At 42.7% G+C, this 134,822-nt stretch overlaps 4 protein-coding genes across 8 annotated transcripts; 2 read left to right on the top strand and 2 right to left on the bottom strand.

Annotated features, from left to right (window-relative positions):
• Positions 1-29,905: 29,905 nt before the first annotated feature.
• On the top strand, positions 29,906-63,047 carry tsc1a (TSC complex subunit 1a). 4 transcript variants are annotated; one of them, XM_064974125.1, is made up of 23 exons: positions 29,906-30,031; positions 30,132-30,203; positions 30,865-31,069; positions 33,331-33,434; positions 33,955-34,107; positions 34,394-34,538; positions 35,070-35,224; positions 35,346-35,419; positions 35,624-35,811; positions 36,272-36,384; positions 37,360-37,528; positions 37,733-37,812; positions 38,110-38,167; positions 40,252-40,356; positions 40,629-41,220; positions 41,508-41,578; positions 43,032-43,198; positions 43,537-43,719; positions 48,370-48,480; positions 48,896-49,018; positions 58,864-59,051; positions 59,331-59,507; positions 60,798-63,047. In XM_064974125.1, exons 3-23 carry the CDS (start codon positions 30,961-30,963, stop codon positions 61,441-61,443), a joined length of 3,711 nt encoding a protein of 1,236 aa, XP_064830197.1. In that variant the 5' UTR covers positions 29,906-30,031; positions 30,132-30,203; positions 30,865-30,960; the 3' UTR covers positions 61,444-63,047. The 4 variants fall into 4 exon arrangements, with proteins under 4 accessions (XP_064830197.1, XP_064830207.1, XP_064830216.1 ...); XM_064974135.1 differs by lacking the exon at positions 30,132-30,203; XM_064974144.1 differs by having other exon boundaries at positions 29,906-30,203; positions 41,508-41,551.
• A 311-nt stretch (positions 63,048-63,358) lies between these two features.
• spaca9 (sperm acrosome associated 9) lies at positions 63,359-64,804 on the bottom strand. The gene is given in 3 exon segments (XM_064974104.1): positions 63,359-63,774; positions 63,837-63,905; positions 63,908-64,804. Coding segments are annotated over 3 exon segments (303 nt in total). The 5' UTR covers positions 64,065-64,804; the 3' UTR covers positions 63,359-63,697.
• A 40-nt stretch (positions 64,805-64,844) lies between these two features.
• ak8 (adenylate kinase 8) lies at positions 64,845-132,412 on the top strand. Of its 2 annotated transcripts, XM_064974089.1 has the most exons (14): positions 64,924-64,989; positions 65,117-65,190; positions 65,515-65,599; positions 66,068-66,117; positions 72,850-72,960; positions 74,253-74,321; positions 85,392-85,473; positions 85,610-85,681; positions 89,482-89,682; positions 108,594-108,725; positions 109,445-109,534; positions 111,868-112,009; positions 131,062-131,142; positions 132,054-132,412. In XM_064974089.1, exons 3-14 carry the CDS (start codon positions 65,533-65,535, stop codon positions 132,286-132,288), a joined length of 1,332 nt encoding a protein of 443 aa, XP_064830161.1. In that variant the 5' UTR covers positions 64,924-64,989; positions 65,117-65,190; positions 65,515-65,532; the 3' UTR covers positions 132,289-132,412. The 2 variants fall into 2 exon arrangements, with proteins under 2 accessions (XP_064830152.1, XP_064830161.1); XM_064974080.1 differs by lacking the exon at positions 65,117-65,190 and having other exon boundaries at positions 64,845-64,989.
• On the bottom strand, positions 68,537-70,643 carry LOC135555779 (uncharacterized). The gene is made up of 6 exons (XM_064988546.1): positions 70,578-70,643; positions 70,156-70,230; positions 69,850-69,942; positions 69,327-69,521; positions 69,179-69,249; positions 68,537-68,906 (listed from the first exon to the last, which is right to left on the bottom strand). Exons 2-6 carry the CDS (start codon positions 70,159-70,161, stop codon positions 68,582-68,584), a joined length of 690 nt encoding a protein of 229 aa, XP_064844618.1. The 5' UTR covers positions 70,162-70,230; positions 70,578-70,643; the 3' UTR covers positions 68,537-68,581.
• Positions 132,413-134,822: the final 2,410 nt, after the last annotated feature.

Below are 134,822 nucleotides of genomic sequence, written 5' to 3'. Positions count from 1 at the left end.
CTCACATGAACCATTTTCATGTCCAGCACCAAAAGATATCCTCTCAATCAATAGGGTTAATTCGTTGAGGGATAATGATAATTACACATATATCATACTGATATAATTGTTTTGTTATTAAATTCATTCATTAATAGCAGGCTAAAAACGTTTATTGTGTGTAGTATAATAAAACAAGCTGTGGGGCTACTTGGTCTACCTAAACAAAGAATCAATAGAATCCCTATTACAGATGGCTGGAGAGCTCCAGAAGGGTAGAACCAGATATGGCTCTGTGTAGAACCATAAGCACTGAGAAATTCAAGAGAACCTGGTTACCAAGGAAACAAGCATCTCTGGCTATGGTGCACAGTTTCCCCCAATGCCAGCCTAAGTTGCAATTATAGCAATGCTTTGGGTATGGGGCTTTGGTGAAAAAAAATCTGTCATGAAGAAGGCGTGTAATAATTTTAATAGGCAACAAAAAGCTTATTATGGCAGTGGTCTTTCCAGTGTAGTGTAAGAATCAGGAGAACACACAAGGTCATGCATGCAGATGTATTCACACAGAAAATGCGTAACACTGATATTGCATTTACATTACATCACTACCAGAGGTCCCATGCCCTGCCTTCCCAGTGCTAGAAAAATCCAGGAGACACTAATGGCAATAGATATTATTGAACACCACACTCCATTTTAAAGGGGAGATTGGAAGACATTTCCCCCCAGGGTTGAGCGAGCCTTAATTTTGAGCATTTAATGCATTTGCACCATGGAACCTATCCTACATGTAATGTGATCTTTGATATTGTTTTATTCATATAGGTTACAGTTGTAAACACACAGGCAGAAACACAGGCACACTGGATTCACACCACGCACATCATGACCTAGCCTCCTTCCGGGGCAGGCAAAACATTCCACTTTTGTTTCCACCTGATTATCCGCTTAGACAAATGGTTTTCTGCGACTGGTGAGCCAAAGGCCCGACGAGCCATGGATGGGACAGGGATCATTAGATAGCACAACAGCATCTATAGACACACTGGGGATCTATGATCATGCAGATAAAAAGACATGACAGCTGAACCCATTGCTGCCCTAAACTGCTCCAGGCTCTCACTCACTGCAGCTATCAGCAGAGGAATTCTCTCTCTCCGTCTCGGCTCTCTGTGTCGGTTTGTATCACACTACCATGATGCACATTTAGAAGTATTTATTTCTTGTAGTATAAAACCATTGCTGTGACAATAGCTGTAAATCATTTTTTCAGCACTGCTGTAGTTGAAAAAGACAGCTTGTGAATTAAACTTTCCTATATTACTGTGGATGAAAAATCAACTGGAAAAGTGGAGTGCAGGAAGAAACAAAGCAGATTATTAGGTGCTGCAGCCTAGTGGTTAGAGCATTAGACTTGTAACCGAAAGGTTGCAAGTTCAAATCCCCGAGCTGACAAGGTACAAAATCTGTCGTTCTGCCACTGAACAGGCGGTTAACCCACTGTTCCTAGGCCGTCATTGAAAATAAGAATTTGTTCTTAACTGACTTGCCTGGTAAAATAAAATTATGCACGGCATAAATCGACAGTAAATGGTCGGATTGGAAATGTACACTTGATTTGCTTTATTTGTGGCATATGTTCTCTTCATGCATAATTGACAAGCATACCACCACCTTAAAAAGCTCATCCCAAACGTCTGTTTGATTATGCTGAAGTGCCCCTAATGAGAATCCAGGTTCTCACAACTAGGGGTGAATTTCAATTGTATATCCTTGATTCCTTGTGTCCTCTCTCTCCTTGCCTCCTTCTCAAAATGCATTGGAGGAACCTCATGCCTTCTCCTCCAATGCATTCTGAGGAGGTGAGGAGAGGTGGAGAAGATTCAAAGAAGAGTAATTGAGATTCAGCATGGATCTCACAGAAGAGAGAGGAATAGTGCCCGCAATCTTTAAACAGATATTTCCATTGCCAGGGAGAGAAGAAATTCATTTGGATGTTATTTTTATCATTTATAGCATGCACACATTTTCCTAACTCCGAAAAGGAAGTAAAAAAATATTGAAGCACAACAGAAGTCCTAAAAGCGTCTTCTTGGATATGCATACAAACAAAACTTGCTTACGACACAGGCCTCTACTCTCAAGTGAAGCATTAAATGTGCATTTTTAAATAAATAAGTCACTCTAAATGTATATTACTTCATTTTCCTGCATTAGTGGTACCACTGGATACTTTTGAGTAAAATGTTGAAATGTTTTTTTTCGCATTTGCTTTTTAGTGAGGCTAGTTTTGAGCCTTAAAACAAAGACAAACATGCACAATGACTACTAAGATATACATTTACTTTCTTATTGATATTGACATTGGGTGAACAGCATACTCTGTGCCAGAGTGGTATATTTAGCCCCAGAGCAATATGGTACATTTCTATAGCTGTATGTACTGTACTTAACCAGAAGCATCGTAGCCACATGAACAATCAATTCCGTAACATGCTGCATGTACTGTATGTAGCTCAGAAGGAAATCACAACTCTCTGTGATACTGTATGCTGTCGTCTATCTAGACAACAGTGTTTCGGGAAAATAGCTCCCTCTGTTGGAGCTGCTACAGAAGTTTCCAGCATTTGGAACGTCACCTAGATGCTGATCTGGGTCCGTTTTCAATTTCCCCCACTAATTATCAAGGCTAGTATTGGGGGAGAGGAAGATGATCCTAGATCTGTACCTACAGACAACTTCACCCTGGAGCACATTTGGACATCAGCAAAGTGAACATGTAAAGGACAATACATTTGGTTGCTTTATCTCCATTTACAGAGTTACATTTACATAGCAACTCTAGCACCATTTTAAAATCAACACACTTCAACTTAACATGAAAATATCATTCAACCTCATCTTTCAATAAGACCTCAAGAAGCTATTCCGCTATTCATCTTCTGACTGACATTGAATAGATGGAAGACTGGCATAGATGCTGGACCAGTACTGTACATAATGAGTCCTCAAGGTTGTGTTTTGACAGATGACTTGTTGATTTGGTTATTGATGACAAGGTAGGGGACCTTACTCACTCCCTGGTTGGGATCACTGTGGCAGAAAAGGGCAAGCAACTATTTCAAGAGAAGAGATTTATAACTTCAAGAGAAAAGTAATAATGGGAGAAAATATGTAGTCTACACAGAGTGTACCAAACAGTAGGGAAAGGGGGATACCTAGCCAGTTGGACAACTGAATGCATTCAACTGAAAAGTGTCTTCGATTAGGAACAACTTATGAGTTGCACCCTGCCTTTTGCTCTCTGAACAGCCTCAATTTGTCAAATCAAATCAAAGTTTATTTGTCAGGTGCGACGAATACAACAGGTGTAGACCTTACAGTGAAATGCTTACTTACAGGCTCTAACCAATAGTACAAAAAGGGTATTAGGTGAATAATAGGTAGGTAAAGAAATAAAACAACAGTAAAAAGACAGGCTCCATACAGTAGCGAGGCTATAAAAGTAGCGAGGCAACATACAGACACCGGTTAGTCAGACTGATTGAGGTAGCATGTACATATGGTTAAAGTGAATATGCATATGATGAACAGAGAGTAGCAGTAGCGTAAAAGAGGGGTTGGCAGGTGGTGGGTGGGACACAATGCAGATAGCCCGGTTAGCCAATGTGCGGGGCACTGGTTGGTCGGCCCAATTGAGGTAGTATGTACATAAATGTATAGTTAAAGTGACTATGCATATATGACAAACATGCATGCATATGACAAAGCAGCAGTGTAAAAAAGAGGGGTTGGGGGGCACATAATGCAAATAGTCTGGGTAGAAATTTGATTACCTGTTCAGGAGTCTTATGGCTTGGGGATAAAAACAGTTGAGAAGACTTTTTGTCCTAGACTTGGCACTCCGGTACCGGAGTAGAGAGAACAATGCGGTAGTAGAGAGAACAGTCTATGACTGGGGAGGCTGGGGTCTTTGACAATTTTTTGGGCCTTCCTCTGACACCACCTGGTGTAGAGGTCCTGGATGGCAGGCAGATTTGCCCCAGTGATGTACTGGGCTATACGCACTACCCTCTGTAGTGCCTTGCGGTCAGAGGCCGAGCAATGCCGTACCAGGCAGTGATGCAACCAGTCACAGGATGCTCTCGATGATGCAGCTGTAGAACCTTTTGAGGATCTCAGGACCCATGCCAAATCTTTTTAGTTTCCTGAGGGGGAATAGGCTTTGTCGTGCCCTCTTCACAACTGTCTTGGTGTTTTTGAACCTCTCTAGTTTGTTGGTGATGTGGACACCAAGGAACTTGAAGCTCTCAACCTGCTTCAATACAGCTCCGTTGATGAGAATGGGGGGGGTGCTCGGTCCTCCTTTTCCTGTAGTCCACAATCATCTCCTCAGTCTTGGTTACGTTGAGGGATAGGCTGTTATTCTGGCACCACCCGGCCAGGTCTTTGACCTCCTCCCTATAGGTTGTCTCATCATTGTCGGTGATCAAGCCTACCACTGTTGTGTCATCTGCAAACTTAATGATGGTGTTGGAGTTGTGCCTGGCCATGCAGTCATGGGTGAACAGGGAGTACAGGAGGGGACTGAGCACGCACCACTGTGGAGCTCCAGTGTTGAGGATCAGCGTGGCAGATGTGTTGCTACCAACCCTCACCACCTGGGGGCGGCCCATCAGGAAGTCCAGGATCCAGTTGCAGAGGGAGGTGTTTAGTCCCAGGTGTTGATTGCTGAGCTCTAGTTAATGAATAGCATTCTCACAAAATTGTTCCTTTTGTCAAGGTGTGAAAGGGCAGTGTGAAGTGCAATAAAGTTTGCATCATCTGTGGATCTGTTTGGGCGGGATGCAAATTGGAGTGGGTCTAGGGTTTCTGGGATAATGGTGATGATGTGAGCCATTACCAACCTTTCAAAGGACTTCCTGGCTACGGACGTGAGTGCTACGGGTCTGTAGTCATTTAGGCAGGTTACCTTTGTGTTCTTGGGCACAGAGACTATGGTGGTCTGCTTGAAACATGTTGGTATTACAGACTCAATCAGGGACATGTTGAAAATGTCAGTGAAGACACCTGCCAGTTGGTCAGCACATGTCCTGGTAATCCATCTGGCCCCGCAGCCTTGTGTATGTTGACCTTTTTATTTTTTTATTTCACCTTTATTTAACCAGGTAGGCTAGTTGAGAACAAGTTCTCATTTGCAACTGCGACCTGGCCAAGATAAAGCTTAGCAGTGTGAACAGACAACACAGAGTTACACATGGAGTAAACAATTAACAAGTCAATAACACAGTACAAAAAAGGCGAGTCTATATACATTGTGTGCAAAAGGCATGAGGAGGTAGGCGAATAATTACAATTTTGCAGATTAGCACTGGAGTGATAAATGATCAGATGGTCATGTACAGGTAGAGATACTGGTGTGCAAAAGAGCAGAAAAGTAAATAAATAAAAACAGTGTGGGGATGAGGTAGGTGAAAATGGGTGGGTTATTTACCAATAGACTATGTACAGCTGCAGCGATCGGTTAGCTGCTCAGATAGCACATGTTTGAAGTTGGTGAGGGAGATAAAAGTCTCCAACTTCAGGGATTTTTGCAATTCGTTCCAGTCACAGGCAGCAGAGTACTGGAACGAAAGGCGGCCAAATGAGGTGTTGGCTTTAGGGATGATCAGTGAGATACACCTGCTGGAGCGCGTGCTACGGATGGGTGTTGCCATCGTGACCAGTGAACTGAGATAAGGCGGAGCTTTACCTAGCATGGATTTGTAGATGACCTGGAGCCAGTGGGTCTGGCGACGAATATGTAGCGAGGGCCAGCCGACTAGAGCATACAAGTCGCAGTGGTGGGTGGTATAAGGTGCTTTAGTGACAAAACGGATGGCACTGTGATAAACTGCATCCAGTTTGCTGAGTAGAGTGTTGGAGGCAATTTTGTAGATGACGTCGCCGAAGTCGAGGATCGGTAGGATAGTCAGTTTTACTAGGGTAAGTTTGGCGTGAGTGAAGGAGGCTTTGTTGCGGAATAGAAAGCCGACTCTTGATTTGATTTTCGATTGGAGATGTTTGATATGAGTCTGGAAGGAGAGTTTACAGTCTAGCCAGACACCTAGGTACTTATAGGTGTCCACATATTCAAGGTCGGAACCATCCAGGGTGGTGATGCTCGTCGGGCATGCGGGTGCAGGCAACGATCGGTTGAAAAGCATGCATTTGGTTTTACTAGCGTTTAAGAGCAGTTGGAGGCCACGGAAGGAGTGTTGTATGGCATTGAAGCTCGTTTGGAGGTTAGATAGCACAGTGTCCAAGGACGGGCCGGAAGTATATAGAATGGTGTCGTCTGCGTAGAGGTGGATCAGGGAATCGCCCGCAGCAAGAGCAACATCATTGATATATACAGAGAAAAGAGTCGGCCCGAGAATTGAACCCTGTGGCACCCCCATAGAGACTGCCTTGAGGACCGGACAGCATGCCCTCCGATTTGACACACTGAACTCTGTCTGCAAAGTAATTGGTGAACCAGGCAAGGCAGTCATCCGAAAAACCGAGGCTACTGAGTCTGCCGATAAGAATATGGTGATTGACAGAGTCGAAAGCCTTGGCAAGGTCGATGAAGACGGCTGCACAGTACTGTCTTTTATCGATGGCGGTTATGATATCGTTTAGTACCTTGAGACCTGTTTAAAGGTCTTACTCAAGTCGGGTACGGAGAGCGTGATCACACAGTCAATCGAAACAGCTGATGCTCTTGTGCATGCCTCAGTGTTGCTTGCCTCGATGCAAGCATAGAAGTGATTTAGCTTGTCTGGTAGGCTGGTGTCACTGGGCAGCTCGCGGCTGTGCTTCCCTTTGTAGTCTTTAATAGTTTGCAAGCCCTACCACATAAGACGAGCGTCAGGGCCGTGGCTTCTGGTTGGGGTATGTACGTACAGTCACTGTGGGGACGACATCCTCGATGCACTTATTGATAAAGCCAGTGACTGATGTGGTGTACTCCTCAATGCCATTTGAATAATCTCGGAACATGTTCCAGTCTGTAATAGCAAGACAGTCCTATAGTTTAGCATCTGTTTCATCTGACCATTTTTCTATAGACCGAGTCACTGGTGCTTCCTGCTTTAATTTTAGCTTGTAAACAGGAATCAGGAGGATAGAGTTCTGGTCATATTTACCAAATGGAGGGCGAGGGAGAGCTTTGTACACGTCTCCGTGTGTGGAGTACAGGTGATCTGAATTCTTTCCCTCTGGTTGCACATTTAACATGTTGATGGAAATTTGGTAGAACTGATTTAAGTTTCCCTGCATTAAAGTCTCCAGCCACTAGGAGCACCGCCTCTGGGTGAGTGGTTTCCTGTCTGCTTATTTCCTTATACAGCTGACTGAGTGCGGTCTTAGTGCCAGCATCTGTCTGTGGTGGTAAATAAACAGCCATGAAAAGTATAGCTGAAAACTCTCTAGGCAAGTAGGGTGGCCGGCAATTTATCACAATATACTCTACTTCAGGCAAGCAACATCCAGAAACTTCCTTAGATTTCGTGCACCAGCTGTTGTTTACAAATATGCACAGACCCCCCCCCTCCCCCCCCTCGTCTTACCGGAGTGTGCTGTTCTATCTTGCCGGTGCAGCATATATCCCGCTAGCTGAATATCCATGTCATCATTCAGCCACGATTCCGTGAAACATAGGATATTACAGTTTTTGATGTCCCGTTGGTAGGATATTCGTGATCGTTTAGTTTATTGTCCAATGATAGCATGTTGGCGAGTAGTATTGATGGTAACGGCAGCTTTCCCACTCGCCTTCTCCGGGTCCTGACCAGGCATCCATCCGAATCTTTGTCCTCTGTACCTACTTCGCTTCCTCTTGCAAATAACAGGGATGTTGGCCCTGTCGGGTGTTTGGAGAATGTCCTGTGCGTCTTGCTTGTTGAAGAAAAAATCTTTGTCTATTCTGAGGTGTGTGATCGCTGTCCTGATATCCAGAAGCTTTTTTTTGCTGTAAGATACGGTTGCAAAACATTATGTACAAAATAAGTTACAAATAACGCAAAAAAAACCCACATAATAGAACAATTGGTTGGGCGCCCGTAAAACTGCTGCCATTTCTTGCGGCGCCATTTTGTCGGGGCTTCCGGCGCCATTTTGTCGGGGCAGGGACTCTACAAGGTGTCGAAAGCGTTCAACAGGGATGCTGGTCCATGTTGATTCCCATGCTTCCCACAGTTGTGTCAAGTTGCCTGGATGTCCTTTGGGTGGTGGACCATTCTTGAAACACGGGAAAATGTTGAGTGTGAAAAACCCAGCAGCATTGCAGTTCTTGACATAAACCAGTGCGCCAGGCACCTACTACCATACCCTGTTCGAAGGCACTTAAATCTTTTGTCTTGCCTATTCACTCTCTGAATGACACACATACACAATCTATGTCTGAATTGTTTTAAGGCTTAAAAATCCTTTAACCTGTCTCCCTTTCATCTACACTGACTGAAGTGGATTTAACAAGTGACATCATTAAGAGATCGTAGCATTCACCTGGTCAGTCTATGTCATAGAAAGAGCAGGTGTTCTTAATGTTTTTATTACTTAGTGTATTTTTTGCCTGACATCACTACTCATTGGTGTGGTTTCCTGGACACAGATTAAGGCTAGTCCTGGACTAAAAGGCATGCTCAATGGAGGATATTTTTGTTTTAGATATTTTTTAGATTTCTATTATAGATGAGATGACAATCATATTAACCCCGTTTTGGCATAGTTGGTCCAGTAGGACATCATGTACTCAGAGAGAGTACGTGCTTTGGGAAGTAGCTGTACGGTGTGTCGACGGGCTGGCCGAAGAAGTACTGCACATCCTCTGCATGCTCAGACTCCCCCCAACTAGGAATGCAAGTGCCCATGTTGAAGAGATAGGAGTAGGTGTGTGCACCACTGAAAAAAACAGAGAGCAGTGGCAAGGACAATGATGATAACACTTCTTATGTGTCATCAGAATGGTCTGCAGGCAAATAGACAAGAGGTCAGAATTCTCAGTTCTATACAGTGAAGGTTTGGCATATTTGTGAATGTGACTGAATGCTAAGTGCGTGCCATATTATTACTCTTCCTGGTAAGAGGAATTTTCATTCCAACAAATGACTCAATTATGTTCAACTGCTTTGAACATAATAGACAGCTGTTACATGTCACACACCTGGCTTCATAACCAACATCAGGAACCAGAGTCACTTAATATCCTAGCTCTGGTCCAGGTTGTTAGCAGGCGTTCCTCCGCTAAGTAGTAGAGGAGGAACGCGCAATAACACCCTGGACCAGAGCTAATAACAGCCAGGCTTGGTAAGAGAGAATGATAAATAGATTTATGTGGTTTTATTGGCATGTAGATGCAGGGCGGTCTTTGTGGGCACTAGGAAGAGGAAATCTGTCTCGATGTCTGCCACGGTTTTCTTTACAATTGCCTGGTCTGGTTCGGGACCCAAGCTCTGTATGTTTGTCATAAAGAGTCCACAGGTGACGTTCCTTTTTTCTTGGTAAGAGTAGCAATGTTCAAACAAATCTCTGCTGTTGAAAACCAAATGCTAGTCTATAAATTGCCTGGCTGATCTGATGAGACAGTGTATTGTACAGTCAGATGGAACCAAGCAAATAGGTATTTCAACATCATATATTTAGCGGTGGTAACATGTGGAATAGACACAGGCTGGAGACACATCCTTTGCTTAAAATCGTAATATACAAAGCATGTTACATTGGATTACATTAGAAGACCTTTATTATCCCAAGCATGGGAAAAATCAATTTGCATTTTAAGCTTCACAACAGCCCTATTGCACCAACAGGCCCTGTGTTGGTGCTGCTGGAGCACACTCCAGTAGTGGATGGTGACTTTGTCCTTGACCACCCCGGCAAGTTGTTCCACAATGCAGCTGGTATAGACTACCCGGCTGTCGCCAACAGCATGTCCCTTAAATCAACCAAAACAAAACGTCTACCTCTCCGTGAGTTTTCAACTTAGTGCTGACTGTATTCCTATTGTTATTGTTGTTTTGAGGATACTAAAATACATATTTCATTTGCAAAGTAATTTTCCCTGGCCCAAGACCCCGAACAGTCCAGTACATGATGAAATCCCCAAATACCTTTACCGATCATTCAAAGCTGTAAGCATGCATAAATATATATTAGTAAACTATGTTAATGTCAGTACTGTTGTTTTCCACTGAAGGGAGAAGATTAAGGAGTTTCTGGTGGAAAACAACAGTACTGGCAACTGAACCGATAGAACGAACGATCAGCTGGCTTGGGTAGCAACCCTATATTTGTCTGGAATAAAATAAAATAAAATATTTTTTATTTAACCAGGTAAGCTAGTTGAGAACAAGTTCTCATTTGCAACTGCGACCTGGCCAAGACAAAGCATAGCAGTTCGACACATACAACAACACAGAGTTACACATGGAATGAACAAAACATACAGTCAATAATACAGTAGAAAAAAATAAAACAAAGTCTATATACAGTGAGTGCAAATTAGGTCAAATAACGGAGTTAAGGCAATAAATAGGCCATGGTGGCGAAGTAATTACAATATGACAATTAAACACTGGAATGGTAGATGTGCAAAAGATGGATGTGCAAGTAGAGATACTGTGGTGCAAAAGGAGCAAAATAAATACAGTATGGGGATGAGGTAGATAGATGGGCTGTATACAGATGGGCTATGAACAGGTGCAGTGATCTGTGAGCTGCTCTGACAGCTGGTTCTTAAAGCTAGTGAGAGAGATGGGAATCTCCAGCTTCAGTGATTTTTGCAGTTTGTTCCAGTCAGTGGCAACAGAGAACTGGAAGGAAAGGCGACCAAAGGGGGAATTGGCTTTGGGGGTGACCAGTGAGATATACCCGCTGGAGCGCGTGCTACGAGTGGGTGCTGCTATGGTGACCAGCAAGCTGAGATAAGGCAGGGCTTTACCTAGCAGAGACTTGTAGATAACCTGTAGCCAGTGGGTTTGGCGACGAGTATGAAGCGAGGGCCAGCCAACGAGAGCGTATAGGTCGCAGTGGTGAGTAGTGTATGGGGTTTTGGTGGCAAAACGGATGGCACTGTGATAGACTACATCCAGTATGCTGAGTAGAGTGTTGGAGGCTATTTTATAAATGACATCGCCAAAGTCAAGGATCGGTAGGATGGTCAGTTTTACGAGGGTATGTTTGGCAGCATGAGTGAAGGAAGCTTTGTTGCGAAATAGGAAGCCGATTCTAGATTTAATTTTTGATTGGAGATGCTTAATGTGAGTCTGGAAGGAGAGTTTACAGTCTAGCCAGACACCTAGGTATTTGAAGTTATCCACGTATTCTAAGTCAGAGCCGTCCAGAGTAGTGATGCTGGATGGGTGGGCAGGTGCGGGCAATGATCGGTTGAATAGCATGCATTTAGTTTTATTTGCATTTAAGAGCAGTTGGAGGCCACGGAAGGAGAGTTGTATGGCATTGAAGCTCGTCTGGAGGTTTTAACACAGTGTCCAAAGAAGGGCCAGAAGTATACAGAATGGTGTCGTCTGCGTAGAGGTGGATCAGAGAATCACCAGCAGCAAGAGCGACATCATTGATGTATACAGAGAAGAGAGTCGGCCCGAGAATTGAACCCTGTGGCACCCCCATAGAGACTGCCAGAGGTCAGGACAACAGGCCCTCCGATTTGACACACTGAGCTCTATCAGAGAAGTAGTTGATGAACCAGGCGAGGCAATCATTTGAGAAACCAAGGCTGTTGAGTCTGCCAATAAGAATGTGGTGATTGACAGAGTCGAAAGCCTTGGCCAGGTTGATGAATAGAGCTGCACAGTAATGTCTCTTATCGATGGAGGTGATGATATCGTTAAGGACCTTGAGCTTGGCTGAGGTGCACCCATGACCAGCTCGGAAACCAGATTGCATAGCGTACGATGTGATTCAAAATGGTCAGTAATGGTCAGTAATCTGTTTGTTAACTTGGCTTTCGAAGACCTTACAGATGCAGGGTAGGATAGATATATCTATCCCTGTTCTCTCCTCTCTGCACAGACCATACAAACGCTCCACACCGCGTGGCCGCGGCCACCCTAATCTGGTGGTCCCAGCGCGCACGACCCACGTGGAGTTCCAGGTCTCCGGTAGCCTCTGGAACTGCCGATCTGCGGCCAACAAGGCAGAGTTCATCTCAGCCTATGCCTCCCTCCAGTCCCTCGACTTCTTGGCACTGACGGAAACATGGATCACCACAGACAACACTGCTACTCCTACTGCTCTCTCTTCGTCCGCCCACGTGTTCTCGCACACCCCGAGAGCTTCTGGTCAGCGGGGTGGTGGCACCGGGATCCTCATCTCTCCCAAGTGGTCATTCTCTCTCTCTCCCCTTACCCATCTGTCTATCGCCTCCTTTGAATTCCATGCGGTCACAGTTACCAGCCCTTTCAAGCTTAACATCCTTATCATTTATCACCCTCCAGGTTCCCTCGGAGAGTTCATCAATGAGCTTGATGCCTTGATAAGCTCCTTTCCTGAGGACGGCTCACCTCTCACAGTCCTGGGCGACTTTAACCTCCCCACGTCTACCTTTGACTCATTCCTCTCTGCCTCCTTCTTTCCACTCCTCTCCTCTTTTGACCTCACCCTCTCACCTTCCCCCCTACTCACAAGGCAGGCAATACGCTCGACCTCATCTTTACTAGATGCTGTTCTTCCACTAACCTCATTGCAACTCCCCTCCAAGTCTCCGACCACTACCTTGTATCCTTTTCCCTCTCGCTCTCATCCAACACTTCCCACACTGCCCCTACTCGGATGGTATCGCGCCGTCCCAACCTTCGCTCTCTCTCCCCCGCTACTCTCTCCTCTTCCATCCTATCATCTCTTCCCTCTGCTCATACCTTCTCCAACCTATCTCCTGATTCTGCCTCCTCAACCCTCCTCTCTTCCCTTTCTGCATCCTTTGACTCTCTATGTCCCCTATCCTCTAGGCCGGCTCGGTCCTCCCCTCCCGCTCCGTGGCTCGACGACTCATTGCGAGCTCACAGAACAGTCCTCCGGGCAGCCGGCGGAAATGGAGGAAAACTCGCCTCCCTGCGGACCTGGCATCCTTTCACTCCCTCCTCTCTACATTTTCCTCCTCTGTCTCTGCTGCTAAAGCCACTTTCTTCCACTCTAAATTCCAAGCATCTGCCTCTAACCCTAGGAAGCTCTTTGCCACCTTCTCCTCCCTTCTGAATCCTCCTCCCCTTCCCCCCCTCCTCCCTCTCTGCAGATGACTTCGTCAACCATTTTGAAAAGAAGGTCGACGACATCCGATCCTCGTTTGCTAAGTCAAACGACACCGCTGGTTCTGCTCACACTGCCCTACCCTGTGCTCTGACCTCTTTCTCCCCTCTCTCTCCAGATGAAATCTCGCTTCTTGTGACGGCCGGCCGCCCAACAACCTGCCCGCTTGACCCTATCCCCTCCTCTCTTCTCCAGACCATTTCCGGAGACCTTCTCCCTTACCTCACCTCGCTCATCAACTCATCCCTGACCGCTGGCTACGTCCCTTCCGTCTTCAAGAGAGCGAGAGTTGCACCCCTTCTGAAAAAACCTACACTCGATCCCTCCGATGTCAACAACTACAGACCAGTATCCCTTCTTTCTTTTCTCTCCAAAACTCTTGAACGTGCCGTCCTTGGCCAGCTCTCCCGCTATCTCTCTCAGAATGACCTTCTTGATCCAAATCAGTCAGGTTTCAAGACTAGTCATTCAACTGAGACTGCTCTTCTCTGTATCACGGAGGCGCTCCGCACTGCTAAAGCTAACTCTCTCTCCTCTGCTCTCATCCTTCTAGACCTATCGGCTGCCTTCGACACTGTGAACCATCAGATCCTCCTCTCCACCCTCTCCGAGTTGGGCATCTCCCGTGCGGCCCACGCTTGGATTGCGTCCTACCTGACAGGTCGCTCCTACCAGGTGGCGTGGCGAGAATCTGTCTCCTCGCCACGCGCTCTCACCACTGGTGTCCCCCAGGGCTCTGTTCTAGGCCCTCTCCTATTCTCGCTATACACCAAGTCACTTGGCTCTGTCATAACCTCACATGGTCTCTCCTATCATTGCTATGCAGACGACACACAATTAATCTTCTCCTTTCCCCCTTCTGATGACCAGGTGGCGAATCGCATCTCTGCATGTCTGGCAGACATATCAGTGTGGATGACGGATCACCACCTCAAGCTGAACCTCGGCAAGACGGAGCTGCTCTTCCTCCCGGGAAGGACTGCCCGTTCCATGATCTCGCCATCACGGTTGACAACTCCATTGTTTCCTCCTCCCAGAGCGCTAAGAACCTTGGCGTGATCCTGGACAACACCCTGTCGTTCTCAACTAACATCAAGGCGGTGGCCCGTTCCTGTAGGTTCATGCTCTACAACATCCGCAGAGTACGCCCCTGCCTCACACAGGAAGCGGCGCAGGTCCTAATCCAGGCACTTGTCATCTCCCGTCTGGATTACTGCAACTCGCTGTTGGCTGGGCTCCCTGCCTGTGCCATTAAACCCCTACAACTCATCCAGAACGCCGCAGCCCGTCTGGTGTTCAACCTTCCCAAGTTCTCTCACGTCACCCCGCTCCTCCGCTCTCTCCACTGGCTTCCAGTTGAAGCTCGCATCCGCTGCAAGACCATGGTGCTTGCCTACGGAGCTGTGAGGGGAACGGCACCGCAGTACCTCCAGGCTCTGATCAGGCCCTACACCCAAACAAGGGCACTGCGTTCATCCACCTCTGGCCTGCTCGCCTCCCTACCACTGAGGAAGTACAGTTCCCGCTCAGCCCAGTCAAAACTGTTTGCTGCTCTGGCCCCCCAATGGTGGAACAAACTCCCTCACGACGCCAGGACAGCGGAGTCAATCACCACCTTCCGGAGACACCTGAAACCCCACCTCTTCAAGGAATACCTAGGATAGGATAAAGCAATCCTTCTCACCCCCCTTAAATGATTTAGATTCACTATTTTAAAGTGGCTGTTCCACTGATGTCAGAAGGTGAATTCACCAATTTGTAAGTCGCTCTGGATAAGAGCGTCTGCTAAATGACTTAAATGTAAATGTAAATGATATAGGTCTGTAGCAGTTTGGGACTAGAGTGTCTCCCCCTTTGAAGAGGGGGATGACCGCGGCAGCTTTCCAATCTTTGGGAATCAGGCTAGTAATAGGGGTTGCAACAATTTCGGCAGATAATTTTTAGAAAGAGAGGGTCCAGATTGTCGAGCCCGGCTGATTTGTAGGGGTCCAGATTTTGCAGCTCTTTCAGAACATCAGCTATCTGGATATGGGTGAAGGAGAAATGGTGGGGGATTGGGCGGGTTGCTGTGGAGGGTGCCGGGCAGTTGACCGGGGTAGGGGTAGCCAGATGGAAAGCATGGCCAGACGTAAGGAAATGCTTATTGAAATTCTCAATTATAGTGGATTTGTCGGTTGTAACAGTGTTTCCTAGCCTCAGAGCAGTGGGCAGCTGGGAGGAGGTGCTCTTATTCTCCATGGACTTTGTAGTGTCCCAGAACTTTTTTGAGTTTGTACTGCAGGATGCAAATTTCTGTTTAAAAAAGCTAAGGCTAGCTTTTTTTTTTTTTTAGGTTTCCTAACTGCCTGTGTAAATTGGTTCCTAACTTCCCTGAAAATTTGCATATCACGGGGGCTATTCGATGCTAATGTAGAACGCCACAGGATGTTTTTGTGCTGGTCAACGGCAGACAGGTCTGGAGTGAACCAAGGGCTATATCTATTCCTGGTTCTACATTTTTTGAATGAGGCATGCCTATTTAAGATGGTGAGAAAGGCACTTTTAAAGAATAACCAGGCATCTCCTACTGTCGGGATGAGGTCAATATCATTCCAGGAAACCCCGGCCAGGTCGATAAGAAAGGCCCGCTCGCAGAAGTGTTTTAGGGAGCGTTTGACAGTGATGTGGGGTGGTCGTTTGCTCGCAGACCCATTACGGATGCAGGCAATGAGGCAGTGATTGCTGAGATCTTGGTTGAAAATAGCAGAGGTGTATTTGGAGGGTGAGTTAGTTAGGATGATATCTATGAGGGTGCCCGTGTTTACGGATTTGGGGTTATATCTGGTAGGTTCATTGATAAATTGTGGGAGATTGAGAGCATCAAGCTTAGATTGTAGGATGGCCGGGGTGTTAAGCATGTCCCAGTTTAGGTCACCTAGCAGCACAAGCTCAGAAGATAGATGGGGGGCAATCAAATCACATATGGCGTTGAGGGCACAGTTGGAGTCAGAGGGTGGTCTATAGCAAGCGGCAACGGTGAGAGACTTGTTTCTGGAAAGGTTCATTTTTAGAAGTAGAAGCTCAAATTGTTTGGGTACAGACCTGGATAGTAAGACAGAACTCTGCAGGTTATCTTTGCAGTAAATTGCAACACCGCCCCCTTTGCCAGTTCTATCTTGTCGCAAAATGTTATAGTTAGGAATGGAAATTTCAAGGTTTTTGGTGGTCTTCCTAAGCCCGGATTCAGACACGGCTAGGACATCCGGATTGGTGGAATGTGCTAGGGCAGTGAATAAAACAAACTTAGGGAGGAGGCTTCTAATGTTAACATGCATGAAACCAAGGCCTGGGGGATGGGAGTGGAGGTAGACACTGCAGGGCCTGGATTAACCTCTACATCACCAGAGGAACAGAGGAGGAGTAGGATAAGGGTACGGCTAAAGGCCAACAGAACTGGACGCCAAGTGCGTTCAGAACAGAGAGTAAAAGGAGCAGATTTCTGGGCAAGGTAGAATATATTCAAGGCATAATGTACAGACAAAGGTATAGTAGGATGTGAATACAGTGGGGGTAAACCTGTGCATATAGTGATAATGAAAGAGATATTGTCTCTAGAAATAGCATTTAAACCAGGTGATGTCACTGCATGTGTGGCAGTGCTAGAGGCTCTACAGTGAAATAAAACAATATTACAAACCAGAACAGCAATTGACATGGCATGGTGACGTTAGGGAAAGGCATGTGTAGCTGGGTGATCATACAAGTCCAGTGCGTGGCTTCAGGCAGCTAGCGGCACAGGGCTAGCAGGCTAACAGAAAGGCCTTAGAGGGATGACGCGATGGAGGAAAGTCTGTTGTGGCCACCTCGTGCAGTAACATCAGCGGACGGATCAGCAGGGCTCCATGTGGTAAACCAAGCCAATTGGCAAAATATGTATAGTGGCTGAAGAAATATGTTCGAAGGGCCTCTTAAACCAGAAGTCCAATGTGCTTTAGATAGCTAGCAGGCCGCAGATTAGCGGCTGTGCGTTCAGGGGTCGTTAGCTGCTATAATTCCAGGTGGACTTTTTAAAATCATAATAAAAATGTTTTAAAAAATCGAATAAAAAAATTGGTTCAGAGCTTGGAATCCGGAGAAGAATAAGTCCGACTAGCTCTGGTTTGACTCGCGCTATACAGACTGGCGAGAGTTGTCCGGGATAAAGGTAGCTGATAACCGCTAGCAAAGGATAGCTGACTGCTAGCTAGTGGCTTCAGAATGTATTCGATGGGCCTCGTAAGCCAACAGTCCACTGTGCTCTAGACAGCTAGCATTCAGGGGACGTTAGCTGTGAAGGTCGGAAGGTGAGAAGGTTCAGAGCTTGCGATAGGATTCCGGGGATATGGAGAGAAAAATAGGTCCGGTATGCTCTGGTTGAATCGCATTGTACAAACTGGTGAGAGCTTTCCGAGCGAGAGGTTAGCTGATGACCGTTAGCTGGCGAGTTAGTTGGCTAGTTTATGTTGGAGAGATTCCAGTAATAGAGGCAAAGAAAAATACTTTAGAGAAAAAGCAGGTCCACACCACATTGGGTGAGGCGGGTTGCAGGAGATTATTTTGAAGTAAGGGTTTAGAAAAATATAAATAGATATAAGAAGAAAAATATATAAAAATATATATACACATGGGACACGACAAGACGAAGGACAAATACGTCTGACTGCTACGCCATCTTGGCACATCACCACCATCATCACATCAAAATGAACTTGGTCTCAGACCGATATATCCTCCAAACACCGGCTTCTCTGGCATTATCACTTAATTATAGCACAGCATTGTTGAATACTTGTTTCTGATTAGCAAGAAGAGCATTCTAGAATGGACATTAAAACCAGATAACGGGACAGTTGGAAAAGATATTGGGACACCTTGCAATCATGACGCAATATGTGCCTACACATGCAGACCGTACTTGCTACAAAGTTACAGAAAGCTAAAACAACAACTACACAAACTGAAATAGGTTACATTGTAATCGCAGGTCCCCACAAGGAAAAAACTTCGCTACCCAGCATTGTTTTTGCAGATAATTTTTTTTTTCTGTTGACCTAACGCGTTGAATGACGAACATGAATTTTTCCTGTCCCCTCCGCCGCTAAACCTGTCATAATCCTCCCACGTTTCTACTTTAAGCAGTTGTTTTCAGCAACTGATATATTTTTTAAGTGCTTGTCATATTGGCAGGTTTGCTAGCAAAAAAACTTAGTGAGCTTCTAGTCTAGTATTTGATATGCAATGCGATCTCCTCGTAATTAAAAGTCAGTGCTGACGAGTGTCCTGACGAGAAGGCAAACTTTTCTAGCTATGCCAGGCAAAATTGGGCATTGTCAGCTCATTGTTATGGATGTATCCAAATAAATGTCAATAGAAAAAGATTCAACAAACGCAAATGCAGCTACTTTACTGTTATTCTGTCTGCAGAGGTTGTGACTGTGTTAGCCGTAGCTAGCAAGCAAGGGATAAGAACGTTGCCTGCGAGCATGGCAACAGAAAATAAAAAATGAAAGACTGGGTCGCGTCCATAAATATCAAAAGAATCAAACAAACTAAAGAATCAAATAAACTACTGTGACTCCTTGCTGTCCCCAGTCCACCTGGCCATGCTGCTGCTCCAGTTTCAACTGTTCTGCCTGTGGCTATGGAACCCTGACCTGTTCACCAGACGTGCTACCTGTCCCAGACCTGCTGTTTTCAACTCTCTAGAGACAGCAGGAGCGGTAGAGATAGGCTATGAGAAGGCAACTAACATTTACTCCTGAGGTGCGGACCTGTGGCACCCTCGACAGTCACTGTGATTATTATTATTTGACCATGCTGGTCATCTATGAGCATTTGAACATCTTGGCCATGTTCTGTTATAATCTCCACCTGGCACAGTCAGAAGAGGACTGGCCAACCCTCATAGCCTGGTTCCTCATTAGGTTTCTTCCTAGGTTCTGGCCTTTTGTTTTTCCTAGCCACCATGCTTCTACACCTGCATTGCTGCTGTTTACGGTTTTAGGTTGGGTTTCTGTACAGCACTTTGTGACATCAGCTGATGTAAGAAGGGCTTTATAAATACATTTGATTGATTGATTGATTGATTGATTGATTGATTGATTGACCCAGTCAGACACGTTGATGATTGGCGGCTGAGCCATGTGTTTCTTGTCAAACCTCTGCTTCACGTCACACTGATGCTTCCGCACTAAAGGTCAGACTGGTGGGCGAGGTGGCAGTGCCCTTGGTGGGCGGAGTCTGGTGAGGGTTAGCACAAGCTCTGCTGTGACTGTGCCCATTGGACTGACTACGGGCCATTTAGAGTAAAGGTCATACAGCACAACGAGGAACCTTTGATGGTGTGGGACGTTGTGTAGTTCCCCACAGACGTCAGGCTATAGGTGCTCCAAAGGCCCAGATGGCCGGCCCAGATGGCCAGTCCAGGGGCTGTAGAGGGGGAGGGGCAGGAGGGCCAGTCTTCCCACTAATGAGGCATGGTGTGCAGGACCTGATGAGCTCTTTAAGGTCACGATCTATGCCAGGACACCACACCATGTCACGACACTGCTGTTTCAGTTTGACGATGCAGAGATGATCCTCGTGTGCCATCGCCATCACATGACCCGAGAGCCGACGGGATCACTGCACAGTGGCCACGTGATTCAGGCATCACCCCAACATGACAGTTCATTTCCACACGTGAGAATGACTCCAGTTCTGGAGGGACATAGGAAGGCCATCCCTCCTGATGTATAGTCATGGCCAAAAGTTTTGAGATTGACACAAATATTAATTTCCACAAAGTTTGCTGCTTCAGTGTCTTCAGATATTTTTGTCAGATGTTACTATGGAATACTGAAGTATAATTAAAAGCATTTCATAAGTGTCAAAGGCTATTATTGACAATTACATGAAGTTGATCCAAAGAGTCAATATTTGCAGTGTTGACCCTTCCTTTTCAAGACCCCTGCAATCTGCCCTGGCATGCTGTCAATTAACTTCTGGGACACATCCTGACTGATGGCAGCCCATTCTTACATAATCAATGCTTGGGGTTTGTCAGAAATTGTGGAGTTTTGTTTGTCCACCCGCCTCTTGAGGATTGACCACAGGTCTGGGGAGTTTCCTGGCCATGGACCCAAAATATTGAAGTTTTGTTCTCAGAGCCACTTATGGCAAGGTGCTCCATCATGCTGGAAAAGGCATTGTTCGTCACCAAACTGTTCCTAGATGGTTAGGAGAAGTTGCTCTCGGAGGATGTGTTGGTATCATTCTTTATTCATGGCTGTGTTCTTAGGCAAAATTGTGAGTGAGCCCACTCCCTTGGCTGAGAAGCAACCAAACACATGAATGGTCTCAAGATGCTTTACTGTTGGCATGACACAGGACTGATGGTAGCTCCCACCTTGTCTTCTCCGGACAAGCTTTTTTCCTGATGCCCCAAACAATCGGAAAGGGGATTCATCAGAGAAAATGACTTTACCCCAGTCCTCAGCAGTCCAATCCCTGCAGGGACACCATGTTCTGTAAAGGAGAGTAGACGAAATGCACCAACACCTCTTCACCATCTGAGTAGGTGTGTGGTGATGGACTAAGAGAGGCAAAAGCTTGGGCTTTTTTTTCACGCCATCATACGGCAGAGACTGGATGGCCCCCATAGACATTGCTGAGGGGCTGTAGGTCACCAGCAGGGAGCCAGTTCAAGTGGAAGTGACCTAGGCTCAAGGACGTTGTGAGGAGGCGTTTTAGCTCCTCAATAGCTGCCTGACAGGCCGAAGTCAAGTCCCAAGGAGCGTCCTGCTTAAGTATCTGTCACAGCGTTGACATTATGGAATATTCTGGTAGAAACCTAATGTTGTAGGCGGTCATGCCTCAGAATGATGCCAACTGTGAAGCTGATGTGAGGATGGGCACTGCAGCAGAGAGAGATGCTAGTGGATGACACCTGGAATCCCAAAGTCTATGGCTGATTCTGAGAAATCACACTTGTCAGTGTGAGGTGTGAGGTGATGGCGGTTGAGGCTGATGAACACCTGCCATTGGCACTCATCTTGAATGGCAGCTTCTGGCCCATGCACCACAATGTCATCCAAGTAGACCATAAGACCAGGGCAGCCAGCGAGGATGGTGGTCATGATCTTCTGAAAGCAACTTGGTGCTGAGCTCAGGCTAAAAGCCATGCGCTTGTAGCGAGACCGTCCAGTGTGGGTGATGAAAGCTGTTAAGTTCCTGCTCTCCGGATGAAGAGGAACATACATGTAGCCATGTCGAAGTTCGAGCTTGGAGACGACGCAGGAGCCATGGAAGTCTGATGTCAGCTCCTCCGTTGTGGGTAGTGGATATTTGTTAGGCACCACTGCTTTGTTGGCTGCTCGCATGTCAACGCAGGTTCTGATGCCCCTTGAATTCTGCTGAACGATCACCACGTTTGACACCCAGGGAGAGGAATCGTTATGGCGTTGAAGTCTCGCATGAAGGAGGCTTTTTGTTAACACAGTGTCCAGTGAAGAAGGGCCAGATGTAGCATTTACAGAATGGTGTCGCATGGAGGTTTGTTAACACTGCATACAGAAGAGGTGGATCAAAGAATCACCCGCAGCAAGAGCGACATCATTGATATTGTGGCAAAGAAGGGGGTCGAGTGGTAAATGGCAGATATGTGAGAGCAGAACTAATAAACGGGCTCTGCCCGATCACTAAAATGGCCACCCCTGTCAGAACTACAGATCACAAAATGGCCGACCACCAAAACTACAAGTCCCAGAAGCAAGGGGAACCCTCAGAAGGTGGAGCCAACCCACAGATAAAGGGTCAAGAAAAACCTGGAAGAGAAGAAGAGAGTGCTGGAAGGATCTATGAACAATAGAGAAAGAGACAATAGAGATTGGCTGGATTTACCGTGTATGAGTTGGACTGTTTTGGACTTACCTGTTGGCGTTTGGACCTGGACCTACCGAGAACCCGATTCGTGTACCGAACCCTGCTATCCTTGACCTCGCCTACGGCCTGGGTGGACCAGGACGGAGAAACAAACACACAGGTACTGTCCTGTTCGAAATAACTCTCATTCTTGGGTGATTTGGTGACAGTTTACCACTTAGTTTGTGACAAACGCTCCTAACCTTGAAGAGGTTTGCCACAATATATACAAAGAAAAGAGTCATCCCGAGAATTGAACCCTGTGGCAACCATAGAGACTGCCAGCGGTCCGAACAACAGGCCCTCCGATTTGACACACTGAACTCTATCTGAGAAGTAGTTAGTGAACCAGGCGAGGCAGTACCAAGGCTATTGAGTCTGCCGATAAGAATGTGGTGATTGACAGAGTCGAAAGCCTTGGCCAGGTCGATGAAGATGGCCGCACAGTAATGTCTCTTATCGAAGGCGGTTATGATATCATTTAGGACCTTGAGCGTGGCCACGGTGCACCCATGACCAGCTCGGAAACCAGATTGCATAGTGTAGAAGGTACGGTGGGATTTGAAATGGTCGGTGATCTGTTTATTAGCTTGACGATTTTAGAAAGGCAGGGGAGGATGGATAAAGGTCTATAACAGTTTGGATCTAGAGTGTTCTAGAGGGGGATGACCGTGGCAGCTTTCCAATCTTTGGGGATCTCAGACGATACCAAAGACAGGTTGAATAGGCCAGTAATAGGGGTTGCAACAATTTCTGCAGATAATTTTAGGAAGAGAGGGCCCGGATTTTCTAGCCCAGCTGATTTGCAGGGATCCAGATTTTGCAGTTCAGCTGTCTGGATTTGGAAGAAGGAGAAGCAGGGGAGGGTTGGGCAAGTTGCTGCAGGGGGTGCTGAGATGTTGGCCAGGTGGAAAGCATGGCCAGCCGTGGAGAAATGCTTATTGAAATTATCGATTGCCGTAGATTTATTGTTGGTGACAGTGTTTCCTATCCTCAGTGCAGTGGGCAGCTGGGAGGAGGTGCTCTCATTCTCCACAGACTTTACTGTGTCCCAAAACTTTTTACAATTAGTGCTACAGGAAGCAAATTTATGTTTGAAAAAGCTAGCCTTAGATTTCCTAACTGACTGAGTATATTGGTTCCTGACTTCCCTGAAAAGTTGCATATTGCAGGGGCTATTCGATGCTAATGCAGAACGCCACATGATGTTTTTGTGCTGGTCAAGGGCAGTCAAGTCTGGGGTGAACCAAGGGCTATATCTGTTCTTAGTTCTACATTTTGTGAATGGGGCATGCTTATTTAAGTTGGAGAAGAAAGCACTTTTGAAGAGCAACCAGGCATCCTCTACTAACTGGATCAGGTCAATATCCTTCCAGGATACCCGGGCCAGGTGGATTAGAAAGGCCTGCTACCTGAAGTGTTTTAGGGAGCATTTGACCGTGGACACAGTACGTACGCAGGCAATGAAGCATTGATCACTGAGATCTTGGTTGAAGACAGCAGAAGTGTATTTAGAGGGTAGGTTGGTCAGGATGATACCTTGAGGCAGTCGAGTCTGTATCACACACAGAGCTGCCAACCCTCACGCATTGGCCGTGAGACATGCATTTGACCCTGTTCTCACTACTAGATGTCGACCGATGATGATTTTTCAACGCCGATACCGATATTGATTATTGGAGGATTAAAAAAAGCTGATACCGATTAAATCGGCCGATTTTTAAAATGTATTTGTAATAATGACAATTACAACAATACTGAATGAACACTTTATTTGAACTTAATATATCAATAAAAAGAAAACCTGCTCCAGAGTGCTCAGGATCTCAGACTGGGGCCGGAGATTTACCTTCCAACAGGACAACGAGCCTAAGCACACAGCCAAGACAAAACAGGAGTGGCTTTGGGACAATTTAATCAATTTTAGAATAACAAAATGTGGAAAAAGTCAAAGGGTCTGAATAGTTTCCGAATACACTGTATACATTAACCTCTCCCATAGGCACTCCTGTGTCTTCAGCTACTGCTGTGTCAAAGGAATGATCTAAGTGAGTCTCAAAATTGGCTAATATATGTTCATGAAATCAATAACTTGCTAAGGCTACATTATCAGAGATAGACATAATATGGAAAATAACAAACAAATCAAGAGAATAAAGATAAAAACATTATTCAGAAGTCCATCAATCAGTTGGTGTGTGTTGCAGGGTTGACGCTATGAACCCACAGGCTTGGCTCGGTCATCCCTTTCAGGCTTTTGGGAGGGAGGGTGAACAATGAGCCTGCCATAGTGGATGCAAGATACAGTGCCTTGCGAAAGTATTCGGCCCCCTTGAACTTTGCGACCTTTTGCCACATTTCAGGCTTCAAACATAAAGATATAAAACTATTTTTTGTGAAGAATCAACAACAAGTGGGACACAATCATGAAGTGGAACGACATTTATTGGATATTTCAAACTTTTTTAACAAATCAGAAACTGAAAAATTGGGCGTGCAAAATTATTCAGCCCCCTTAAGTTAATACTTTGTAGCGCCACCTTTTGCTGCGATTACAGCTGTAAGTCGCTTGGGGTATGTCTCTATCAGTTTTGCACATCGAGAGACTGAAATTTTTTCCCATTCCTCCTTGCAAAACAGCTCGAGCTCAGTGAGGTTGGATGGAGAGCATTTGTGAACAGCAGTTTTCAGTTCTTTCCACAGATTCTCGATTGGATTCAGGTCTGGACTTTGACTTGGCCATTCTAACACCTGGATATGTTTATTTTTTAACCATTCCATTGTAGATTTTGCTTTATGTTTTGGATCATTGTCTTGTTGGAAGACAAATCTCCGTCCCAGTCTCAGGTCTTTTGCAGACTCCATCAGGTTTTCTTCCAGAATGGTCCTGTATTTGGCCCCATCCATCTTCCCATCAATTTTAACCATCTTCCCTGTCCCTGCTGAAGAAAAGCAGGCCCAAACCATGATGCTGCCACCACCATGTTTGACAGTGGGTATGGTAGGTTCAGGGTGATGAGCTGTGTTGCTGTTACGCCAAACATAACGTTTTGCATTGTTGCCAAAAAGTTCAATTTTGGTTTCATCTGACCAGAGCACCTTCTTCCACATGTTTGGTGTGTCTCCCAGGTGGCTTGTGGCAAACTTTAAAATGACACTTTTTATGGATATCTTTAAGAAATGGCTTTCTTCTTGCCACTCTTCAAAAAAGGCAAGGTTTGTGCAATATACGACTGATTGTTGTCCTATGGACAGAGTCTCCCACCTCAGCTGTAGATCTCTGCAGTTCATCCAGAGTGATCATGGGCCTCTTGGCTGCATCTCTGATCAGTCTTCTCCTTGTATGAGCTGAAAGTTGAGGCACGGCCAGGTCTTGGTAGATTTTCAGTTGTCTGATACTCCTTCCATTTCAATATTATCGCTTGCACAGTGCCCCTTGGGATGTTTAAAGCTTGGGAAATCTTTTTGTATCCAAATCCGGCTTTAAACTTCTTCACAACAGTATCTCGGACCTGCCTGGTGTGTTCCTTGTTCTTCATTATGCTCTCTGCGCTTTTAACGGACCTCTGAGACTATCACAGTGCAGGTGCATTTATACAGAGACTTGATTACACACAGGTGGATTGTATTTATCATCATTAGTCATTTAGGTCAACATTGGATCATTCAGAGATCCTCACTGAACTTCTGGAGTTTGCTGCACTGAAAGTAAAGGGGCTGAATAATTTTGCACCCCCAATTTTTCAGTTTGATTTGTTAAAAAAGTTTAAAATATCCAATAAATGTCGATCCACTTCATGATTGTGTCCCACTTGTTGTTGATTCTTCACAAAAAAATACAGTTTTATATCTTTAGGTTTGAAGCCTGAAATGTGGCAAAAGGTCGCAAACTTCAAGGGGGCCAAATACTTTCGCAAGGCACTGTATGTCCCCATGCGCTCTGATAGCTTTCATGGCTGGAATAAGTTATTTCCTCTTCTGGTGCACAGCTTCAGGATAGTCCTAGATATTCCGCTCAAGTTCTTGGCTCTTTCCAGAACAGCTACCTTGTCCTTGATCCTCAGGAACTTGACCACGATCGGCCTGGGCCGGTGTTGGGTTTCCAGTCCTGTTGGCGGACTCCACCTCACTCTTCTTGTGGTCCATATTCTGTTTCTAAATGATAATTTCCCTCACTTTGTCCTCAGATTCCATCCAGGTCTGGAGGAGATTCTGCAATTTCATCCACAACAATGTTGTTTCAGGAGAATCTGAGTTCTCTGTCATTGTTATTATGCATTCACATACAGAACTGATGTCCTCACTCAATGACTTACAGATTGCTGTTTAAACTCATCGAGCTAACCCTGGGAAAACTGCTAAATGTTCTTCAGGTCCTGGACCTCTCTGGTCAGATTGTCCATTATTTTATTAGTTGACTCCACAAGTATTTGGACACAATACTTTAAGCTATTTTCTTATTATAACAACTGCTTGTAGAACACATTTTGTTTGTTTAAAATATCATTCACCTTTAATAGACACCCCACAATGTCCTCAACGGTACTCCAACCAGCTTTTGTCTGTGTCATGGTAGCAACGTAGGCTACGCAGTTACTCCTCACAGTTCCAGAAAGGGCAGATGGAAACAGCAACAAACAGCAGGGATTCAAACAGTCACACTCCCGGGACAATCCGTGGTTCTAGCCTTAAGGGCTGTGTACAAGCTGCTAAGAAAAGCTTGATAGCTAGCTAACATTAGTTAGAAGCTAGGCTTGCATCTGCGCCAACAAGGGAATGAGCTATTTCTCTTGAGCAAAATAGACCTATTGTTCACTGTAATACAGTGAACGTCCTACACTTTTGTGATGTTATATGTTAGCAATTATTTCAATGCATGTACATCAATGTTTTATTAAAATATCACAAACAGCAAATGAGTGAACCCCTTTTTTAAATTCTCTGACAATTTGTGTCCCGCTGCTGTTAAAAGTTTGGACTGATTATGTGCGATGCCATTGCATGAAAGGTGTCAGTGACTGTAGGAAGCCTGTTTAGGAAAATTAAGTTATTTAAAAAGACTGCTTATTGCTTTTTATTTTTTTATTCTGTCAAAAAAAATATGCATCTTCCACTTTTCTCTGTTGGACCTAACTGTCAAATTGTTCTGAATCCGCTAAATTTGCCTGTTGGTTTCCCTTTCACGTGACAAAAGTTACTCCTTGCCATATCAACAGCAATGGTTGGCCTTCAAAGTATTCACACACCTTTTTCCACATTATGTTGTGTTACAGCCTGAATTTAAAATTGATTACATTTAGATTTGTTATTTTGTCACTGGCAACTGAAATTGTTTCTCAAAATGTTTACTAATTAATAAAAAATGAAAAGCTGAAGTGTCTGAGTCAGTTAGTATTCAACCCCTTTGTTATGGCAAGTCTAAATAAGGTCAGGAGTAAAAATGTGCATAGCAAATCATATATGATGTTTAAGGGACTCACTCTGTATGCAATAATAGTTTAACATGATTTTTGAATGACTACCTCATCTCTGTACCTCACACATACAATTATCTATAAGGTCCCTCAGTCACACAAAGAATTTCAAACACAGATTCAACCCCGAAGGCCAGGTTTTCCAATGCCTCGCAAAGAAATGAAATCCAATTTCATTGGTCAGATACATGTGACCAATACACCCAGCCACTTAAAGAATACAAGCAGAAAGATTTAAAAATGTTTGTCTAACAATGATCAACAACCAACTTGACAAAGCTTGAAGATTTTTTTAAAGATGAATGTGCAAATATTGCAATGCTCTTAAGAGACTTACCCAGAAAGACTCAGAGCTGTAACTGATGCCAAAGATGATTCTAAAATGTATTGACTCAGGGGCATGAATACTTATCTAATCAAGAGTGTTTTATTTTACTTTTTACAAATGTTAGAATTGTTCATCAACTTTGACAGAGTATTTTGTATTGATCATTAACAAAAAAATAAATGAAATTAATTCCAATATATAACAAAATGTTGAAAAGGTAAAGGGGTGTGAACACTTTCTGAAGGCACTGTGTGTGTGTATATATATATATATATATAACACACACACAGTGCCTTCAGAAAGTGTTCACACCCCTTTACCTTTTCAACATTTTGTTATTTTTTGTCAATGATCAAACAGGCTGAGATTACTACACACTACTAGGGAGAGAATAGGTTATTTAAAGCAAGTTGCTTTGTTTTATTCACTGCCGATTTGTCTTTAATTTAATCTTTCTTATTAAAAATGTTTGGCATGTCCATGGCTCACACAATGCATTTTACAGTAGGCTTATATCATTGTGAATCATATGTTTAACAATATATTTCCATAGTGAAACCATGCTATTACTTAGAACATTGTGGACTGCAAACATGTTAAACATTCTTAGCAAATATGGGATATGTCTACATTTAGTTACTTAGTTTCTGTAGACTAATTAACAAACTAAGCTATAACTGACTAACATAATTGGAGTTGATGAAAATACAATACATAAAATACAATAAATACACAACTTGAAGCAACCACATATTTAGCCATGGAGCACGTTCTGATTGGCAAGTGAGGGATCACTCCTCCACACACCTACAATTGTTAATTAATCAAAATCCAATTGTATTTGTCACATGCACAGAATAAAACAGGTGTAGACCTTACTGTGAAATACTTACAAGCCCTTAATCAACAAAGCAGTTTAGAAAATATTTACTAAAAACTGAAGTATTTTTTTGTTGTTGTAAAGAATTACACAAAATAATGAGGCTATATCCAGGGGGTCCCGGGGCAATGTGTGGGGGTACAGGTTAGTCTAGGTCATTTGTACATGTAGGTAGGGGTAAAGTGACTATGCATAGATAAACAGCGAGTAGCAGCAGTGTAAAAACAAAGTGTCCTGGTGGCCATTTGATTAATTGTGGGGGAAGATTAAGGAGCCTTTTGGGACTAGTTGACGCTCCATTAACGCAGCCTTTTTGCGCGCATAATTCTGGTTGTAAAATAATCAGACACACCCCCAAACCTAAATTTTAACCAGTGCTAAGATTTGACATTGCGTTCAGTTGGTTAAAATAGAGCCCTTAGGCTACTATTGAGAGTTTGAATCGTGGGCCTGGAATATACTATTCAAATACAAGGTGCAATTTTGAAATTTGGTAGTGCATCAGCAGTTTTCTTCATGTTATGCAGTGCGGCTTGGTAGGATCGTGTTTCGGACGCATAGTTCTCAACCTTCACCTTTCTCTAGTCCGGGGGGATAAAACATTTTTTTTAAATGAATTATGCTCTCTTGAGTCATGATTTATGTTCATATAATAAAAACAAGCGTTGTGAGCTCAACTGGTGCTTTGGTTCGATGGACGACACCTTTGCTTGTTGAGTAACCTTGCCTGAGACCAGAATACTTGTCAGCTCCCCAAATATGCCAAGGCTTTACATCAGCAGGTTAAGTATACAGGCCTAGGTAACTCCAATATTTCGTTTTTTACGTACCTCCACAAATTCACCATTGCAGGCAACACAATGTAAGTGCGACTTCTGAGCAATGCCAATTCAACAGTGATATACTGCAGCACAATTTACTGTTTGTCGTGGTACCGCATATGAATTGAAATCGGTTGGTAGGCCTACGGTCTGGAATGGATAGGTCTACAGCACTTTGCCCTTGTGCATAGGACGCTTGCGCAGACAGGCTTGCTATGTGAGTCACGAGAAGTCCGATTTGCCTCTCAACCAACAAGGCAGTCCCCATGCAACAACGCCACAGTCAACGGAGCACAATTATATTATATTAAAGTGTTATTGTTCCAATAAAAAAGGAATGGTATGTATTATAACTTTCGTGCCAGATTTGAAGGTCAGAATTTAGTCGGACTCGGATTGTAATTGACAGCTGTGGATAATTTTTCCTGAGTGCTGCGTAGATTTCAGGAGAGGGAGGGGCTTTTCGGTTGCTCAACATGGCTGCGCCCTGTGGAGAACAACAAGTGTAGAAGGTATTAAAATGTATTCCATGCATTTACTAAAGTGTTTACTTTCACCGTGACAAATATTTTAGTCTAAAATTGGAACTTTGCTGGTACATATTTGAATTAAAAATAAATAAGTCCCCGCAAAATAGTTGATGAACTAATCGAGTTTGTCAGTACGGTACTAGCCAATGGTAACAGTTGACGTTAGCTAGCCAACTAGCTGGATGGCTAGCTAGCCTGGTTATAGATAGTTAACATTTTGGGGCAGCGTTCAATCAAGTTTGTGCATAAACGTCAGCTGTCTTCATTAGCTACTTCTCGATTCATTGCAATATGTCTTTAATATGTTGCAATGGTAATAACTTAGAAATATGTTGACACAAGTACTGTGCCGGCTACTCCTCTCTCCCCAACTACTGTAACTAGCTTGCTAACTAGGATTCACAGATAACGAACTGTACACACGCCCTCATTTCCACCAGGCAGGCACCACTGATCATCCTTTATGTTGTAGTTGAACATTAAATAAAAAGTCAGCCTTGGCATAATACAAATTATTGATAGTAACTAGTAAATGGTCATATGATGTAAGTTCCTATTAATAGTATTGATGTGTAGCTAACTGCACAGCTGTATGAATTATTCAATTTTTTTAGCTTGATCACATTTTCTTTTCTGTCCAAAGTGCCTGCAGTGGCCACCCCATTACAACAGCACAGCAGGTTGCTGGCAGGCTTTACCTTGAGAGGGAGGACAGTTCCATAGGTATCCCAGCAGCAACATGGCAAAGGAGCAGTCGAATGTGAGCGACCTCCTCCCGCTCCTGGAGTCGTCCGATCTGCATGAACTGGATCAGATCAAAAGTGTCCTCAATGACCACCTCTGCACAGGTCAGTACTCAAAATTCAGCATTATTCCCCCCCTCTTCCTACTAGCCACTCAACCACAACAGGCTGAGATTGCTACACGCTACTAGGGAGAGAATAGGTCAGTGTTTGCATGGTTTTCTGTAGGTCTCAAACTCTAGGTGACATTCTGCCGCCTTTACCGCAGAGCAATTAAGTTTTGGTTATTAAAAAAACAAAAACAAAAAAAACTTGTATTTGTTCTGAATCCCTATTAGCTGCTGCCTACTCTTCTTGGGACAAATTACATACAATACAATACACAACACATTATTGCACACCACTCTACCATAACATATCTACAATACAAAATCAATAATACAAGTAATTGACTAACTTTATTTGAATTCCATTTCATTTGTTTTTCTGTGCCCACAATGCGCACGTTGCATAGTTTCTTTAGAGATAAATCAGATCAAGCACAAACTGTGGTGTAATAGGGTGTTGTAGTTTCCAACAGGCCAATATTCTACATAGGTAAGCGCAGAAAAATGTGGTAATTAGCTACAATGACCATAATCCATTGTGAGCCTACTTGTCTGGTCTGTGTGGTTATTTTACGCATGCTATGAGAAGAGACAGAAGAATGCACAATGGAGGGAGGGACAGAGAGCAGTTGCTTCGCAAGGTATCGCTACCTAAAAAAAAAAGCCCCCAGTTTGGGTATGCCTAAAATGACATATGTGCAAAGTGTGGTGGTTAATTTCTTTACTATCAAATGAGGAGAGACAAACTTATCACACATGTCAGTCATACTTCAACTAAATCTTTATTAACTTATCAATAAGGGAGCAGGTCAATACAACACACGGATAAAGTGAATCGATTAAGTGCTTTACGATAATAATGGCTGGTCAACGAATCACTCTTAGGTTATTAATTGAGAGCCCAGAGACAAAGGTACAAAGGTCTTTTATAGCTAAGATACACCCCCTTCAGTCTACTTGACAAACAACAGATGTATGGAATGGGTCACAAGGTTAAGATTGGTATGAAATAGAGGTCGACCGATTATGATTTTTCAACACCGATATCGATTATTGGAGGACCAAAAAAGCCGATGCTGATTTCTTTTATTTATTTGTAATAATGACAATTACAACAAGGTAGAGGTTTTAAAAAGCATATGGAAATTAAAATAATAATGAATGTCCATCTTGGGGTCATAAATTAGTTTATTATGAAGTTCGATACCCACTGAGTTATATATATTTTTGCTTCAAATCCAGATAATTCATTACATAGTGATCTATTATGGTTACATTTGACATCACACAGGACCATGTGCTGACACAGACCAATCACATGCCGGCAGGCTACGAGGTCACTTGCGCCCTCATGCCATCGACATTAAGATTGACTTGCTCAGGGAGGATGAAAATGACTACATCAACCATGATCCTTTGATAGTTATGGCCACTTTCACCATGATCCTTTGCGTTTTTGGGGGGATGGGAGAGGGGTGCCATTCAGCCCAATTCAGCAATATGGTGCACAAATTCAGTCACTTCCGGTTTCATGCGCCATTGGGAGTTTTCCATAGGAATGTGTGGATGATGTCAGTGCTATCACTATCTACTGGTTTTGTCTAAAGAAAATACATTATTTTATTAATTGATAGTTGGTATTCAGCAGTCAAAAGTATGCCTTATTTACTTTGAATAACTACTAAAATAGTGATTTCTGTCAGACAGCATAGAGGTGTGTATCAATTTAACCTGATTTCTCACAGATATGAAATATAAGGAGGTCATTATGCTTCCCAAATCGTGCAGCAAGCAATGCGTGTTAATATTCAGACCGAGCATTGAGGCTCTTAACAAAGCTCCCTATACAGAAGGTGCCTTTTCCATTACATTATACAAGAGTAATTAGACACTGAGAGTCATGATCAAGGGCTGGGTTCTCTGTAGCTCAATTGGTACAGCATGGTGCTTGCATTGCCAGGATAGTGGGTTTGATTCCCGGGCCCACCCATACCTAAAAAGTATGCACGCATGATTGTCACTTTGGATAAAAGGGTCTGCTAAATGGCCTATATTATTAACAACTAAACTAACATCTAATATATTGGCAGGATCTCCCCCTCTCTATGTTCTTGATGTTGTCTCCAGAGCTATATATTGAGATAAATAAAATACATGGCTATTATATCTATCTATTAAAAAAATACATGGCTCTGGTTGTCTCTAGTCGTCAACATGTTACATACATTGATTAGTTGATTCTTCCCTTCTGAATAACAGAGCGAGGATCCGTGCTGCTCAATGGCCTTGTGGATTACTACCTTGAGACCAGCTCTCCACAGGCTATCCTCATCCTCTGTTCTGTCAGGGAGCCTCATGACAAGGTGAGCACTGTAGGGTAATGTTGCCCAGAGGCTCTGATCTTGGGTTAGTTTAGCATTTTCTCCAGGGAAGGTGATCCCTGATCTGTACTTAGGGGAATCTTCACCCGGAGCACCAATTGAGTTGCTTAGTCCCAGATCGGTGTGCTGTCCTGCCAACTCCTATTATCATTGGCATGAGTTGGCAGGTTAGCACAAACAGAAATGCAACCAGTCTATCAATCCGGCCTCTGTGGATAAAGTGTGGTTTACCACAGGGATCTCAAAACATAACATTGTGCTCTGAACAATTGGATCATGGCTGTTTCACCACACACCTTAAACAGAATTATTTATCAATTGACAATATCGCACGGAAGCCATTGTTGACATGTTGAATTCCATGAGCAGCCATTGAGTGCTCACCAGAGCAAAACGTTTTCCAGCGGGAGAAATACTTTTAGGTTAGTCCCTCTGTTTCGTCCAGTTCATTGTGAATACACCTTTGCACTGGATATGTTAATTTGTCTGTGTTGTCCCACAGCACCTCCTGGACAAGCTGAACGAGTGCATGGCCAAGCCAGCCTGTCGGCTGCCCACCCTTACCCTCCTCGGGCACGTTATCCGCAAGCAACCCCCCTGGATGCACAAGATAACCCGCTTCCCTCTGCTCACCTCCTTACTCAAATGCCTTAAGGTACATGAGTCAGCGCCTTGGTCAAAAGTAGTGCACTTTATAGGGCACGGGAGGTTGGTGGCACCTTAATTGGGAAGACGGGCTCGTGGTATTGGCTGGAGCGGAATGAGTGGAATGGTATTTAATACATCAAACACATGGTTTCCATGTGTTTGATACCATTCCATTTGCTCCGTTCCAGCCATTATTATGAGCCGTCCTCCCCTCCGCAGCCTCCACTGATATAGGGAATAGGATGCAATGTGGTACACAGCCATTGAGTTTGCACTTTTTTTGCCAAATCTAGACGGAGTCTGATGTGGTGGTGCTGATAACTGGAGTCCTAGTGTTGATCACACTGCTACCCGTGATACCCCAGGCAGGGAAGCAGCACATATACGACTTCTTTGACATCTTTGGCCGACTGGCGTCCTGGAGTCTGAAAAACCCAGGTGGTTTAACATAGATCAGTATTGCCCACATAGAAATACAATTACTAGAAAGGGTGTAGGCCCATCAGACCACAGCAATTTGACACAGCAAATCACGCCTCTGGGACTACCAACCGTTTCACTTATTTGATCTATTCCATCACTAGATTCAGCTATTCATGGCTTTGATGATTATTTGACCAATTGAATCAGGTGTGTTAGTAATGGGATAGATGACATAAGCGAAATGAATGGTGGTTGGAGGAACACCCTAAGATCAAACCCATAACCTGCCCCATGGGAAGGAGGAACTGGGATGAGGGGACAGTAGCTCTCTGTGTACTATCTGATATTAGATTTTCCCATCATTAAATGTGTGGTGAATTGTAGTCACAGCCAAACTATTGAGTAGTTAAACTACTAGAGCATCCATGCTCATCTAGCTACAGGACAGGATCTATTTCCTTGGGATCTCATTTGGTAATTTCCTTGGAATTGTGAAATGTTGCCTAACCCCTGTTCTCGCCCCACTCCCCACCCTGTGTGCCATAGGGCATGTGCATGGGGTGTATCTGATCCACCTCCATGCCAGTGTGTACTCCCTCTTCCACCGGCTCTATGGCATGTACCCCTGCAACTTTGTCTCCTACCTGCGCTCCCACTACAGTATGAAGGAGAACGTGGACACCTTTGAGGAAGTAGTGAAGGTTAGTACAACAGGACACGCCATACTCACCCCATCCTAGAATCTATGCACACTACATAAATGTATGTTGTGTGAAGAGATGTCTCGTGGTCATCAGTTTCACCAATTTGTTTGTTTCTTAGCCGATGTTGGGGCACGTGCGGATACATCCCGAATTGGTCACTGGAACCAACGACTATGAGCTGGACCCCTCCAGGTAAGCACTCAGAAAGTAAGATTCCCAAATGGCACCCTATTCCCTATATAGTGCACTATTGTTGATCAGGGCCCTGGTCAAAATTAGTGCACTATATAGAGTACCATTTGACGCAACCAAAGACTCTTTCGACTTGTAAGGTCTGACTCGACAACAGCCAAGTTTACACTAATAATAAGGGGTCCTGTCAAACCCCTTGGCCAGGTGGAAGAGGTTTGAGATCCACGACATTGTGATTGAATGTGCAAAAGTCTCCCTGGACCCCAAGGAGGCATCCTGCGAGGAGGGTTACTCCAGCATGCCAGACCGCGTCACCATCCACCATCACCCCCACCTGCGGTCCGGTCTCGACTACACTGCCAGTCCCTACACTGACTTCCTCAGCAGCTTCGGTCAGAGCTCTGACACATTCACTTTGATACAACTCAATCCTAATAAAATATTACCAGCTCTGTCCTTTAGCCTTGTCCCAGGTCTGTTTGTGTCATCATGTCAACTCCTTGGCACTCATTGAGTTGACATGACGGCACAAACCTACCTGGGACCAGGCTACTCCGTCGTTTGTAATGACGTAATGCAGTTACAGGCTAGAACAGCAGTTGGGCCAAATACCACTTGGTTACTTAGTTGTATGCCACGCTTAAGCCACTGCTGTAATTCACAGGTAGAAAAACAATGGTTAAATATTTAATTTGCTTATAACCTGCCTTTTTATGTATTTTTCTACCATACAGTGTGTTACTTTAGGGGGTCGAAAGAGGTTTTGAGCTGTTCATCAGCGTGCCTGTATTTACAGGTTGTGTGTACATTAATGTTCCAGTTGCGTGGTTTTTTTTTCTCCTCCCCACACAGGTAGCTCTGCCTCTACCCCCCTATCGGTTGGCCGACCACCTCTCTCCCTGTCCTTACCCCAGCTACCAGGGACCCAGTCCTCCCTCTGCAGTCCCCACACCTCTTTCCATCAGGTAGGTCACTGTTCTCCAAGCGAAAACACCCCATTAGTGAGATTACATTGAAATCTTTGTTTATATTTATACTTAACAAAAATATAAACGCAACATGCAACAATTTCAAAGATTTACAGTTCATATTAGGAAATCAGTCAATTAAAATAAATTTATTAGGGCCTAATCAATGTATTTCCCCTGACTGGGAATATGAATATGTGTCTGTTGTTCACAGATACCGTAAAAAAAAAATGGGCCGATGAACGATGGTTCTCAGGATCTCGTCACGTTATTTTTGTGCATTTAAATTGCCATTGATAAAATGCAATTGTGTTCGTCGTCCGTAGCTTATGCCTGCCCATAACATAACTGCCACCATAGGGCACTCTGGGTCTGTGGTTGTGACGCCATTTTGAATGTACTGCCAAATTCTCTGAAATGACTTATGGTAGAGAAATGAACATTGAATTATCTGGTGACTGCTCTGGTGGACATTCCTGCAGTCAGCATGCCAATTGCAAGTTCTCTCAACTTGAGACGTCTGTGCCGTTGTGTGACAAAATCGCACATTTTGGAGTGGCTTTTTATTGCCCCCAGCACAAGGTAAACCTGTTTAATGGTCATTCTGTTCATCAGATTCTTGATATGCCACACCTGTCAGGTGGCTGGATTATCTTGACAAATGAGAAATACTCACAACAGAGATGGAAACAAATTTGTCCACAAAATTTAAGAGAAGTAAGCTTTTTGTGCATATGGAACAATTCTGGGATTTATTTTTCAGCTCATGAAACATGGGACCAAAACTTTACATGTTGCATTTATATATCTATTCAGTGTATCAAGTATATAACATAAAACACTGAAGCTCCCACTGAAAAATTAAGTTATTCTACACAATTGTATTCTATTCTGTATTCCCATTGATTGTGATTCATGTAAATTCTCTTGAGACACACATGGCCCTCTTGTCCCCTGTGCACATATTTCCAGAACCAACACTGTGAAGTCGACCCTGCTGGGAATAAAGTGTCGATGTGGAGTCCGTGCTCGGATTGTGGAATGACCACACCTCCCACCTCGAGGGGTATCTCCCCTGCCAATGTTCTAGAGCTATCTCAAAGTGCCTCCCATGCCCCCAGCCAAACAGCCAGCACATCAGGTCATTTTTGTTCATTTTTTATTTTACCTTAGTTTTTGCTGGTCAAATACTAGCTGGGGAAAACATTTGAAGATCTAGTGAAAGTTAAGACGGGAGAACAAATAACAGTTATAGTTAGTATACTTTCCGGTGCTACAAAGAGTGTTTTGATGGACTGTCATAAGGACTTTTCACTCAGAATTGTGTGTTCTTGTTTCATCGCAGGTGGGAAATGTCTCAGTCCTGCCCCGACTCTCTCCAATGAGTTTGAGCATCTTTGTTCACCCCCCAACACAACCAACCAGGTATGTACTATAGCACACAATTCTTACTACCATAATCTTTGTACCAGAACCCCTAAGCACTTCTAGTAGTTAATTACTGAAGATGTTCTTCAATTATTTAATTGGCTAGTACAGATCATAGCAACAAAAGGAAAGTATCTGCAGAGCCAGAGTGTACACTGAGCACAAGCAGAGCCAGTGTTGACTGTATTTAGATTATGGTTGTACCCAGTGCTGTTTGTGCGCTGGTTGTGTGTTTGAAGCCAATGGTCCACCCGTAAGACTTTTCATCAGCTGAATTTATATCTGTTCCGACAGCTGAAGCAGAAACCGAGTGGAGAGGAAGAGAGAGGCAACCCTGAGGTCATCAGTAAAGGTCAGCAGCTTTGCTCATCTCCGAAAGAGGAGCAGGTTTCGCTGTCACTATTCTGTGTTTTTTTATGGAGCTAATGTTAGCCTTTAACACTCATACCTGTATTTGGGTTGAAAATGGCAGGCTTGGACACTGATACATGACCTTAATTGAAACGCAGTGGCTGTACAGTAACATGCCATACATGATGTCAGAGCTTCGGTCGGATCTCCACTTCACAGCTCTTTATGGGTTTTGACTGACAGTCGTTCTGAACTTGAGCACCCCTCCTGCTAATTGGGCTACTTTTGCTCATTTTTTGTTGTCTGAGTGAGGTAAAGGCTGTAAATTACGTATTTTGAAAGATGAGACGCTGAGGATTACAATAAATACCGCTTTGATGTCATACAAAGAAGCCAAACATCTGTGAGTCCAAATGTGCACTTCAAATTTTCATATCATTACACTCATTGTAATATGCTGTGTCAATGTTTGATCACTATGTTTGATGACAGTGTTATAACCTGCAATGTCCTGAACAAAAAGAGCCTATGTTGTATTGTGAATTCTCTGAATTGCCTTGTGAAAGCCTAACACTGTAAGATTGTATTTTATAATTTAGCTAGTTAAGTTTGCAATTGAACCTGTTTTCAAATTATGCCCACCTGACCCAGGTTGCGATTTATTATGGACCGTTTTTGGATTGCGTAAACAACAGTTATTGTGTAAAGGTGGGGGATGCAGGGCTGTGTTCCAAACAAAAATACAAGTGTGCTTGCTCTAGTTCCTCAATGGCACAGCTAGGTTGAGCTCCAAAAAAACACCTTATAGTTAGACTTCTTTGAGTCATAAAAGTGCATAAAAATTACATAGGAACTGTGCACACTTTAGAGAGGTATTTGGACACACCAGTTAGTCCTCTCACTCAAACCCTTGTCATTTCTTTGTCTAATGTTGAACCTATCCCACATTTTCCCGGAATAAGAATTCGTTCTTAATTGATTTGCCTAGTTAAATAAAGGTAAAATATTTTTTTTACATTTTTTTTAACCAAATGTATCCAGAATATTTTCAGATTTCGTTATCAACAAATGTGTCAAAGTACAGAATGTAAAATCAATAGTTTAATGTTTGGATTCAGTCTTTTAAAGTGAACTGTTGTGAACTCCAAACTGTTCCTTTTTTAATTGCTACAATTGTTATGCATATACTTTACATAGTTCTTCTGTAAGAAATATTTCAATGTAGCCCTGTCCATATAGGCCAATTCCCACAAGTGTAAGGAGTAAAGAACAAATGTCCTCTTCTTAGCGATCATTCACTAGACCAGATTTCTAGCCTATTTTATTATGGCTGGCAATTGCTAGGTCCCTCATGATACGATATTATCACAATACTTAGGTTCCGATACGATGGGTATTGCGATTCGATACTACGATTTTATTTATTTCTTCGAAACATATGGCTCACAATATATGTCTTCTGTAAAGAGATGAGCATGAGAAAAATATTTTTTTTTTCACTCGGAAATAAGTCTTGAAAACATGTTGGCTCACTATTTAAAACGATGTAGAAAAAGCTATAGGATTTAGAATACTGGAGTTTTGGTGCAGGTAGAGCCGACTAGCACTAGCTAATGCTACCTACAGTAGCAAAACATGTGATATTATATATTAAGTTGGAGTCTATCAATATAATATTGTCAAAAGATAATATTGTGATATGTAACTATAGATTCCCCCCCCATCACTACTATTTATTGCCTAAAATGACTCGTTAGTTCTGTTGACATCGCCAAAGTACCTTTCCTCCCCAATTTTTGGGGGCTTTACGTGACCTTTGCTGTAAATAAAGTCATCATCCGAGACCATTATAGAATAGAGGTGGCGTTGACGGGACCTGGGTTGAAATAGTATTACTTGTCTTTGGGATACTTTTTGTTTGATTGAGCCTGTCAAGAGTACCCAGATGGGCGGGGCTTGCACTTTTGCTACTATTCCATTAGTTTCATTGAGGAAAGCTCAATCTAGCGCAGCGGAAATATTTGAAAGAAAACATACTATTTGAACCCAGGTCTGGAACTAAGCACACTCTATGCTCTTTGTCAGGTGCTGCTGGTGAGAGTGTGAAGACCATGTCGTTGACCGAGTTGTCGGACTTCGTCAAAGAGCAGGATTTGGACATTCAAAGGATGGAGAATGAACATGACGAGGGTGAATGGTTTTTCCCAATTCATTAAATGGTGTAGGGTGAAGTTGCCCCTATACCAGTGGTCTTTGGTCAGTTTTTCCATTTTCCTCACTAGAGGTTAGGATTGCAGGAGGGGAAGCCAATCCTTGATCTGTACCAAAGAGAAACTTAACACCAGGGCTCATTAAATCCCCCCCAAACCTACTACGGTATTCATATCTTCCCATGAAAATCACTTGTGTTCAGTCAGTGTGAAAAACATTGATTTGTTCCATACGCTCTTCTCCCTGGTCAGATGCCATCACAGAGGAGCTCCTGAAGTTGACTGAGCAGAAGCACAAGGCAGACCGCTCTTTCTACAGCACTACAGAGACACTGACTGGGCCTCAGGAGAAGGAGATGCTCCTCACCACCTCCAACCAGAGCCTAAACAGGGAGGCCCCGTGCCTGGTTTCCACACCCGACAAGAGCGAGTGCTCGGCGGGGGGAGGAGATCAGCAGCTCCCCTGGTCCTTCCGGCCGTGCTTCACCCCCATCGACAACCTGCTGACCGGATTTAGCACTTCTCAGAGCCCCTACAGGGCCGAGGAGGAGGGGGGCTCTGGTCTGGCAAATTATGGCCTGTTCTCCTCCCCCAGTATCTTAAGGGACCCTGTTAACCCCATCTACGAGCCTCTGTTTGAGCTGGCCCTGCCCAGGGCTGCCTCTCTGTTCGTGGGGAGGAAGACTTCGGTGGCACTGGCGCAGAGGGCCGCTGGCGACGAGGGGGAGAGGAACGCAAGCAAGGGGGAGGAGGAAGGGGACGAGATGGCGGCAATGTCCCCGCTGGAAGTCTTGGATCGCCTCATTCAGCACGGCAACGAGGCCTATGAAAAAGTGCTCAAGAGGTGAGAGGTCATGGCTGGCTGAGTGTGTTTCGCTACTCTGTCCGTATGGACGACGACCCCTTTATGGAAGTCTGGGCGGGCAAGCCAATTCCTTCCATAGACTAGTACTCCATCCATGTTATTGCTCTCTCATGTATTCACTGGTAGTCGGTATATCTGTGCATTGTTATGAAGTGCTCATGACCTGGCTGTTTGGTGTGCCGTACTATGTCTGTCGGTGTCTGTTATTGACCCTTCATTGTTATCTTTCCTCACACGCCTCTGTACTGTGTGTGTTCTTGTTATAGATTGCCCATGCCAAACAAGTCAGTAGACTGGACACACTTTGGAGGTAAACAACAGAGTATGAAAGCGAAAGGTATTGCCAAATGTATTGCCACTACGCTATGATGGGGGAGAGGATGAGACTATCCTTTTTTTCCTGTCTGCGCTCTCCTTCCTACCGCATCCATCACTCTATTTGTCGGTTTGTCTTTTTTTCTATCAGGTTCCTACCTGTATCTTCTTTGAAAAGCTACATATCAGCTGTAATATATGGAGTAGGGTGAAGTTGACCCTAAACGCTGATCTTGGGTCAGTTTTGCTATTAACCCACTAAGGTTAGGATTGGGGGAGGGGGAGCTGATCATAGATCTGTACCTAGGGGAATTGCCATGAGTGTCTGGATCAACCTGTCCTGTTTCTGTCCTCCAAACTCTCCAGGCTAATATTAATTAGATTGATCTATTCAATCCAATGGGATTTGGCTTACTATGTGATCAGAATCTGAGAGCCACTGCATCTCATTGTTTCTTGCCCTTTGCTATGGAGTCAAAAGTTCGTCTTTTGAGACAATCTATGCATGCAGTGCTTAGGTTAATGCTTAAAATCTCTGCAATATACAGTACCATTTCATTTTGATCTATACTGAACAAAAATATAAACACATTCAACAATTTTAACAATTTTACTGAGTTACCGTTCATTTAAGGAAATCAGTCAATTGAAATAAATAAATTAGGATTTGACTGGGCAGGGGCACAGCCATGGGTGGGCCTGGGAGGTCTCCCACTTGGGAGCCAGGACCACCCACTGGGGAGCCAGGCCCAGCCAATCGAAATGTGTTTTTCCCCACAAAAAGGGCTTTATTACAGATAGAAATACTCCTCAGTTTCATCAGCCGTCCGGGTGGCTGGTCTCAGACGATCCCACAGGTGAAGAAGCCGGATGTGGAGTTCCTGATCTGGCGTGATTACACTTGGTCTGCAGTTGTGAGACCTGTTGCACATACTCCCAAATTCACAAAAATGACATTGGAATTTGCTTATGGTAGAGAAATTAGCATTTAATTATCTGGCAACAGCTCTGGTGGACATTCCTGTAGTCAGCATGCCAATTGCACGCTCCCTCAACTTGAGACATCTGTGGCATTGTGGTGTTAGACAAAATTGCCTTTTATTGTCCCCAGCACAAGGTGCACCTGTGTAATGATCATGCTGATAAGCAGCTTCTTGGTATGCCGCACCTGTCAGGTGGATGGATTATCTTGTCAAAGGAGAAATGCTCACTAACTCAGATGTAAAAATAAAAATGTAAAAATAATTCTGCACAAAAGTTGAAAGAAATAAGCTATTTGTATATTTAAGCTCTTGAAATTTTATATATTTATATTTTTGTTCAGTATAATTTGAATCGTTTTAGATACCACAGTACTAATATCTAGTTTTCTGTTGAGATGAATAACATGTCCTTGAAAAAATGAGTTTGAAAAGTTAATAAAATAAACGTAATATTAAATAGTCAAACATTTTGCTCATGTGTCCTCTTGAAAGGCACCACGCCGCTGGACGAGCTGCACACGCTGCGCAGTCAGGTGCTGCTGCTCCACAACCAGCTCCTGTACGAGCGCTACAAGAGAGAGCAGCATGCCATCCGCAACCGCCGTCTGCTCCGCCGCATCATCAACGCCACCGCCATGGAAGAGCAAAACAGCTCAATGGTTAATTAAAAACCTTGCACTCCCTGCCCAGTCAGAAGCCATTGAATCCTGAATAGAACATAACTTATTTTTGGAAATTAAAGCATGCATGTTGTTTACCAGGGTCGTATCCATTAGTGCACCCTGTAGCAAAATGTTTTGCAACGGAAAAAAGAAAACGAGCGGTTCATATTTGTGCCTAATGAACACTAGTATGAGGTTCTTTCGGTTGATGTAGGAGCGGTGGTTGACATATATATATATATATATTTTTTTTAAATGTATGGCCTGCTTGTTTTTGTTTCTCTTGAATTTTTTTGTTTTACTCTAAGGTGTGTTGTGATTTTATTTGGTTGCAGAAGGCCCAGCTGAAGCTGCAGGACATAGAGATCCAGTCTCTGCAGGCCAGTCTGGTGGAGGAGCAGCAGCGCTACAGGCGCCTGAAGGAGGATGGAGACACTGAGACGGCTTGCCTCCACAGTCAATTCCAACAGCTACAGCAGGGCCATGACCTGTATCTATCCAAGGCTCAGAAGCTGCAGGTGAGCACACAGATGAATAACCACATATAGTACACAGTACCACTTTGACACAGGTTACATGTATTACATTCACTCCTATCTTATTTTTATGAATCAACCGCCTTATAACCAATAGCCTTTCTAATAGGCTTAATTAAATGAGAGATGGGACGAATGGTAGCCTATCCTAACCTGTTGTAGGCATATAGGCTATTTTGCGAGTAAGGAATTTATTCTGCAATGATCATGGATATTAAATGAATAGAAAATAGATGCTTATTTCTAATGATTTTAAAATGCAAAAAAACTAAATCGTTCGACTAACTAGTCGAATAAAGGTTAAATAAAATTAAAAAAATTTACGTTGTATTAATGCCTACATTTTAATGGATTAAATTTGTTTTTTTTGGTCACTGGCCTACACTGGCCCATGATGTAAAAGTGGAATTATGTTTTTTAAATGTTCACTAATCAATTAAAAATGAAAGGCTGAAATGTCTTGAGTCAATAAGCCCTTTTTGTTATGGCAAGTTCATAATAACATTTCCTTAACAAGTCACAGAATAAGTTCCATGGACTCGCTGTGTGCAATAACTGTTTAACATGATTTTTTAATGACTTCCTCATCTCTGTACCCCACATATCTGTAAGGTCCCTCATTTGAGCAGGGAATTTGAAACACAAAGACCAGGGAGGTTTTCTAATGCCTCCTAAAGAAGGGAACCTATTTTCATATCTTTATTTTTACCCATTTACCAGTCATTGAACATCCCTTTGAGCATTGTGAAGTTATTGATTACACTTTGGATGGTGTATCAATACACCCAGTCACTTCAAAGATGCAGTTAACCTAACATACACCAACCAGAAGCAATGGATTACAGGCAACATCTGCACTGAGCTAAAGGGTAGAGCTGCCGCTTTCAAGGAGCGGGACTCTAACCCAGAAGCTTGTAGGAAATCCCGCTATGCCCTCTGACAAACCATCAAACAGGCAAAGCGTCAATACAGGACTAAGATCGAATCGTACTACACCGGCTCTAATGCTCGTCGGATGTGGCAGGGCTTGTAAACTATTACTGACTACAAAGGGAAGCACATTCATGAGCTGCCCAGTGACACGAACCTACCAGACGAGCTAAATTACTTCTATATTTGCTTCGAGGCAAGTAACGCTGAAACATGCATGAGAGCACCAGCTGTTCCGGACGACTGTGATCACGCTCTCTGCAGCCGATGTGAGTTAGACCTTTTAAGCAAGTCAACATTCACAAGGCCGCAGGGCTATACAGATTACCAGGACGTGTACTCCGAGAATGTGCTGACCAACTGGCAAGTGTCTTCACTGACATTTTCAACCTCTCCCTGTCTGAGTCTATAATACCGACATGTTTCAAGCAGACCTCCATAGCCCCTGTGCCCAAGAACACTAAGGTAAACTGCCTAAATTACTACCGACCCGTAGCACTCACATCTGTAGCCATGAAGAGCTTTGAAAGGCTGGTCAGGGGCTCACATCAACACCATTATCCCAGAAACCCTAGACCCACTCCAATTTGCATACCGCCCAAACATGGTGACTTTAAAACAATTAGAGTTTAATGGCTGTAATATGAGAGAACTTGTGATTGTTCAACAACATTGTAGTTATTCCACAATACTAACCTAATTGACAGTGAAAAGGAATCCTGGCTTCCCGAGTGGCGCAGTGGTGTAAGGCGTCACTACACCCTGGGGTGACCGGGAATCCCATAGGGCGGCACGCAATTGTCCCAGTGTCGTCCATGTTAGGGGAGGGTTTGGCCAGGGGGGCTTTACTTGGCTCACTGCGCTCTAGCGACTCCTTGTGGCGGGCCGGGCGCCAGTTGAACGGTGTTTCCTCCGACACATTGGTGCAGCTGGCTTTTGGGTTAAGCAGTACGGCTTGGGGGGTCATGTTTTGGAGGACTCATGACTCGACCTTGACCTCTCCCGAGCCCGTTAGGGAGTTGCAGAGATGAGACAAGATCGTAATCACGAAAAAGAGGTTTAAAAAAATAAAGGAAACCTGTACATAAAAAGATTCCAAAATATGCATCATATTTGAAACAAGGCATTAAAGTAATACTACCAAAAATGTGTCAAAGAAATGAACTTTTTCCCCTTAATACAAAATGTTGTTTGGGGCTAATCCAATACAGCACATTACCGAGTACCAGTTTACATATTTTCAAGCATAGTGGTGGCTGCATCATGTTATGGGTATGCTTATAATTAAGGACTGGGGAATTTTTCAGGATAAAAAGAAACTGAATCTGGCTAAGCACGGCCAAAATTGTCGATGATAACCTGGTTTGGTCTGCTTTCTACAGACACTGAGATGAGTTCAACTTTCAGCATGGCAATAACCTGAAACACAAGGCCTGAGTGGCGAGTTAGTTTTGACTTAAATCTATTTGAAGATTTATGGCAAGACTTGAGTGTTTTTGTTGAGCAATGATCAACAACCAATTTGACAGGGCTTGAAGAATTTTGAAAATAATAATGGGTAAGTGTTGCACAATCCAGTTGTGGAAAGCGCTTAGACTTACCCAGAGACTCACAGCTGTAATCGCTGCCAAAGGTGCTTATACAAAGTATTGAGTCCAGGGTGTGAATACTTTTGGTAAATTAGATTTCTGCATTTCATTTTCAATACATTTGCAAAAATGTATAGCAACCAATTTTCACTTTCACATTCTGGGGTATTGTGCTTAGATGGGTGAGAGCAATTTGATAATTTGAATTCAGGCTGTAACAACAAAATGTGGAACGAGTCAAAGGGTGTGAATTTCTTTCTGAAGGCACTGTATGCCTGGGATCAAATTCAGCACAGGGTAGGCATAACATTATTGCTTTCAAATATGTGTTATTGGTACTGGAATTTAAACATGTCAATTCCAGACGTAACAATGCACAGTATATTCGGGCATTGTATTCACTCATTTTAGTAACATTGCTCTGCGTAGATGCGGTAAATAGACTTGCTTTCCAATTGCACGCTGTTGATGCTCTTTTCTGTCACTTGAGTGCATTCTATTTCCAGTGTGTTCACAGGCATTTTTTTTTAAACGGCTTTTTGTTTGAATTAAGCTTGAGTGGCATCATGCAGTGCGTTTGGAAAGTATTCAGACCCGTTACTCTGCATTTTGTTACGTTACAGCCTTATTCTAAAATGTATGAAATTGTTTTCTGCATTCATCTACACACATTAACCCATAATGACAATGGTAAAACAGGTTTTTAGAAACGTTTGCAAATGTATTAAAATAAAAAAAGATCTTGGAGTCCACCTGTGGTAAATTCAATTGATTGGACATGATTTGGAAAGGCACACACCTGTCTATATTATGTCCCACAGTTGACGGTGCATGTCAGAGCAAAACCAAGCCAGGAGGTTGAAGGAATTGTCCGTAGAGCTCTGAGATGATTGTCGAGGCACAGATCTGGGGAAGGGTACCAAAAAATTGAAGGTCCCCAAGAACACAGTGGCCTCCATCATTCTTAAAATGGATGAAGTTTGGAACCACCAAGACTCTTCCTAGAGCTGACCGCCCTGCCAAACTGAGCAATCGGGGGAGAAGGGCCTTGGTCATGAAGATGACCAAGAACCCGATGGTCACTTTGACGGAGCTCCAGAGTTCCTCTGTAGAGATGCGAGCACCTTCCAGAAGAACAACCATCTGTGCAGCACTCCGCCAATCAAGGAAACCAAGATTGAACTCTTTGGCCTGAATGCCAAGTGTCTGGAGGAATCCTGGCACCATACATACGGTGATGCATAGTGGTGGCAGTATCATGCTGTGGGGATGTTTTTCAGCGGCAGGGACTGGGAGACTAGTCAGGATTTGAGGGGAAGATGAACAAAGCAAAGTACAGATTGATCCTTGATGAAAACCTGCTCCACAGTGCTCAGGACCTTAGACTGGGGCGACGGTTCACCTACCAACAGTGTAATGACTCTAAGCACACAGCCAAGACAACACAGGAGTAGCATCGGGACATGGCTCTATATGTACTTGAGTGGCCAAGCCAGAGCCTGGGCTTGAACCAGATCAAACATCTCTGGAGAGACCTGAGAGTAGCTGTGCAGCAACGCTCCCAATACAACCTGACTGAGCTTGAGAGGATCTGCGGAGAAGGGGAGAAACTCCCCAAATACAGGTATGCCAAGCTTGTAGCATCGCAAGGCTGTAATCGTTGCCAAAGGTGCTTCAACAAAGTACTGAGTAAAGGGTCTGAATACTTATGTAAATGTGATATTTCATGATTTTTTTTAAATAAACATTTGCACAAATGTCTAAACCTGTTTTTGCTTTGTCATTATGGGGCATTGTATGTAGATTAATAAGGCTGTAACTTTGTTACGTTACAGCCTTATAATGTGGAAAAAGTCAAGGGGTCTGAATACTTTCCGAATTAACTGTATATTTCCCATTTGCACAAGGCTACTTTGGCCTTCTTGCAATGCAACACTTCAACTGTTTAGAAACTAAACTTTGTGTGACGATAATCACATTCTCACCTCAATTTCAGTTTTTATGAATGACAACTTCTGCGTGAACTGGCGCATGTGTGTTTTGGGGCATATTTTGTGTGTTTTCAACATTTTATAAATGAGTCCCAGGTACTGACTTCTGATTTTGTCTACAGAGTGAGTTACAAGAATGCCAAAGCAACATGGGAGAGCTGGAGGCTGAGCTTCAGAAAGCCAATAATGAGGCATACAACACTGGACACCAGCTCACCCAACTGTCCCTCAAGGTGAGGTTACTAGCACATAACTATTGCCATTATTATTATTTATTTTTTTACCTTTTATTTTACTAGGCAAGTCAGTTAAGAACAAATTCTTATTTTCAATGACGGCCTAGGAACAGTGGGTTAACTGATTGTTCAGGGGCAGAACGACAGATTTGTACCTTGTCAGCTCAGGGATTCGAACTTGCAACCTTTCGGTTACTAGTCCAACGCTCTAGGCTACCCTAGTGGTTAGAGCATATTTAATTTCTATATCTTATTCCTCAGAGAGAATAGCGTCTTAAAGCTAGAAGAAGGTAGTTATAGGCTTGTCGAGCAAAATAAAAAAACATTGGCCAGTGTATTTGAACAAACAAAACAAAAAAGTATTGTGCTCCCCAAAAAATCTTTGCTTCTCTCTTCCTCTTCCCCTGTTCAGCTCACCAACAGTGAGAACGTCCAGCAGCAGATGTACTTGTTGAACAAACAGCTGCTGTTACTGGGAGAGACCAACAAGCTGGCAATACAGGAGGTGCAACGCCTGGGACCGGAGAGCAGTAAGGTAGAGGCAGGATTACGCCCCCCCCCCCCCCCACCATATTCAATACCAAGTAGACCGGTCCACGGACAACCCAAAGCGTGATGTTTCCCAAAGGGGTGTTTGCCGTAGCACTAATATTCAACTCATCAAGCCTTTGATTAGGTGAATCAGGTCTGTTAATCTGAAACTATTGGATAAGGCATACTATGGTAGTATCCCACTTACCCTCTGAAAAGTGAGGTGGAATTATTTTTGCCATATTGCTTATGCCTACCCAAACGTTTAAGATCTACATAAGTTGTTAGCGTCCCACATACCCAAGAGAGGTTATCGTCCCACCTGGCCAACATCCAGTGAGATTGCAGAGAGCCAAATTCAAATACAGAAATACTCATTATATAAATTCAGAAAACAAAACATATATTTTACATAGGTTTAATGATGAACTTCTTGTGAATCCAACCACGGTATCAGATTTAAAAATGCTTTACGGCGAAAGCATACCTTACGATTATTTGAGAACACAGCCCAGCAGACAAATCATTACAAACAGTGACCAGCCAAGTAGAAGAGTTACACAAGTCCGAAATGGAGATAAAATGAATCCCTTACCTTTTGATCTTCATATGGTTGCACTCAGAAGACATTAATTTACTCAATAAATGTTCCTTTTGTTCGATAAAGTCTCTTTAAATCCAAAAACCTCAGTTTTGTTCGTTTTGTTTAGTAATCCTCAGGCTCAAACACAGTCAAAACAGGCAGACAAAAAAATCCAAATTGTATCTGTAACATTCATAGAAACATGTCAAACAATGTTTATATTCAATCCTCAGGTTGTGTTTAGCCTAAATATTCGATAATATTTCATCTGGACAGTAACCTCTTCAATATAAAAGGTAAACAAGAAAGGCACTCTAGGTCGCGCGCATGAAAAAGCTCTGTGACACGTCAGGGTCCATTCAGACTGGTCTTACTCCCTCATTTTTCAGAATACAAGCCTGAAACAAATGATGTCTTTTTACAGATTGACTGCACTTGTGACGTGTCTCACTCTACTGTGTGGGAGTCGTTAAAAGCATATCTAGGGGGACAAATTATTTCATACACAGTGTATGACAACAAACAGTGCACCAAAAACACTTATCGAACCTCTCAACTCATTCTAGATGTGGACAACAGATATGCCTCTTATATTCCTGAACTCTACAAAGAGAGACTGCTACAATAATCGGAATTTGACAGTCTTTCCACCAAACAAACGGAGCGGCTTCTGTTTTAAGTAGAGACAAAAATGATATGAACACGGAGAGAAAGCTGGCAAGTTATCTGAAATCTGTTGCAGCTGATTTAACTTCTACCAATCCCAAAGAAATCAACAATCAATTTAAGCAATTATATTCTGCCCTTCACTCGTCAGAGGCTCTTCCTGACGATTTCTAGAAGATCTGGACATCCCCTGGCTCAATTCAGATGAACAAACCAACATGAATGCCTCAATAAGTGATGATGAAGCTACTCTGGTAATCCAGTCCATGCAGAGCGGTGAAGCCCCTGGGCCTGATGGCTTCCCTCTTGAATTTTATAAAGCGTTCTCCTCTAAATTATCCTCTATCCTCAGCTCATTGTACAATGAAATCCTTTCTAGTCAGAATCTTCCCCAGACACTTACCCAGGCTACCTCTTTCGGTTTTGCTTAAAAAAAGACAAGAATCCACTAGACTGTGGAATATACCGCCTTAAGCCTTTTGTCCTGCGATTTATAAAATTCTCACTAAGGTCCTCTCGTGCCGTTTAGAGACAGTGATAACGATTTAATCGTTATTCTTCCCACAAAACTCTACAGCCAAAGGTTGTCATTTCTCTTGATGCTGAAAAGGCTTTTGATTGGGTTGAGTGGGAATATCTATTTACAGTACTAGAGATTTGGGTTTGGCCTGTCATTCCTTTCCTGGATTAAGATTTTGTACTCGTCCCCAGTGGCTTCTGTTCGCACCAACAGTGTTACCTCCAGCTACTTCCCTCTCCACAGGGGGGTGCAGGCAGGGTTGCTGTTTATCCCCTTTCCTATTTGATATGGCTAATGAGCCTCTTGCTGTCGCCCTGCGGCCGGAGGAGAGTATTAAGGGAATATTAACCTCTTGAAACTCCCCATCCCGGATCCGGGATCGTGACTAAAGCCTCAGGCTCATTAGCATAACGCAACGTTAACGATTTCTGAAAATCGCAAATAAAATTAAAATAATGCGTTTGCTCTCAAGCTTAGCCTTTTCTTAACAACACTGTCATCTCAGATTTTCAAAATATGCTTTTGAACCATAGAAATTGACTAATTTGTGTAAGAGTATGCAAAGCTAGCATAGCATTTTGTGTAGCATGTAGCACGCAACATTTTCACAAAAGCCAGATAACCAAATAAATAAAATCATTTACCTTTGAAGAGCTTCTGATGTTTTCAATGAGGAGACTCTCAGTCACATGCCAAATGCGCAGTGTTTCCTGAAAACGTCTGTGTGTAGGAGAAATCGTTCCGTTTTCTACATTGCGCCTGGCTACTGAAACGAACCGAAAATGCAGTCACCTACAACGTAAAACTTTTTCCGGATTAACTACATAATATCGACCGAAACATGGCAAACGTTGTTTGGAATCAGTCCTCAAGGTGTTTTTTCACATATCTCTTCATTGACATGCAGTTCGTGGAAGCTTGCTTTACTCTCTGTATTGTTTGGAAAAATACTGGCAGGTGACTTTTGCGCACCAATTTCGGCGCAGGACACCGGGCGGACACGTGGTAAATGTGGTCTCTTATGGTCAATCTTCCAATGATCTGCCTACAAATACGTCACAATGCTGCAGACACCTTGGGGAAACGACAGAAAGGGCAGACTCATTCCTCTTGCGTTCACAGCCATATAAGGAGATCATGACAAACAGAGCCTCAAAAATCCTTGTCATTTCCTGGATGCCATCTCATCTTGGTTTTGCCTGAAGCTCACGTTAAAGGGCACGCACAGAGAAGATCTTTGTATTTCTGGACACGTCAGAGTGTTTTCTTTCGAACAGTAGCAATTATATGCATAGTCGAGCATCTTTTCGTGACAAAATATCTTGTTTAAAACGGGAACGTTTTTCATCCAAAAATGAAATACTGCCCCCAGAGGTTCAAGAGGTTAAGAGGCAACATAACTCACAAGGTGTCCTTATATGCAGGCGGTCGTCTTTTATACAGTGGCAAGAAAAAATATGTGAACCCTTTGGAATTACCTGGATTTCTGCATAAATTGTTAATCAAATTTGATCTGATCTTCATCTAAGTCACAACAATAGCACGCTGTTTGTCTTAAACTTCATTGGGATAGGGGGCAGCATTTTCACTTTTGAATGAAAAGTGTGCCCAGAGTAAACTGCCTGTTACTCAGTCCCAGATGCTAATATATGCATATTATTAGTAGTATTGGATAGAAAACACTTTGAAGCACTTTTGAATGATGTCTGTGAGTATAACAGAACTCATATGGCAGGGAAAAATGTGAGAAAAAATCCAACCAGGAAGTGGGAAATCTGAGGTTGGTCATTTTTCAACTCAGCCCCTATTGAAGACACAGTGGGATATTGGTCATGTTGCACTTCCTAAGGCCTCCGCTAGATGTCAACAGTCTTTAGAACGTTGTTTCAGGCTTCCACTGTGAAGGGGGGCTGAATGAGACAGAGGTCTGGCAGAGAGCCACGGGCTCGTGACGCGCGGTCATGAGAGTTAGCTGGGGTTCCATTCTACAGACAAAGGAATTCTCCGGTTGGGACAATATTGAAGATTTATGATAACATCATAAAGATTGATTCTATACTTCGTTTGATATGTTTCTACGACCAGTAATATAACTTTTGGGAATTTTTGTCCAACCTTTCCACTGGACTTAAAAACCATTGCTGCACGTCTGAAGTTTGCTAAAGTGCACCTGGATGTTCCACAGCGCTACTGGCAAAATATTCTGTGGACAGATTAAACTACAGTTGAGTTGTATGGAAAGAACACAACACTGTGTGGAGAAATAAAAGCACAGCACACCAACATCAAAACCTCATCCCAAATGTGAGGTATGGTGGAGAGAGCATCATGGTTTGCGGCTGCCTCAGGGCCTGGACAGCTTGCTCTCATTGACGGAAAAACTAATTCACAAGTTTATCAAGACATTTTGCAGGAGAATGTTAGGCTACCTGCTGATTTGAAGCTCAACAGAAGTTTTCTGACGCAACAGGACAACTCCCCAAAACAGAAGTTAATTAACAACAGAATGCCTACAACAGAAGAAAATACGCCTTCTGGAGTGGCCCAGTCAGTCCTGACCTCAACCTGATTTGAGATGCTGTGGCAAGAGAGCAGTTCACACCAGACATCCCAAGAATATTGCTGAACTGAAACAGTTTTGTAAAGAGGAATGGTCCAAAATTCCTCCTGACTGTTGTGAAGGTCTGATCCACAACTACAGAAAACATTTGGTTGTTATTGCTGCCAAAGAAGGGTCAACCAGTTATTAAATCCAAGGGTTCCCATACTTTTCCCACCCTGCACTGTGAATGTTTACATGTGTGTTTAACAATGATATGTTTTCATATATTTATTTATTAGTTTAAGCAGACTGTGTGTTTGTCTATTGTTGTGATCTAGATGAAGATCAGATCAAATGTTATATTCACATACTTTTTCTTGCCACTGTACATCTCTAACCCTGTGGAGATGTACAGGTTTATGTTTCAAGGTTTTGGGACATTCTCTGGTTATAAGTTAAACCTAACAAAAAGTGTGCTCCTCCCATTAATCAGTTAGCAGAAGGAATTGGGTATGCCAATTTCCCATTTAAGGTGGAGCATCAGGTCTTTACTTATTTGGGGATAAACGCTCTGTTTTTAAAAAAACTTCAAAACACTCCTGCAACACACTAAGCAGGATTCCATAAGGTGGTCATCTCTTCCCATTTCATTAACAGGTCGCATTAATTCTGTTAAGATGACTGTACTACCTAGGTTTTTGTACTTATTCCAAATTATTCCCATTTTTCTGCCAAAGTTGATGTTCAAACAACTGGACAGCTACATTTCCAACTTCATTTGGAATAAGTCAAGGCCCCCAGGCCTTACCACTTTTTTTTTCTTTTTTTTTACACTACTACTGGTCAGCAAATATCTAAATATGTTTATTGGGTTTCTACATTTGAAAACAATGTTGACCCAACTTGGGCCATCATGGAGTTAGTCAAGCCTTCCAACTCCTCTGGTCTCGCTCCTGTGCTCCCCAGTGCCCATGAACCTTGGCACCCATGTTTTAAACACCATTGTTAAGAAGTCCCTTAAAATCTGGTCCCAATTCCTTCAGTCACTTTAGCCTTAAACAAGCAAGCGGCTTCTCTCCATGAACATCTAATCATCTCTTCCCAGTGTCACAGATTGACACGGCATTCCAGTTCTGGCATAGGAACGGTCTGGTATTTGTTGATAACAGTCTTATTTGATACTCTTGAGGGTTGACCACCCAATACCCACTTTTTTTAGATGGCTGCCAACTTGCAGCTTTGCCAAAAAAAAACATTTCCTTTTATTTCCATTCGGGCCAACTAAGTGTCCAGTTGAGAGCTGCTTAGAACTTAACCCTTATCTGAAAGGCATAATCTCCAGATGATACAACATAATACAGAACATTAATCCTCCTTCCTTTGCAAATACAAAATCTGCATGGGAGCAAGACCTTGGTGGTGAGCTACCTGGTGATATGTGGTTACACAGTATTGAGCGTATCCACACATCCTTTTGCATAAGGCGTGAGCTTATTCATTTAAAGGGTTTGCACCGTCTCCATTACTCAAATGACAGATTGGCAAAAATATACCCAAATGTTGACCAAGTGTTTGAGATGCCACCAGAGTCCAGTGACTGTGGGACACATGTTTTGGTCATGCCAATCTTTGAGTGGCCTCTGCCTCAAAAATGGGGCCCCATTCTCACATATGTGTAATACAACTGTTCGCCCCAACCCATTCACTGCCATTTTTGGGGTACTTCCCCTAGACCAGAATGCTACCTCGCCTCCTTGTCCTCTTTCACTGGAAGTCTGCAAAGCCGCCCTCCTTTATGCAGTGGGTTAAGGAGGTGATGTCATCTCTGTCTCTGAAGGAGGTTAGGTACACTGCATGGGCCTGACAAAAGTTTGACTTAACCTGTTCCCCATTAATACAATACGTGGAGAGCCTGTCTTTTACTTTGTGTAACTTGCATAGTGGCCATTTGTGCTGATAATTTTTTGTATTTAAATTTGTTTTCCCTATTTGGTTTTGTTTCTATTATTGTTTGTGTCTGTTTTTCTTATTTAACTTACTTTTATAGATGCCTTGGTGGGTGGGTGATTTGAAAGGTGGGAGTGGAGGGGATGAATGAAGGGTTGGGGTTGTACTGTTTTTGTTATCTGAAAATCTACTAATAGTTAAAAATGCAAATAAAATTTAAGTATGCAATCTGGTTTCAGAGCTGGTCATGGGTGCACCTCAGCCACGCTCAAGGTCCTAAACGATATCTTAACCGCCATCAATAAGAAACAATACTGTGCAGCCGTATTCATTGACCTGGCCAAGGCTTTCGACTCTGTCAATCACCATATTCTTATCGGTAGACTTGACAGCCTTAGTTTCTCAATGATTGCCTCGTCTGGTTCCCCAACTACTTCTCAGATAGAGTTCAGTGTGTCAAATCGGAGGGTCTGTTGTCCGGGCCTCTGGCAGTCTCTATGGGGGTGCCACAGGGTTCGACTCTCTTCTCTGTATACATCAATGATGTCGCCCCTCTGCTGGTGAGTCTCTGATCCACCTCAACACAGACGACACCATTCTGTATACTTCTGGCCCTTCTTTGGACACTGTGTTAACAACCCTCCAGGAAAGCTTCAATGTCATACAACTCTCCTTCCGTGGCCTACAATCTCTCTTAAATGCAAGTAAAACTAAATACATGCTCTTCAACCAATCGCTGCCTGCACTTGCCCCCTGTCCAACATTACTACTCTGGACGGCTCTGACATAGAATATGTGGACAACTACAAATACCTCGGTGTCTGGTTAGACTGTAAACTCTCCTTCCGACTCACATCAAACATCTCCAATCCAAAGTTAAATCTAGAATTGGCTTCCTATTTTGCAACAAAGCATCCTTCACTCATACTGCCAAACATACCCTTGTAAAACTGACCATCCTACCGATCCTCGACTTCGGCGATGTCATTTACAAAATAGCCTCCAACACTCTACTGGATGCAGTCTATCACAGTGCCATCCGTTTTGTCACCAAAGCCCCATATACTACCCACCACTGCGACCTGTACGCTCTCATTAGCTGGCCCTCGCTTCATATTCGTCGCCAAACCCACTGGCTCCAGGTCATTTACAGTCTAAGTCTTTGATAGGTAAAGACCCGTCTTTTCTCAGCTCACTTGTCACTATAGCAGCACCCAACCGTAGCACGCGCTCCAGCAGGTATATCTCTCTGGTCACCCCCAAAACCAATTCTTCCTTTGGCCGCCTCTCCTTCCAGTTCTCTGCTGCCAGTGACTGGAACGAACTACAAAAAGCACTGAAACTGGAAACACTTATCTCCCTCACTAGCTTTAAGCACCAGCTGTCAGAGCAGCTCACAGATTACTGCACCTGTACATAGCCCATCTATAATTTAGCCCAAACTACTACCTCTTTCCCTACTGTATTTATTTATTTTGCTCCTTTGCACCCCATTATTTCTATCTCTACTTTGCACATTCTTCCACTGCAAATCAACCATTCCAGTGTTTTTACTTGCTATATTGTATTTACTTTGCCACCATGGCCTTTTTTTTGTTGCCTTTACCTCACTTATCTCACCTCACTTGCTCACATTGTATATAGACTTATTTTTCTACTGTATTATTGACTGTATGTTTGTTTCAACTTCAAGCATTTCGCTACACTCACATTAACATCTGCTAACCATGTGTATGTGACAAATAAAATTTGATTTGATTTGGTTTTACTCAGTGTGTAACTCTGTTGTATGTGTTGAACTGCTTTGCTTTATCTTGGCCAGGTTGCAATTGTAAATGAGAACTTGTTCTCAACTTGCCTACCTGGTTAAATAAAGGTGAAAAAAAGAGACTCGGCACTAGAAAATGGTATATCATACACTGCAGTTGAGCAACAATGGGAAAGTAATTCTGCTTTGAAAGTTGATAAACCTGTAACTCCACTTTAGAGAATGGCCCTTAAATGTTTTGGAACAGCTACTGGAGCGCTCTTCTTTGTCTACACCCATTCAGCATCATTCACACCCTCTTTAGCCCCACCCATCTCTTTAAGGATACACATGTGAGGCCATGTACTAAACAATCAAAGATTTCAAGACTAAAGGCTGGTTTATACTACAGGTGTGTTTTGTACATTTTGCCTGGAGTGCTCTCTGGGCGTTCATAAACTCGTTGTCAGATTGTCCATTTGTAAATTCAGAGCGTTTTGCTCTCGGAGCATTCAGAGCACACACTGAATGTTTTGGTCGAGGAGTAGGGTTGATCCGAGCATTCGGCCCTAACGTTGGCTAGCTTGCTAGCTACTTCCAGACACAAATGAGAGAACAGCTCACTCTGACCATTTTACTTGCCCTAGCAGAGATGGTTAAGCTGTTTTTATGTTATCCAGAGTGCTGGTGACTGCAACTGTGCTGCTGGCAACCATTTAATTACACTTTTTTGCCACTGTTTTCTGACACCGTCCATATTCAGCAGGTGTTGAGCATTCGTAAATTATTCTGAGCTCTGGCACACTCAGACAAGAGTGCTCTGATAGCTGGTAAATTCACTCTAGATATCTACTCTGTGTATTGACAGTTGTTGTAATGACATCATGAACATTCTGTTGAAATGGTTACTTGCATTCTGGAGTCTTTTTGTTTAGACATGTAGCTAGCTAAACAATGAACCATAATCCCAACTCATAACGTTACTTCCCTGCATGAATCGGCAGGTAGCTAAACAACCAGGTTCAATGTTAGCTAGCTAGCTGAAAGTACACTAACTTGAAATGAAAATGACTTTCTGACAAAATTAAACGTGTAATATCTGAAAATGTAGCTAGCTAGATTATCTTTCCAGTATACATGTATGGACGCTTATTCCTCTGTTATGGATGCCATGGTTTCCCTTAGTTTGAAGATGTAATCCAGAGACTGGTGTCAAACGCCAGAATATTCTTAGCTATCATACTCTAATTCCAAGATTTCAAAACTTGGTCCTCCAGAAATTGGAGAGCAACACTTATGTAGTTCTACTATGTGATATCTTTAAAAAAAAACACATTAGAAAGGATTACCTACTCCTACTGACCAGCTCATGTGATAGACCAATTTGTAAGTTGCTCTGGATAAGAGCGTCTGCTAAATGACTTAAATGTAAATGTAATAGACAAAGGCGTGCTAAATGGCAGACCAATCCGAACTCATCTCTTGGCATGTCCAGCCCGCTCATTATCTCCACCAATCATGGATAGCTGGAAGGTTGCAGACTTCTTCCGTGGCTAAACCAACTGGGCTCGTAATTTAACAATTCTATTCGTATTTACAGATGTCATACAAGTTTTGTTATTAAGGCACATGAAAGTTTACATGTTCCAGAAGGCATTTCTGCCCAACAAATGCATTTTGATTAAAAAAAAGTTGTTTTCAAATGGATCTTGTGTGAAGTAGTGACGTGTGACCTATGCCTAGTTTCCTGAAACTAGCCAAAAATGTGCACCCCTTTTGCATTCCCAGGACCAGGATAGAGAAACACTGCCATAGACTAAACCATTTCCTGGTCCTATCTGCAGGGACTGCAGATGCTGCAGTCATCCATGGGCAAGGAGCAGGAGTGTCTGCGTCAGAGCATGCTGCAGCAGACCCAGGGGCTTGAGGCAGCCCAGCAGCGCATCGGAGACCTGGAGGCCCAGCTAGCCAAGAAGGAGCACCTCATTCTGGAGCAGAAGTTGTTCCTGGAGGAAGTCAAAGGCCAGACCAAGTAAGGGCCCAATTCCACTCAACTTTTTTTTTAGGCTATTGCGAGCTCTGATTCCCTTATGTATTTTATTATTTTTAGAAGAGATTGTATTTAAAATGGTGGACAGATTTGAAAGGGGAGAACTGGTGGGGAGGCTGGATTCAACCGACATCAGCTACGTACTTGGCTCCCAGTACCAAACGCAACTCTTATTATTCCACAATGGATGGACTGTATTGTGTACTTTTCCCCCGTGAACTTTTAAATTTTAAAGGTGTGTCTGTCTATGTGTAACCCCAGGGGCCAGCTGCAGGCGTCGGAGAGCAGGTACTTGGCCATGCGACGGGTCACCCAGGTGCTGCAGACGGAGATGCTGCAGCTCTACAGCCAGCTGGACGCTGAAATGCTGACCACCAACCAGGGTCTCTCGGAGTCTGACACCAACGAGCCCTCCAGCGCTCCTCCTGGTACTTCCAGGTGAGACCCAGCACCTCCTTTGATCCCTTTCCCACACTGTGAGGGATGGTTCCAGCTCCCACAGAATGGATATAACAGCCAAGAGCCTTCAAAGTATAATTACGCAATATTGACAAAATGCTGCTGGTGTTATTTTGTACAATGAATGTCTTCTCACTGGGACAAAGTCAAATGATATAACCGTGCCAAATGCTACTAGCAGGAGATGGTCTTTTAGGTAGGCTATACCCAGTGCAGTGCAATTTGAGCCATCTCATCATCGCTACAGTCTAGAAATACAGTACTATTGAAACCAACTCAGTCAGGATTAGGGGTGTGAACGTTTTAAACTAAATTGTGATCCTCACAAAATTGAAATCACTGTGCAGCTGGCTTGCATGCTCTTTCTCTTTGCTAATAATGCGAGTGTGTGTGTGTTCTGTCTTCGATCTGTTGCCTGTAGAATAACCTAGCCTATTTATTAATGATAGGCCCTGTTTTACTGAAGTTGCGAGACATTACAAGCCAAGAAATGTGAAATATACATTCCATTGTGACAGAACGCTTTTGATTGCCGATAGATAGGCCTAGTGCACGGTTTATGCCTGGTGGCCGACCTGCCTATACTGTGCCCATTCCCCGTCCCTCGGTAGCTTGCTATGAAAGATGCAAGTGTTTGTTCTCAGAAGTACGCCAACTAATCAGTCTCTTCCGTGCCAAAAAATACTGAATCTTAGGAGTCGATTCCTAGCGGAAGATGTTTTCTTTCTACTAAATGTCTTTTTTAGGAGAGCATGGCCTGCATCAGGCAGTTTAAGATTGATGGATGTCAGTCCCCATTTCAGAAGCTGCATTCCTTTACCGACAAGTAAAATGCCCATTAAGTGGGGCTTCAAAACTTATCTCCAGATAAGGTTTTGTTTCTCCATTTTAAAAAGCACCCTTGGACAAACAAACATGCTGTAAGCCGAGGTGCTTTCAAGGGTTATATGACTACGGTAGATATAACTTCATTGCCTGGCCCTAGCGGTTATTACATAAGTAACTGGACCATAATTCTGCATTGTGAGTTGACGTCAAAATAATAATCTTGTTTTAACAGAAAACCGTAAATGGCCGTTTTAAACGTCAAGCTAAATGGTCAATTTGTCACAGGATAAGGGAGAGGTTAGCCTGTATATAAATTGAAAGTAGGTACTATGGACTAATCCCAGAGAAATACAGCTCTTGAACAGAATGTTTTGTTTGGAGTGAAGCTGAAGACCAATGTAAAAAGATTAACAATAGTGTGTGTGTCTGTGTGTTTCCTAGGCCAAATGGCAGCAGTAGCAGAACTGTGCCAACTGCTCAGGGCAACTCTGACCGACGCACCCAAGCGTGGCCGCCTGGCAACGGAGGCACTTTACCACCCGGGGGTGGAGCTCAGTCCACTACCTCGGTGACCCTCAACGGCAGTCTGAAACAGCCCCCTCTCCTGTCAGAGATGTCCCCTACCCACCTGGCCGCCTTTCCGCTTTCCCTATCCTCCGCTGGCACCCCCTTCACTGTGGGTACCTACCCCAGTGCCAAGAGCTTCCTGGGAATGCACACCCGAGAGCTGTTCTGCAACAAAAGCGATAGCCAGTGTGACGGGGATGAGGACACCCAGCTCAGTCGTCTCTCTCACAGCCTGGTCGTCGGTGAGGAGAGCAGCGAGTCGACAGAGAATGTCCAGTCCAGCCCATTTCCTCCTCCTGCCACAGGCACCCCCCCCCATTCTCCTGCTGCTGCTCCTCCATCACAGGGCTCTGCTCAGTCTGCTTTGGCCCAGGAGCCACCCCCGTCAGACAGCCAGCAGCTTAGGGCACACCACGGGCAGGGGGCAAGGCCTAGGGCCAGTGCTGCCGCTGCCGCCCGCCAGAGGAGGAAGGACCTGCGGATCATGGACTACAATGAAACACAGCAGGAGCACATCTGATGACGACGACGAGAGAGGGAGGGGTGGGGCAACAGCTGCTGATGAGCTGCCACTGTAACAACAGATGTAAGAAATATCTCTAAATGCAGTGTTATTTTCGCTGTTTCCCCAGTGGATGGGTACATACAGGTTTATACAAAGCTATATTATATAAACAAGAGAGAAAAAAACAACATTTCCCTAAGCAAGGGACAATGAGCAAATTTGGCCTCATAATTAGCTTAATGTATTCTGTCGAAGGGCCACTGCTTTATGTATCCATTAGGGGGAGCAAGAGTGAACAAAAAGTATTCAACAGTGAACTTAACATGGATTCCTTATGGCAAGTCCTATCACACAGAATTGGTCTATTGGGTGTGTAAATCTATATATTGAGGCTACGTCAGTCTGTGTGATGTAAAACAGCCACAGGAAAACGAGCAAGAATCTTTTGTTAGATGTTTTAATAAGCTATTTATTTATGGTTTTGGCACACCCCAATCTAGAATGGCCTGAACTTTCTGTAGGATTCGGAGGGTCCTACTCACAAGTGCAATACTTTTCTCAAATGGATTCATCTTGTTTTTTTGCTGCTTGGTCAAAGGCCTCACAGCCTCAGCTTTTCAGAACACTTTTTGAGTTGTTCCGTCACATTTCCCTCCCCAAAACACTGAGTGCCTCTTGTTTTAACACATATAGCTCTACAAATAGGTACTAAAGTTATTGCAATAATTAGTTATAATTTATAACCAGCTAAAGAGCTTAAAGAGTATCAAGTAACAATTTTATTTTGTCTTGTTGATTCAATGGGCATGATCCCACCATACAATGAAGTTTTACAGCAATAACGCATCTTGCCTAGGTTTAAGCTAAATCTCTAGCTCAGGTCGTGTTCCTGCAATAGTGAAGGAACGTACAATAACACCCGAGACCAGAGCTTGTTAATTATCATACATTCTCTTGAGTTAAATGTGCCACGTGGCATCCATCTTGCTTTTTGGGGGTTTATTGATCAAGTTGATGTGGATCACTGCATTATTTTGTCTAGGCTAGAGGCCTGAGAGGACTGTTCTTTTGGATATTCAGTGCCTTGATGGCTGCACACAACTGCCAGAATTCCTGCAGTGGGACTCTGATGGCGCTCTTGATGTCTTGGCATTGAAGCTATGCCAGGTATATGTCCCTCTTCATAGAGGTCCTTCCTCACCCAATGCCTTTAAAGTGAATCGGGTCACATTGTAGTTCTTAACATGGACATATTGTGAGTTTCTGTTGCCATATAGCCAATTGTCATCTAAGGTGACCATCATTATTGTTCCATCCCCTACTCAGGATCAGGGCTTGCAAGCTAGTCAGTTAAGTCACATATCCATGGAAGTCAGTATTACCCATCTCAGGCTGTTATCCTCAAAGCATGGTCTCTGTCCAAGATCCTGGTGTCAATTCAAGTGTACCTTTATTTCCCCCCACATCTTTTGTTATCAAGCATGTAAATCAATGTTAAACACCATCGGGATGAGGAAACTATGGTACAGTGAATCTGACGGTATGTTAAGACAGTTCTGATTACAAATGTTCTGAAAACAAAAAGGGGAAAAATGTACTGAATAAAATCAATACAAATATTTTGCATTGTCTCTTTTTTTTCCCTTCAGTTTGCCGAGAGCACACACACATTGCTACATGGTAATTTAACAAGATTTGGTCATGGATGCCGAGATAGTTATTTACTGTCTTATTCTACAGTGTCATTGGGTTTAGAAATGCCACTGCATTGTTTTGATGGAAATCACTTATGTCTCAACGCAAATGGTGTTGAAGACTATTTGTCCAGTTTGTCTGTTGTATGAAACATTGTGTAATATGGTTGCCAAGTTCTGAGTAATAGTTGATCACAAGTCAAACCAAGAGAAACAAACTTTATTGCAATGCTGATTTATGTAAAATAGAGGAAAAGGCCTAATCCTGGTGGTGAGGCCCGGAGGTCTCCAGGCTGGCTTGATTGCATGCCACGCTCCTGTTCTCTAAGCTTGGGTCTTCTTAGTGTTATGAGCACCAGTAGCGTAACCAGTCAGGCTGAAAGACACATCTCCCACACCAGCCGTCCCACCTCGCTGTCCTGAGGACTCAAGCACATCCACATTAGGATTCCCAGCAGATGTGGTGTCCTGTCCGCAGTAGGTGTAGGAACTGGCCATCTTTTGCAGTAGCTCCAGTCTAGGATGACACCTCCAGGGCTTTGGTTGTTGCCCTTCAGGAGCCTCAGAACAGCCCTCTACTCCTCCACAATTTTCAAGAAGAGGGTGAAAATGTGTAGATCTGTGGCATTAATACAATGGTGCTCCATGTACCCTTGAATGTGTGCAATAAGGGATGGGTATATTATATTTTTAAAAAGGACCTGTGAGGAAAACTGTTGAGTGATGGTCTCACCTGCATGACTGTTGCCACTGGTTCTGTCCTATCATGAGCATGCTTGTGACCTCTAGGGCTGCTATGAAAAGGACCTGCTGCAGTTTGAAGAGGTGAGTGTGTTTATTAATGGTCTTCAACCTCTCCCTTGCCAGTTGTGCACACTCGTCAACAGGAAAATGCCATTTGAGATGGATAAGTTTACAATATGGAGCTGCAGCACAATACATATACTCTGCTGCTCTGGACAAAGTCTCTAGACAGACAGCCTTGTACCAATGTAAGTACTGGATTTTCGAGACAACTCTGGAAAGGTCCTAATAAATACAATTTACCTGCGGGTCTATGTGCGGAGTCAGTCTAGCAGTATCAATATTTTTTCCTTGGATACAAAGTTACAAATAGCGCTAAATGATAGACACTAATGTGTAGTATATGATTGACAACGAAGCACTGTGGTCTCAGAATGTTGTCTTGAGAAGTCGAATCAACGAGCGTTCTGACGTTGCTGGGCAACATGACACCAATTACGTTTTCCTTAGCAACGTGTGAATGCGCTTTGGCAAGCGACTTGGATTCATGTTATAAGCGGGTAAGAAAATATTTTACAGTTTTCCCAAAGCCAGTTCCAAACTAAGCTATCTACTTAGCCACATTTCATTAGATATTGTACAATAATTGTACAAGTTAATAAGTTGTCGAAACGCCATATTTACTGAGCCAGAATTTGCTAGTTAGTTAGCATTTTGGTTAGCAAAGAGCAAAAAAACACGTAACGTTAGCTTGTTTACTTCGACTAGCTTGGTCAGTCAATCTCTCAGCCAGAGGGCCGAGAAGTAGGACCAACGGGGTCTCAGAGGGCTTTCAGGGGGTCCCTGAAAAAACAGCTAAATTAGAAACAAAACCAAAATACAGCGTTCACATTCAATGGAATAACTATTTGACATCCAGACATTAAAACATGTCATTGTGCAATTGCATGGCAAAGTTGTTTCGTATTCATTTTATGTTACTTGTTACACAATATCCCACCTTTTCCCCATCAAACAGACTGCAAATCACCTTATTGCAATGGATGAAACGGCAAAACCCCTAAGAATTCCACCTGAAATGGCTATTTATGCAGAGAAGCATGAAATATTTGATTTAGTCCAGGTAAACCTATTTTCTATTTCATTTGACAATAACATTGCAAAAGTTCCCACTAGTTACCCACCACCTCACGAGTCTGGTCTCAGATCTGTTTGTGCTATCATGTCAACGCCCTGTCATGCCAAAACAGATCTGTAACCTGACTACCGGTTTGACAAGAGGGAGTACAGCTACAACCGGAAGTGACTCTTTGTAGCAGGTTAGGTGAGCATTTCAGCTAACCCTAACCTTTTCCTAACCTTAACCCTAGTCTCCTAACCTGCCACATTAATTATCCTAACCTGCTGTGTAAATTCTCCTAACCTGCTATGAAAAAATAACTTCCGCTTGTAGCTGTACTCCCTCTAGTCAGATCCCAGGCTACCTCTACTCTCCTTTTGCTTCTACTCCCTTCATCCTGATCTGTCATCTTACTCTTTTTCATCAGAGCTGGTGATGAAGACTACTACTTTCATCCCTTGTTTACATTTTAAGAAAAATACAAATAAAACATGCTCAAATGGTAGAAAGTGATTTTGTTTTTTTTAGACATTGGTGACAAATCTTATGGTTGATAAGCCAGAGGATCCCATCCAGTATCTAATTGTTCTTCTCAAAAGGGGCAGTGTTGAGGGTAAGTGCTCTCTGGTCCACATACAGTAGGTATTTCATGATGGTAACAAATTCAGGTTGGACCCTACCCGTTTGGTTTGTAAACGATTTCCGTAATGAATACACCTGTTATGTGCATACAACTGATTTCGTGTAGTGTTGTTATTCTACCACTAGGTGACACTATATGAGAAGTTTGAGCCACAAGCTGTGTTTACATTGGCAGCCCAATTCTGATATTTTTCCCAATAATTGGTCAATTGACCAATCACATCAGATCTTTTCACATCAGCTCTTTTTTCAGAGCTGATCCAATTGTTCAAAATTCCAATTAATGGTAAAAAAATATCAGAATTCGGATACCCGTGTAAACGCTGCCTATGAGGCGTCTGGCATTCACATCCCACATGTCAATATCATGTTTTTTCGTTGAATATTGTTTCCTGAAACTAAATTGTGGTCGTAATACATGTTTATTTTATTTTTGCAGTACCCAGAGTGATGTTGTTAGGTCCACCTGCATCAGGGAAAAGAACTGTTGTGAGTAGATGTTTGTTCTCAAAACTGATTTTAAAGCCTACAGTATTAGGATGAATTGAGATGTCATGAAAATGGATGGAATTGATTTGGTTGGGATAAAATATTTTTGGGATTTGTAACATATGACAGTAGCTGTGCTACTCCACACCTTGGTTTACACCGGAGGAAAGGGAAGCTCCAAAATGCTAAGCCATAAGGTTCCCAACACAGGCCCACCAAATGAATGACAGAAGTACACCAAAATACAAAAAAGCTTTTATTTGGAATGTAACACGAAGGAACAATGGTGAACTGCTAATATTTGATCAGGGCTATCTTTTTACATGACAACTTTGTTTCAGTACTAAACACGAAGAGCAAAGAACAGGCTGGCATTTCACTTCTAAAGAGAAGGATGACATGACAAAAAAAACATGAATACATTTGACCATTGACAAAATTCAAGCTTGCAAATGTTTTTTTTAAAGAAAAATTAGAAAGTACAATTAGAAAATAAGTTCTTTACAGATATAGGAGTCCCAAGATAATCGCTTGTGATTAACACTTAGGGAAGGACAAATGAATAAAAAATGTCCTTTACCCTTATGTATATATATATATATGTATATATACAGTGCCTTGCGAAAGTATTCGGCCCCCTTGAACTTTGCGACCTTTTGCCACATTTCAGGCTTCAAACATAAAGATATAAAACTGTAATTTTTTGTGAAGAATCAACAACAAGTTGGACACAATCATGAAGTGGAACGACATTTATTGGATATTTCAAACTTTTTTAACAAATCAAAACTGAAAAATTGGGCGTGCAAAATTATTTAGCCCCTTTACTTTCAGTGCAGCAAACTCTCTCCAGAAGTTCAGTGAGGATCTCTGAATGATCCAATGTTGACCTAAATGACTAATGATGATAAATACAATCCACCTGTGTGTAATCAAGTCTCCGTATAAATGCACCTGCACTGTGCACTATGCATTATTCCGCCTCCAACGTTCTAATTTACTTCCGACCGGATTGATGACTTCCGGAGCGAGTTTTTATCATTAGCTTACTAGCTATCGTCAATGCATTTCTGACTGAAATAGTTCGCAATGGCTACGTTTAAATTACAGTCCCGCGAAGGAGGTGCTAATGAACATTGTTCAGTGCCTCTGTGTTCAGTTTCTTCCAAATGTAATGGTATTGTGAGCTTCCATCGTTTCCCAGTCGATGTAGAGCTCAGAAAAAGGTGGTTAGTGGCAGTACATTGTGACAACTTTACTGTCACCAAACACACAAAGGTGTGTAGTACACATTTCGTCGAAAGTGACTGTTGAGGGAAAAATTGGTGTTGTTCCTACTGTCTTCGCGTGGAACTGGCAAATTCAAAAGAGACCTGGTGTTTGGGAAAGAAGACAGAAACCTCCTGCTCCGACTGAGGGGGGTGAAGAACAAGGTGCACTGCCTATGGACTGTTCCGTCTCTGATCCGGTCCAGAGCATGAGACAAGCCAGTGTTAATGTACATGTGTTTATTTGCTAGCAGCAAAATAATAATTTGTTTATCTACGACATGTATCAATCATTTGTGTTGTATTGAATATCAGTTTGTGTGGAGCTTGAATTGGCTTTAATTAGGCAATGAGTAACGGGGGTGGGGGAAAGAAATCAAGTAAACACAGAACAGCCAGAATACAAGATTGAATACAATGTTAGAGATGTGTAATTGATTAACTTAACTGTTGAACATTTGCTGAAATACATTTTTTTTTAAACAAATATATTCTGTAGATTTTCACAAGAACATCAATACTTATTTTTCATAAAACCACTAAACTTGGCACCCATGCAGGGGATCCATTCAGGTGCGAGAGACACTTCTGCAAGTAGTGGTAAAAATAAGTGGTCAACCTTCTCTCTTATAGTTTTTGAAACCTGTAGATATATCCTTTCAACTAGGCGGGACACTACTATGACAGTCACACCAGCTACAACCTGTGAAAAGGATTTGACCTTGCACCTGCCAGTAGTAAGCATGAGATCTCTTCAACTTCAGCTCTCCATTCTGGGTCTTCAGGTAAGGGCAGTCAACATAACTTGGTACATTTTGGGCACTTGACCTCTAAGAGTCCAAAGTGTGGTCTTACACTGGGATCAAATATGATTCCATCTGGAGAGGATCCTAACCACGGAGCATCTGGGTGCACAACGAAGCCACACGGAAAGAAGTTAACATTCTTCAGTGTGCAGTACTCCTGTACAGCCACTGGCTCTATGGCTAGCCCCCTCTTCATCTGCATGGTCTACATACCAGATCCCTTGAACATCCGCTCAGCTAGGTGGTCAGCTGAGGTCTCTCCCCGGACATGGCAAACCTCTCGGAAACGAGAGGATGTTATTCTCATTTTCCAGAGCTGATGCCATTCCAGGCTGCTGCTCTGCTCCCTTGTAGCAACCTCGACTTTGTGTGACATCTCGTAGGTTGTCTCTAATGCCTTGAGGTGGAACTGCTCCTGATGGCTAAGGACGTAAGCAAACTGGGAAGCCTGAAGCCATCTAATGGGAGTATTGGTGGAGAAGGGGCATCGGCAATCTTCACAATTTCACGGGTCTTTGGCTGTGGAAGCTGATAGGACAGAACACTGCCGGCTTGCATTGGCCCAAAGGGGGACTCAACCAGGGGCACGTCAGCTGACATTTCCATTGTTGTCACAAGAGGGGTAGTAAGTGGAGAAAAGTTGGCGTACGTTTCTGAGAGGTGGAGAAGGTCCATGTCAGGCATATATCCATTGAGTGCTTTGTAGAGAGAACTTCTGCAAAACATTTTAAAACCTTAACATCAGGTTGGAGAGATTACTATGACTCATGTAACTTTTCCAGAAACAGCACAAGCCCGAAAGTTAAAATAAAATGAATTAAAATATACAGATTTATAGATGATATATTTCCCCCCCAGTCTTTGTCCCAAACATTTGTCATTACATCGTAAAGACGCCACAGATGATATGCTAGGGGCTTATCATCTGGATACAATCACAAGAAAATGTTTTCTAAAATGTTTCCATTCTAGGAACCTCCAACTTACCTTATTCCATCAGCACACGAGTTAGTAGATTTACGGAACTCTATCCCATCAACCGGACCTGGCTTCACACCCTAATTAACAAGGATTTGCTGTTACATAGGCTGAATACTTTTCAGGTGCATTTTCTTATGGACATTGATAGACTCACAAGTGTTCTTGGCTTGTGCCAACGCTGTTCTGTGTCTGTGCAGCTGTGAACTGGTGGTGCAGCAGGAATGTTTAGTTGAGAGTAGTGCGCTGTCTGGTAAAGAAGGGCCACCAGATGATTGCACAGAGCACTTCCTGCAACACAGGAGCAGTGGCTTTGGACCACTATCACTGGTACGGAGTGCTTTAACACCATCTGTGAAGATAAGTGTGATGAAAGACTGAAGTGAGAAACAAGAATGATGCGGCCCATAAATAACAATAAACATAGTAGTGTCTAGTCTTAACTAGGGGCTCATTTAACTGTACAGGAATACATTAGTAACACAATTACCAAACACTGCATCAACATCTTTACAAAATAACCTGGCAATTCTAAATTGGGATTGGGACCCATAATTAATATCTATCTACTGATAAGATTAAACGTTGACACTGTCTCCAACACATTTTGACCATGATGACAGTGTCTCACAGGAGATGTTTAACAAGGTCTCTAATAGCTATCTATAACCTTTCCTTACTCTCATGCTGTGCAGCTTTTCACTCTTCCTCATGGACCTGTGACAGGCAGCCCTCACGGTGATATCCCCTGTCAAATGTTTCTTTGTTAGATACTGTGTAGAAGACATGAATAACAATTATTTTTAGCAGATATAGCTAGCAAGCATAACTTAACCAAGCTAACGAAAATACACACATTCTCAGGTAGATTCTGTCAACGTTACATAATTTTACGAAGTAACTAGCTTGCTACAGTTAATAGTTAAATTGGCTAGCTAATGATTGTAGCTAGCTAACGTCATATCTGTCATTGACTTGGTACTCACCTTCATAGTTGTCTATGTAGCTACCTATATACATCTTGAACCCCTTTTCATTCTTGCTAGCTGGAGTCTCGGAGGCTGATTTAACAATTCGATGTACATCATTAATATTAATTTGAGGCAAGTCCGGAAGACACCTAGTAAAAAACTGCGACAGTTTTATTAACGTTATATCGTCGATAACAACTAGACTGAACTGAAATTGCCAAACCGATAGGAATTGTGTTTAGAACGTTCGATCATTGAATGTGCATTAGGGCTATTAGGCTACATTGGTCATTGTCCCTATACCCATCAAACAATGCCAAGCTGTATATCTATCAATAGCAATTAGACATGCAAAAGCAAGTAGCCTAATGACATTAAGAATCACAGATACAACTAAAATATCCATTGAAGTAAAAAGCAAAGGCTAGTAGGCTTACATGCGGAAAAATCAAGGAATAAATCATTCTTGCACGGCAGCCAGGGCCATAACCTGTTTGGGCGCATGAACTGCTAGCGCGACACATATGACAACATCCGGTGAAATTACAGAGCGCGAAATTCAAAATACAAAATGTTTAATATTAAACATTCATGAAAATACAAGTGTCATACATCATTTAAAAGCTTAACTTCTTGTTAATCCAGCCGCGTTGTCTGATTTCAAAAAGGCATTACGGCGAAAGCATACCATGCGATTATCTGAGGACTGTGCCCCACATCTAAATACTTTTTCAACCAGCACAGGCGTCACAAAATTGCAAATAGCGATTAAATAAATCACTTAACTTTTGAAGATTTTCCTCTGTTTGCAATCCCAAGGGTCCCAGCTACACAATGAAGGGTCGTTTTGTTCGATAAAGTCATTCTTTATATGGCGCCAATGATCTCAGTAATCCACTTGTTCAACATGCATACAAACTCATCCAAAAAGTTACCGGTAAAGTTCATCCAAATAAGTCAAACAATGTTTCTAATTAATCCTCAGGTCCTCTAATATCTAAATAAACGATAATATTTAAGCCAGGGAATAGTATTTCAATAGGGAAGATAAATAACGAAGAGTGCGCACCTCATTCACACGCCAACAAGACTACTTTTCTCATGAGAGAGACCTTGGAAAAACTACAACTACTTGCTCATTTTTCAAAAAACAAGCTTGGAACCCTTTCTAAAGACTAGACATCTAGTGGAAGCCATAGGAACTGCAATCCTATTTATTTTGTATTTCCCATAGGCTAGCATTGAAATGGCCAGTGACCTCCAAAAAACAAAAAAAAATCTGTTTTTTCCTTGTTTTTTTCGCCTGCTGTATCAGTTCTGTTATATTCACAGCAATTATTTTAAATGTTTTAGAAACTTCAGTGTTTTCTATGCTAGCAAGTATATGCATATCCTAGCCCTTCTGGGCAGTTCATTTTGGGCACGTCAGTCATCTGAAATTCCGAACAATAACCAGTATGCTAATGAAGATAAAGTTTGTAGCTTACCATTTAGCAACCTCATGAGAGGTTTCTGATTCCATTCTCCTTCCTGGCTAAATGTACTTGTCAGGTCCCTCTCAATTGCCAGCTGGACAATCTGAGCTTTTCATTGATGTAACATGCTCTCTGTTTAGAGTCTGTGTTCACTGAATGTTATTCAGGGTGGAGAACACATTTTCACTTTGCTGTAGATGCTCCAAAAATGTTAATCATTTTTCATTGCCAACAGCACAGTCGGCATTCCTGACAAAGGCCCGCCGTACCTTTGAAGAACACTGAGTGGGGTCCATTGGTTGTTGCTGGCTGTGGTTGCGATTTCACTTTGCAAGAATGTGCAAGCCACAATAAACTCAGGTTCCACTAGTTCAGTTTTGGTTAGATTCAACAGGTCAGCAGCTGGGGTAATTGAGGTGCAGGTGCTTGTTGGGATGTTACCCTTGTGCTGCTGGTACTAGGCCCTGGCTCTTCTCAATCTTGTTGATCAACAAGTGCCGTGGGGGATGCGCCGCTACCAAAACGTAACTATCTTCGAAGCTAGCTAGGGCAAAAATCCCAGTGGCAATATGTGCCAAGTTTTTTGAGACATACCCCAAGAGACTTGTAGCTGTAATTGCTGCAAAAGGTTGCTCTACAAAGTATTGACTTTGAGGGGGGGGGTGAATAGTTATGCAAGCTCAAGTTTTCTGTTTTTTTTTGTGTTATTTCTTGCTTGTTTCACAATAAAAAATATTTTTCATCTTCAAAGTGGTAGGCATGTTGTGTAAATCAAATGATATACAACCCCCCAAAAAATCTATTTTCATTCCAGGTTGTAAGGCAACAAAATAGGAAAAATATCAAGGGGGTGAATACTTTCGCAAGCCATTGAATGTACAGTATTCACCAAGGTTTACATATTTTCTTTTTACATGTCACAGCACAGCAGATCATGCTGTGCTTGCCTGGGTCAAAATCTGTGCTGTGATGTGCACACAAAAAAGACTGCATCTGTACCAGGTTTGGTTGTCCTGATATTTATGCTACTCAGTGTATCATACAGTAGCAGCGTGTATTCATAAAACCACCGAACCACACCTATTTGCACTGTTTTTCCTAGAGAGTAGCACAGCTATCTCAACAGGTGGTAAATTCAACATGGGTGGCACAGTTATATAATATATAATAGCCTCTACGAACTGATAGCCTATTTGCCCTTTCATTTTGAAGCCATTTCTTTTTGTCCCCACAGGCCAGGAAGCTGTGTGAACACACTCAAGTGATCCATATTACAGACAGCAACATTCTGAAGGAAGACACTGACCTAACAAAGAAGGCACTACAATACAAAGCCAAGCAACAGGTACAGTTCCGGTGATTTTATTCTGTCTGTGAAGAACTAGAGAGACACTGTATCCTTATTTCTGAATTATCATTCCTTTAAAAAAAAGTGGAATAGAAAATTATTAGATAGAAATAACACTGTCCCATGATCTTACTTCGTATGGAATATGGGATTGAAGTATGACAAGTATTTTTGATATCTTTCCTGTGCTTCTGAAGAGGTGAGAAAAAGAGTAGCTGGCAACATTGTTCGACTTACGTGGATGCAAATATCTCAGCACATCAGAAAATAAGTTAGATAAGAGAACGAGGAGGAAGAATTCACAGGGCCTGCAAAAGTATGTCCTCGTGGTATGATTATTTTAATTATCCTTCCCCCTCCAGTCTTTCAAAGTCCTTCCCTTGGTAATGAACTGCCCCTTAAAAGGCCTATTTGGGTGATAATATTTAAAAGCCAGGGTGGAGAAAAAGATGAAAGGCAATAAGTGTGTCTGAATCAGGGCCCGTATTCATAAAGCACCTCAAGGGTAGGATCTAGGATCAGACCATACTTGTCCATATAATACTATTCATTATGATCGAAGACGCTTGATACATACTCCATGTCTTTCGTAGAGGTAAAACTGCTTTTAATTGTTTTATATATATATATATATATATATATATATTTATTTATTTACTAGAGTAGTACTGAAGTCATGATCTGCTAATGGAAGTGGGAGATGGTTGAAGACTTGTATCTACCGAGCAGGAGATTTCAAATATACTCTCCTCTTGAAGCTGTGCAAGCATTCTCACACTTTTGGCTGCTGGCGCTTCTCTCTCGGTGACACTTCAAAGAGTATGTGCAGACACTGCATGCTGTGTGGCAGAAACTAACTGACTTGAGGGCATTTTGGGAAAATGCTAGGTGAGGTGGTCCATGTTAATTTGTCTAAATTGTTAGTTTTGTCATATTTTGGCTTCACAATGGGAACCCTGAAGAAGAATAGTGGAGCGGTGTTATTAGAAGTGCCCGGGACAATTTCTGGTCACAGTCCATCCCTGCCGTGTCTCATAGCACACCCTGCTAGCTCAGATCAGAGGCAATATTCACTCCCCACAAAGGCCCATTGGTGTTGCCACAACACATCTAGCATAAGAGAAATCTGTCTCGAGGAAGACCAATCAGAGATACAGTAGTTGTTCCTGTGCCGTTTGCGATGTGTCCTGGATTCACTCTGAGTCAGAGGGCAACTTGGGTCCCTTTTGAAGTGAGTATTGGAATGACAATCAAGAGATTAAAAGGTTTTGTTGAATTTATTTTTTTAGGACATCCCAGGTGACCTTTGGATCAAGTTGATTCAGCAACGGCTGTCAAAAATAGACTGTGTCCGACGGGTAAGTGTGCACATACGCACGAAGGCATGCACCCACGCATGCATGTGCACACACACACACACACACACATTACATTTGTAGCTCTTTATTGAAAGGAAAGGTAGGCCATAGTTTGACATTGGAGATATGCATGTAACCACCAAAATAATGGAAACACTTGAGTAAATAAAGGATACAAAGTATATTGAAAGCAGGCGTTTCCACACAGATGTGGTTCCTGAGTTAATTAAGCAATTAACATCCCATCATGCTTAGGGTCATGTATAAAAATGCCCTGTTGCCCATTTATTTTGGCTAACATGGCAAGAAGAAGAGATCACATTGACTTTGAAATAGGGGTCTCAAAGGAGCATAGGGGTTTAAAGGGTGTGTGTGTCTCATTCACCAGATCTCAACCCAGTTGAGCACTTATGGGAGATTCCGGAGTGGCGCGTGAGACCATGTTTTCCACCACCTTCAACAAAACACCAAATTATTGAATTTCTTATGGAAGAATGATGTTGCATCCCTCCAATAGAGTTCCACATACTTGTAGAATTTATGCTACGGTTCATTGAAGCTGTACTGGCGGTTTGTGGTGGCCCAATGCCCTATTAAGACACTTCACATTGGGCACAAACGTCAGTTCAATGTCTAGTTTTTATTTACGTTTGGTTAAGTTGTTAACTACATTTAACATTTACATTTAAGTCATTTAGCAGACGCTCTTATCCAGAGCGACTTACAAATTGGTGAATTCACCTTCTGACATCAGTGGAACAGCCACTTTACAATAGTGCATCTAAATCATTTAAGGGGGGGTGAGAAGGATTGCTTTATCCTATCCTAGGTATTCCTTGAAGAGGTGGGGTTTCAGGTGTCTCCGGAAGGTGGTGATTGACTCCGCTGTCCTGGCGTCGTGAGGGAGTTTGTTCCACCATTGGGGGGCCAGAGCAGCGAACAGTTTTGACTGGGCTGAGCGGGAACTGTACTTCCTCAGTGGTAGGGAGGCGAGCAGGCCAGAGGTGGATGAACGCAGTGCCCTTGTTTGGGTGTAGGGCCTGATCAGAGCCTGGAGGTACTGCGTTGCCGTTCCCCTCTAAAGTGAATTCAATGTGAAATCAACCCAGAAAATTCACATCATTGGATTTAGGTTAAAAGTCCAGGTGAAAAAAAATACACAATGCCCTTACTTTGATGACTTTTTGCAAATCCAATTAGCTTTCCGCGTTGATTCAATGTCATCCCATACTGCCGGTTTTTGGGATTGAAATGACGTGACAAAACGTTGATTCATCAAGTTTTTGGCCAGTTGGTTTATGTTGGTGTTTCCTTTATTTTGGTAGTTACATACATGAAGGGAACATTTTGACATTTGCCGTATGGTTGATGGGAAACTGCATATTGCAAATGTACGGTCCCATAGTAGACGTCCACGAACGTTTGTAAAATTCCCGGACGGCAGCGGGCTGTGCACGGGGGCCAGATCTTCCGGGAAGTCATTGAACGAAGTCTCTCGGACATTCAGTTTCCGTTTTATAAAATGTTCAAATTTTGGTCATTTTTCCGCTGTCCCGGTAAATCAAACCAGAGGGCGAATGGTATCATATTGCAAATGTACAAAACATCACCAATCATGATGTGGCCTTTTCTCCTAAACGGAAAATACTTCAAAGACGAAACTTGGTGAGCATAGGTTTGGCATAATGGGCAGTTGGCGTCGAACAAGATGGCGTCGAGGCTTCAACGCTTTTTTAGTTATGGCCGTTATTCTGGGATTAAAGGTCAAAAACTAAAATAGAGCACTAATTTGACCGCTTCACATCAAAGTACATGAACCTACGGTGTCAGGAAAAAAATAACCAGTCATTTATCTTTCATAATTTAACTTTATGCGACGAGCAATCCCGTATCCGGGATCCTATTTATAGCCTCAAGCTCATTAGCATAACGCAACGTTAACTATTCATGAAAATCGCAAATGAAATTAAATAAATATATTTGCTCTCAAGCTTAGACTTTTGTTAACAACACTGTCATCTCAGATTTTCAAAATATGCTTTTCAACCATAGCAAAACAAGCATTTGTGTAAGAGTATTGATAGCTAGCGTAGCATTTAGCGTAGCATTTAGCGGGCAACATTTTCACAAAAAACAGAAAAGCATTCAAATAAAATAATTTACCTTTGAAGAACTTCGGATGTTTTCAATGAGGAGACTCTCAGTTAGATAGCAAATGTTCAGTTTTTCCTGAAAGATTCTTTGTGTAGGAGAAATCGCTCCGTTTTGTACATCACTTTTGGCTACCAAAAAAAAACGAAAATTCAGTCACCAAAACGCCGAACTGTTTTCCAAATTAACTCCATAATATCGACTGAAACATTGCAAACGTTGTTTAGAATCAATCCTCAAGGTGTTTTTCACATATCTCTTCATTGATATATCGTTCGTGGAAGTCTGCTTTCTTCTCTGAATTAAATGGAAAAATACTTGCAGCTGAGGTTTACGCACCAATTTCGACGCAGGACACCGGGCAGACACCTGGTAAATGTGGTCTCTTATGGTCAATCTTCCAATGATATGCCTACAAATACGTCACAATGCTGCAGACACCTTGGGGAAACGGCAGAAATTGTGGGCTCTCTCCTTGCGCATTCACAGCCATATAAGGAGACATTGGAAAACAGCACTTCAAAAATTTTGCTCATTTCCTGTTTGAAGTTTCATCTTGGTTTCGCCTGTAGCATCAGTTCTGTGGCACTCACAGATAATATCTTTGCAGTTTTGGAAACGTCAGAGTGTTTTCTTTCCAAAGCTGTCAATTATATGCATAGTCGAGCATCTTTTCGTGAAGTGCCGAATTTTTTGAAACCGCCTCATGCCAATGACTCCTTATATGGCTGTGAAGGCGCTCGGAGTCAGCTTACGTTTTCCCCAAGGTGTCTGCAGCATTGTGACGTCTTTTTAGGCATTTCCATTGGAGAATGGCTGTCAGAGACCATATAGGGCGAGTGGACGCATGGTGTCTCCCGGAGAAAACGTTGCGTAAAATACTGAGGTAGCCATTTTTCCAATAGTTTCTTATGAGAAACCAACTGCCTCTACGGATATATTATTCAATACATATGTTAAAAACACTTTGAGGATGGATCCTAAACAACGTTTGTCGTGTTTCTGTCGATATTATGGAGCAAATTTTGAATAAAGTTTGGCGTTATAGTTGAAGTATTTTTGGTCGATTGCTCAGCCAAGCAGGATGAACAAATGTGACGTTTTTCGCCTCCAAAAATATTATTTTTGGAAAAAAGGAACATTTGCTATCTAACTGGGAGTCTCCTGAGTGAAAGCATCTGAAGTTCTTCAAAGGTAAATTATTTAATTTGGTTGCTTTTCTTATTTTTGTGAAAATGTTGCCTGCTGCCAGCACAGCCTAGCATAGCATTATGCCATGCTAAACTTACACAAATGCTTGTCTTGCGTTGGCTGTAACGCATATTTTGAAAATCTGAGATGACGGTGTTGTTAATAACAAAAGGCTAAGCTTGTGTTTCAATATATTTATTTCATTTCATTTGCGATTTTCATGAATAGGAAACGTTGCGTTATGGTAATGCGCTTGAGGCTATGATTACGCTCCCGGATTACGCTCCCGGATACGGGATTGCTCGTCGCTAGAGGTTAACGTAAAGACTCAGAATTCTGTAAGAGCATACCCTAATCAGGATATGTGTTTACTTATAGCTTCCTGTGCCAACCGGAAGTGCCTTAAATTGGGGTCATAGGAGCTGTTTCGAAGGGTTATAAAAAAGTCACATATGTGATTAGTAAACCCTCATGAACTGTAAATCAGTCATTTATCCCATCAGATTTCCAAGAAAAACTCTCTCTCTCACACACACACACACACACACACACACACACACACACACACACACACACACACACACACACACACACACACAGCTAGGACAGAGTGACACAGTGTGGAGCTTCGAGACATACAGAGCTTGGAATAGTTACCTTTCTTCGAACTATCAAAGAACCGTTAGACCTAGAGCTCTGAAACTTTAGAAACCTGTTCTAGAGCTCAAGTCGGTAGTGCACCGTGAGTTATGTGGCTATAGAAGGTTCTCAGACCGAGAAACAGCCTCATACATTTGCAATAACTTCAATTCATTTTGACATCACAAAAATGATGACATTTAGAAATGTCCCAGAGTCGCAAGACTAGGTGCATTGAAACCGCCTCGGCCCATAGAGATGGACCCTAACGTTTCTGTCCGATAGCTCATTCACGGACCCCGTAGAAATGCCTGGAAAATGTGGGTTTTCAACACCAATTAAGGTCTCTACTCAGGCTCCAAATGACCTATCGAGCCGAAACTTGGGATTCGGGGTCGCCTCAGCTAGGCCTACATATAATGTCAGAACTGGACCCACAGCTAGATGAAATCATCACAAAGAGCGATGGAGAGGAACCACTCACTGCCTGGCCATCCTGAGTTCATCAGGCCAGTCAATTTTGCATTTCTGCAGAATTTTTGAGCATGTCAAATTCGTGATGGTAAATGCCCATTGAAACATATTGCAAATGGACAGCCGTGCACCTGGTGATTGGAACGGGTTACCAGGAGCACATTTTTTAAATGTTTTTTGAAGGGGGTGATAAGTTCTTGCAGAAATGTTCAAATTTTCAAAATTTTACTCTTGGGTTTTGACTTGTCACATTTGCAATATGAAAAATTACAGTGGAGCGTACTCGCCATCTATTGGATTTTTGCAGTGTTACACTTGGCATTTGCCATATGGCATTTGCAATCAGTTTTGAATGAAACAACGTCCAATTGAGTGGTATTGTACATTGTGTATATGTTTCGTACGGTGCCAATAACATCCCATTCATTTTTGTCCATTTCAGGGGGTGTTCCCTTACATGTAGCGAGTCCACGAGATTGTGCAGTTCCAAACAGACTTGTATGAGTTACCAGGCATGGGAAAAGATCAATAGAGCGATGCTGAGTTCTAATGTGAGATGTGTAGACTTCCATACCCCTCGTACTTCTCGATCTGTCACTTTCAATTACAACAGTTAGACATGCCTATGGACTAGCTGCTTTGGGACTGTGCCAACACACATACACACACACACACACACTTGGAAATAAACAGAATTTTAACGGATCAGCAAATGCTAATAGTAACAAATACCTGTATATTATATAGCCCTTCTCATTTGATGTGTTTACTTAATGATGTGAATTACACCAGTGTACAGCTCCATTCCCAGCGGATCGGCCCCTTCCTCCCAGGGGGATTTGGGCCTCTTGTGATAGAACATGATGACTCTTTGAGCAAAACCCTCATCACACAGCTGTCACCCGCCTCCACCAGTCTGTGTTCTCCTCTCTAATGTGACATGGGTAACCCACAACATAGTCAGCCATACCCCCAAACCTAGGCCCTCTAATCCTGACACTGTCTCTATCACACAGTCAATAAGCTCACTATCAAACACACAGCAACCATTCTTGTGATGGGTATCTTATCTCTGAAGTGTCAGTGTTCCCTGTAGTGATGTGGAAAATTATGGAAATAGAAAAAAACTGCTATTTTTTTCTTATAAACTTTGCTTAGGCTGAATACATTACTTTTTCGCTTGGCATCCTTTAACTTTCGCCTTTTAAGTGTTGTAGTTTGTGATTAATTTTTTCTTTTAATTTGGTAATGGCTGTTTATCCCTTTAGGCTAAATGTCTGATGGTGTTTATTCATTTGTTTAATTATTTTCCTGTACATCTGCATAAACGGCTGAGAATTCAGTCAGGAACCAGGGCTAGTTCTCTGTCACAGGAAACAAAGCAGTACTGTTGCAGCTTTACCAGATCTGTATCGGATTGGAGTCTCTCTGTCACACAAAGGCACTCCTTCATCTCGTGCACAAAATGGAGTAGCGACAGAATGATTGACGCGTTGCATTACAACTGAAGTCAAGGCCTGTCTGCTTAATTGCAGCTCCACTCGTTATCGGCTGTTTTTCGTGTGTTCTCTCTCTCTTTTTTTCCCTCTCAAATTAAAGTGATTGTGGAACGTTAATCATACCTTATCTAGGTCGCTCGGGTTCAGTCTCTTTTTTACTCTTTGTTCTCGAGGCTGTTGTTTGTAAAACTTTAGACTTGTATTCTACAGGGAAATCATAGAAGGGAAAAGTGGATGGAAGCGTAATAATGAACGAAGTGGAAGTGGAATAACAACTGAATTAGTGCAGTACTCCTGCTGATTTAAAAGAGGTTGAACTCTGTGAAAAGAGGTACAAGCCACACGGATGTATCAAAGAGCTCCGTCACTCTAGACCTCTAGCACTGGTGTACTGCAGTTTCTCTGGAACCCCGCAAGGTCTAAGTTCGCCCGAAGCCTAACATTTCACAAAGCTATACACCGTGTAGCTACCAATTGATGTTTTATAATATACAACGGTCCTGTATAGACTAGATGAACCTGCATGACATGAGTCATCCTCATGCTCTCACCCAACTTGGATAAAAAGTTGTTAAAGCAGTCTATGAATGGCAAATAATACAGTCCCTCCTAATTTTTTCCCCTTCCATTATGCATTGTACTATCGATAACTATATACCATATTTAGCTGCTATTTATAAACTTTTTATTAAAATGACTTTTTTCTGTGGAAATGTTTTCACCATGTCCTGTAGATCCAGGTTGCGGGCTCAACTGTTTATTTTTTTATAGAGTATTGCCAACCCAGACAGTGCTTCCTGAGACATTGTGCATTATATGTCCATTGAGATGCACACAATTTAAACTTAGTCTTGAATGATGCATGCCAAGATGTACCAGAGATAAAGGACTATTGATATTGCAACCACACAACTCAAACGCCGGTTCGCCAGTATGAGCAAAATCGCAAACCGCTTTCTTTGTTCAAGCTCTCAAGAACAGTTGTCCACTAAAGATGGTAATTTCTTTGCATCTGCCAATTTATTGGCCGTCCAGTATCCAAATGATCTGTCCCCAGAACTTCCTATATAGTTCATCTCTTTCCGTAATGTGTTGAGGCCGGCAGTTAAGGAGAATGATAGGCTCAATGAAAGATGTTGCAGAATTGCTGTATTTGAAGCAACACTCCCTTCAGCCTAGTTTCCCTGATGATGCTGCGTAATTAAATATCCCTGTAACTGACGCTTCTGCGGAGAGATTGTTTTCTAAACTTAAACTCATAAACTACCTAACTCCCTAAGAAGCATTAGGCTCTCGGTCTGATATGTGCTTTTGAATAACTGAGTAAGCTCCAATCATTGCACTGGCACTGTTGTAGCCTTGACCACAGTATTTGTTCATTGATATCCCCTTTACTTTCAATCAGTTTAATTTGGTGTTTTTCAAGGCCTGGAGCACTATTTCAATCACATTCCTGAAGCCCAAGAAACAAGAAACTGGTACGTCAGTGACCTCTAGTATTATTTTTCACCTATAAATTGTGTGAAAGTCTGTTTATATATCTAAAAGGAATTGTAAATATTCAGCTTGGATTCTGTGAATCATGCCTACATTGACATAAATTCGTTAAGTTCATTTTAAATTTAGAATTGATAATTTGAAATCGTATAAAAATATATATTTAGATTGTGAAGTTTGCCAATGTGTTATTAACAAGCACCTTTTACAGATAAATACTAAGAATAAGCCTAATTTATTTGTCAATTTTCCAAAAAAACGTTTTATACAGTTATGTGCTAAACTTATTAAAAATATTAACCCAAGATGGGATCTAGGCTATTATTTAAACACCCTAAAAACAAAACAAGCAAAGAGCAATCGGAGCACCACTCTTGAAATCAAACTTTATTTGTATCGCACAGTTCGTACAATACAATGCAGTGCAAAGTGCTTGGAATTACAAGGAGTATAAAAGTCTGACCTGCTAAATGTGAATATCTTTACCCATGAGGTATCTCATAATTTATTAATCAATGTTTAACATATTTACATGTTTCAAATATAGAAATAAAATGTATTTGTCATTTAAAAGACATTACCCTATTGTGCTATTACATAATGGTGAAAACAGTTAAGTTTGACGCTGTCTCTGGAAGATTAGGATAAAGGCTGATTACAACAAGGGTTGTTTGTAACAATGTTATAGATTTTTGTTTTGATAGTGTAGATTGTATTGCCCATTAATAAGTAAAGTTTTGATCCAATGTACTTAAAATGATCTATTTTAGTACAATATAGTACAGTAATTATAACGTTTCCTCAACATTGAATGTTGGTTCATCAAATGTGGTGCGCTTTAGATATTTTCCATTGCCAAATAATCCAGATCCATTTTTAGATTGAGCTTTGATTTGGTGTAACATTGTAGGGTAATTACAGTAATAACCACAGTGTAGTATCTAGTTTTGCACTAAGTACCTTTTAATTGGTGCCACATGGCTATCCTATAGTAGATAGATATACAAAGCCTCCAGTGCACAATGGAACTAGCATAGCTCCTAGTGGACATGTCCCGTGCAGGACATGGCTCCTTAGTAACAAAAACACACAGACAATGATTATCTGATTAGCAGCAGGGTGACTAATTGGCTGATTGTACTGTCAAAAGGACCTTGTTAGCGAGCCTTCGCGACAGGGCCATGGACTATTTTGTGCACGGAGCACAGCAGACTGCTAAGGTCTCTCTCCGGCTTGTCTAGCACTGCACCCCTACACTCCCCCACATCGCCCCCCCCCAGCCTGCTGTTGAGCGCCCCGTGACATCTGCTTCATGCGTGTCCATCCTGTGATACATTCCCCCCCTTCCTCCTCCCCACTGCAGATGTTGTGGTCCTGGGGTTCTGTATGAACGCCGAGCCCTTTTGATGTAGGGATGAAACGGAATGGAGGGAGCCACTGTGTGGGACCCCAGTGATGGAGGCAGGGCGGGGGAGTGTGCTGGGGAGAGGGAGTTGGGGGTGTTGTTGTTTTGACGTAGCTCATTAGAATTTCAATCAGGCCTGAGCTTTTGGGGCCTGGCTGGGAGGGACTCCCCCTGCCTTTCCACAGCCCTGGCCTAGTCTCCCCTGGGAGGGAGTGGTGGAGAGGTAGAAGGGTATTACCAGGAGGTGGCCTGGTCTGGCTGGAGATTGACATCTTTCCTGTTCTCCACTATTCCTCATTGGACCTGCTGTTTGTATGGGCTCCGTTACTTCTCTATACCTTACTAACTACACACTTTCATTTGCAACCATGTACAGTGGTTACCACTTTACCCAGTCGTTTTTAGGGTGCATTCATAAAATTTGCAGAATAAATTATGATTTTATGAACGCTCAACACCCCATTGAATATGGCTGTTGTCAGTAAACCTCGGCAAAAAAGCGTAATTAAATTGTTGCCAGCTCAGTTAGTCACTAACGCTCTGGATAACATGAAAACAGACTAACCAGCTCTGCTAGGGCAAGTAAATTGGTCAAAGTGAGGTGTTTTCTCATTTATGTCTGGAAGTAGCTAGCAAGCTAGCTAACTTTAGTCAGTTAGCTTGGGTGCTTGACTAACGTTGTGAGGTCAGAATGCTTTGATCAACCCTACTCCTCGGCCAGAACATCCAGTGTGCGCTCTGAATGCTCTGAGAGCAAGACGCTATGAATTTATGTATGGACAATCTGACAACATTTACAAATGCACAGAGCGTACTCTGGCACTCCAGAGTGAATTTACAAATGCACCCTTAGTCATGGCATCACTATCATTTTACTAAAGTGAAAAGGCTGCTACTGTGTATATCCAGTTTGTCTTGGTTTTCATTGTGATTTTATTGTAGTACAAAGGAGCCAATTACAAAATGCTGCTCATGGTTATGGAAGTGGACTCCCACTTCTATTATCAGCTCGTGGACAGCACTGCCACAGAGACAATCAAAGGTTTAATGGGAAAGTAAGTGGGAGGAAGATGTGCGCGTGTGTGTGTAATTTAGGTGAAGTGGTGATTAGTGGTTAAAGATCAAAGAGGAAAACAAAGGTGGATTTCAAACAGGCCAGGGAAACTTGGCAACAAACCCCATAACTTCTCTGATAATACTGAGATCTATAAATGTTTTCCATAGTTACATATTTATTTGAAGATTATTAATTGAAATAATAATTTCGCCCGAACAAGCACTTGAGAGAACTGGTTTCTTTTTCTTGTCTTTATTTTCCAGCTCCATTGAGCTGTAAGCCCTGGGATTCGGAGGCTATTAGAGAGAGGTTTTTTTGTGGCCAAGGAATGATATGCATGTTGCCTCTTTCTCTTTTTTTTTATGGCAAATTGGGGATAGGAACTGGATAATTAGCCACATTTTCAAGGTTTAGGAATTTAACCCACCTATTGAATCACTACATGAAGTGCCAATTGTTTTCCTCTCTCCGTTTGTACAGATATTTATTCATAGAGTTATTGTCTCTTAAGGTCTCGGTCAGGGACTTGGTTTAACTGCATTATAAAGAGACAGCGTCTAACTTCTTTAAACAACCAACTATTTACAATGAGAGAATGGGACAGTTTAAATTAAGTGATGAATATAAAAATAGGCCACTAAATAGAAATAGGGTGGAGTAGAAATGCATTGCATTGTAATCATATTACTGTGTACGGTCATAGGCCATTGTAGAGATGTTTTTAAACAGAATTACTTACTTAGAAATATAATTACTATTTCTTACAATTATTGAGCACAGGGCACAGAGCTTACCCTGTCGTTTGGGCCCTCAGAGCTAACCTTGTCGATCAGGCAATGATCATCTCCAGAATTATTTTTGGATTAGTGTCATCTCAGGAGAAAAGAAAACCACTCCATCAGAATAACTATACTCTATAATTTATATAATTATACATATGATAAATAATACATCTGGCGGCTGTTTCCTGGAGATTAAGCCTCGTCCTGTAAAAAATGTTTCAAGTAGAGGCTCCACTGAGTTTGCTTTTTAGTCCGGGACTAGGCTTAATCTGTCTTCAGGAAACTGCCCCATCATGTCCTATATGAGAAATCTTCTAGTCTTTTGACCCCAGTTTGAGCCACGTTGTTTATTGCTTGTGTTTGTTCTGTGTTCAGGGTTGGGTGTTGGAGGGGATACCTCAGACACGAGAGGAGGCCCTGTCCCTACAGGAGGCTGGAGTTGCCCCAAATCATGTGGGTTAGTTCCTCAGTTTACCTCAGTTATCCATTTATGTTTGGTTATTTCCATGTTGCGTTTGTGTTTGTACGTGCGTGCATTTGTGTGTGTGTGTGTGTGTGTATTGAAGGAACTGTTTGTGTGTGTTCTCTGTCAGTGTTGCTGGAGGCACCCGATGCAGTGCTGATTGAACGGAGTCAGGGCAAGAGAATAGACCCTGTCACAGGAGGTAAGATGAAGAACCCTGGAGATGTATTCCAGAGTGCCCGATTCTACCAAGGGGAGGGGGGTGAAAGTGATACAGAGAGACATTCCTTTTTTATAATTCACATCATAACCACAAACCCACATCCATATTGAACCTGGCTTTCAAGGAGCGGGACACCTAATCTGGACGCTTATAAGAAATTCCGCTATGCCCTCAGACAAACCATTAAAGTGGCAAAGCGTCAATACAGGACTAAGATTGAATCCTACTACACCGGCTCTGATGCTCGTTGGATGTGGCAGGGCTTGCAAACTATTACGGACTACCGCGATCTGCCCAGTGACGCGAGCCGACCAGACGAGCTAAATGCCTTTTATGCCCGCTTTGATGCAAGCGACACTAAAGCATGCATGAGGGCACCAGCTGTTCCAGACGACTGTGTCATCACGCTCTCCGTAGCCGATGTGAGCAAGACCTTTAAACAGCTCAACACTCACAAGCCCGCAGGGCCAGACTGATTACCAGGATTTGTACTCAGAGCATACGAGGACCAACTGACAAATGTCTTTGCTGACATTTTCAACCTCTTCCTGACGAGTCTGTAATACCCACATGTTTCAAACAGACCACCATAGTCCATGTGCCCAAGAAAGCGAAGGTAACCTGCCAAAATGACTACCGCTCCATAGCACTGAAGTCGGAAGCCATGATGTGCTTTGAAAGGCTGGTCATGACTCACATCAACACCATCATCCCAGAAACCCTAGACCCACTCCAATTGGCATACCTCACCCACAGATTCACAGATGATTCAATCTCACTCCACATTGCCCATTCCCACCTGGACAAAAGGAACACCTATGTGAGAATGCTGTTCATTGACGACAGCTCAGTGTTCAACGCCATAGTGCCCACAAAGCACATCACTAAGCTAAGGACCCTGGGACTAACACCTCCTTCTGCAACTGGATCCTGGACCCCCAGGTGGTAAGGGTAGGCAACAACACATCCTCAACACTGGAGCCCCTCAGGGGTACGTGCTTAGGTCCTCCTGTACTCCCTGTTCACCCACAACTGTGTGGCCAAGCATGACTCCAACACCATCATTAAGTGTGCTGATGACACAACAGTGATAGGCCTGATCACTGACAACGATGAGACAGCCTAAAGGGAGGAGGTTAGAGACCTGGCAGTGTGGTCCCAGGACAACAACCTCTCCCTCAATGTGAGCAAGACAAATGAGCTGATAGTGGACTACAAGAAAAGGAGGACCGAGCACACCTCCACACATTCTCCGCGACGAGTCTGCAGTGGAGTAGGTTGAGAGCTTCAAGTTCCTTGGTGTCCACATCATAGTCCAAACACACCAAGACAATTGTGAAGAGGGCAAGACAACAGGACCCATGACAAATCTTTTCAGGAGACTGAAAAGATTTGTCATGGGTCCTCAGATCCTCAAAAAGTTCTGACATCCAGGACTTATATAATAGGTGGTGACAGAGGAAGGCCCAAAACATTCTCAAAGGACTCCAGTCACCCAAGTCATAGACTTATCTCTGCTACCGCACAGCAAGCGGTACTGGAGCACCAAGTTTAGGTCCAAATGACTCCTTAACAGCTTCTACCCCCAAGCCATAAGACTGGTGAACAGTTATTAAAATGTCCATCCGGTTATTTACATTGTTTTTACACTGCTGCATCTCGCTGTTTATTATCTATGCATAGTCACTTTACCCCTACATACATGTAGAAATTACCTTGACTAACCTATACCTCCACACATTGACTCAGTACCGTTATCCCCTGTATAGCCTCATTATTGTCATTTTGTTACTTTTAATTATGTTTTACTTTCGTTTATTTAATAAATATTTTCTTAAATCTATTTATTGAACCGAATTGTTGGCCTTGTAAGTAAGCATTTCACTGTAAAGTTTACACCTGTTGTGTTCTGCGCATGTGACATACGATTTGGTTTCTTTGAATTCCCACCATAGCTCTCCAGGAGAACAGGTCCTTAGAGTATTACAAAGCCGTGCTATAATTAACAAAAGCCTCAGCTCCCAATAGGTTGGTTCGTTATGGTGAGGATGTACTCGATCAAAATAATTGCCATCTCTGTTTTCATTGTGCCGAGGTCTCATTTTGCCTTTGTCAGTAGAATTGCATGCATTGTGCAAATGAGCTCTGTTTTTTTCAAAGCTGTCCAAATACTTACCACGTTTTATTTTTCACTCATACAGAATTTGTTTGTCAACGTGATGAAATGATTGGTACCTGTGTAAACATGATCACAATTACTTTATTCACCTCGAACATTTACAGATACCCAAAATGTGAACTGTCAAAGTCAATATGCATAAATATAGAACTCTGGAGTACAGGCTGATATACAATGAGGATATACAGGTAACTGCCAAAATAATGGCAACACTTGAGTAAATGAGGAATACAAAGTGTATTAAAAGCAGGTGCTTCCACACAGGTGTGGTTCCTGAGTTAATTAAGCAATTAACATCCCATCATGCTTAGGGTCATGTATGAAAAAATGCTGGGCAGGTCATTATTCTGGCTACCATGGCTATTCCCCCATAGGATGACAATGCCCCCATCCACAGGGCAGGAGTGGTCACTGAATGGTTTGATGAGCATGAAAATGATGTAAACCATATGCCATTGCCTTCTCAGTCACCAGATCTCAACCCAATTGAACACTTATGGGAGTTTCTGGGGCGGCCACCTCATACAACGTTTTCCACCACCATCAACAAAACGCCAAATTATAGAATTTCTCTTGGAAGAATGGTGTCTTGTCCCTCCAATAGAGTACCAGGCACTTGTAGAATCTATGCCAAGGTGCATTGAAGCTGTTCTGGCTCGTGGTGGCCAAACGCCCTATTCATCAAATCACATTTTGTCACGTGCCGAATACTGCAATACCTTACCGTGAAATGCTTACTTACAAGCCCTTAACCAACAATGCCGTTTTAAGAAAATAAGAGTTTGAAACATATTTACTAAATAAACTCAATTTAAAAAAAACTCAACTCATTTCTCAGAACAAGAATAGACTGATGAGTTTCAGAAGAAAGTTTTTTGTTTCTGGGCGTTTTGAGCCTGTAATCGAACCCACAAATGCTGATGCTTCAGATACTCAACTAGTCTAAAGAAGGCCAGTTGTATTGCTTCTTTAATTAGCACAACGGATTTCAGCTGTGTTAACATAATTGCAAAAGGATTTTCTAATGATCAATTAGCCTTGGATTTGCTAACACAACGTGCCATTGGAACACAGGATTCCAATGGTTGTTTGCTGATAATGGGCCTCTATACGCCTATGTAGATATTCCATTAAAAATCTGCCGTTTCCAGCGTCAATAGACATTTACAATATTAACCATATCTACACTGTATTTCTGATCAATTTGATGTTATTTTAATGGACAGAAAGATGTGCCTTTCTTTCAAAAACAAGGAAATGTCTAAGTGACCCCAAACTTTTGAGCGGTAGTGTATATTATCCACTTTATGTTGGTGTTTCCTTTCTAATTTTTTTGTGGGGATATTTTACAGTGGGAAGATATCTAGAACATGAAGTCTATGAACAAGAAGAGATAAATAGATCCCACCCTCCCTGTCATGGGGCCATCAGGGCCTGTATTCATAAAGTGTCTCAGGGTAGGAGTGCTCGCATCAGTTTGCCTTTCAGATCATAGTAAATTTGGTTACATGGATAAGAGAGACCTGATACAAGATCAGCACTCTTACTCTGAGACACTTGATGAATACATACCCTGATCTTCTCTGTATTACCTGTGTAGATGTGTACCACGTCACGTTCATTTGGCCCGAGGACAAGGAAGTGGTGCAGCGGTTAGAGCGCCAGAAGGCCGTGTCAGAAGAGCAGCTTGTCGCCCAGCTGATGCAGCACCATCGCGAGGTTCACGCCCTGCGTAAGACATACCGCAACTGCCTGAAGGCCGTTGATGCCGACCAACCGCATGTGGATGTATTTGACCAAGGTGAGAAGACCACTCCCAGCTAGCACATTTGGTTCCTTGGAAGTTGTGGGAAAGTATGTTTTTAGATTCCCGTTGGTTGTGGGAATGAAACCATACATTTCCTGACCGGTAAAACTATGTTTTTTAAATATTCTGGGAACTTTAATTTTTAGTTTGAAAGGATGTTCTGAGAAAGTTTAACTCTGGTTCCTTGAAAGTTTTCCTGGGAGGTTTCACTAAGACTCTGAGAATAGAAATGATAGGTTGGGGGCCTCCTGAGTGGTGTTGGGGGCCTCCAGAGTGGCGGTCTAAGGCACTGCAATGCATTGCAGTGCTAAATGCGTCACAACACAGGCTGTGTCGCAGCCAGCAGCGACTGGGAGACACATGAGGTGGCGCACAATTGGCCCAGCGTTGTTCGGGTTAGGGGAGGGTTTGGCCGGCCAGGATGTCCATGTCCCATTGCGCTCTAGCAACTCCTGTGGCCGGGCGCATGCACACTGACATGGTCGCCAGTTGCACAGTGTTTCCTCCCGACACATTTGTGTGGCTGGCTTCCTGGCTAAGGGAGCAGTGTGTCAAGAAGCAGTGTGGCTTGATAGGTCGTGTTTTCGGAGGATGCATGGCACTCGGCCTTCGCCTCTCCCGAGTCCGTACGGGAGTTGCAGTGATGGAACAAGACTAACTACCAATTTGGATATCATGAAATTGGGGAGAAAAAGGGGTCAAAAAATACAAATTGGTTATTTGGAGGTTTTTGTTTCAATAAGACTTTTAGCTCATTTTGGGTTAACTTTTTTTAAACTCCAAGCACAGATTGGACAAATGGAAATAAATGTCCTTAGGCATTAATCATTGTGACACAGCATCAGTGAAATTCAAACTTAGAATCTTCTGTTCTCTATCCATGTAATTAGTCCACTGCGCCACCAGGATGGAGCTAACGTGTCTTGTTTTTTTATATATACAAAGCTGTCCATTTTAGTCTATTCAAACAGACCCCATTTCAAAGGAAACAAGTACTCATTAAGATCAGAGGTGCGTTCAGTTCGATTGAATGTTTGCTGAACAACAGAATGGTTTGTACTGAACGACACGTTTCCCCAAAACATTCTTGTATGTTTTTGAACAGACTTTAGGTTTGTTTGCTCCCGTTTTGTGGGTGCGTTGAGGTGTGACTTGAAGCAATGAGTGACGTATTTACAGTGCCTTGAGAAAGAATTCATACCCCTTGACTTATTCTGCATTTTGTTGTGTTACAGCCTAAATTCAAAATGGATTAAATATATGTTTTTGTCACCCCTCTACACACAATATCCCATAATGACAAAGTTAAAAATGTTTTTGCAAATTTATTGAAAATGAAATACAGAAATCTCATTTACATAAGTATTCACACCCCTGAGTCAATACTTTGTAGAAACACATTTGGTGGCATTTACAGTTTTGAGTCATCTTGTACATCGGGATTTAGGGATTTTCCCCCATTCTTCCTTGCAGAAGTGAACAGTAATCTTCAAGTCTTTCCACAGATTTTCAATGGTATTCAAGTCTGTGATTATGGTTGGGCCACTCAAGGACTTTTACGTTCTTGTTCTGAAGCCATTCCAGCGTTGGCTGTATGCTAAGGGTCATTGACCTGTTGGGACTGGTAGTTTGCACTCAAGCAGGTTCTCATCAAGGATTTGCTTGTATTTGGCTCCATTAATTGTTCCTTCTATCCTTACCAGTCTCCCAGTCCCTGCCTCTAAAAAGCATCCCCATAGCATGATGCTGCCACCACCATGCTTCACGGTATGGATGATGTTAGACAGGTGATAAACTGTGCCTGGTTTTCTCCAGACATAGTGCTTTGCCATTTGGCCAAATAGTTACTTTTCTTTCTCATCAGACCACAGAGTCTTTTGCCTTATGATCTCAGAGTCTTTCCCATGCATTTTTGCAAACCCCAGGCGTGCTGCCATGTGCCTTTTTCTCAAGAGTGGCTTCCGTCTGGCCACTCTCCCATAAAGCCCAGAATGGTGCTGTAGAGACCGTTGTCCTTCTGAGGTTCTCCCATCTCAGCCAAGGAACACTGTAGTTCATTCAGAGTGGTCATTGGTCACCTCCCTGACCACGGTCCTTCTTGCCCGGTTGCTCAGTTTGTTCAGACAACCAGCTCTAGGTAGAGTCTGGGTAGTTCCATATTTTTTCAATTTCCCAATGATTGGAGGCCACTGTGCTCTTGGAAACTGTCAACACGAGAAACGGTTTTATACCTTTCCCTCGATACAGTGGGGCAAAAAAGTATTTAGTCAGCCACCAATTGTGCAAGTTCTCCCACTTAAAAAAATGAGAGGCCTGTAATTTTCATCATAGGTACACTTCAACTATGAAAGACAAAATGAGAAAAAAAAAACAGAAAATCACATTGTAGGATTTTTAATGAATTTATTTGCAAATTGTCTCTGATTGGGAACCAGATTTAGGTAGCCTGTTTTGTTGTTGTGGGTGATTGTCTGTGTAGTGTTTGTCAGCACGATTGTTCATTAGCTTCACGGCTGTCACGTTGTTGTTTTGTAGTGTTCAGTTTTCCCATAAAAATGACAAACACTTATCACGCTGCGTATTGGTCCTCCGATCCTTCTCGCTTCTCCTCGTCAGATGAGAAGGACGAAGACAGAATCACCCACCCACCAAGGACCAAGCGGCGTGGTAACTGACAGCTGCAGCAGCAGCGGCCAAAATTTCAGGACTCCTGGACATGGGAGGAGATTTTAAACGGAGAAGGACCCTGGGCACAGGCTGGGGAATATCGTCGCCCCAAAGCAGAGATGGAGGCAGCGAAAGCTGAGTGGCGGCGATATGAGGAGGCAGCACGGCAGCGCAACAGGTACGAGATGCAGCCCCCAATTCTTTTTTGGGGGGGGGGGGCACACGGGGAGTGTGGCTAAGCCAGGTAGCAGACCTGAGCTCACTCCTCGTGCTTATTATAAGCAGCGCGTTACTGGTCAGGCACCGTGTTATGCGGTTAAGAGCACGGTGTCGCCAGTACGTGCCCATAGCCCAGTGTGCTATAGGGCAGCCCCCCGAAAGTGTCATGCGAGTGTGGGCATCCAGCCAGGGCGTATGGTGCCTGCTCAGCGTGTCTGGTCGCCGGTACGCCGTTGCGTGCTGTGTCTCCGGGGGCGCTGGCAGGGTGCAGTGCGTCCTAGGCCTGCGCTCCGCTCGTGCCGGGCAAATGTGGGAGTGGAACCTAAGGGAGAGGTGCGCGTAGTACGCACTAGATCTCCAGTGCTTACCCTCAGCCCGGTTCAACCTGTGCCTGCACTCTGGAGGGTCCGGGCTAGAGTAGTTATCCAGCCTGGGGGAGTGGTGCCAAGGCTGCGCACCAGAGTTCCAGTGCTCCCCCACAGCCCGGTCCTTCAGGTGCCTCCTAACACCAAGCCTGCACCATTCTCAGAAAGTTGTGGGAAGGTTGTATGCAAAATAACCATAGGACAACCACGCTCTCACCAAGCTCTAAGAAATGCATGGTTCTCAGAACGTTATGTGCTAGCTGGGGTGAATCTCAATTCAACGGCTCAGACACAAGAGGCATGTGGCAGGGTCTACATTCAATCACGGACTATAGGAAGAAATCCAGCCCAGTCACGGACCAGGATGTCTTGCTCCCAGGCAGACTAAATAACTTTTTTGCCCGCTTTGAGGACAATACAGTGCCACTGACACGGCCTGCAACGGAAACATGCGGTCTCTCTGCAGCCGAGGTGAGTAAAACGTTTAAACGTGTTAACCCTCGCAAGGCTGCAGGCCCAGACGTCATCCCCAGCCGCGCCCTCAGAGCATGCGCAGACCAGCTGGCTGGTGTGTTTACGGACATATTCAATCAATCCCTATACCAGTCTGCTGTTCCCACATGCTTCAAGAGGGCCACCATTGTTCCTGTTCCCAAGAAAGCTAAGGTAACTGAGCTAAACGACTACCGCCCCGTAGCACTCACTTCCGTCATCATGAAGTGCTTTGAGAGACAAGTCAAGGACCATATCACCTCCACCCTACCTGACACCCTAGACCCACTCCAATTTCTTACCGCCCAAATAGGTCCACAGACGATGCAATCTCAACCACACTGCACACTGCCCTAACCCATCTGGACAAGAGGAATACCTATGTGAGATTGCTGTTCATCGACTACAGCTCGGCATTCAACACCATAGTACCCTCCAAGCTCGTCATCAAGCTCGAGACCCTGGGTCTCGACCCCGCCCTGTGCAACTGGGTACTGGACTTCCTGACGGGCCGCGCCCAGGTGGTGAGGGTAGGTAACAACATCTCCTCCCCGCTGATCCTCAACACTGGGGCCCCACAAGGGTGCGTTCTGAGCCCTCTCCTGTACTCCCTGTTCACCCACGACTGCGTGGCCACGCACGCCTCCAACTCAATCATCAAGTTTGCGGACGACACAACAGTGGTAGGCTTGATTACCAACAACGACGAGACGGCCTACAGGGAGGAGGTGAGGGCCCTCGGAGTGTGGTGTCAGGAAAATAACCTCACACTCAACGTCAACAAAACTAAGGAGATGATTGTGGACTTCAGGAAACAGCAGAGGGAACACCCCCCTATCCACATCGATGGAACAGTTGTGGAGAGAGTAGCAAGTTTTAAGTTCCTCGGCATACACATCACAGACAAACTGAATTGGTCCACTCACACAGACAGCATCGTGAAGAAGGCGCAGCAGCGCCTCTTCAACCTCAGGAGGCTGAAGAAATTCAGCTTGTCACCAAAAGCACTCACAAACTTCTACAGATGCACAATCGAGAGCATCCTGGCGGGCTGTATCACCGTCTGGTACGGCAACTGCTCCGCCCTCAACCGTAAGGCTCTCCAGAGGGTAGTGAGGTCTGCACAACGCATCACCGGGGGCAAACTACCTGCCCTCCAGGACACCTACACCACCCGATGTTACAGGAAGGCCATAAAGATCATCAAGGACATCAACCACCCGAGCCACTGCCTGTTCACCCCGCTATCATCCAGAAGGCGAGGTCAGTACAGGTGCATCAAAGCTGGGACCGAGAGACTGAAAAACAGCTTCTATCTCAAGGCCATCAGACTGTTAAACAGCCACCACTAACATTGAGTGGCTGCTGCCAACACACTGACACTGACTCAACTCCAGCCACTTTAATAATGGGAATTGATGGGAAATGATGTAAATATATCACTAGCCACTTTAAACAATGCTACCTTATATAATGTTACTTACCCTACATTATTCATCTCATATGCATACGTATATACTGTACTCTATATCATCGACTGCATCCTTATGTAATACATGTATCACTAGCCACTTTAACTATGCCACTTTGTTACATACTCATCTCATATGTATATACTGTACTCGATACCATCTACTGTATCTTGCCTATGCTGCTCTGTACCATCACTCATTCATATATCCTTATGTACATATTCTTTATCCCCTTACACTGTGTATAAGACAGTAGTTTAGGAATTGTTAGTTAGATTACTTGTTGGTTATTACTGCATTGTCGGAACTAGAAGCACAAGCATTTCGCTACACTCGCATTAACATCTGCTAACCATGTGTATGTGACAAATAAAATTTGATTTGATTTGACTGTAGATTAGAACACCACTCTAAGGGGTCCAACAACAAACAATGTGTTGTTTTCATTCGCAAACATATGCTATATGTTTCCAATTGTCTGTCCATCCTCCCAAGTGTGCACTTGTTCCTTTCATTTCAAGGAAATGACAGGTGTAAGAAACATGGTGGAAACTCTAGCCCATGCCTTCACCAATCCAATACTTTTAGGTTTGTGAGAAGTAGTGAACGAGTGTATTTATTATTGGGACGAAGGACACAGCCATAAAGGACACTTTTTTAAACCAGAAGCAAATACTCACTGACTGACATGTCTCCATATTCCACAGTAGTACACTGAACAAAAATACAAATGCAACATGTAAAGTTTTGGTCCCATGTTTCATGAGCTGAAATAAAAGATCACAGAAATGTTCCATAATGCATCCAGCTTACAGGTGTGGCATATCAATTATCTGATTAAACAGCATGTTCATTACACAGGTGCACCTTGTGCCAGAGTGTTTAATGTTAATTTCTCTACCTTAAGCCGCCTCCAATGTCATTTTAGAGAATTTGGCAGTACATCCTCACAACCACAGACCACATGTATGGCGTTATGTGGGCGAGCAGTTTGCTGATGTCAACGTTGTGAACAGAGTGCCCCATGGTGGCGGTGGGGTTATGGTATGGGCAAGCATAAGCTACGGACAATTGCATTTTCTCGATGGCAATTTGAATGCACAAAAATACTGTGACGTGGTCGTGAGGCCCATTTTTGGAGGGGTATCTGTTTTCCCTGTCGTGTGAAATCCATAGATTAGGGCCTAATGCATTTATTTCAATTGACTGATTTCCTCATGTGAATTGTAACTCAGTAAAATCTTTGAAATTGTTGCATTTATATTTTTGTTCAGTATAGTAATGACTTTGATGCCCCCCCTGAGACAGTGATTGACGATGGATGACAGTCTCTCCCATCACAGGCCTCAGAGGCTTTGTTGCACAGCATCAAAGCCTCATCACAATATCATCTCAGGCTGCGTCCCAAATGGCACCCTATTCCCTATATAGTGCACTACTTTTGGCCAGAGCCCATATCATTAATAGGGTGCTATTTTAGGACACACTCTCAGTGGGCTGCTGCCCCTCAACAGCCACGCATTCTGGAGGGATGTCAGCACTGTACTGCAGCAGACCCATGGGGAGGTTTTGATTCCCCCCCCTGTCAGCCCAGCTGATGGACAGGGAGTTTGCCTAAGGCTAAGCTACAGGCAAGGGGAGGAGGAGCAGCCGTCGCAGCCTTCAGCCACACCATTAAAGCCATCTGAATACTACCTGTCTGAACACTACACCACTCAACTTGACAAAATAGTTCTGTCATTTTCTCTCCTAAGATTACTTTAGCCCAACCCCTGCAAATGATACACATACAGGTTTTGGAGAGTTACGGGGGTCTGCCACACGGGGTACCTGTTGTGGGGGGTTAAGTGCTTTGTTCAAGGGCACAAAAGCAGGCAATGTCATCTTGGATTTGATACCAGCAACCCTCCGGTTGCCAGCTCAATTCTCAACGGCTTTTTCCTCTTTGACCCGGGATTTGACCTGGCAATCCTCCAGCTGCTGGCTCACCTCTCTAACCACTAGACTACCTGCCACCTTAGGTTTGTTGTGTGAGGCAGGGCAGTGGTGACGGTAGAAGGCTAGAAGCAGGCGCACCATGGCGGATGTGAATTGGGCTTAAACAAGTTTGCTTTAGTAAAGTGTATATATTTCAATCGGAGTGTCTGGAATCTTACAAAGAAAGCTAACTGATAGTAACAAAGTTTTTTCTGCAGAGAAAAGTCTTGGGTGGGCTGTCTGTAAAAAAGATAATGGATCTATATAATTGTAAATAAAATGATCTTGGAGAAGTAACAATGACCCAAATAAAAATGATGCATTCAGGAGTATTAACTTTAAAACTGGAACATTTTCACTCTGCCCCATGGCAAAATGTGTAGAATAGCAGGAAATTTGCTTTCAACTACAATTCAACCATTTCTACATCCATTTTTGGATGTATTGTAACGTAGGCGCTGGTAGTCTCGAACAGGGGAGGAGCGGGAGTAGACGTGACACATATATTAGTGGTTGAGAGATGCCAAGATTGTGTAAAGCTGTCATCAAGGCAAATGGTAGCTCTTTGAAGAATCTCAAATATAAAACATATTTTGAGGTGTTTAGCAATTCTTGGGTTACTACTGGGTTTCACATTTTGGAGAATATTCAGAGGTGGAAACTTTCTGTGGGGATTAACGGGAATATATGCAAATTGAATAGTACCATACCATTTTAAATGTAGATGTTTTTTGCATTGGATATATTTATCATATGGAAACAGAAACATAAACCTTTTACCTTATCATAAGTAGACATAATTGCAAATTATTAAATCCTTCCAATAGATATAAACATGTAAAAAATTGTTACGAATTTATCTTTAATTAAATGAATTGACTCTTCACATGGGATGATTTCACTGAACAACAAAAGGGAATATTGAATGATCCCCAATGATCCATCACATCTTCCAAAAACGTTTTCAACATACATCTATAAAATGATAGTGTAGAAACTAAAGCTTTGGTTGCCTTTGTCTCAGGCTTCCATGTCTTCTCCCTGGACCTCCTCAATGTCCACCTATTGAACATCAGACTCTAAGGCCTCATCGTCACTGTCACTTTCCAAACTTGTTGAGGATGGCTCATTGCCAGGCTTAAAAAGCTTCATATTTACTCGGATGGCCACCAATTGTTCAACTCCAGTATTGGTCAGCCTGTTGCGTGCATTGGTGTGTGTGTTCCCAAACAAGGACCAGTTGCTCTCTGAGGCGGCTGATGTTGGTGGGATTTAGAGGATGATGGAGGCAACAGGGGAAGGAGCCTCAGATCCATGAAGTCCCTTCCACCGGGTGGCTGATGAGATATGTTGGCACGACTGCCATGTTGCATCTCCATCCCAAAGCCCTTGCTTGGAAGTGTACTTCTCCAGACTGCCAAGAACCGTGCCCTCATCCAGGCCAAGGTGGAGATGACACCATAGGCCTTGTTGAGCTCCGCACCAGACAGGATGCTCTTGCCAGCATACTTGGGGTCCAACATGTATGCTGCAGCGTGTATGGGCTTCAAGCAGAAGTCTTCACGCTTTTTGATGTATTTCAGAACTGCAGTTTCCTCTGCTTGGAGCAACAGTGGGCAGGGCAGTACGGATTTATTATCTTACATCTGCAAGCAGAGTCTGAACAACAGACACTATGGCATTGTCTCCCTCAATCCATGCAATGGCTACTGCTGTAGGTTTCAGGAGTTTCAGGCTGCTTACCACTCTCTCCCAAAATACATCATCCAGGAGGATCCTCTTGATGGGACTGTCCACATTGGCAGACTGTGATATGGCCATTTCTTGGAGAGACTCCTTCCCCTCCAGGAGACTGTCAAATATGATGATAACACCACCCAAATGGATGTTGCTGGGCAGCTTCAATGTGGTGTTCATATTCTTCTTACTTTGCTTGGTGAGGTAGATTGCAGCTATAACTTGATGACCCTTCACTTACCTAACCATTTCCTTGGCTCTCTTGTAGAGTGTAACCATTGTTTTCAGTGCCATGATGTCCTTGAGGAGCAGATTCAATGCATGAGCAGCACAGCCAATGGGTGTGATGTGAGGTAGGACTCTTCCTCTTTAGACCAAGCAAGCCTTCATGTTCACAGCATTGTCTGTCACCAGTGCAAATACCTTCTGTAATTAATTATTCCTTGCCATGCACATTCAACCACCCATCAGAGATGATTGCAATACAGTCTGCTTTTTCTATGATTTGCTAGACCTTGACTTGAACTATGATGAACTCTGCATCCAGCAAATGAGTAGATAAAGCATGTCTGGTTGGAGTGGTGTATGATGGGCATCATTCAGAAATCTTTTCCAATACACATTGCCTGTGAGCATCATTGGTGAACCAGTTGCATACACAGCTCGAGCAAAACATTCATCAGCATTTCACTGACTACGTTCCTCCATTAAGTCAAAACACTTCTGATTCCAGGAGGACCGTGAGTTGTTGCTATCGATAAGGTGTCTGATTCATCATTTTCACCTCGAATAGAAGTAGAGGTTGCTTGTTCTGAGCACTGAGGGAACTTTATGCACTTGGCCAGATGATTCTGCATCTTTGTTGCATTCTTCACATATGATTTGGCACAGTATTTGAAAATGAACACAGCGTTGTCACGGTTCATGAATCCACTGCCTCCCCTCTCTCTCTCTCTCTCTCCAGTGTTTGTGTGGGCGTGGTTTCCCAATCTCGGCCTGATTGTCTGCGCCAGCTGGAACCACTTATCTTCCCTTTATATGTTCTGTTACCAGTGTTTCTTGTTGTCAGATCGTTGTTTCTTCTCTGAGGTTGTGTCGTGTGTCCGTGCTCTTCTCTTGTGTGGATTATCGGCTGTGCTCCTTCCTACTCATCCGGACACACTCCCCTGGTTTTCTCAGCACGTTATGATCGGAAGATGCGCCCGAGTTCCTGGGTCGGATTCCTTCTGAGTACAGTCTGTCTGTCATGTTGCTGCTGTGAACTACATTCATTAAACCATCGTTGCTTGCATCTTGCATCCGCCTCTGTGTTGTAACAAGCGTTTCCTTCTACTTTAGCTGCAATGAAATGTCTCCACACATCAGATAGTGTCTGTGGCAATTTCCTGTAAAGATTAGAAAAAAAATTGTCGCAAAAAAACAAATACAATTCCATTTACAGATAAATAGTTAAGCAGTCAGATTAAACAACTCCTTTGTGAGATAAATGTTTTAAAATTAAACATGTATGGAAACAGGTGAATTAACACTTCACAGTTAGCAGGCTCAAGCAAGCTAAAAACCACATGGTAGCAAAACTAACTAGCAGAAATTGTTAACAAGTTAGAAATTATTTAAACACACTTTGCTGTAGGCTACTGTCTACTAGTTAACAAATAAATAATGTATGTCATATAAAATATATTCACCCCACCCAGTATTGTTATCAAAACTTAGCATGTAGTCCTTGGCTCAGACGGTGTAGTAGTGTGGGCTCAATAGCATCTCATTAGTGTGCAAGATCTTGAGAATCAGCTGTAATGGAAGAATGCATGTGCATGCAGAGGGTTGCAATTCCATTGGATAGTTTAACCAAAATATGCCCCACGACCTAGAATTGCCTTACGTATATACCCCCAAAAAAGTTCACTGTTATAAGCTAACTTTTTTGATGAATTTAAGCAAAATTCACAGAAAATTCCCTGAAAAATGTCGTAAATTTACCGGAAAGTTTCCGACCCTTTTCAACCCTAGTTACTACATGATTCCACATGTCTATTTCATAGTTCTGATGTCTTTACTATTATTCTACAATGTAGAAAATAATAAAAATTAAGAAAAACCCTGGAATGAGTAGGTGTGTCCAAACTTTTGACTTGTACTGTATACCCATTGCTTCCTGAAGAATATAACTTCTAAATGGCTCATGAGGTTTAGTTCAACTGTCGTACCACATCAGAACCCAAAATATAAGCTTGTTTGATTCCAATATTTGTAAATAATGTAATCAAACACATATTTAAAACTATAATTTTATGGATGGTCAGTCCTTGAATCCATACCTCTGTCTATGAATCTGAGAGTTGTTACATTTCTGCAGGCCCATCCCTCAGCTTTTTACCAAAACTGAGGTAGGGTGCTGCTTTGTTATTGTTTCAATTAAGGATTGTGGCTTTAAAACAGCAACATTTTGTTTCCACACCTCCGCCACTCCCACCACCTAAGCCCCATTTTGATCCTGTGTAAGAATTACACACGTGATCTTTTTTTTAGGTCTCGTCTCAGCCTCTCCATCCTGTGGTATTAGTTACCAACAGTCCTCCCTCATTGCCAGAATCAGCCATGTATGCTGTCTTCCCCAGATCCTCTCTGATTTAGAAGCAGGCATGCGTCCTAAATGGCACCATATTCCCTTTGATCAGAGCCCAAGTAGTACACTATAATGGGAATAGGGTGCAATTTGGGACGCACCCAGGTCTATGATTGCAGATAGAGATTTAGAGGAGGCTATGTGTGTTTACTCTCCCGGGCTGTGTTTTCAGCTTGATAAGTAAATGAAAGGTTTCTGTAATGGCACCATTTATAATTAATCAACTTCTTATTTGCTCAAGTTAAACTGAGGGCATAGAAATGTTTCGAAAATGTCTTTGCGATTAAGTATTCATATCCTGTCGTTGAAATACCAAATGTGCAAAAACTGTTTCTTTGAATATTGATTATTACGCTAATTAAGATGCGTCCTTTATTATGATCTGACTGGCTCCCTCTGCCTTAGCCATACGAAAATATGATGTTTGCCCTATGTACGCTTGTCAGAAGTCAAATCAAATTTCATTTGTCACATGCACAGAATACAACAGGTGTAGACCTTACAGTGAAATGCTTACTTACAAGCCCTTAACCCACAATGCTTTAACAAGTTAAGAAAAAAAATTGAAAATAAAAGTAACAAATAATTAAACAGCTGCAGTAAAATAACAAGCGAGGCTATATACAGAGGGTATCGGTACAGAGTCAATGTGCGGGGACACCGGTTAGTTGAGGTAATATGTACATGTAAGTAAAGTTAAAGTGACTCTGCATAGATTATAAACAGAGAGTAGCAGCAGCATAAAAGAGGGGTCTGGGTAACCCTTTGATTAGCTGTTCAGGAGTCTTATGGCTTGGGGGAAGAAGCTGTTAAGAAGCCTTTTGGACCTAGACTTGGTGCTCCGGCTTGCCGTGCGGTAGCAGAGAGAACAATCTATGACTAGGGTGGCTGGAGTCTTTGACAATTTTTAGGTCTTTCCTCTGACACTGCCTGATTATAGAGGTCCTGGGTGATAGGAAGCTAGGCCCCAGTGACGTACTGGGCCGTACGCGCTACCCTCTGTAGTGCCTTGCGGTCGGAGGCAGAGCAGTTGCCATACCAGGCAGTGATGCAACCAGTCAGGACGCTCTCGATGGTGCAGCTGTAGAACCTTTTGAGGATCTGAGGACCCAAATCTTTTCAGTCTCCTGAGGAGGAATAGGCTTTGTCGTGCCCTCTTCACGACTGTCTTAGTGTGTTTGGACCATGATAGTTTGTTGATGCTGTTGACACCAAGGAACTCGAAGCCTTCAACCTGTTCCACTACAGCCCCATCAATGAGAATGGGGTGTGCTCGATCCTCTTTTTCTTGTAGTCCACAATCATCTCCTTTGTCTTGATCACGTTGAGGGAGAGGTTGTTGTCCTGGCCTCCTCCCTATATGCTGTCTCGTCATTGTGTCATCGGCAAACTTGACGATGGTGTTGGAGTGGTGCCTGGCCATGCAGTCATGAGTGAATAGGGAGTACAGGAGGGGACTGAGCACGCGCCCCTGTGTTGAGGATCAGCGTGGTGGATGTGTTGTTTCCTACCCTTACCACCTGGGGGCGGCCTGTCAGGAAGTCCAGGATCCAGTTTGCAGAGGGAGGTGTTTAGTATCAGGGTCCTTAGCTTATTGATGAGCTTTGAGGGCACTGGTGTTGAACACTGAGCTGTAGTCAAAGAATAGCATTCTCACATAGGTGTTCCTTTTGTCCAGGTGGGAAAGGGCAGTGTTGAGTGCAATAGAGATTGCATCATCTGTTGGGGGCGGTATGCAAATTGGAATGGGTCTAGGGTTTCTAGGATTTTGGTGTTGATGTGAGCCATGACCAACCTTTCAAAGCATTTCATGTCTACAGACGTGAGTGTACTATGTAGTATATATATTTTTTTGCATATTAGAGGCTTAGAGTGATTAGTTCCAATTAGCTTGTTGTTAATTGCAGTGTGTTAAACGCAAGGCCTATCATATTGACGAACAGTATTGTTGTGGTTCGACCCAAATGTAAACAGCTGTTCGCTTCCTCTTGAGTGTCACACTTCAAACAAATACTCCCCTGGAACCAGGGGAGGGAGGGAGGGAGGGAGGGAGGGAGGGAGGGAGGGAGGGAGGGAGGGAGGGAGGGAGGGAGGGAGGGAGGGAGGGAGGGAGGGAGGGAGGGAGGGAGGGAGGGAGGGAGGGAGGGAGGGAATCAATTTATTGATCACCTCCTTTAAAATCAGATTAGCCCACTGGCTCGCTCTTTATTACTCCATGGGAGAGAATAGGGCTTTAAACAATCCCCAGCCAGCCCCAATGCATTGCATGTTAACAGCTGGCTTATTATACATGACAGTGTAAGTAAGCTAACAGAGTTATTGTTAAGCACAAGAGATTTAGTTATTTGTATTTTAAATTTTTAATGGTTTAGTGTTATTTTTGCATTGGGGAAATAATATTTTGAGGTAATGTTAGTTTGACTTTGCCTATGTTAATTAGATATAGATATATTTGATGTTTATAGTGTAAATAATGTCATACCTTTTTGTATAGAAATGTGCACGAGTGATCCCTCTTCATAAAGACATAACCAACATCATACTTTGGGAATTAGATGTAATTTATAACTATCTTTGCAGATTCGTTCTTTTTCAAATGTTAAGAGCAAACTGTTTGTTTTTAACTATTTACGAACATCGCCATGCTGAGATATTTGTAAATATGTATGTACAGTGTGGTCTGAAAGTATTGACACCCTTTATGAAGATGAGCAATAATGACTTTATAAAATAAATAATTCAAATACTGAGCTTTATTGTATGCTCATATAATGGGGAATTAAATTATTTTATAGTAATACAATTTTTCAGAGAAAGAGATTTTGCTTAACAAGTAATGTATTTTTCTCAAAGATAGGGGTCACAAGATTCTTATAAATAAAGTATTTCAAATATGTATTAGTATAGTATTTGGTTCCCATATTCCTAGCATGCAATGAGATTGTGACTCTATAAACTTGTTGTATGCATTTGCAGTTTGTTTTGGTTGTGTTTCAGATTATTTTATGCCCAATTGAAATTAATGGTAAATAATGTATTATGTTATTTTTTGTTGTTGTTGGGAGTCACTTTTATTTTAAAGAATTAAGAATAGAATATGTTTCTAAACATGATCATACCCCCAAGATATGCTGACCTCCCCTGTTATTGTTAATGGTGGGAGGTTAACATGTCTTTTGGGTATTTTGTTTGACCCTCTGTAACTTTCTCACTCATTATTATTCACGGTTCATTCAGGATTATCCGTAATCATGGTAGCATCCACATTAATGTAAGTGTTTAGGAACATATTCTGTTCTTATTTATAATAAAAGTGACTCCAAAATGACTCGATACATTATTTACCATAAATGTATATTGGGCACAAAATAATCTGAAACACAACCAAAACAAACTGCAAATGCATCCTACAAGTTTTTAGAGTCAAAAGCTTGATGTAGTCATTTCACGCTAGGAATATGGGACCAAATACTAAACTTTTGACGACTTAATTTATTTATAACAATCTTTATGGGTGTCAATACTTTTGACCCCTACCTTTGTGAAAAAAAGTATTGCTTGTTAAACAAAATCTCTTTCTCTGAGCAATTGTATTAGTATAAAATAATATAATTCCCCCTTTTTTTGTTGCATACAATATAGCTCAGTATTTACATTATTCATTTTATAGGGTGTTTAATCATGCCTGGACCCCACTGTATTTTATTAGTGTTTTATTAGCTGTAGGCCTATTAGTAGTTGTACAATAACAGTTCTTTCTGTTAATGTACGTTTTTGTTATTTATTATTATTGTTTTTTTGTTATTATTATTATTAGACAGTAGTTTCCATATTCTTGTTACTAAGTATTGTCTGTTAATTTGGGGTTTTATTTGGACACTTTTGAAAACAAGAGGGTGCATCTCAAGAGATTTCCTCCTGACAATGTTTTAATAAATAAGTGTATATGAACCCATGTTCTAGCTATGCCTCTATCAAGATAGCCTTTGATAAAGAAAGTTCTTAGCAATGCTTTTGCTAAAATAACATCATTGAAATTGCAACACACTAGAGACGAACAGAATTTAGCTGTAGTTTACAAATTATCAACAGGAATTAACTGATATACTTGTTAACCATCCCTTACAACTTTAACACAGTTTCTAAGGTAACATGTGCTTACTAAGCTAAATGTATAACTTAAAATAAAATACTTATGTGAATCCCCTCATTACAGAATCTACCACAAAGCACCAGGCAAACATTTTCAACATCTAGTTTTCATTTACATTTGGTTGAGTTGTGAAGTAATGTGAATTCAACATGAAAGCAGAAAAATATATATTTACCATGTCATTGGATTTGGGTTAAATGTTGGGTGAAAAAAACAATGAAATTCCCAAACGTGAAGGACTTCTTTCAAATCCAATCAGTTTCCCCTCCTGTACTCCCTGTTCACTCTGCATGGCCAGGCACGACTCCAACACCATCATTTAAGTTTGCCGATGACACAACAGTGGTAGGCCTGATCACTGACAACGACGAGACAGCGTATAGGGAGGAGTTCAGATACCTCTCTGTGTGGTGCCAGGACGACAACCTCTCCCTCAATGTGATCAAGACCAAGGAGATGATTGTGGACTACAGGAAAAAGAGGTTTGAGCATGCCGCCATTCTCATCGACGGGAATGCAGTGGAGCAGGTTGAGAGCTTCAAGTTCCTTGGTGTCCACATCACCAACAAACGATCATGGTCCAAGCACACCACGACAGTCGTGAAAAGGGCACGATAAAACCTATTCCCCCTCAGGAGACTGAAACTATTTGGCATGGGTCCTCAGATCCTCAAAAGGTTTTACAGCTGCTCCATCGAGAGCATCCTGACTGGTTGCATCACTGCCTGGTATGGCAACTGCTCTGCCTCCGACCGCAAGGCACTACAGAGAGTAGTGTGAACTGCCTATTGCATCACTGGGGCCAAGCTTCTTGCCATCCAGGACCTCTATACCAGGCGGTGTCAGAGGAAGGCCCTAAAAATGGTCAAAGACTCCAGCCACCCTAGTCATAGACTGTTCTCTCTGCTCCATCACGGCAAGCGGTACAGGAGCGCCAAGTCTAGGTCCAAAGGGCTTCTAAACAGCTTCTACCCCCAAGCCATAAGACTCCTGAACATCTAGTCAAATTGCTACCTAGACTATTCGCATTGCCCCCCCCCCCCCCTTACACCACTGATACTCTCTATTGACATCTATGCATAGTCATTTTAATAACTCTACCTACATGTATATACTACCTCAACTAACCGGAACCCCCACACATTGACTATGTATCGGTACCCCCCCTGTATATAGTCTCGCTATTGTTATTTTACTGCTGCTCTTTAATTACTTATTACTTTTATTTTTAAACTGCATTGTTGGTTAGGGGCTCGTAAGTAAGCATTTAACTGTAAGGTCTACTACACCTGTTGTATACGGCGCATGTGACAAATAACATTTGATTTTGATTTTTATTGGTTAAAATGATGTGGAAACAACGTTGATTCAACAAGTTTTTGCCCAGTGGGTAGGATTCAGTTATCATTCTTAAAGACGTCCTCCAGATATTTTTTTAAAGTACACAGTGGGGAGAACAAGTATTTGATACACTGCCGATTTTGCAGGTTTTCCTACTTACAAAGCATGTAGAGGTCTGTAATTTTTCATAGGTACTCTTCAACTGTGAGAGACGGAATCTAAAACAAAAATCCAGAAAATCACATTGTATGATTTTTAAGTAATTAATTTGCATTTTATTGCATGACATAAGTATTTGATACATCAGAAAAGCAGAACCTAATACAGGTACAGAAACCTTTGTTTGCAATTACAGAGATCATACGTTTCCTGTAATTCTTGACCAGGTTTGCACACACTGCAGCAGGGATTTTGGCCCACTCCTCCATCCAGACCTTCTCCAGATCCTTCAGGTTTCGGGGCTGTCGCTGGGCAATAAAGACTTTTAGCTCCCTCCAAAGATTTTCTAATGGGTTCACGTCTGGAGACTGGCTAGGCCACTCCAGGTCCTTGAGATGCTTCTTACGGAGCCACTCCTTAGTTGCCCTCGCTGTGTGTTTCGTGCCGTTGTCATGTTTGAAGACCCAGCCACGACCCATCTTCAATGCTCTTACTGAGGGAAGGAGGTTGTTGGCCAAGATCTCACGATACATGGCCCCATCCATCCTCCCCTCAATGCGGTGCAGTCGTCCTGTCCCCTTTGCAGAAAAGCATCCCCAAAGAATGATGTTTCCACCTCTATGCTTCATGGTTGGGATGGTGTTTTGGGGGTTGTATTCATCCTTCTTCTTCCTCCAAACACGGCGATTGGAATTTAGACCAAAAAGCTCTATTTTTGTCTCATCAGACCACATGACCTTCTCCCATTCCTCCTCTGGTTCATCCAGATGGTCATTGGCAAACTTTAGACAGGCCTGGACATGCGATGGCTTGAGCAGGGGGACCTTGGGTGCGCTGCAGGATTTTAGTCCATGACGGCGTAGTGTGTTACTAATGGTTTTCTTTGAGACATTGGTCCCAGCTCTCTTCAGGTCATTGACCAGGTCCTGCCGTGTAGTTCTGGGCTGATCCCTCACCTTTATCATGATCATTGATGCCCCACGAGGTAAGATCTTGCATGGAGCCCCAGACCGAGGGTGATTGAACGTCATCTTGAACTTCTTCCATTTTCTAATAATTGCTTCAACAGTTGTTGCCTTCTCACCAAGCTGCTTGCCTATTGTCCTGTAGCCCATCCCTGCTTTGTGCAGGGCTACAATTTTATCCCTGATGTCCTTACACAGCTCTCTGGTCTTGGCCATTGTGGAGAGGTTCGAGTCTGTTTGATTGAGTGTGTGGACAGGTGTCTTTTATACAGGTAACAAGTTCAAACAGGTGCATTTAATACAGGTAATGAGTGAAGAACAGGAGGGCTTCTTAAAGAAAAACTAACAGGTCTGTGAGAGCCAGAATTCTTACTAGTAGGTAGGTGATCAAATACTTACGTCATGCAATAAAATGCAAATTAATTACTTAAATCATACAATGTGATTTTCTGGATTTTTGTTTTAGATTCCGTCTCTCACAGTTGAAGTGTACCTATGTTAAAAATTACAGACATCTACATGCTTTGTCAGTAGGAAAACCTGCCAAATCGGCAGTGTATCAAATACTTGTTCTCCCCACTGTATACAGTGCAAAGTACACACACTGAAGGTGTGCTATAATGACATACCTAGACCACCTCTTGAGTTCATGTAAATCATGTGTTAAAAAAGGTGAAAAGGAGAACTGGATTGCCACTTTAATGCTGTGATTGTTGTCTCCTCCCACAGTTCTGACGTACATTCTCTCGCGGCACTGTTCTGTGGCCCCTCACACCCCCAGAGTCCTCCTATTTGGGCCCCCTGGCTCAGGCAAGAGTTTGCAGGCGAAACTTATCTCTCAGAAATACAACATTGTCAATCGTAAGTTTTCACCCAGAACAGTCCTTCACTGTCCCTCTCAATGTATATTATTGCCTTTACCTGGCTCTATAAAATAGTCATTGATTGAATTTGTACTATGGTTATGGCGTTAAATTCAAAATTGGCTTGAGAAGGAGTTCTTATGATACAACTTTTTAATGTTATTTTGACATAAAGTATATTTTGCCATGTTCTCTAGAGTAGCCACAGAAACTGACAGAATGTGGTTATATTAAGTGCAGTTTTCCTCACTCCCAGTTTGCAAACCAGAGAAATGATTTAATACTGTAGATTTATGCCTGAAGTGCTGGAGAATAGAGGCAAAATTAAAATTGTAGCTTCACTGTCCAAATATATATGGCGAGGACTGTATGTACAGTATATGATATATATTTGTTTAGACACAAACATGATTAAAATGTTTTGACATGGAGTCTTATGTCACTGCCATTTTTTTGCACAGACTTTCATTTTCCATCCTCCATCTCTCCTTGTTTACTGTGTATGGCTGCATCCCAAATGCAAGCTATTCCTATTTAGTGCACTACTTTTGACCAAGACCGCTCTAGGGAATAGGGTGCCGTTTGGGACGCAACCTACAGGAGCTGTCATTTTTCCTATTCTGTTTATTCCCTGTCTGAAAGGTTACATTGTGTATTCTGTTTATTTCAACATGAATGTCTCCCCTTTCTTGTCCCGACTCTCCGCTTCCCTTGTAGTTTGCTGCGGTGAGCTTCTGGAGGCGGTTTCTGCAGACGCGACCAATATGGGAGAACTCATTAAACCTTACTTGGAATCTGGACAACAAGGTACACAGCTAGTCATACAAGAGGGTGCACTCATACTCACGTGCTCACACACACCTTTGTGGCCATACAATTTACCTGGTTCCTCCTTCAATTAGTTGCTTTTAGCATCAGAGCCTGCATGTAAACAGTGTTACAGGGGGGAGTAAAAATGGAGACCCTGTATCCCTGCCCATGCAATAGTAATGAACAGCTCTGGAATGGCTGGAGTCGTTTGCCCAAAATAATTAGATTAGCTCGGGCTACTCATCATCAGACAATTATCTGATGTGAATAATAACTAAGGAAACATTCTCTAGTACTACATTTCCAAATAGTTCGAATCAGGTTTTGATCTGGGTTGTGTGTCTCATCTTGATTGGAAAAAGATGCATATTTCAGTCAGTTTTTATTTATTTAATTGTTTTGCTACTTTGGAATAACATCCTGTGGAAAGCAATATTAGACATGATATAAGGCGGTTGCCATTTAGCTGGGGCTACTGCTCCACTCTAGAGGGTGTATGTAGCTGCCAAAGCGTGCCAATCACTGCAGTGCCCAGGGCTTGTGTCTGGGCCACTCGCCTTAAGCAACTTTTTATTAATTGAATTAACATCCCCCGGGGAGTGGGCTCCATGCAGATGTGTCGAGATTGTGCCGCCAATGCATACTGAGTTCAAGCCTAATGAAGGCCTTGACTCGCACACTTATCCCTCGCACACACACACAAACACACACATTTGCACATACACATGCATAGGCTACACAAACATACACACACAGGCTTTATCTGGGTCTGGGAAAATGACCCATAGAGTCCATTTGCAACTATTTACGACCAGAATAACCACTGCTGGCCACAGTGGGAACCAACTCACATTCTTATTGTTACCAATGTACATATTGGAGTGGAGAATATGCATGGAATATGTTAATTGTTGTGTTCAACTTCTTGTATTTTGTTGAACTGGGCTTTATGTTATCCAGTGAGAGAAGGCGGCTTTTGCCATCTGAAGATATCTCTTTCTCCCTAACCCTCCCTACATCACTCTCCCACTCTGTGACAGTGAGAATTGCAGGGAAAGGAGCTTGCTTAAGTAATTTACAAGTTGATTAATAGACTCACTGGGGTATAATTCGGGTATGGAGGGATTGTGGCTAGGTGTAACTAGTACAATGCTTTAGGGATTTGGAGAGCCACATTAAGGAAGTAGAAAATAGGAAATGGTGTTATGGAGGAGTGGAAGGAAAGGAGGGAGTGGAAACGAAGGGAGGAGAAGAAACCTTTTCAGGCTGCCTGATGTTTGAAGACGTTTCGGCAGGAGGGAGAAGCTCAGATTGTTTGTTGTGGAAATTGGACATTTCAATCCATCAACATCAATTTTTCCCAGGCTTCTTCATGGTCCCCTTGGGTTTTGCTCTTATTTTTTCTCAAATAATATAATTATATTTGTATTACCTGCCCCCCTTTTCATTTTCTGCTATTTTCTCTCTACCTTCCACACATACTTTCCTTCTCCCACCTCCACCCACTGTTTTTCTTCTCTTGTTAAAAGCCACTTATTCACCTTACTTTTGGAATGCCATCATCAACATAAATAAATAAATAATAATTAAACTTATGCTGCCTGTCATGCTGCAGCTAGCTGATTTCAGAGTGAAAGGTGTGTGGAGTGTCTTCAAGAAATGTATACATGAATTTGTCTGATTCCAACTTAATTATTTTGTTGCCGGATACATTCCTCCTTGGTTCATTTTTTCCTTGATTTAGAAGAAAATGCATGTAGTGACAAAATCCTGTCTCTGAAGATATAGCCTACACTTAATAGGCATGTTTATTTTTGGAAACAAGACAGATTTCTGGCTCAAGGTTCAATAAGTGTGGTGGAAAAAACAAGACCAAATAGAAAGTACAGAGGGGAATGAATTATACCAGACCAGTTAACATAAAGGTTGATATCCATTTTTTTTGGGGGGGGGGTCCTCTAGACCCAATCTGCTGATATGATCATAAAGCCAGGAATTAGACTAATCAATGAAATGTTCTATTTCTAAATGAAAAGATGATTAAAGAGTAGGCTATAGTGTTTATTCAGGAAATTCCTGAAGAATCCACAAAAACAGAAGTAATGAGAGAAATATGTTCATTGTGAATACGTCCGTAGAAAACACAAATTGATAGAACCATTGCTTATACTGTATCTATCACATCTTACACCAATCCAGTCATGTCAAAAAAGGGATCTCTGTCAGATGTCTGATCAGGAAGGATGCCTTCTTCAAGTCTTAAGAATTCTGAAAGAACAAGACCAGAGTCTCTAAGGGAGTGTGTTATGTGTGTCCCTGTGTTTCCTTAGTGCCTGATAGTATGGTGCTGCAGATCCTGACGGAGCGTCTCAGCAGGCTGGACTGTACCACACGAGGCTGGGTGCTGCATGGCTTCCCCAGAGACCTGGAGCAGGCAGAGAAACTTCAGGAGTCCAACTTCATCCCCAGCAGGTAGGCCTATTTACCTCTAGCTCTGGTCCAGGGTGTTAATGCCTGTTCCTCTACTAACGCCTCTAGTTACATAGGCCACACGTTGGAACCCGAGCTAATTTACCTCTAGATCCCCTAGAGCAGTGGTTCCCAAACTTTTTATAGTCCCGTACCCCTTCAAACATTCAACCTCCAGCTGTGTACCCCCTCTAGCACCAGGGTCAGCGCACTCTCAAATGTTGTTTTTTACCATAATTGTAAGCCTGCCACACCCACACTATAAGAATGAGTGTGAGTTTTTGTCACAAACCAGCTCATGGGAAGTGACAAATTGCTCTTATAGGACCAGGGCACAAATAATAATAATCAATAATGTGGCTCTTTATTTAGCCATCTTACATATAAAACTTTATTTGTTCATCTAAAATTGTGAATAACTCACCACAGGTTAATGTGAAGGGTGTACTTGAAAGGATGCACATAACTCTGCAATGTTGGAAGGTATTGGAGAGAGTCTTCGTCTTAAATAATTTTCCACACACAGTCTGTGCCTGTATTTAGTTTTCATGCTAGTGAGGGCTGAGAATCCACTCTCACATAGGTACGTGGTTGCAAAGGGCATCCGTGTCTTAACAGCACGATTTGCCAAGGCAGGATACTCTGAGCGCAGCCCTATCTAGAAATCTGGCAGTGGCTTCTGATTAAATTAAATTTTCACAGAACCGCTTGTTGCAATTTCAATGAGGCTCTCTTGTTCAGATATCGGTAAGTGGACTGGAGGCAGGGCATGAAAGGAATAATGAATCCAGTTGATTGTGTCATCCGTCAGTAAAGAAAACTTTCAGCTCCTCTCTCAAAAAAAACAAAAAAACATGTCAATACTGCGCACTTCTGTATGTTGTAAAATCGTTACATGGTCGCTGCCCATACCATTGCATAGTGCAGAAATACATGAGCGTTCAGGGGCCTTGCTTTAACAAAGTTAACAATTTTCACTGTGGTGTCTAAAAATGTCTTTCAAGCGGTCAGGCATTCCTTTGGCAGCAAGAGCCTCTCGGTGGATGCTGCATTGCACCCAAGTGGCGTCGAGAGCAACAGCTTGCACACGTGTTACTACTCCACTATGTCTCCCTGTCATGGCTTTTGCGCCATCAGTACAGATACCAACACATCTTGTCCACCAAAGTCCATTTGATGTCACAAAGCTGTCCAGTACTTTAAAAATATCCTCTCCTGTTGTCCTGGTTTCCAGTGGTTTGCAGAAGAGGATGTCTTCCTTAATTGACCCCCCCCATAGACGTAACAGACATAACAGGATCTGTGCCATGCCTGCCACGTATGTTGACTCATCCAGCTGTAACGCATAGAATTCACTGGCTTGTATTCGAAGCAGGAATTGTTGAAACAAAACATGCCAATTTGAAAATAAGCCACGGCAGTTTTTTGAGAATTAAGACTACTTTCGAGTAGTAAGACATGTATAAAATCAACACATAACATCAAAAGAAGGGGCTAGAAGCGTCGTATATGGTGAGCTACTGAGTGGCCAGGACAGGCAAGCCCCATACTATTGTGGAGGACTTAGGTCCAATGTCCCTGTCTGTTGTTCGGTGCTTTCCCGCCTAAGGGGTCAGTAGCTCTTTGGCTGCATCAGATTCACAACTGTCAGTGTCCATGCTAGCTGGGCTAACAACAAATGTAGAATTACTGATGTTAGCATTGGATGTGCTCGTGAAAGCAGAACAACTTGTGTCATCGACAGGTGCAGGTGTAGTACTGCTGGTAGTAGCAGTACTACCAGTAGAGCTGGTAAGTGTTTCTATGGACGCGTGACTTACTTTTTTTTAACCATTCATCCATCTTCAAGCAAACGGAATGAGCAGCAGCTACGTTTGGCTGCATATGGACCGTTAGTGGATTTCCCGCGAGAGAGTAATGGTTAATGTGATTGGATGTTAATTATTTGACGAGGCTACCTGCATTTGACTTTGTTGTTATTTCGCTGAACATTAGATGGTTTCATTTTATTTTTGGCAGTGAAATGAGGCTACTCAGGCGAGAGAAGAAAACTCACCCAAATGTATAGCCCCATTGGAAAATATAAATGGACTGTTTAAAAATGTGACTTTTTTTTTCTCCTTTTAATATATAGAGATATTTTTTAAATATTTTTTATGTGAATCACATTTTTATTTGGCATACCCCTGACAACATTGGAATACCTGCCCTAAAGGACACAACCAATTAGCCTATATCTCAGACCTTGGACTGACTTAGAAATCACTCACACTCCATTATAGGTTTGTGAGTATTTGTGTAGCACCAACTGTCAAAGTTGATGATAGAGCCCTATGAGTGTGGTAATGTGAAACTACTGTAGTTGCTCAGTAATGTCTCATGCTTCTCCATTCTGTGTAATGAGATTAGTTTATATAGCTAGTAGGTTCCAGTTTCATTCATGTTTTGGTTCAAAACCACTTCACTTCATTACATGACAGTCAGGCTACATTTAGGGCTCCCGACTGGTGCAGCGATCTAAGAGGCGTCACTACAGTTCCTGGTTCGAATCCAGGCTGAATCACATCCGGCCGTGATTGGGAGTCCCATAGGGCGGCACACATTTGGCCCAGCGTCGTCCGGATTTGGCCGGGGTAAGCCGTCATTATATAAAATAATTTGTTCTTAACTGACTTGCCTAGTTAAATAAAGGTTAAATAAATAAAAAAATCAATTAAATAAATCAATTACATGTTTGCCTGGTGGAACCAGCCTGTTACCTGTGTTCACCATTATTTTTTACTGAAATAGAATGGTGAATGCAGCGCCCTTACAAAAAAACACATGAAAAAAATCATAACTTTTTTACAATGAATTTGTTCTCGCATTTTGAAATGATTTCCTTCCAATATTTTGTTTTGCTATCAATATAATTATTTTTGTTTGAGACTTCAGGAGTTTTACTTGATATTAATGGCACAAAAGTAACTCACTCACTAGAGGCTAACACCATATAATAACACTATTACTCTAATAAAGGTGTTTGAAGAGGCAATCCTGAATTGAAACCTTAAACCGTTTCAGTAAAAAGCTGATGTATGGGGCTGGAGAAATGCAACCACTCATATAAATAGACTACGCTATGGATGCAAGGATTGACCATCCATGATATCCAAACTATAGTTTTAACCATGTTTTTAGACTATACAATGGTTGTTTACATTTATTTTGTTTACAAAGATTGGAATTAAACAAGTTTGACTTATAACCCGCAATTGGGGTGGGCGGGTTTAGGGTAATGAAATATTGTGTGGATGAAGGGCGGGTTGAATAAATAGAAAATCCATTAATGTATAATTCTTGTGAAATATATATCTGTAGGCTACAATTAGGTTTTTCTTTCATTCTTTTTAGGCTATTTCACATAAGTGCGTAAGCCTATAAGCTTTAGGGCCTAAAGGAAAAAACACATTATTATCAATATGATATCTTCAGAGACGGGCTTTTATGGCTATATGCGTTTTCTTCTAAATCAAGGAGGAATGTATCCAGCTACAAAATATTTAATTTGGAATCAGACAAATTCATGTTTATATTTCTTGAAGGCACTCCACACACCTTCCACTCTGATATCAGCTAGCTGCAGCATGACAGACAGCGTAAGTTAATTGTTTTTGGTGATGATGGCATTACAAAAGAAAGGTGAAGCAGTGTCTTTTAACAAGAGAAGAAAAAACAGTGGGTGGAGGTGGGAGTAGAAAAGTGTGTGTGAAATTTAGAGCGAAAGAAGCAGAAAATGAAAAGGGGGGAGGTAATAAAAAATTGCCTACCAAATTGTTGGAAATTATAAGCAGAAACATATCTACATTAAGCACCCAAAAAATATCCTGCACTCCCTGTCAAAAAATTGTTCCACCTTCTCTGACTGTAGCCTACACTGAATTTTTGTATGTTTGAGAGATAGGGTCCGGTGTGGGCCTCCAGATTTGCACTTTATCACACAGTCAGGTGGTTGCAGATGGGTTATTAGCAATTGCGAACGGGTGAGTGTGAACAAACAGCGTCAAGAATCAATGGGTACATATTAATTCATAGGTCCAAAAGTGGATTTAGCAACTAAGGATTGCCCCTTTAATAAATCCTGTTAAACTCTGAGTGGTTTAAGGATTGCCCCGCCACAACCTACCGTTTTGGTTGTTGGTCAGTAACTGTTTGTTCATTCCCATTTCTGTTTGAGTGACACTTTGGTTTTCTTGCTGGGGAACATAACAAAACCAAGAAAACCAGTGGTGTAAAGCTGGCCGCCATTTGACTCTGGAGCAGTGAAAACGCGTTCTGTAGAGTGATGAATCACCCTTCACCATCTGGCAGTCCGACGGACAAATCTGGGTTTAGTGGATGCCAGGAGAACGCTACCTGCCCCAATGCAGTGCCAACTGTAAAGTTTGGAGTAGGAATAATGTTCTTGGACAGTTTCTCATGGTTCGGGCTAGACCCCTTAGTTCCAGTGAATGGAAATCTACAGCATACAATGACATTCTATATGATTCTATGCTTCCAACTTATGCTTCCAACTCTATGCTTCCAACTATGCTTCCAACTTTTTTAGGAAAGGCCCTTTCCTGTTTCAGCATGACAATGCCCCTGTGCTCAAACGAGGTCCATACAGAAATTATTTGTCAAAATCGGTGTGGAAGAACTTAACTGGCCTGCACGATTACAGCCTCGAGTCTTCTTGAGTATGATGTAACAAGCTTGGCACACCTGTATTTGGGTGGAGTGCTGCGGAGATGGTTGTCCTTCTGGAAGGTTCTCCTATCTCCACAGAGGAACTCTGTCATAGTGACCATCAGGTTCTTGGTCATTCCCCGACTAAGGCCCTTCTCCCCTGATTGCTCAATTTGTCCGGGCGAACAGTTCTAGGAAGAGTCTTGGTGGATCCAACATGGTGGCCTCCATCCAAGAATGATGGAGGACACCGTGTTCTTGGGGACATTCAGCGCTGCACAAATGTCTTGGTACCCTTCCCCAGATCTGTGCCTCAACACAATCCAGTCTCGGACAATTCCTTCAACGTCATGGCTTGGTTTTTGCTCTGACATGCACTGCCAACTGTGGGACTTTATAAAGACAGCTGTGCATCTTTCCAAATCATGTCCAATCAATTGAATTTACCACCGGTGGACTCCAATCAAGTTGTAGAAACATCTCAAGGATGATAAACAGGATGCATCTGAGCTCAATTTCGAGTCTCATAGCAAAGGGTCTGAATACTTGAGTAAATAAGGTATCTGTTTATTATTTGTAATAAATTTGCAAAAATGTCAAAGACCAGTTTTTGCTTTGTCATTATGGGGCATTGCGTGTATTCAAAAAAATATTGAATACATTTTATAATAAGGCTGTAATGTAGCAAAATGTAGAAAAATGAAAGGGGTCTGAATACTTTCCAAATGCACTGTACGTACCTCTGGATGCAGATCACCCGCCACGGAGACTCCAGTTACTCCAAAGTGCTCTATCCGACCCCCTCGGATCTGATGGCACTCTCTGGCTGTGTACAAAATGGCACCCTATTCCCATGATATACAGTGCACTACTTTTGTAGGCACTGGTCAAAAGTAGTGCAATAAATAGGGAATAGGGTGTCATTTGGAATGCCAACTCTCTCTGTGGGTAGTGTGGGTATGTACCAAGTGGAAATTAAATGAGGTCATTATGGGTGTAAAGATTTTGCTAGTGGCGTATTGTGGACTGGCCCAGTTGAGAGCTCACAGGTCAGTGCTCCGTTGGTAGCTTGGTCCTAAACCTGTTTGTGCTGTCATGTCAACTCCTTGTCATTCATCATGACAATTCTAGGCTATTATTCAGTCATTGTCATGACACTTCGACTATTCCTCCACCCAGCCTATTCGGTTGACACAGAGCCAGGGAGGGTCATAACTCCTCTTTATCTAACCATGCCAGAAATAGAGGAACTATGCTGTTGGAAATGCTGTGGAATTGAATCCTTATTGTTGCCTGTACAGGTGTACAGATCCTTTCTATGTCCACAAAGGATTCTATATCATTCCTTCCCCAGTGTAATCTCACTGGGCAGAAACTGGTTGAACTACCTTTGTTTTGTTTCTTTATTTACTAGCATTACGAAGGAAAGACAAACCTGTTAATTGAAATGCATTTCAGGTGGCCTCATGAAGCTGGTTGAGAGAATTCCAGGAGTGTTGCAAACTATGGCTACTTTGAAGAATCTCAAATATATAAAATACACTGCTCAAAAAATAAACGGAACACTTATTAAACAACACAATGTAACTCCAAGTCAATCACACTTCTGTGAAATCAAACTGTCCACTTCGGAAGCAACACTGATTGACAATAAATTTCACATGCTGTTGTGCAAATGGAATAGACAACAGGTGGAAATTATAGGCATTTAGCAAGACAGCCCCAATAAAGGAGTGGTTCTGTAGGTGGGGACCACAGACCACTTCTCAGTTCCTATGCTTCCTGGCTGATGTTTTGAATGCTGGCGGTGCTTTCACTCTAGTGGAAGCATGATACGTAGTCTACAACCCACACAAGTGGCTCAGGTAGTGCAGCTCATCAGGGTGGCACATCAATGCGAGATGTGGCAAGAAGGTTTGCTGTGTCTGTCAGCGTAGTGTCCAGAGCATTGAGGCGCTACCAGGAGACAGGCCAGTACATCAGGAGACATGGAGCAGGCCGTAGGAGGGCAACAACCCAGCAGCAGGACCGCTACCTCCGCCTTTGTGCAAGGAGGAGCAGGAGCAGCACTGCCAGAGCCCTGCAAAATGACCTCCAGCAGGCCACAAATGTGCATGTGCCTGCTCAAACGGTCAGAAACAGACTCCATGAGGGTGGTATGAAGGCCCGACGTCCACAGGTGGGGGTTGTGCTTACAGCCCAACACCGTGCAGGACGTTTGGCATTTACCAGAGAACACCAAGATTGGCAAATTCTCCACTGGCACCCTGTGCTCTTCACAGATGAAAGCAGGTTCACACTGAGCACATGTGACAGTCTGGAGACGCCGTGGAGAACATTCTGCTGCCTGCAACATCCTCCAGCATGACCGGTTTGGCAGTGGGTCAGTCATGGTGTGGGGTGGCATTCCTTTGGGGGGCCACACAGCCCTCCATGTGATCGCCAGAGGTAGCCTGACTGCCATTAGGTTCCCGAGATGAGACCCTCAGACCCCTTGTGAGACCATATGCTGGTGCGGTTGGCCCTGGGTTCCTCCTAATGCAAGACAATGCTAGACCTCGTGGCTGGAGTGTGTCAGCAGTTCCTGCAAGAGGAAGGCATTGATGCTATGGACTGGCCCGTTCCCCAGACCTGAATCCAATTGAGCACATCTGGGACATCATGTCTCGCTCCATCCACCAACGCCACGTTGCACCACAGACTGTCCAGGAGTTGGCGGATGCTTTAGTCCAGGCCTGGGAGGAGATCCCTAAGACCATCCGCCACCTCATCAGGAGCATGCCCAGGCGTTGTAGGGAGGTCATACAGGCACGTGGAGACCACACACCCTACTGAGCCTCATTTTGACTTGTTTTAAGGACATTACATCAAAGTTGGATCAGCCTGTAGTGTGGTTTTCCACTTTAATTTTGAGTGTGACTCCAAATCCAGACCTCCATGGGTTGATACATTTGATTTCCATTGATACATTTTGTGTGATTTTGTTGTCAGCACATTTAACTATGTAAAGAAAAAAGTATTTAATAAGAATATTTCATTCATTCAGATATAGGATGTGTTATTTTAATGTTCCTTTATTTTTTTGAGCAGTGTATATTTTGATTTTTTTAACACTTTTTTAGTTACTAAATTATTCCATGTGTTATTTCATAGTTTTGATGGTACTGTATACAAATAATATCTAAAGAAATCCACTCACACACACACACAGTCACAAACACACTACTTGTCTACACGCCCCTTGCAGAGTCTTCACATTTTGTTGCCTTAAAATGTAATCTAAAAATGGATTACATTTTTTGTTGTTGTAAGCAAATCCAAAGCAAGTCAATGGAGAGTGATGCATGCTACAGCATTCTCCCTCTTTCTATCCCTCTCTCACAAGCACATGTGTGTACACACATCCAACCATTATTGTTTTTACAAATACAGGTCTTTGAAGTTTGTGGGAACTGTAGAATTTTTATTTTTACATTTTGCTGTGGAATGTGTGGGTTGTTCATGTTATGAGTTTAATCACTTTTTAACTGCACCTTTTTTATTTGAACAAATCATTCCATACCTTTTTGTCCATGTTGGAAGGGGTTGAAAGTGCTCAAAGATGATCATTTTGCATACCACACTACCATGAAACATCCATGCACACCTGTGTGTTTATATATCTGTGGTATGTGTATACACGTGTGCTTGTGATTTGCTTATTACTGTATAATATTCCCTAGGAGTGTGTGGAGATAGATAGATAGATCCAGACAATTATTAAGATTTGGACATGTTTAAGAAAGAAATAAAACGCTGTAAAAAAAAAAGACTCTCCAGTCTCCATTAAATTTGCTTACACTGCGTATACTCCAGGGGTGTGAGAGAGGGAGAACGTGTGGATTTCTTTAGATATTGTTTTTATATGCAGTATATACACTACATTTCTAAAATTATATGGACACCTGCTCGTCGAACATCTCATTCCAAAATCATCTTCATTATATTGAGTTGGTCCCCACTTTTCTGCTCCAACAGCCTCCATTCTTCTGGGAAGGCTTTCCGCTAGATGTTGGAAAATTGCTGCGGGGACATGCTCCCATTCAGCCGCAAGAGCATTAGTGAGGTCGGGAACAGTTGTTGGGCAATTAGGCCTGACTCGCAGTCAGCGTTCCAATTCATCTCAAAGGTGTTTGATGGGGTTGAGGTCAGGGCTTTGTGCAGGCCAGTCAAGTTCTTCCACACCGATCTCGACAAATCATTTCTGTATGGACCTCACTTTGTGCATGGGGGCATTGTCATGCTGAAACAGGAAAAGGCCTTCCTCAAACTGTTGCCACAAAGTTGAAAGCACAGAATTGTCTAGAATGTCATTGTGTGCTGTAGCGTTAAGATGCCCCTTCACTGGACCTAAGAGGCCTAGCCTGAATCATGAAAAACAGCCTCAGTCCGTTATTCCTCCTCCATTAAACTTTAGTTGGCACTGTGCATTCAGGCAGATAGCGTTCTCCTGGCATTCGCCAAACCTAGATTAGTCCTTCACTGCCAAATAAGTCGTCCACAGTTTCCACTGCTCGAGAGTCCAATGGCGGCGAGCTTTACACCACTCCAGTCAACACTTGGCATTGCGCATGGTGATCTTAGGCTGCTCGGCCATGGAAACCCATATCGTGACGTTCTATTGATTGTGACGACTGCTGTTCATCGAATGATTAACTGTTCATAATTATGTGATTAAATGAATCAGGCAATTATTAACTCATTAACTTGGGGCACCATGGGAAAGTTTGGTTTTACTGAGTTTGTATTTCCCAAATTAACTAAATAAAATATCAGAATATCGATTTTACAACAGTCGCTAATTAAATTTCCTCTACAGTCTCATCCTGAACGACGCATAATCCGGGAATCTACACAAACCCGAGTCCCACTAAATAATTCCTACCACTCCAATTGAGTTGATAATTTATTTACTAACAAGCTGAAATGATGACAAAAACACATTCTAGGCTATTGATTAGAACTTAGTATAACGGGACAACACACTATGGCGCGTTACCCAAAATGGGGATTTAAAAGAGAGAGAAAGAGAGAAATCTACATTTGGGTACATTTGTCAGCTATGCTTATTTTAACCCTAGCCTTGCCCCAAACTGCTGCTCTTATGGGTCAGAATATAATGATGTAATTACGTGTGTGAGGTCTCAGATGGGAAGCTAAGCGTGGGTCGTTTAGGCTTCTCAATGACGCACTTCTCCGGCGCAACTCTCTGGTCGTCCTCACGATGTCAGTGTCCTTTTGGTCTGATTCCTCGCCCTTGCTCTGGGAGGGCTCTTCTGAGGACAGACAGCTCTGTAGCTCAGGGCTCACAGCGTAGGAATGAAACAGTGTAGATACCACGATTTGATGGAGAGTGGAGGTTAGGTAGTCCGGCTCGAATTCACCTACTTAGACACAGCTACTCATCAGTAGCATGGGTAGAAAAATATTTCTTTGTCTTCAACCTTGGGTTGAGTTTTGGGTTTGTTGACTTTTTAGACCACGGCTGCAGCTTCGGTCACTTAGTCTGATATGTTAATTCTTCACTCACATGTCTTATACCCTCGGGTCAGAAGTGGACGTAACAGCCTTTAGGGCAATTCTCTGGCCGTACCAAGTTAAGAGGCAAGGTCTAGATTTGACTCAAATCCAATGTTAGACACAACGTACAATGAATAAACACCAAGCATATCCTAGGAAAACTCTTACAGTTACAATGTTTTCATAATAACGTCATCTATTAACCTTTAATAACAATACATTTTCATATTCCATCTATCGTCATGACCACCATTGTGGCTGACGGAAACCATTGTTCCAAAGTCCCTTTATTGCATGTTTAATGTTCTGAGGCTGGTTCTCCATAGTGAGAGGACACAGGAATGTTGTCTGTGGCCTAAGATCTACCATGGGCGTGAGGGGTCATAAAACCCCCACATCTTCAGACCCCTAGATCTCTCCCCTCTGTTTGGGTTGAGAGATAATCTCTAGGGTTGTGGTCTCCTGTAACCTGACCTGATCTGGACAGTCATGACAGTGGTTACCGGGTGGTCCTGTTTGAATTCGCCCTCTTAGACACTTCTAGTCACCCGTAGCATAGATTGCTTTAAGGTTCCTTTGTCTTCCCTTTGTGTCCTTCAACCTCATGTTGCGTTTTGGGGTTACAACTAATCGAACCTTGGCTGCAGCTCATGGTCACATGGTCTGATATGTTAATTCTTAACTGTTTTATACCTTCGGGTCAGAAATGTGCTTTTCCGCCTTTAGTGCAAGTTCTCTGGGCTGAACTCGTTACGAGGCAAGGTCTGGATATTACTCAGATCCAATTTAGACAATAACTTCACACTTCATCTTTACCAAAACATTCTCTTTATCTGGACATTACACAACGTACAGTATGCAAACATCAGGTTCATTTTGTGAAAACTCTTCAAGTTAATGTTTATATTTTAACGTCATCGTTTAACTTTTAATAACATAACAAAAACGACATTAATTTTCATATTCCATCTATCGTCACTACAACCATTTTGGCTGACGAAACATATTGTCCCAAAGTCCATTTATTACATGTTACTGTTCTGAGGTAGGTTCTCCGTAGGCCCATCATACATTCCATTTCTCCATACTGAGAGGACAAAGGATTTTGTCTGCTGCCTTAAGATTTACAATGGGCGGGAGGTGTCATAAAAAAAAACACCTCCATACCTCTCGATTTCTCCCTCTCTGGTGGGTGTGAGAGATGTCTCTGTAGGATTGTGGTCCATGGAAACCTGACCCAAACTGGCCAATGATGACACCCATTTCATGAAGCTCCAGATGAACCGTTCTTGTGCTTATGTTGCTCCCAGAGGTAGTTTAGAACTCGGTAGTGATCCTTGCAACCGAGGACCAACGATTTTTACACGCTACGTGCTCAGCACTTGGCGGTCCCGGTCTGTGAGCTTGTGTGGTCTACCACTTTACGGGTGAGATGTTGTTGCACCTAGACGTTTCCACTTTACAATAACCGTACTTACAGTTGACCGGGGCAGCTCTAACAGGGCATAAGTTTGACGAACTTACTTGTTGGAAAGGTGGCATCCTATGACGGTGCCACATTGAAAGTCACTGAGCTCTTCAGAAAGGCTGTTCTACTGCCAATGTTAGTCATGCAATCTCCGTAGACAATCTGTTCAATTTTATACACCTGTCAGCAATGGGTGTGGCTGAAATACCCGAATCCACTCATTTGAAGGGGTGTCCATACCTTTGTATATACAGTGCATTCAGAAAGTATTCAGTCCCCTTGACTTTTTCCACATTTTGTTACGTTACAGCCTTATTCAAAAATGATATACATTTAAAAAAAATCCTCAATCTACACACAATGCCCCATAATGACAAAGGAAAAAATATATTACAAGTAAAAAAATATGAAATAACTTATTTACATAATATTTACATTGCTATGAGACTCGAAATTGAGCTCAGGTGCATCCTGTTTCCATTGATCATTCTTGAGATGTTTCTACAACTTCATTGGAGTCCACCTGTGGTCAATTCAATTGATTGGACATTATTTGGAACCGCACACACCTGTCTATGTAAGGTCCCACCAAGCCATGAGGTCAAAGAAATTGTCCGTAGAGTTCTGAGACAGGATTGTGTTGAGGCACAGATCTGGGGAAGGGTACCAATAAATGTCTGCAGCACTGAAGGTCCCCAAGAACACAAGGGCCCTCCATCATTCTTAAATGGAAGTAATTTGGAACCACCAAGACTCTTCCTAGAGCTGGCCGCCTGGCCAAACTGAGCAATCGGGGGAGAAGGGCCTTGGTCAGGGAGGTGACCAAGAACCTGATGGTCACTCTGAGTTCCTCTGTGGAGATGGGAGAACCTTCCAGAAGGACAACCATCTCTGCAGCACTCCACCAATCAGACCTTTATGGTAGAGTGGTCAGACGGAAGCCACTCCTCAGTACAAAGGCTCATGACACCCCCCTTGGAGTTTGCCAAAAGGCACCTAATGGACTCAGACCATGAGAAATAAGATTCTCTGGTCTGATGAAACCAAGATTGAACTATTTTGCCTGAATGCCAAGTGTCAGGTCCTGAGGAAACCTGGCACCATCCCTACGATGAAGCATGGTGGTGGCAGCATCATGCTGTGGGGATGTTTTTCAGCAGCAGGGACAAGGAAACTACTCAGGATTAAGGGAAAGATGAACGGAGCAAAGTACAGAGGGAGCCTTGATGAAAACGTGCTCAGGACCTCAGAATGGTATCAAGGTTCACCTTCCAATAGGACAACAACCCTTAGCACACATCCAAGACAACGCAGGAGTGGCTTCGGGACAATCTCTGAATGTCCTTGAGTGGCCCAGCCAGAGCCCGGATTCGAACATCTCTGGAGAGAGCTGAAAATACCTGGGCAGTGACGCTGCCCTTCCAACCTGACAGAGCTTGAGAGAATCTGCAGAGAAGAATGGGAGAAACTCCCCAAATACAGTTGTGCCACGCTTGTAGCGTCATACCTAAGAAGATAAGGCTGTAATCGCTGCCAAAGGTGCTTCAACAAAGTACTGAGTAAAGGGTCTGAATACTTATGTAAATGTTATATACCAAGAGTGTGCAAAGGGTAGCTACTTTGAAAAATAAAATATATTTAGATTTGTTTAACACTATTTTGGTTACTACATGATTCCATTTGTGTTATTTCATAGTTGATGTCTTCACTATTATTCTACAATGTAGAAAATAGTAAAAAGTCTGCTGATTGAAATTATATATAATGTGCTATTCTGTATTTTGTCATTTTCAAGAAATGCTAGAGGAAACCTTCCCTGTACTTAGAATGTACATGGTAATGGACATAACTTGGCCGTGGGCATAACTTTTTGAATGGGATGTATGGGATACGATACTTAGGCTACTTGGGCCCATTATTATGTTCTTCATACCACCACCAAACATGTTAAACCATCATTGGTATTTATGTGCCAATTATTTATGGTAATATGGCCATGTGAATCCTGTTCACTATTTTTCTAAAACTTCTAGCCATTTTGGAAGCATCATTGCCATCATTAGACTAAAGGTGACACCCATATCACTTTTTTTATGAGAGTGTTTACATGTAACCCATTGGAACTAACCAGAAAATGGAAGAAGTTCAATGACCTGAAGAGAGCTGGGACCACAGTCTCAAAGAAAACCATGAGTAACACACTACGCTATCATGGATTAAAATCTTGCAGCTCACGCAAGGTCCCCCTGCTCAAGCCAGCGCATGTCCAGCACCGTATTGAGGGGAGGATGGATGGGGCCATGTATCACGAGATCTTGGCCAACAACCTCCTTCCACTAAGTAAGAGCATTGAAGATGGGTCGTGGCTGGGTCTTCCAGCATGTCAACGACCCGAAACACACAGCCAGGGCAACTAAGGAGTGGCTCCGTAAGAAGCATCTCAAGGTCCTGGAGGGGTCTAGCCAGTCTCCAGACCTGAACCCAATAGAAAATCTTTGGAGGGAGCTGAAGTCCGTATTGCCCAGCGACAGCCCTGAAACCTGACGGATCTGGAGAAGGTCTGGATGGAGGAGTGGGCCAAAATCCCTGCTGCAGTGTGTATGATCTCTGCAATTGCCAACAAAGGTTTCTGTACCAAATATTAGGTTCTGCTTTTCTGATGTATCAAATACTTATGTCATGCAATAAAATGCTAATTAATTACTTAAAAATCATACAATGTGATTTTCTGGATTTTTGTTTTAGATTCCGTCTCTCACAGTTGAAGTGTACCTATGATTAAAAAAATACAGACCTCTACATGCTTTGTAAGTAGGAAAACCTGCAAAATCGGCAGTGTATCAAATACTTGTTCTCCCCATTGTATATGGCATATTTGGGCAATTTTATTGTGTTCTCCAGACCCCTCAAACATTTTAAGCCATCATTGGGCTTTATGGTATACTCCGCATTGGCCACACCTTGGCTCCTTAAAGGCCTTACACGAGTTTAAACAATCAGTCTTTGTGAACAGTGAAATATGCATGCAGATTTGTGACATGCAGATAAAGCAGGGCCATGTAATCCTAGAGAGCTGTGGACAAATGTCAGCTTGAGCCTTCCTCTTTCTACCCCAACCCCTCTCTCACTCAGATGTATTTTAACTATCCAGCAGACCGTATCAAATTAACACTTCCTCTAATTGCCTTATAAATAATACAACAGGGCCTGCATTCTAATTTAAACAGTGGTAAACATTGCCAATGCGGGATGTAAAGAATATGCCCCTCATTAATTTCTTAAATTTGGGTAAGATGGAATGGGGGGAAATAAGGACAGGGGGTTGGGAGGGGGGGGTGGTTCTGGTTCTAGACAGGTGGATCAGATGAGTGGAGCCTCTTGGTTTAGTTGAGGAGGTCTGCGTCCCAAATGGCACCCTACTTCCCAGTGCACTACTTTTGACCAGAGCCCAAAGTGCATTATATAGTGTATAGGGTGCCATTTTGGTATGCAGACAGGGTCTTTGTGCAGAAAACAGGTACAGTGCCTTGCGAAAGTATTCGGCCCCCTTGAACTTTGCGACCTTTTGACACATTTCAGGCTTCAAACATAAAGATATAAAACTGTATTTTTTTGTGAAGAATCAACAACAAGTGGGACACAGTGCTCCATGGGATGTTTAAAGCTTGGGAAATCTTTTTGTATCCAAATCCGGCTTTAAACTTCTTCACAACAGTATCTTGGACCTGCCTGGTGTGTTCCTTGTTCTTCATGATGCTCTCTGCGCTTTTAACGGACCTCTGAGACTATCACAGTGCAGGTGCATTTATACGGAGACTTGATTACACACAGGTGGATTGTATTTATCATCATTAGTCATTTAGGTCAACATTGGATCATTCAGAGATCCTCACTGAACTTCTGGAGAGAGTTTGCTGCACTGAAAGTAAAGGGGCTGAATAATTTTGCACGCCCAATTTTTCAGTTTTTGATTTGTTAAAAAAGTTTTAAATATCCAATAAATGTCGTTCCACTTCATGATTGTGTCCCACTTGTTGTTGATTCTTCACAAAAAAATACAGTTTTATATCTTTATGTTTGAAGCCTGAAATGTGTCAAAAGGTCGCAAAGTTCAAGGGGGCCGAATACTTTCGCAAGGCACTGTACTTGTAAAGTGTGTACGTTCCTCACTCATCAAATTTAGGTTATATACCCACATGCCTAAAACACAAAGACAGAAATGCATGTGCATTCATTCAAGTGTGCACACACACTTTACGTTTCTTTCCAATTTTTCCCCATATCTCCGCTTGTGAGCACTCTTGTTTATGTAAGTCATTTGTTTTAGAGCATCAAGCTGTTCCACAAACAACACCCAATGTAAATTATCTCTTCTCTTACAACCCCCCTACCCAGACTGATTCTCCTATCAGTCTTTTTTTTAATCTTCTTGGTTTAACCATGAATATTTCATGTGGTGGCATAAATATTAATTCTAATAGCTTTGCAGAGTAAGTTCTTTTTTATTTTTTTTCAAGACAAATATTCATAAAAAATTCAAGACACTCTCCCCAAAATAATTGACCATAGTCAGACACACACACACACACACACACACACACACAAAGCTTTCTCCGAGGCATACATTTAAAATCTTTGTCTAGAAATGTTTTACAGTGGTGATTGACAGCTCTGTGACATGTTGTTCAGTATGTGCCAGTCAGGACATCCCTGCCACAGTCTCTTAATCTGTAACAGTTAGGAACACTTGGGGAACATCATGGAATGGAAGGCATATCAAAGGGCTTTAGTAGGCCTATATACTGTATCACACACAGTATATTCCGAGGAGTGTGTGTGTCATTGATCCTTTGTAATTTGAAATGTTCCAAATGGTCCTTCAATATACTCTCCTCTTGAAGTAAATGTAAAACATTTATGATACGGTGAATGCAGTCAAGAGGTCACCATCCTATGATCCTCCAGAGACCACTATGGGGCCTGTGTTTAGAAGGGGATGACGGGGACTAGGGGGCGAGGACAGTTAGCATGGTGTTCCTCCACCTGACCACACCATTAGAGGCACTTTACGTAAGCAGCAGCGTGTCCTGGGAGAGACCCGTGTGGACATTCCCGCGATTATTAAGTGGTGCCTGCTCAGGAGACCGTCATGATCCATTCACTTTCTCTTAGCTGCCCTCATGATTATTTCAGTTAGGCACAGTGATATTCAGGCATTAACATTATTGTTTTCATGGGACATTTCGAAGACAAAATCATTTAGGAGTAGTAAGTAAGCATACCAACCGGCATCTTCTCTCAAGTGGAAGTAAAGGGAAGAGAAATGGTCTCTAAGTGATTGTTCCTTGACGATCCCAAACCCGGCACTGGCTTATGTGGCTTACTTTGGGGTTTTATATCAAGAAAGGTGACTGGTCATCATTGTTTGTCTGGAGGAAATATATTGTATATTTATCTAACAATGTATTGTGACAAATTTCTTCAAGATTAGTAGAGTTTCACAAATTAAGCGGGAAACCGTCACCAAAATAACCCCAGAATGAGAGTTCTTTCGAACAGGACAGTACCTGTGTGTTTCCCTGTCCTGGTCCACCCAGGCCGCAGGTGAGGTCAAGGATAGCAGGGTTCGGTACACAAATTGGGTTCTCGGTAGGTCCAGGTCCAAACGCCAACAAGTAAGTCCAAACAGTCCAGCTCATACATGGTAAATCCAGCTGATATATATTGTCTCTTTCTCTATGGTTCACAGATCCTTCCAGCCCCTCCTCTCTCTCTTCCTGGTTTGTCTTGACCCGTTATCTGTGGGTTGGCCCCACTTTCTGAGTGTTCCCCTTGCTTCTGGGAATAGTAGTTTTGGCGGTCAGACATTTTGTGACCTGTAGTTCTAATCGGTGTGGCCATTTTAGTGAGAGGGCAGAGCCCGTTTATTAGTTCTGCTCTCACATATCTGCCATTTATCACTCACCCCCCTTCTTTGCCACACATCTCCCCCCCTAGAGTCGACCCCTAGGTTGAGCTACCGGAGCAAAATATGCGTGCATGCGGGATAACCCATCCACATTTTCAATTTCCTTCCCTGCTCTGGGTTTAAGTCAAAGTGAAATGGTTGGAGACTCAAAAACCACCGCATCACCCGAGCGTTCTTCTCTTTAGCCCTACCAGCACTGGAGCAGAGTGCCTCCTGTAATGTACTAAATGCTTTGGTGGCCCTTTCGTCCCATTTTACCATGTTTGGCCCTCTGGTTCTAGTCATGTCGGTAAGTGGGGGCGGCCACTGTGGCATAACTTGGAATGAATTTCCGGTAGTAACTGGTCAACCCTAGGAAGGCTCGAACCTGCTTCTTATTTACTGGTTTTGGCCATACTCTAATTGCTTCCACCTTCTTACGTTGGGGTTTGATTAACCCTCTTCCCATGGTGTATCCCAGATACTCTGTTTCCTCTAACTCCACGTAAAAATTGGCAGGTTTCGCCGTGAGAAGGGTTCGCCGGTTCGCCGTGCCTTCCTAAGGGCGTCTAACACTGCCTGTACCCGGGTGAAGTGGGATTCCCAATCTGGGCTGCAGATCCCTACGTCATCTAAATAGGCTGCGGCATACGCTTGGTGCGGTTTTAGGACCTTGTCCATTGGCCGGTGAAAGGTGGCTGGGGCCCCGTGTAAGCCGAATGGCATGACAGTGTTATGAAACTAACCGTCAGGGGTTGCAAAGGCTATCTTTTCTTTGCCAGTAACCTTTGGTTAGGTTCAGGGTCGTAATGTACCGATCTTTACCAATTTTCTCCAGCAGTTCATCTACTCGGGGCATGGGGTAGTCATCAAACTTGGAGATTTCATTGACCTTCAGAAAGTCGTTACAGAACCGCAAAGACCCATCAGGCTTGGAGACCATCACAATTGGGCTAGACCATTCACTGTGACTCTTCGACCACTCCAGCTGCCAACATTTTCTCTGTCTCTGTTCTAATCGCGGCCTGTCGAACCTCAGGTACCTGATATGGCCTCATGCTCACTTTTCTCCCTGCTATGGAAACAATATCATGAGCCGTAACCTCAGTTCGACCTGGTACCTCTGAAAACACATCTCTGTTTTTTGGATCGGGGTCTTTACTTCCTGTACTTGTGCTGGGGACAGAGTAGGTGAAATATTTACTTTGGCTGTCTCCTGAGTGGGTGTGGGGTACATGACCATTAGTGGTATGCGGAGAAATGTTTTTAGACCTATCCTAAAATGAACCTAAGATGAAGCTCGTACAGCTAATTTACAGTCCTTACAACTATTTCTGGATGGATATCTAATGTTCATTTCCTTTCTCGCCATAGGGTCTTCTTTTTGGAGATGACAGACGATGTGGCCATCGAGAGAGTCACTCTGAGGTCAATTGACCCTGTCACTGGGGAGAGGTGAGTCATGCGACGCAGTCATTGCTCGGGCTTATGGGGATGTTGACCCTATGACATAGACAGCGGCTGCATTCCAAACTCTTAAAAGACACACCCTCTCCCCTCAGCCCTCAAATTAGGTGGACACTTCTGATGACGTATCATGATGTCTGACGAGTTGACACTTGTAGGGGCCGAGGGAAGAATTAATACATTTTAAATGGACCGCTCCTGACCGGAAATTTGTCACTTGTTCAACCCACGGTTGTGTTTTCAGTCATCATGGAACTGTTGTGTGTGCCTTATATGCACTACAACAATTATGATTGCATTTCATATCTTGACTAGAAGACAACTCATCCGCAGACATCGAATGTTAGCCATCCTACTATATCAGGAAAATCGAAAGTTACAATCTGTAAGTGTGACAAAATCTGTCAGGGTAGCAAAATGTCTAACTTATTTACATTCCTTTTAACTTATACTTGTATGTTGACTTCTCCATATTAATGTTGGTTTAAAGTTTTGGCTGAATTTTTTAGCAGATGTTCAATCATCGCAAATTGAATTATGGGTGGTTTCAGGTCCCGGAGTGAACATACTTGCAAACTCCATTTAAAACGAGGGCTGAGGGGCTTATGTTGCAAACTTCCCTTGCTTGGCTAATAATTTGGACCGATGATAAATATGGCCACGGGGATTCCCCTAAGGGCAGAAGGCGAGGTGGATGAGGGTGTGTCTTTTATGAGTTTGAAACACAGTCTGTGTCCCAAATGTTACCGTAAGACCCATATGGTTCTGGTCAAAAGTAGTCCACTATATAGAAAAGAGGGTGCCATTAAATGGGGATGTTCCCATAGTCTGATGTACAATGTTCTCTGTTGTTTATTCCTCGTCCTTTGTTATTCTTAGTCTTTCTTTTTGCCCGACAGATACCACTCACTGTATAAGCCAGCCCCCAGTCCTGAGGTGCAGACCCGTCTTCAGTTCAATCCCAAAGACTCAGAGGCCCAACTGCTCCAGCAGCTAAAGGAGTACTGGGCCAATGCTTCCTCCCTGCAGGACCTCTACCCTGAGGCGGTGCATATCAACGCTGACCAGGACCCACACACCGTCTTTGAGTCCCTAGAGAGTCGTCTAGTCGGACGTCTTCAAAACGACTCCTGAAAGAGACCCCCACCCACCCTCGTGATTTTTACAATAACACAAGCAGAGTGAAGATCATTTTTAGTTAGTATAACGTATTGGAATCTTAATTGTAGAAATAAAAGGAGTTTATTGTTCAAACCCACTGAAGCCGTCATCGTTGTCATTTGTTTCCGCATCCACTTTGTCTGTGGCCTCCTGACCAGTGGTGTAAACTTCTTTTAAATACTATAAAGTACTACTGAAGTAGTTTTTTGGGGTATCTGTACTTTTTAAAACTTTTTTCTTCACTACATCCCTAAAGAAAATAATGTACTTTTTTACTCCATACATTTTCCCTGACACCCAAAAGTACTTGACAGGAAAATGGTCCAATTGACACACTTATCAAGAGAACATCTCTGATCCTCCCTACTGCACCTGATCTGGCGGACTCACTAAACACAAATGCTTCGTTTGTAAATTATGTCTGAGTGATGGAGTGTGACCCTGGCTATCCGCACACAATTTTTTTTTTTAAATGATGTCGTCTGTTTTGCTTAATATAAGGATTTCAGATTTCAATACAGCAGATGAGTTTGAACATAATATGCATCTCCCTTGAATATTTTAGTAGTGCGATTTTTTTTATGTGGTGGTGTTTGAAAGTTTGTACTCTAGAGTAAAGCAACCAAATCCCATGCCCTCTTTATTTTTTGTGTTCCACTAATCAGTGTAGTTCTGATTTATTTAGTAGACAAGTCTGTTTTCATGATGTGGGGGATTGCTTGCTTGATATTTTAGTCTGTGGTGTAAATGCAGACTACCTGTAAATGCAGGTGAGAAGACAGACTTGTCCATCTTATCAATAAGCATCAGAATCTATTTCGAAGTTCTGTATTTGTTGTTGGTCTCAACTCAGAAAATGGACTTGTCAATCAACTCAAACAATACCACTACAAAGCACGTTTTCTGAATGTAAGTTAACAAAGAACTTGCTCCATATTATGATGTTGTATTTGTCGTGACATGACTTGACTTTCATTAATGTGATGTCTGTTATTTATCGAATCAACTATGTTTAATTGTTCCCCGATTAAATTAATAATTTAACAATTAACTCATTAGGAATTTGGGGCACCACGGAAGAAGTTGTTTATAGTTACCATCTCCCGAATTAAACTCTAAATATATGTTATATATCGATAACAGTCACTTATTAATCATTACCTCATGTCAGTCTCATTCTGAATGTGTCGCAGACTTGAATCTGCACAAAGCCGAGTTTTGCTGATCATCCCGTAACACACACATTGATTTGATTATTTATTTACTAACTAAATGATAACACAGGATACACACACGCATGGTATAGGTTATTTATTAGAAACGTAATACAATGAAAATAGATCCCTAGCAGACTAACACAATATGACACTTGTTACAAAAGATGGAGAGTTAAAGAGAAAGAGAGACAACATATAGATACATTTGGGAACTACTCTCATAGCAATCATAACACTTTTCCCAGAGTAATTCATGTATTTACGTGTTGAATGTCTTCCTTCGTCGTATATCTCTGTTGGATCCAGGCCTTCGTGAAAAGGCTACCGCTTCGTAAAAAGGGTTCGATTGGGCCTTCTCCTTAGTTCTTAAGTGTAAGGCTCTGATTGTCCACAAGAGGTCACAATGTCCTTCTTCTTAGTTGTCTGTGTTTACTTTCACTCTTTCTGGAAGAGTGGTCTTCTGAGGACAGCTAATCAGCCGTGTCGATGATCCCCATTGGGGTGATGAGAGCAGTATAGTCGATGATGATTTGAAGAAAATAACCGGATGGTCCTACTTAAATTCACTTTCTTAGATACAGTACTTCGAACAGCTACTCTACCGTAACATTGATTGTTAGAGGCTACTTTGTCGTCTTCAACTCGTGTTGATTTTCAGGGTCGTGACCTAGCTGCAGCTTAAGTCCTAGTCTGGTATGTTAATTCTTAACTCAATATTTTATACACTTAGATAAAAAGGGGCGTTTCCGTCATACTGACATGCTTTCTGAGCTCCCTTGGGTGTGGCTAGTTACTGGCAAAGTATCATCAAAACTATGAACTTGTTAGAACACTAAACGATCATTCATATCTTAACAAAAACAACTTCATCCTTGATATTTCCGACACATCATAAAGGATGTAAAGCTGACATACACAGTGTGAAAGCTCTTCAAGTTACAATATTTTCATTATATCACTTTTATACCATTTTTAATTACGTCACAAAATAGACATTCATTTCCCATATTCCATCTCTCATCGTTCCCCACATTCGGATATTGAAAATATTGACCCAGTGTTCACTTTTGGACATTAGAGTTTTTGGGCAGCACAATCTTCTGTAACAAAGCGATTCCAATCACCAGTACTAGAGACGAAAAGGAGTTGTCTGCTGCATACAATTTACGATTGGCATGAGGAGTCATAAAACCCCAACACCAATTCCTCCTCCCCTCTGTGGGTGAGAGGGCTCTGTAGACATTGATCCATTGTAACTTGATCTTTGGGTCCTCACATGAGAGTCATGAC

This window comes from Oncorhynchus masou, chromosome 1, assembly GCF_036934945.1.
Source record: "Oncorhynchus masou masou isolate Uvic2021 chromosome 1, UVic_Omas_1.1, whole genome shotgun sequence".
In the NCBI taxonomy this organism is placed as follows: Eukaryota; Metazoa; Chordata; class Actinopteri; order Salmoniformes; family Salmonidae; genus Oncorhynchus; species Oncorhynchus masou.
The sequence above is the reverse complement of the archived record's forward strand: the minus strand, read 5'-3'. Positions and strand labels throughout refer to the sequence as shown.

Coding starts and splice junctions, on each gene's coding strand:
- tsc1a (XM_064974135.1), top strand. CDS start 30,961: ATGGCAAAGGAGCAGTCGAATGTGAGCGACCTCCTCCCGCTCCTGGAG. Junction 34,539..35,069: donor CTGGAGTCTGAAAAACCCAG/GTGGTTTAACAT, acceptor TGTGTGCCATAG/GGCATGTGCATGGGGTGTAT. Junction 35,420..35,623: donor TATGAGCTGGACCCCTCCAG/GTAAGCACTCAG, acceptor CCCCTTGGCCAG/GTGGAAGAGGTTTGAGATCC.
- ak8 (XM_064974080.1), top strand. CDS start 64,906: ATGGATGAAACGGCAAAACCCCTAAGAATTCCACCTGAAATGGCTATT. Junction 65,600..66,067: donor CAAAAGGGGCAGTGTTGAGG/GTAAGTGCTCTC, acceptor TTATTTTTGCAG/TACCCAGAGTGATGTTGTTA. Junction 89,683..108,593: donor TGTGGATGTATTTGACCAAG/GTGAGAAGACCA, acceptor CTCCTCCCACAG/TTCTGACGTACATTCTCTCG.
- LOC135555779 (XM_064988546.1), bottom strand. Junction 69,522..69,849: donor AAAAGCTGCACAGCATGAGA/GTAAGGAAAGGT, acceptor TTATCTTCACAG/ATGGTGTTAAAGCACTCCGT. Junction 68,907..69,178: donor TCGTGTGCTGATGGAATAAG/GTAAGTTGGAGG, acceptor AATGTTTTGCAG/AAGTTCTCTCTACAAAGCAC.